The following is a 142,648-nucleotide window of genomic DNA, read 5'->3' on the forward strand; positions in this document are numbered from 1 at the left end:
ATTTCTACACTGGGGAAAGGGTTGGCCTAGAGAAATATAAGGCTCCTTATACATCTGAGCTTTTAGGATTCTAAGATAGGAAGCCATTACACAGGAGGTTGTTTAGCAGAGAAGTGACATGATAAAGTTCCCTAATGTCCTTCCCCTCCTTCTGAAGCCCTGGAGCAAGAAGCCAGAATCTGGACTTAAATGGAAATGTTATCAGTACTCAGTGGAATGGTCACCATGATGATGCCACCCCAGCAGCATCCTGGCCCACTTAACTCCACAGTTACTCTTCTTCCTCATGTTGAGCTTATGACCCGTATTGTTCTGCATTAGCTTATCTCCAGAATGATCTCTTTTTCTTCCCCAAATACCTGAAGCATCACTTTTCTACAATAGTGCTTAATCTCTCTGCCCTTGGCTGAGACTCAAAGAAGTTTCCCTTCATTGTCTCATTCCATCCTAACCCAAGCCCCATGAGAATGGCACCACAACAGGTGGTATCATTAACATCATCTGATGGAAGAGAAACTGAAGCTCATAGAAAGGAAGTCATTTGCCCAAGGCCACACAAAGCCAGCTAGTGACAAAACTGGGAAGTTCTTGATGTCAAAATGAAGTGTTCTCACTTTCCCTTTTGAGGAATTTCACATATTCTATGTATCTTGCAAAATGATAAAGATACGTGGAAAACACCCAACCTGAAAAATCCCAGGTCCCAAGGCTCTTTCCTGAAGGTCTACCAGGCATGACAGGCACAGGGAGGTGTGGCCAGTGATACAAAGTTCACATTTTTTTTTTTAAAGGCAGTATGGTATCTTGGGGAAAGTATAGGATCTGGAGTAAAAGAAACTTAGCTTGAATCTGCTGCTGCTACTTGCTACTCAAGTGATCTTGGGCTAGTTGCTTCTTTTCCTCATCTTTAAAATAAGAAGGCCAGAGTAGGCAATCTCTAATGTCTTTTTCAGTTCAAAATCCCATGATGTCCTCTATCCTTCTATGAAATGAGAGAAATGGGAGCAGGTAATGAGAGTCACAGGACAAGGCACTCTGAATTCAGTACCTAAGCACAGTCTGACCTGCTCCCTACCCCCCACTCATATATTCATCTCCTTATCCACTCACTTGTTCACTCAATAAATATTGAACACCTACTATGTGTGACTCCTAAGAATATGATCAGAGAACTGAAGGATGTTGGAGGGGGGAATTGTCAAACAAGGAATCCTAACAGTTAAGGATATGGGGAAATGAAATAAAATTATACCTGGGCCTGAATAGGGAGAATTTAGTGAAACAAGGATTGTTATTTATAACAACAACTTTGGACTAATCATAGTCATAGAGTATAGTAAGGAAGACCCCACTACTCTTCTCTGTTTTTCCAATAATGTAAATGGATAGGTTTGCTACAGAATAGTATCAAATTTTTTCTATGACACAAATGTGGTTTAGATACCTGGGAGAGCAAAGACAGGGAAAGAATACTACTAATTTCCCTAATGATTGTTGATGCAAAAATTTTAAATAAAATGCTAACAAGGAGATTACAGCAACATATCACAAGGATTATACACTTTGGCCAGGTGGGATTTATACTGAGAATGCAGGGATGGTTCAATTTTGGGAAAACTATAAGTATGATTGACCATATCAATAGCAAAACAACAAAAACCATATAATTATCTTAACAGATGCAGAAAAAGCATTTGACAAGATACAACACCCATTCCTATTAAAAAACATTAGAAAGTATAGGAATAAATGGAGTCTTTCTTAAAATGATCAGTAGTTTCTATCTAAAACCAAGAGCAAGCATATATGTGTATGTGAGGGATTGTCTGATGTTGGCTACGTGCCACATGGGGGTTGTGGCAAGATGGGGCAGGGACAAGATATTAGGAAGTAACTGGAGCTCACGCTCCCAAGGCAGGGGGCTGTGCCATGTGGAGTTGTGGTGAACTGGGGTAGGAACAGGATACAAGGAAGTAGCCGGAGCATGTGCTCCTGAGGCAGGGGGCTGTGCCACATGGGAGTGGGACGGCAGAGAACGAGCTCCCTTTGTCTAGTCCTCTCCCTAGGTGCAGCGCTAACCCCAGACGTCTCCTTCCAGTATCCGGGCCTAGCTTCCTTTATCATGTCCTCTCCCTTGGTGCAGCGCTAACCCCAGACATCCCCTTCCGGTATCTGATCCTACAATCATTCACTGGTAGGCGGGATGAGGAGGAGGGGCTAGGAAGGTATATAAGGGGCGGTAGGGGTCGGAGCTCGCTCTCTCTTGCTCTTGCTCCTGCTCTTGCTTTCCTGCTTGGCCTTGCTGTGATGGTCTCTGAGTAAAGTTCGAGTGCTTGCACCTCCCGATCGGCTCGTCTCTATGTTTATCCAGGTGGGCTCCGAAGACTGGTAAGTATGACCCTGGCAGCCTGCTCCTGTTAGAAGGAGAGTGCACAGCGCGACTGGCACATGTGTATAATGAGGATATGTGTAAAATGAGGATAAACTACAAGTCTTCCCAATGACATCGGAGTGAAGCAAGGATGTCCGTTATCACCTTTCTTATTCATTTTTGTACTAGAAATGCTATCTATAGTGGTAAGACAAGAAAAAACAATTGAAAGAATAAGAGTAGTCAATGAGTAAATAAAACTTTGCTCTTTTGCAGGTATGATATGATGGCATACTTAGAGAACCCTAGAGAAGCAACCAAAACATTAGCTGAAACAATTAACAACTTTTGCAAAGTTACAGAAAGACTTATATGAATTGATACAAAGTGAAGCAAGAAGAAGCAAGAGAACATTGTATACAATAAAAGCAATATTGTAACTATGAAAGACTTAAATACCCGGTACAATAAAATGATCCAAGATAATTCCAAAGGATACATGATGAAAAATGCTATCCACCTCTAAAGAGAAAACTGATGAACTGTGAGTGCAGGTTAAAACATGTTTTTCACTTTCATTATTTTTCTTTCTTTCTTTCTTCCTTCCTTTCTTTCTTTTGCAATATGACTAATTTAGAAATATATTCTGCATGACTTCATATGTATAATGGGTATCATATTGTTTGCCTTCTCAATCCATAGGGGAGGGGTGGAAGAGAGGGAGAGAATTTAGAATTCAAATTTTTAAAAAGAAATGTTAAAAAGAAATCAATTAAAATTTTAAAAGAAAGAAAGTCATTGAAATAATTTTTAAAATACACAGAGGAGAACAGAAAAATGCTTGGAAGGAAGCACAGGTAAGCAGGACAACTCTAAAAACCACATAGAAAACTTATTAAATATTTTTAAATCAAGTGTTATGAAATAGAAATGTATGTTTATATAGAATCCTTTTTATGTTCTATGTATAAAGAAATATATTTTGTGTGTTCAAGTTCAGAATATTTTGGGGGGGCTAGGCAATGGGGTTAAGTGACTTGCCCAGGGTCACACAGCTAGTAAGCATTATATGTCTGAGGACGGATTTGAACTCAGGTCCTCCTAAATCCAGGGCTGGTGTTCTATCCACTGCACCACCTAGCTGTCCCCAGAACATTTTTAAAAAGTAAATCAATAGGGCAGAGCCAAGATGGCAGAGTAAAAGCAATGACTCACTTGAGCTCTCCCCCAAACCCTTCCAAATACCTGTAAAAAATGACTCTAAACAAATTCTAGAGCAGCAGAACCCACAAAAAGACAGTGTGAAACAAATTTCCAGCCCAAGACAACCTGGATAGTTGTTTGGAAAGGTCTGTTGTGCAGGGCTAGGAGAGGAATGCAATTCAGTGTGAGTGCGAAGGCAAAGACCAGGCCTCAGTGAACCTGGAGGAGGCCTCAGGGAACTGAATCATGGGCAGCTGTGGCAGTTTCCAGACTTCTCAACCCACAAACACCAAAGACAATTTAAAAGGTCAGTAGAAAAGGTCTGTCAGACTGCAGTGAGAGAGGAGCTCAATCCGACTAGAGTTCTGGTGCAGCCCCAGAGCGATGTCTGCTTCTGGAGCTCTTGGCCCACAGACAGAAGGAGCATCAAGCAGCTAATCAGAACAGGATTACAGGGATCTCTTTGATGGCAATGAGGCAGGATTCTCTTGCTTTGCCCATTCTTGGATCTGGGGCGAGGAAGAGCATTGGCATGGTGGAGCTTGTGGTGGGGGTGGAGAGGGGATCCTCCAAGTTCCAAGGCAGAAAAGAGTGCTTATGGTCACTCATAGATCAGAGCACAGGCCAGGAAAGGAGTAAACACCTCACCCTTGATCACACCACCTGGGATGAACTGAAAATTTACAGATCCCTAGAAGTATCTCTGAAAACAACTGCATAAAACCCCCAAAACTTGGGACAGTACATTCTCCACACTGGAAGCAGACCCCTACCTTAACAAAGAGTTTAAAAGTCAAATAATTGGCTGGATTGTGAGCAAACAGCATGAAAAGAGTCAGACCATAGAATCTTACTTTGGTGACAAAGAAGATCAAAACATACAACCAGAAGAAGACAACAAAGTCAAAGCTCCTACATCCAAAACCTCCAAGAAAAATATGAATTGGTCCTAGGCCATGGAAGGGCTCCAAAAGGATTTTGAGAAGCAAGTAAGAGAAGCAGAGGAAAAACTGGGAAGAGAAATGAGAGTGATGCAAGAAAATCATGAAAAACAAGTCAACAACTTGCTAAAAGGAGACCCAAAAAAACACTGAAAAAAAAAAGCATCTTAAAAAATAGCCTAACCCAAAGAGCAAAAGAGGTCCAAAAATCCAATGAAGAGAATAATGTCTTAAAAAGCAGAACTGGCCAAATGGAAAAGGAAGTCCAAAAGCTCACTGGAGAAAATAATTCTTTAAAAATTAGAATAGAGCAAATGGAAGCTAATGACTTTATGAGAAATTAAGAAATCTTAAAGCAAAACCAAAAGAATGAAAAAATAGAAGACAATGTGAAATATCTCATTGGAAAAATAACTGACCTGGAAAATACATACAGTAGAGATAATTTAAAAGTTAATGGGGCTACCTGAAAGCCATGATCAAAAAAAAAAATAATCTAGATGTCACCATTCAAGAAATTATCAAGGAAAACTTCCCTGGTATTCTAGAATCAGAAGGTAAAATAGAAATGGAAAGAATCCACCAATCACCTCCTGAAAGAGATCCCCAAAAGAAAACTCCTAGGAGTATTATATCCAAATTTCAGAGTTCCCAGGTCAAGGAGAAAATACTGCAAGCAACCAGAAAGAAACAATTCAAGTACTGTGGAAACACAGTCAGGATAACACAAGATTTAGCAGCTTCTACATTAAGGGACTGCAGGGCATGGAATATAATATTCCAGAGGGCAAAGGAGATAGGATTACAACCAAGAATCACCTACCCAGCAAAACTGAGTATAATCCTTCAGGGTAAAAAATGGTCATTCAGTGAAATAGGGGACTTTCAAGCATTCTTGATGAAAAGACCAGAACTGAATAGAAAATCTGACTTTCAAATACAAGACTCAAGTGAAACATGAAGAGGTAAACAGGAAAGAGAAACCATAAGAGACTTATTAAGGTTGAACTGTTTACATTCCTGCATGGAAAGATGATATTTGTAATTCATGAGTCCTTTGTCAGTATTAGGGTAGTGAGAGGGAAAAAATTATATGTATGTAGGAAGATAGATAGATAGATAGATAGGTAGGTAGGTAGGTAGAGGGCACAGGGTGAGTTGAAGATGAAGGGGTGATATCTGGAAAATAAAATTAAGGGGTGAGAGAGGATTATACTGGAAGAAGGAGAAAAGGAGAGGTAGAATGGGGGAAATTGTTTTACAAAAAAACAGAAAAGAAAAGGTTCTTACAATGAAGTAGGTGCTTATTCACAAAGCTGTGAGATAATGGTTGTGAAAGTGTTTTGAAGTGTCAATAACCAATGAGATTAGCCTACTTCCTAAAATGGCCTAAGGAGTAAATGAAAGCTCCAGGTAAGAATGATTTGGCACCAAAACAGTCTAAGTTCATGGGCCTGCCCAGAAACATAGAAGGATCTGTAAGTAAGACTGATTATTCTAAGTGAGATCAAGAGCACCAGATAATTGTACCAGACTGACCTGTGTATTGCTTTTGTCTGAATTAATCCCTTTGCTTAAATTAAAGTGGATTATGGAATGAAAGGCAGTGTGACACAGTGGATAGAAAATTGCCATTAGAGGAGGCAGGGCCAAGATGGTGAAGTAGAAGGAAGCAGTAAGGTAAGCTCTGCCCCCCCCCAAAAAAACCCAAACCCTACCTCCAAACAGATTTAGAAAATGTACCAAATTGAATCTTGATGCAGAAATCCAGAAAAAGTCATGGTGAGTTATTTGTTCAGCTGAGGTTGGCATAAAAAGTCATAGAGACTGGTGATGAATTCTAGCCAGAAGCACACTGCAAACTGAGTACTCCAGTGCCCAGGGAGAATTCATACACAAGGATGGAGGTGGTCTCAGACCCATCCAGGAGCACCACATGCAGAGGACTAGAACAGATACTAACAGGAAGCTTTGGCACCCACTACCCAGTTAGGGCCACCAAGACTCAGATGTCAAGCAAGACCAGACTGAGAAAGGGAACAGATCTGGTGGTGGTGGTGGGACTCCCAGGGAGTCCCAGGGTGGTGTACAGAGAAAGGAGCAAGTTCAGAAGCCAGCAGCAGTGGTGTGGATCAGAACCTCATGAACAGAGCAGTCCCAGTGCCAGCTTCTAGCCCAGATGAATCCTACAGAGGAATAACCAGGTAAACAATCCCCCACCAAAGGGGATTCTACAATTCTTTCACTCTAAACCAGCAGATGAAATCACAGATCCACTCAAAAATTGCTTCTTTTTTTAAAGTAGATTATTGAACTCTAAAATTGATACCTTGTGCTCAAGGAAGTGGGATAGTTGAGTGGCAAAGTGGATAGAGCATTGGGAGGAATCAAGAAGACCCATATTCAAAGCCTGCCTCAGATAACTACCATCTAGGTGATCCCCTGACCACTTTATACCTGTCAGAGTAAGCTCCTAGAATAGTTATAAGGATCCAAAGAGATAACATATGTAAAGCACTTTGCAAACTTTATATCTCCATATAAATGGTAGATGTTTTTATTATTAGAGACAGACCCCAAGGAAAGAGGCCCAAGAGGAATAGTGTGTCCTGGACTTCCTGGAAGTCCTGGGTACAAGTTGGGATTCTGTCACTCCCAGAGAAAGAGACAGTGACAGAAAGACAATAGCAATAGAGATGGCAACAGAGAAGCGGGAAGAGAATGAGATAGAAGGTGAGATAGAGACAGAGATAGAGTGATGGAGAAAGGCTATGTTAGGAGCAAGAAAAAGAAGCTGGAGATAAAGAAAGAGTGATTGAGAATAAGAATAAACCAAAGGGTGAGACAGAGAATGAGCCTGAGATGCACAGAGCATGACAATGAAGTTGGGAATCCTAATTTCTCAAACAGCAGCCCCAGCTGGGGTAGGCCATGGGGAGGGACCACTGAGAGTCTTTGGATATCTAGAAAGCTTTCTTCTTTGTCCAGAGAGCCCAAACTTCCTACTGTAGAAAGCTCAGTTTTAGGACAAAAGGAATTCCCCAATCCTCCATCCTGCAGACTAGCCCTGACCTCACCTGTTTGTTTGTTTGTTTGTTTGTTTGTTTGTTTGTTTGTTTGTTTGTTTTAATTTTGTGTCCCAGATGAAGCCAGGGACACCAGGGTGAGGAAGAAAGGCTGCTGGGCTTCATGATGAGGACAGAGCCACTGGGTAACTGGTGCATTTATATCCCCCTCAGGGAATGTGATCTCCAGAGAATTACATCAGGAATCATCTTTATTCTTTGGGGTGGGGCTTCACAAGGAGGAAGCTTTGGCCCTGAATTGAACAAGCCTGGAAACCTGAAATGTTGACAATCCTTTTCCCTGAGGCCCAAGAGGAAGAGAGAAAGAAAGAGGAAAGAGAGGCATAGGCTAAATTAGACAATCCTTAGGATTTCCAGTTCATTTTACATGCAAAAGAGTTTGGCTTGGTTTGATTTCAAAACACCTGAGTTAGGAATAAGTGACCTTAAACAAGTCATTTCCCTATTCTGGGACTCAGTTTTCTCATTTGTCAAGGTCCCTTCCAGCACTAGAGTTATGATCCTATTTTCACTAAGGTCCCTTCTGACTTTAAATCCTATCCTTCGGTGGTCAACAATCTACACAAGCTAAGTGCTTTAGTAGCTGGGGTGAGTATCCTTTCTGTGCTGTGGCTGGTAAAACCTCCTTTTACTAACTGTTGAATAACCTTTGAACATCTTGTTTCACCTTAACATTGAGCCAAAAGGAACCAGTTTCAGACCTGAGTCAAGCCCTCCCACCCTCCTTGCAGAAGGGGTTAGGACCTAGTCTTGATGCTAGAGCCTCTGTAGCATGAGTCTTCCTGTCCTTCCTAGCGTTATGACACCCCAGTGGCCATGTGTCCGGGGGACCAATGGTGAAGCATGTTATCCACTTCCTGCCAGAGAGGTGAGAGACACCAGGAAAAGAAAGACAGAAACAGAGATATATACATTGACATAGACATAGACATAGACATAGACATAGACATAGACATAGACAAATCAACATAGACATAGACATAGACATAGACATAGACATAGACAAATAAACATAGACATAGACAAATCAACATAGACACAGACATAGACATAGACATAGACTTAGACATAGACATAGACAGACAAATCAACATAGACATAGACATAGACATAGACATAGACATAGACATAGACATAGACATAGACATAGACATAGACATAGACATAGACATAGACATAGACATAGACAAATCAACATAGACATAGACACAGATATATCTGGACATGACCACTGAGTGAGTTCATTTAGCTTAATTATATTTATTTATTAAGAAGACTTTTTTCTCTTTTATTCCATTTTTATTTGGGCAGAGGTGTCAGGGGTGTAGAATAGCAATAGTGATGCTTAAGAAAGATGGCCATTGAAACAGTTTACAAGATGCACAGAAGAGAAAAGAAAGATGCTTAGAAGGAAAGACAGACAAGTAGGACAACTTATAGCCACATGCAGAATTTATTAAATACTTTTTAAAAAATCAAATCATTTGGGGCAGCTAGGTGACTCAGTGGGTGGAGCTCTGGCTTTGGAGTCAGGAGAACCTGAGTTCAAATCCAACCTCAGGCACATAACACTTAATAGCTGTGTGACTCTGGGCAAATCACTTAACCCCAATTGTCTCACCTAAAAAAAAAATCAAATCATTTGTAGTGGGAATTCATAATTTCATATGGAATTCCTTTTATCTTTTTCTATATGTATGGAAATACTACTTTTTGTGTGTTCAGGCCCAGAATATTTTTTAAAAATTAATCAACACTTTACAAAAACCTGGAAAGACTTACATGAACTGATGCTAGGTGAAGTGAGCAGACCAGGGAGAACATTGTACTCAGTATCAGCAACGTTGTGCAATGACCAACTTTGATAGACTTAGCTCTTCTCAGCAATTCAATGATCCAAGACAATTCCAAAAGACTCATGATGAAAAATGTTATCCACATCCAGAGAAAGAACTATGGAGTCTGAATGCAGATTGAAGCTTGTCATTTTTTCTCTCTTTTTTTCTTTCTCATGGTTTTCCCCTTTTGTTCTGATTCTTCTCTCACAACACGACTAATGTGGAAATATTTTTAATATGACTGTACATGTATAGCCCAACATCAGATTGCATGGCATCTTGGGGAGGGGGGACAGGAGGGAAGGCGGGAAATTTTTAAACTAAAAATCTTATGAAAGTGAATGTTCAAAACTAAAAATTAATTAATTTTAAAAAATCAACACACTGATGTCTGATTTCACAACACTCCCTATACTTTTGGATGAGCACATCTCTACTAGGAGCCCAGTCATGGGTACTAATCTTGTTTCTATCACTCATTTACTGTGTGATACTGAGCATATCAATGAATTGCTTTGGTTTCCAGTAATAGCATCTCCTCTGATTACTTCACTATGACATAATGGTTATGAAAGGCTTTTGGAATATCAAAAGCCAATGAGATTGAAACTGATTCCTGAGGTGGCCTAAGGGGTAAATTAAAGCTAAAAGAAAGAAGGATTTGACAACAAAACAGACTAAACTCATGGCCCTGTTGTGCAGCATAGAAAGATTTGTAAATAAGACTGAGCTAAGTCAGACCAAGCTGGGGCCTCAATAACTGCACTAGGTACTTAGAATGACTGATCTGGATAAAGTTTCTTCCTTACTTAACCTATATTTGCCTATATTAAAGTAGATTATGGAATGAAAAGCAGCATGACACAATGGATAGAGAGTTGCCATCAAAGGAGGCAGAACCAAGATGGTGGAAGGGTAGGAAGTAGAACTCCCCCCGTCAAAAAAAAAAATCCCACCTCCAAATAGATCTAGAAAATGTATGAGAGTGGATCCTGATGTTGAAAGCCAGAAAGAAAAATATTGACTTGTTTGTTCAACTCAGGTTGGCATAGGAAGACAGATGGAGAGCACCATAGAGACTGGGGATGGGTTCTAGCCACAAACACACAGCAGACTGAGGACCCCAGTGCCCAAGGAATGGCTATGCACCACGGTAAGAGGAAGTCCCAGACCCATCCAGGAACACAGCATGTAGAGGACTGGACAGCTGCTAACTGGAAGCTTTGGCACCCATTACCCAGTTCTGGGTCACCAAGACTCAAATGTCCACCAAGAGCAGACTGAGAAAGGGACCAGTGCCTGGGGGTGGTGTTCCCAGGTAGAGAGTCCCAGAGTGGTGTACAGAGAACAGAGCCAGCTCAGAAGCAGCAGCAGTGGTGTGATTCAGACCCCGAGGAACAGAGCAGAGTCTCAGTGCCAGCTTCTAGCCCAGACTGAAGCCTACGGAGGAATAACCAGGCAACGAATACTCCAGAAAAGGGGACCCTAGCATTCTTTCACTCTAAACCAGCAGATCACATCACAGATCCTGTCAGGAAAAAAAAATTTTTAAAGTACATTATTGAATTCTAAATTTGGCCTTTATGGATATGGCAACTAATGCCTTGTGCTGAAGGAAGTGGGATGGCTGGGTGGCAAAGTGGATAGAGTATTGGACAGAATCAGGAAGATCTAGATTCAAAGCCTGCCTCAGATACCAGTCAGTTATGTGACCCTCACTTTATGTCTCTTAGCCTCCATTCCTCATCTGTAAAATGGGAATAATAATAAGTACCTACCTCCTAGGGTTATTGGGATGATCAAATAAAGCACTTTGTAAATGTTAAAGCTCTATAGAAATGCTAGATGTCATTATTATTACAGACAGACCCCAAGGCAAGAGAGCCCTAGTGGAGTAGTGTGGCCTGGACTTCCTGGAAGTCCTGGTTACAAATTGGAATTCTGCCACTCCCTAGGAGAACTTTGATCTTGGGCAAATCCTTTCCCCTCTCTGGGCCTTAGTTTCCTCATCTGTACAATGCAGGTTGAACCCAAGGGTCCCTGAGGTCTCTTAGAAAGCCAGCTCTTGCAATCTAGGATTTATGCTACAAATATCATCCATGGTCCAGGGCCAACAGCAAACACACCTGGGCTTATTCTGAGAATCCTGACCATAAAAGGATAAAGTTCTTTCTCTCTGGATCCTTCATGCCCTCACCTGGGGATCTTGAGTTTCCATATATGTTGATAACAATATGCCCTCCCACAAAGGTTTTTGAGAGACAATTTGGTTATCAGATATAGGACAGATTGCTATTTCCTCTGCCACAGAACCTGAATAAGACACATAGTACCCAGACACTCACAAGCACATATAAGAAACATAACAACCTAATAGCCCATTACCTTTATTAAATTCCACAAAAGGTAAAGACACTCTATAGTTATCAATTGTCAGCCATTTGCCTCACAGTGCCACTGTCCAAACAACTCAGAGAAATATCCTGGACTATTGGCGAGGTGTGAGGGATTGTCTGATGTTGGCTACTGCCAAGTGGGGTTGTGGCAAGATGGGGCAGGAACTGGATACGGGGAACTAACTGGAGCTCATGCTCCCGAGGCAGGGGGCTGTGCTATGTGGAGTTGTGATGAACTGGGGAAGGAACAGGATACAAGGAAGTAGCCAGAGCACGTGCTCCTGAGGCAGGGGGCTGTGCCACGTGGGAGTGGGACGGCAAAGAACGAGCTCCCTTTGTCTAGTCCTCTCCCTAGGTGCAGCGCTAACCCCAGACGCCTCCTTCCAGTATCCAGGCCTAGCTTCCTGTGTCACGTACTCTCCCTTTGTCTAGCGCTAACCCCAGACATCCCCTTCCGGCATCTGATCCTACAACCAGTCACTAGTGGGCGGGCTGAGGAGGAGGGGCTAGGAAGGTACATAAGGGGCAGTAGGGATTGGAGCGTGCTCTCGCTTGCTCCTGCTCGTGTGCGCGTGCTTTCCTGCTTGGCCTTGCTTGTGATGGTCTCTGAATAAAGTTCGAGTGTTTGCACCTCTTGATCGGCTCATCTCTGTGTTTATCCGGGTGGGCTCTGAGGACCGGTGAGTATGACCCTGGCAGCCTGCTCCTGTTAGAAGGAGAGTGCACGGTTTGGACCTGCACAAGTGGCGCCCGAACAGGGACGTAGGAAAATAGACTAGGGCCCTGCTGATCAGCTGGCCTGGTCATGGGAAGGGAGACAAGACCCCATAGCCTACAGGGTGAGGGAAGGAAGATGGGACAGATGTTTGTTAAGGTCCCAGATCGGGAGGTGCTAGGGAAAGAAGTATATAAAATAGTGAAAGGGGCAGGGGTAGAGATATATCTGAAAACTGTAAGGGTGTTCCTAGATACAATCCAGCAATGCTGCCCCTGGGTACAGTACAACGGCCTTGACCTAACTAGATGGGAAACAGTTGGTAATCAGATGGCTTCTTACGAGGGAACAGATCCGGGGACCATCCCGGAAAGACACCATCTGATTTACCAAGTGATTCGCAGCACTCTAAGAGGTGCAAGTCGCAATCCCTTGCGAGTTGAGATTGCAGCTCAAACAGAAAGGCTGAAGGGGAACGAATGTTACAAAACTACCCAGGCTAGCTGCACCGTTAAGATGGCCAAAGCGGAAATCAGTGGTGAGGAAGAATCAGGGAGTGAGGCAGAGGACACCGGAAATAGGAAAGGGGAGAATAAGCGAGGGAAAAGAAAGGAAGAGCGTAGCAAGGAAAGCTCCGCCTATTACGTGGAGGGGTGGCCCCCTCCCCCAGACTTCCCTTTTGAGGAGAACATTTTGTCCGCTACTCCAGCTCCCTCTTGTGGGGCCATGGAGGACACCCCAACCAGACTAGGACAGTTCCAGAAGGCAGTGGCAGAAGGAGATATGGACCCCAAGGCATGGCTAGATGCCTGCCTGGCGTTTGAATCCGACGGAGGGAGGACCTGGGCCCCTTTAGAGTGGAAGAAATTTAAGGAGTTAAAAGAGGCAGTAAGTACTTATGGAGTTGAATCCCCCTATGTCAGGGAATTGATGGCCCTCCTGGCTGATAGTCAGGTACTGACCCCAAATGACTGGAAAACCATTGCTAAGGTATGCCTTAAGCCAGGAGAAACCCTGCAGTGGATGACTCTGTTTGCAGATATCGCAAAGAGCTTTGTTAGAGATATGCAGAGTCGCACTCCCCAAGATGACTTTCATAAGATAGTGGGGGCAGGGAAATATGAGAAAAATGAAGATCAGATGCGATATGACGCGACAGTGTATGCAGCTGTCTCCCAATGTGCCCAACGGGCTTTTAGCAGGGTTCAGGCTTCGGGGAAACAAGGGCCCTCCATGACCCAGATTAAACAAGGTCCTGATGAACCCTTCCCGGATTTCATGGCCCGCCTACAGGAGGCTGTTGTGAGATCCGTGGGCAGGGGAGAAGCCTCCGGCCTCCTTAAACAGAGGCTAGCACGGGACAATGCTAATACAAATTGTGAGAAGGCTATGCTTACATTAGATAATGATGCTGGCCTAGAGGAGATGATAAAGAGATGTGAACATGTGGGGTCCAGTGCCTTTCAAATGGACGCCCTCACAGCGGCTTTTTCGAGAGGGCTATCAGAAGTGCTGAAAACAAAAGAGACTAAATTGTGTTATCAATGCGGCAAAGCCAGTCATTTCAAGGCGCAATGCTGCCAGAAACCCAGTAGAGCCCGTCCCAAAGTAATTTGTCACAGTTGTAATAAGCCCGGCCATTATGCTAAAGAATGCCGCAAGTCAAAGTCAGGAAACGGGGCAAGGGGCCCCTTGAGGGCCCCTCAACAAGCTTACCAGATGGAAGCTCAACCCCCTCAGAATGCACTTTTGGGGCTGCATCGGGAATATCTCTGACTTCTACCCAGTGGTTTGGACTTCCCCTTCACAGCAAAGGAAATTTCCAAATCGACCCCGGAGATACAACCATAGTGCCAGTGACTGGGCTTAATTCTGCCCTCCAAGCAGCCCTCGTGGTGGGCCTTTCATTATATACCCCCGTTATTGTCCATACCACGGTTATTGCTCACCAACCCCAGCAACAGATTATAGTAACTAACCCACGTGATTCGGCAGCTTACATAGACAAAGGGGAGGTAGTGGCTCAAGCCCTCCCCCTGTTGGATGGTCACAGTAATGATATTAATTGGGTACAACATATAGAACACAGTAAGCCATGGGCAACTATCCAAATTAAGGGGTGATCCTTCAAGGGATTATCAGACACAGGAGTTGATCATTCTGTCATCTCACAACTATTTTGGCCCCCATCTTGGCCAGTCCAAACGGATGCCACAATGATCAACGGGGTTGGAGGGGCACAACAAGCATGGGTATCAGCAGAGGATCTGCCCTGGCAATTCGCGGATAAGCAAGGGACCATCCGACCCCTAGTGGTTGCTGGTTTGAGATACAATTTATGGGGAAGGGATATTTTGAAGGCTTGTGGGGCATCTGTTTATATACCACCCCCACAGGATTTTTAATTGGGGTCGTTGGGCAACGAGAAAAATTTTCTTGTATCAGACCCACTCCTCTAACATGGAGATCTAATAACCCAGTCTGGGTACCCCAATGACCCCTCCCTGCAGAGAAAGCCCAGGCTTTACATGATATAGTGCAGCACCAGTTACAGGCGGGGCACATTGAGCCCACATCCAGCCCCTGGAACAGCCCAGCGTTTGTAATAAAAAAGAAATCAGGGAAATTTCGAATGTTAATAGATCTCAGGGTGGTTAATGCCACCCTAGAGCCCATGGGAACCCTACAGCCTGGCCTCCCCTCCCCTAATTTAATGCCCTCTGGATGGCCTGTGACAGTCATAGACATCCAAGATTGTTTTTTCTCTATCCCATTATCCCCAGAAGATAGAAAGAGATTTGCCTTTACCACACCCACTACCAATAATGGAGGACCAGATTTAAGATATCAGTGGAAGGTCCTGCCCCAAGGAATGTGCTACAGCCCCACCTTATGCCAGGCTTATGTGGGGAGAGTGCTGGACCCTATCAGGGACAAATGGCCTAAAGCCACAATACTTCATTATATGGATGATATTTTATTAGCCACTAGCACTAATGAGACACTAGCAAGATTGGTAAAAGAAACAGTCTTTGCACTTACTCATTATGGTCTGGTGGTGGCCCCTGATAAGGTCCAACAAAACTACCCACTCACATACCTGGGCCTTCATATGGAGGCTGTTTCTATTAGCAATCAAATTCCTGAACTAGGGCTTGATAAGATAACCACCTTGAATCACTTCCAAAAGTTAGTAGGACAGATCCAATGGCTCAGGGCCCGCACACCCATTCCTCCTGCTGTAATGCAGCCCTTATATGATATATTAAAGGGAAATTCAAATTTGAACTCCCCTCAGGCACGGACTCCTGCTGCTAAGGCGGCAGTGTCCCAAATACTCTCACTTGCTGCCCAGGCCCAGACTGCCAGATGGGACCCCAAAGGTACAATAGAAGTCTCCTTGGTCAATCAACAGAGCCCTTTTTGTGTTATACACCAAGGTCCCAAATTATTAGAATTTGTATATGCAAAGAAGGCTCACAAGGTGCTGCCAAATTATTATGAGATGTTAGGGGAACTAGCCTTAGCTGCAGTACAAAGGGTTGTGCACTTGTCTAGGCAGCGACCTTTACTTTACTTACCTTTTGAACTTGGACAGCGAGAAGTCATTATGCAAACCTATTGGTCTTGGGCACATTGCTCCCAATGGGCCGAGGTGAGTCTCCATTCCTCCTGCCTGCTCCTCCCTATGCTAGAGCAAATAACCTTAGTACCCCCCCAACGAAAGGTTATGGGAGAACCTGTTCAAGGCCCAAATGTTTTCACTGATGCTACAAAAAACAGAAAGGCCTCTATTTATCATGAGGCCTCCAAGGAAATAACAGTATTAGAAACCCCCTATGACTCTACCCAGAAAAATGAGCTCTTCACCATCCTCCATGCTTGCCGTAAATATCCTGAGCCCATAAACATAATCTCTGATAGTCAATATGCAGTAAAGGTTCTTAGATGCATAGAGGATGCTGTCCTCCAACCTCATAATTCCACCATATCCTTTCTCCTGAGTGAGCTACAGCAAATTTTGTTGCAGCGAAACAACCCCCTCTATATTCTCCATGTTTATTCTCATCAGTCCACCTCAGGAGGCATTTTTGAGGGCAATGATGTAGCGGATCTTGCTTTACAGTGCTCCCTACTGCCAGTCCTCACCCCTCCTGAACAAGCCCATGATTTTTTACACCTACCCGCGAGCTCCCTGAGACGCCTGTATGGTTTAACTCATGAACAGGCTCGACAAATTGTGAGGCGATGTGTGCGCTGTGTTCCTTTCCTCCCCCCTCCACCCAGAAAGGGGATTAACCCACGCGGTCTTTTTCCCAATGACTTGTGGCAAATGGATGTTACTCACCTTGGCCGTGTCGCTATCCATGTCTGCATTGATACCTTTTCCAAATTTATGATGGCCACTGTATCCAGTAAGGAGAACGCTCCATCAGTTATTAAGCATCTGTACCATTGCTTCGCCTCTGTGGGGATCCCTCACATCATTAAAACTGACAACGGGCCTGCCTATTTATCTACACAAATGACTGACTTCTTTACATCCTTTGGCATTAAGCATGTTACAGGGATCCCCTATAACCCCACAGGTCAGGCTATTGTTGAGCGAGCCCATCGTACCTTGAAAGCCACCCTCAGTAAACAAAAAGGGGGAGTAGGAGGTCGGGGCTCCGGGCGGTGGCCTACCCAAGCAGACTTGGATAAAGCTTTATATACATACAATTTTCTCTGTCTAGATAGAGACATGGGCCTATCCCCCAGCATGCTACAGCTAATAACACCACCCACTTGCAATTCAACTGGCTCCTTAAAAACAGCACTACATGCACCATCCCTTAACCAGAAAGTCCTCTGCAAGGACGATGAAGGAAACTGGCAAGGCCCATCTGTAGTGTTGTGGAGAGGACCGGGGTATTTATGTCTTACAGATCCTGATGGCCGGAGCTGCTGGGTACCAGAAAGAAGAACAAAACGAGTTGAAGAAGCCCCGGGAGAGACAACAAGGACAGGAGAAGAATCACAGTCAACAGAAAATTCAGAGAGAACAGAAGGAAAAGACAGTCAGGATGACTAAACTGAGTAAACTGTTTTCACTTTTTTGCGCAATCGGGACTTTGCCACAGGTTGCATCAGCTCCAGTGCCCTGGGCACCCCTGTCCAAGGCCACACTGCAGCAACAGGAGGAGGCGGGAGTGGAGAGATGGATCCTGGTAGAAGGTGCTCAGAGACAAATCCTGACGTGGGAAGAGGCTACTCCTGAGATCATCTTACAAGGTAATGCCACCCTCCTCTTCGGAGGCAGGGAAACGCCACAAACACCCACAACAAAGACTTTACCCACAGCTAATTTCACCATCAGGGGGATTCCAGTCTGCATAACGGATGTGGAATATCCAGGTGGTCTCAATAGTAGCAGTCCGACCGGCCACAAGCGCCTTTGCGCTTGGACTGGAGGAAACCCTGGGGTGTGGAACCTCCAGAACTCTGATACTAACGATGACACTTTAGGACATCCTTTATACATGAATCTTACCTTTGGTGGCATAATCTGCGACATGGGGTACAATTATACAAGGCCCCCGTTTCGCCCATACATTACTAGCAAAGCCACCCCCTTATGGCCAAAATTCACTCAGTGTCATGCTCCCATCCCTTGTAACAACTGGGTTGCTGAAGGATACCTGAGTGACACCCTATTTAGAGACAATCGGGGAATAGTGCTCCATTCCTGGGTAATCGAACAGACAGGTTAGCAACTGGCTGAAATGCCAGAACCAGTGTTAGTGTTCCGGGACATTATCCACCCAGGTATATGGAAAATAGCTCTCGCTATATCCCAAAATATGACTATGAATACCACCCTGTGCAAGTGCCCAAATTCTGAATCCCTGTGCCATGACCCCACTTATCAAGCCTTTCATTCATGGTTTGGGCATGGGGGGGCCAATTACTCTACTGTGCATAGGTCAAGGAAAGGGTGTGACACGATGGGATACCGTTTCCAAGCCTCAGCTGTCGCCCCTCGAGGTTTTGGATTTTTAATCTGCCCCAACTCCCAACACACCCTGACTCAGGATACTGATGAACTGGGGGGTCCTAAGTTTCACATATCTACCTGGAACTGCACATTGACTGATGTGATTAACCCAGGCAGCTGGACCCTGAATTCCACATTGTACCTCCTTGGCATTCGCCACCTTACACTGACAAAAGCTAAGACCCCTGCCAATTGGTTCCCCACTGCTGAAGATGCCAGGTGGGAGGAGATAGGTAAAGCAATCAATTATCGTCAACACAAGAGAGAATGGCTGGGGGCACTTGCGTTAGCAGCATCCATCTTCGAGGAGTTCCAGATACAGGACTTATATAGCGGACAGCAATTGCTTGCCTCACAAATTGAGGAGCTGGACAATAAATTCACCCACGCCCTCCAAGTGCAGGCTGATATTGATCAGCAGCTGGAGAAGCAGATTCATAAAATAGCATTGGCTACCCAGGACATTGGGAATGAACTTATGTGGCTGGAATTGAAATAGCAGTTGCCATGCAATGGCCGATATCGATCCATTTGTGTAACACCCTTAAACCATAACGCCACTTGCGACGCCCTTTCACAAAGCATAAATGACACTCTCCTTTCTTTTCTATTTGGTGTAATGATACCCGTGCCCTTTCCCAGATCCAGGCTACAAATCTTTCCTCTGAACTCCAGGCTTTACGGGTGTTAATTACACTGGCGCGGAACATATCTGACACTTGGCACCAGCACGAGACTGATGATATTGTTCATCACCTTAGCGATTGGATTAAGCATACCTCTTTCCCCATCCCCTTCCTTATAACCCATTGGGATGGGGTACTATACTATACTATACTATACTATATTAGGTATACTATATTAGGATGTTTCCTTAGGATTCTTAGAGGTTCAATAGAGGTACTCAAAACCGAGGCCCTAGTATTGAGACCCCGTCTCCGCCCCCTCAATTAAACAAAAAGGGGGAATTGTGAGGGATTGTCTGATGTTGGCTACTGCCAAGTGGGGGTTGTGGCAAGATGGGGCAGGAACTGGATACGGGGAACTAACCGGAGCTCACGCTCCCGAGGCAGGGAGCTGTGCTATGTGGAGTTGTGATGAACTGGGGAAGGAACAGGATACAAGGAAGTAGCCAGAGCACGTGCTCCTGAGGCAGGGGGCTGTGCCACGTGGGAGTGGGACGGCAAAGAACGAGCTCCCTTTGTCTAGTCCTCTCCCTAGGTGCAGCGCTAACCCCAGACGTCTCCTTCCTGTATCTGGGCCTAGCTTCCTGTGTCATGTACTCTCCCTTTGTTTAGCGCTAACCCCAGACATTCCCTTCTGGCATCTGATCCTACAACCAGTCACTAGTGGGCGGGCTGAGGAGGAGGGGCTAGGAAGGTACATAAGTGGAGGTAGGGATTGGAGCATGCTCTTGCTTGCTCCTGCTCGTGTGCGCGTGCTTTCCTGCTTGGCCTTTGCTGTGATGGTCTCTGAATAAAGTTCGAGTGTTTGCACCTCCTGATCGGCTCATCTCTGTGTTTATCCGGGTGGGCTCCGAGGACCGGTGAGTATGACTGTGGCAGCCTGCTCCTGTTAGAAGGAGAGTGCACGGTTTGGACCGGCACAGCGAGGTCCAGACCTCCTGCCCTGGCATGGCTTTAGTCCTTCAGCTCCACAAGGCTTCTGGTGGTGCTCTTGTCCTCTTCAGAGAAGGGCTCTGGTCAAGACATTTTCTCCCTCCAGGTTCCTGGTGCCAGGTTCTCAAACTCAGAAGCTCTTGAACTCAAGATTACCAATGATTTTAACCCTGGAGGCTGAAAACATCTATTTGTCAGCATTGGTCATCACCAGCCTGTGCTCCGAAAAGGAAACAGAAAGATAAACCAAGCCCACCAAGAACTGGAAAGTCTAGGAAACAGCACAGGCTCTTCAAGGAAAGCCCATGTCTCTCCTTGCCATGCGTTTCTGCCTTAAATCATTTCAGGGAGGAATTACAATTTCTCCTATATGATCTTACTGCACTGTAGTCTAGAAATCCAAGACAGAGGAAATATGAGGAAAAGAGATCTCTTCCCCCATTATTCCTCTATCCAAGGGGGAGGCAGCACCTCCAATAAGAGGCTATTCTCCTGAGACCCAAATAACCAGTTATCCTGGTATGGTTCAGTGACTATAGACCAACCAGGGGAGTTCACTGTGTCCTCCCAGCAAGGGCCTAGGGGCTATACCAAGCTACATGAGATGTGCTTCCTTCCTACAAAAGTCTGTACTGTATCATCTCATCAAGTGAATTAAAAAAACCAACAAAATTGATCAAGGGTCTTCCTGAACACCTCTTCTAAGTAAGGTTCCCTGCAGCTGGCAATCTCTGTTTCTAAGTTCTAGTGTGGGGACTGGATAAATGGCTTCAAAAGATTTTGTCCCATACCAAGTTCTGCTATCTTTCAAAAATTCCCAAGGAAAGGACCAACTCCTGATTCCAACCCCTCTCAGTTGCAGAAAGGAGAGAAAATCCAGACAGAGTGACTCCATTCATCATCTCATCTTCATCAGAACTTACATTTCTTCAGGTCAGGGTCTCAGGGGCCCTGGGGCCAAAATGGTTCAGCCAAAACCCCACTGAGAACCACAACCAATCAGACAGAGGCTTGGTTTATCTTTCTGTTTTCTTTTCTTCCTGTGACACACAGGTACCCAACTCTTAAACCACGCCAAATAATCAAGTACAAGTGTTCATTGCCCCCAACCAATCACACACAGGAAGAATATTAATAGGAAAGCAATTCTTTATTGGACAGAGAGGGACTCATCAAAGTGGTGGCTTTTCAAACTGGATCCCTTCTAGGTTCCTGGCAACTATAAGGTCTTCATTAATGATTCCTTTCTTCTCCTAGGAAAGTACAAGTGGAAAAAGTTTATTCCACAGCTCCCCCCCCAGGGAAAAGTACCCATTTCCTGGGTAGGCTGACCATTTCTCCTGCCACATTCACAGGTCCACTTCCAAGGAAGAATAGGGAAAGATCCCTTCCCCTGGAGCCTCTCCAGAGATCAAGATTTATAATGGATTGGACTTCAGAGATCTCCTAACCTAGCTCCTTTATTTTATAGATGAGGAAAATTAGGCCCAAAGAGAGAAAGGTGTTTGCCCAAGGTCCTAGAAACAATTAATGACTATATGAACTAGACACCAGAACCACCAATTGAATCTTATCTCTTGAAGTATTCTCCTTCCTCTAGGGATCTGGTCCTGTTCTGGCTGCAAATGAATTCTCCAGCATCCCTATCCCCTGGGTCACCAGAGAGGACAAGCCTTGACAATTTTCAGGGAATTCAAAACATTTATTGCTCCCAACCCAAGTGAAAAATGTGGCAAGGCAGGGACCCACAGCAAACTTACCCTATTAAGTGGTCTTAGTTTCTAATCTTTCCAAATATAATTCAAGCCTTCTTTGTCTGGCCTCTTTAAACTTGATAATTTTCTCTACTGAAGGGTGAAAAAGAGAGAGATGGCTCATTCTGCAACTAAGTCTGAAAGGAACAGGAGGAAAAGAGCCAAAGCTACGAAGACACCATGGAAGATGTCTGATGGAAGGAGCTCTGGCCTAGGAGTCAAGAGGCCTGGGTTCCCCTCCCCATTCTGCCCCTCATTAGCTGTGTGACTTCAGGAGAATTCCATTCACTCTGAACTTCAGTCTCCTACTCTAAATGATGGTGTTATCCTAGATAATCTCACAGCTCTAACTATCTTTCAGTCTATAAAGAGCACAGAATAAAAAGGGCTCCCTCCCAAAGTGGATAAGAGTAAGAGGGCTCTAGTACCTGTTTCCTTGTCCAGCTTTGGCAAGCCAGGGTTCAGAGCATCCATACACTTTTTGCCACAAATGCCTGGGCAACACTTCAGAGTTCCAAGGCAGTCTCTGTCCCTATGACATTTGTGGGGGGGACTTGTCTTGGTACATTGATATATTACCACTGGACAGGTTCCCAGCTTCCCTATAGACAACACAGATGCAAGATGGCCCAGGTGAGAGCCAAGATTCTGACATCATATAAATGTTGGAGAAGATATGGGAGAATTGGAACACTGATACATTGTTGGTGGAGTTGTGAACTGATCCAAGCATTCTGGAGAGCAATTTGGAACTATGCCCAAAGGGCTATAAAAATGTGCATACCCTTTGACCCAGCAATACCACTTCTAGGGCTGTATCCTAAAGAGATCATAAAAATGGGAGAAGGATCCACAAGTATAAAAATATTTATGGAAGCTCTTCCTGTGGTGGCCAAGAATTGGAAATTGAGGGGATGCTCATCAATTGGGGAATGGCTAAACAAGTTGTGGTATATGAATGTAATAGAATACTATTGTGCTATAAGAAATGATGAGCAGGCTGACTTCAGAAAAACCTGAAAAGACTTATATGGACTGATGCTGAGTGAAGTGAGCAAAACCAGGAGAACATTGTACACAGTAATAGCCATGTTGTGCGATGACTAACTTTGATAGACTTAGCTTTTCTCAGCAATGCAAGGATCTAAGACAACTCCAAAAGACTCATGATGGAAAATGTATCCACATCCAGAGAAAAAACTATAGAGTTTGAATGCACATCAAAGTATACTATTTGCTCTTTTTTTTCTTCTGTTTGGTTTCTTCTTTCTTGTGGTTCCTCTTATTGGTTCTAATTCTTCTTTACAACATGACTAATGTGAAAATATGTTTAATAGGAAGAGCCTGTATCAGATTGCACACTCTCTTGGGGAGGAAGGGATGGAAGGGAAGAAAATTTAAAACTTAAAAGCTTATGGAAGTGATTGTAGAAAATCATAAATACATTAATTAATTTAAAAAAAAGATTCTGGCATCTAAATTCTATGAATTTAGAACTGAACTTAAAGGGAACTTAGAACATGTACTCCATACCTAAAAGTCTCTTGGATTCTAGGATGCTATACAAAATTCACAGTTGTCTCACCTTTATGGTATCTGATACCCATAGAACTGGCACCAAAGACAATCCAGGGCTGGTAATTCTGCCTGGCTTCCTCCCTGGCCTGGTTGAGGAGTGACTGTGGAAGTTCTGTCCTGACTGTGACTGGGGATGGTGCCAACTCTTCCCTTGAATGGGAGTATATTACCTCCCTCTGGTTTAGTGCCTCAGATGCACAGGAAGTGTTTGGCCTTGGAGTCTGCAAACCTGGGTTCTGGTCCCAGCTCCAAGATTTATAGGCCATGTGACCTTAGACAAAATCTTCTCCTTGGAGACCTCTATTCCACATCTGCAAAATGACTATAATAATCCTTGTACTCACCTAAGTTCCTAAAAGTGTTAAAGAAATGTGAGGTGTGATGATGATTATTCTGGTGAGAGTGGAGACCCCCCCTTCCTCAGGTTCTATTACACACACAGGGTATAAGGCCCCAGCCATCACCAAGACCATCCAGAGAAGGCTTGACCTTTGCCCTTTGCCCTTCCTTCCCCCACAACATCCTCCAAAGGTTGACTTTCACTCTGATTTCACCTAGCCAATAATGGGGCTTTGTGTGTGTTTTCTGGAGGGTTCTCAGACAGGGAACTGTGATTTATCCCAACTGAACACCCTATACTCCATAACCTGCTTAGAAAAGCTCAACCTCCAAACTTTTGCCACCCTCTTCTCCCCATATACTTGATTAAAATACACCTCCTTTTTCCAAAACCTGGCTTCAGGCTCATCTTTTTGGGAAAGCCTTCTTTGATTATCATAGAAGCATATAATTTTAGAGCTGGGAAAAGAGATTATCATCTATTCACTTTATAGGGGAGAAAGCTGAACCCCACAGAAGCATCTTGTCCAGACACGCTAATGGAAGATCTGTGACCAGAACTCAAATCCCTCCATGTCTAGACCATGGCTCTTTCACCTTACTGTGCCCACCTCCTCACCCCAGAGCACTCTCTGGGGCTTTCACTGGCATGTTATCCCTATTCAGATTACATGATATTCCTCTCTACCCACCTGGACTTTCCCTGGTTAGCAAACCATGCCCTCTGTGATTCTGGGAGGCAGCTCTGGTTCAGCTAGTGTTAACAAAGCCCAGAAATTTCTGTATAGGGGAGTAACTAAGTGGGGGTGTCCAGGGCTTTGCCACAGGTATCAATAAGGGTTGGGACCTGGTTCTTTCTGGATAGCCCTGACACAAGTGACCCAGACCTCCACTCATCCCATGGCTGCCTTCTGTGACTGCACTAACCTAGAACCCTCTTCTTCCTGTGCCTCAAAGATTTTGTCTCCAGGCAGAAAGGAGTCCTCATTACAACCCTGCTCCTTTATATGTAATTAGTTCATAATCACTACCAACAACCCTCCTACCTCCACCAGACCTGAGTTCAAATCCTGCCTCAGGCACTTACTAGCTATGTGACCCTGGGCAAGTCACTTAACCACTCTCAGCCTCAGTTTCCTCATCTATAAAATGAGGGGGTTTGATTGATGGTCACCTGAGATCCCTTATAGATCTTAATCTAAGATTCTATGATTCTACCCCAAACATTGGTGAGGTGCTCAGACCTCTAGCTCTAAAACCCCAGCCCTAAAACCATATCTCTCCTCAGCCCAAAGAACCTATCTCTAGCAATAACTTATGAGTGGGCCCCAGTGAGACCAACTATCCTCCCTGTTACAAGAACAAGCTGACCTCTGTAGAATTTCCTTGTATGAACAGGACCATCTTGAACCAGCAGAACTATCACGTACTGATTCCCACAGTTACCGTATACAATCCAGAGGTCAAGCTATAGAAGTCAACTCCCAAGACTATCTTGTTATAGATGTAGATGTCCAGAGGTACAGACCCCTTAGAAGCCCTCCCCTCCTCTCTCCTTCACCAAAGCCATGCCAGTAGTGAATGAAACTTGTGCCCAAGGTATAGAAACTGTATGTTCACCAGCTAGTTAGCTTACTTGCCACACAATTCACTGTATCTTTTCTATATAAGCTTTGGCATCAGTCCTGTTGGGATGCAAGTTCTCTAAAGGAGCTCTACCCACCTTTATTAGTGTTATAATAAAATTTTTGCCACTTGACTGGAAGACTGCTTGAGTCCACAAATTCTTTCCAGACAACGCTGCCCTGAATCTTAGTATTTTGGAGTCCCTACAACCCCAACATGACTGTGATATAGGATCATAAGATTAAAGCCAGAGGGCTCTTTAGATACATTTTATCTTCTAGTCAAAGTCCTTCACTTTACAGATCACAAATCTGAGACCCATCAAACTTAAGTGACTTGCCCAAGGTCACATCAGCAATAAAGAGCAGAATGGGGTTTGAGAGCCAGGTCCTCTGAGCCCACAGGCAGAGCTCTTTCTACTATACAACAGGGATTCAGAGAATCTTAGAATCAGAGAATTGTGGGATCTCAGAGATGGAAAGGCCCTCAAAGGCTAGTCTGGTCCAATTTTGACCATGAATTTCCTATACAATCATCCAACCTCCTCTTTAAGCACCTCTGGTGATGGAGAGCTCACTACCTCTCAAGGCAGCTCATTCCATTGTTGGACAGCTATAATTATGAAGAATTCCCTTTCTTTTCTTTCCTAAAATTTACTTTCCTCTAACTCCTCCCTTTCTCCCTCCCCCAAAGATCCTAGTTCTCCCTCTGGGGCCAAGTAGAGTTTAATCCTCCTTCTCCTTCCTTTATGTGCCCAACTCCCCTCCCTCCACCCCAGCTGCCCCAGGGCCAGACTGAACTGAGCTCTTTACCTGAGTGAGGTCTGAGGCACTGCTTTCCACAGGCTCCTGGACAGCACTTGTACAACCCTCGACAGTCTCCATCACAGGTACATGCGTCTGACGGAGTCTTCTTCCCACACTGGCCTTGAATGTCTGGGCAGAACCCTGGCTTCACTTCTACTTAGGAGAGATATGAATAACTTGAGGTCAGAGGGAGAACTTACTGGCTGGATCCAATCTCTAAAAATTAAATTCCATCACCTTTCACATTTGATTTTCACAAAAATTCTAAGAGCATGACAAAGTCTCTCTATACTAGAGAGGAGAAAACTGAGGCACAGAGATGACAACTGAGCTAGGGTGAGTCTTCATTTTCAGATGGGGAAACTGAGGCCTAGAAAGGCAAAGCAACTTGCCTAACACTGGAATCCATCCCATTCTTTCCACAAAATTGAACAGAACCAAGACCAGTCAACTCAATTCTTTCCAGAGGAGTCATGCCTCCACCTTCTCCTGTGAGCAATATCTGGTAGTGGTCACTTGTAAAAAGAGCTAAGATATGAGGGATAAAGACCAGATGGGGCTGGAAGTGGGCTACACTTACCTGACAACCTGTCTTCTACTGTATACTTACAGTCAAAGTGACAGTAATAGAAACAGCATTTCTGTTTGCCACTGCACTCTTCATCTCTCTGGCACTTGGCCTCATAATGCCTTCTGCAGAGGGCGTTATCTTCTGGACAGGTGCCTGGTTTCGTGGACCCTAAGAATGGGAGAAGGGAATGGTGACTAGTCCTTGAAGGTTTCCCTCCCCGCCCAGTAAGCAGCCTAAGGGACTAAAAGAGCACAGACATCCCCCATCACATCATCTCTCCCTATGGGCTTGGTTCAGATTCCTGCAGATAGGGATCATCCTTGCACAACCTAGCTGCCTCCCAAGGTACCTCTGAGGAAAGTGCTTTGCAAACCTTAACATCCTAGAAAAATGGAAATTATTCCTCAGCCCCCTCCCCAACCCCTCCTCTGCTTATTGCCTCATACCAGGAATTCCCTTCCCCTTGGTTCTCAGCCTCCTGAGAGGTGAGGTGAGACTACATGATTCCTTCTAACTCTGACATTCCACATGCTAATATTTTCTTTGAATGCTCTGGGAGTCTGTGCCTTTTATCCTACCCAGAGAGATGAGGCAGAAAATATAGCTTCCTGCACCAAGAAGGTTCAGGTACTCTCATTCCCAGTGAGGGGCAAGAATAAGGCTAGGTATAATTTACATTTAATTAGTACCTGACAGTTATAAAGCACTTTATGCCTGTTATCTCACTTGGTCCTCCCAACAACCCCATAAGGAAGGTAATAAAGCAGTATTGTACCCATTCTAGAGTCAAAGAAACTAAAGCTTAGAAAAGTTCAGTGATTAGAACATTGAAAGTTGGGAATGAAAAGGATCTTGGAAATCATTTCTCTAAATCAATGCCCCCATTTCACAGCTGAGGATGCTGAATGGGGGTGTCTTGTCAAAGCTCATACATTTCCTTGGTAATGGATGAACAGAGACTACAGCTGAGATCTCTGACTCCTGGTCCAGTCCTTGTCTCTCATTATACCATGAAAATGAAGGATTTCAGAGTGTGGGGCTTGAGAAGGGGAAGGAGGTTGTGTTTAGGATTAGGGGGAATTATCTGAGGCAGGGAAGAGACGAATCCCACCCTCCATTCCCAATAGCCTCTGGTTAGTTTGAGGTCAGACCCATCCTTCCATTCACCTGTCCCTGGAAATATCCCTGGCTTGTCAGGCCACTGGGGACAGTATGCTCCTTCCATGCAGCCATGGGCTACCCTGACCACTCCAAAAGGAGGACATTATTGGAGGCACTCACCCTTTCCAAGAACAGGCTTATATGTCCAAGTCCAAGGCACAAAGAGAAGCAAAATGATGGAGAATAGACCACTGAAGTGCATGGTGCTTGCTGGAGTGAGAAGCCTATGAGGGGCAGGGACAGAGGCAGAGTGCCTGAAATTTACCGTGGCTCTGGGTGTGGGGCAGTCTAGGGGCGGGACCCTCTCACCTCCTGCCTGGGGCAACAATGGTTGCGTAACACCATGAGGGAGGCCCTGTAGCCCACAGCACTTGCCTACAGTAGGTAAGGAGAGAATAGAGGAAGTCTCTGGGAGGCTCCTGACAGATCCTTCCCCTGGGAAGGAACAGAAGGCTAGGCAAATTTCCCCCTACTGCACTGGAAAGAGGTCTTGACTTGGAGTCTTAACTCTCACACTCTGTTGTGGAGTCTTGGGCAAATTGCAACCTCTCTGAGCCTCAGTTTCTGAATCTATAAAATGAGAGTAGTAGTGCTTACATCAGCTACCACAAAGTCTCGTGAGAAAAGCACTTTGTAATCCTCATACTTCAATCAAAGCTATCTATAGCCATATGAAAAAATACTTTAACTCACCATTGATTGGAGAAATGCAAACTAAACCAATTCTGAGGTACTACTTCATACCTATTAGATTGGTTAATAGGGGAGAAATGGTGAATGACAAATGGTGGAGGGGATGTGGGGAAAATGAGATATTAATGCATTGTTGGTGGAGTTGTGAACTGATTCAACCATTCTGTAGAGCAATTTGGAACTATGCCCAAAGGGCTATAAAACCATTCATACCCTTTGACCTAACAATACCACTACTAAGTCTACATGCCAAAAGAGATTTAAAAAAAAGGAAAAGGAAAAGGACCTATATATTCCAAAAATATTTATAGCAGCTCTTTTCTGGGGACAAAGATTTAGAAATTGAGGGGATGCCTATCAATTGGGGAAATGGATGAACAAGTTGTGGTATATGATTATGATGGAATACTATTATACTATAAGAATAATGAGCAGAAAAACTTGCATGAGCTGATGCAAAGTGAAATATAGTGTGTACAAAGTAACAGCAATTTTGTAAGATGATCAGCTGTGAATGACTTAGCTATTCTCAGCAATACAATGATCCAAGACAACTCTGAAGGACTTATGATGAAAAGTGCTATCCATCCCCAGAGAAAGAATTGATGGTATCTGAATACAGACTGAAACATACTTTTTTTTACTTTATTTTTCTTGAGGATTTTTTGGTCTATATTTTCTTTCACAACATGACTATTATGGATATGTTTTGCATGACTAAAGATGTATAACCTATATCAAACTCTTTGCCTTCTCAGTGGTGGGAGGAAGGAGAGGAGGGAGGAAGGAAGAGAATTTGGAATTCAGAGTTTTAAAAATGAATGTTAAAAAAAATTTTACATGTAACTGGAGGGAAACAATATATTAAATAAATAAAGTAAACCTCATACTTCTATAGAAAGGTGGTTACTATTACCATCACTGAGAGTGGTATTAAAATCATCTCCAATCATCTCTAGAGAGCAGATTGTTAAATTTTCAATGTGAACCTCAGAAATCAACAAAGTAACAAATCAGGGCTTGATTTATCCTTTTAAACATTGTCTAGACTTAAGAAAGTAATAGAGAATATGTAGATTAGTACACAGATTAAATTGAAAAGTGTGACGCGGATTTTTTTTTTAAATTAGTTGTTAAATATTTACCAGCAAACCGCTACCAATCCCATATCTCTGGCTAAAAGGTCAAGGTGAGCAGTTTCCATTGGCAGAATAACAACAATCAACATTTCTATAACACTTTAAAATTTATAAAATTTTAAAAACATTTTACAAGTGTTATTTTATTTGAGTCTTACTTTAGATCTGTAAGGTAGGTGCTATTATTATTAGATGAAGAAAAAGAGGATGAGAGAGATTAAATGATTTACCTAGGGTATGGCCGGCAAATAAATGTCTGAGGCAGAATTTGAATTCAGCTCTTCCTGACTCTAAGTCCACAGTTCTAAATATGACCCATAACTGTCTAAATGGTAAAGAAGGTCCCAGTGTTCCCCCCAAAAAATCCTGCATACTCTGGCTGAAGGAAATTCCACTCTTAGACCTTCATTCCTTTGACTTAGAACTTTATTTCTCAACTAGCCCTAAGTTATCATTTAAAGCCTCCTAGGAAAAGTCACACTGTGACTATGAACACTCATTGGCAGAGCCAAGATAGTAGAATAGAAATAGCAAAGTAGCAATACAGCCAGGATCTTCCAACATTCCCCTCCAAACAACTTTATAACAAATGTGGCAAATGTCATTATGGAATGGTAGAGTCAACAAAAGGTAAGAGTGAGGCACTTTTCTAGCCTATGACAATTTAGGAGGTCACTAAAAAAGGTCCGGGACATGGAGGGGAGGAGGAGGCAGAGCACAGGTGGCACCAACACCAGTGGTGGGCCTTGGAGGCAACTGTATTAGCATCAGCATTAGCTTTGAAGCTCTTAGCCAACTGCTCAGAAAGAGATGAGAGGGAACCTTGAGCTGCCACTGCTGCAGGACCCTGTTTTACTGCCCATACACAGTTTCAGGGCTCAATTCCAAGACAGCGAAGACCATTAGCCTTTGAGGCTGCAGGGGAACAGGGACCCTTGTCTCAGTTTCAGGACCAAGAGGATTACTAGCATTTGTGACTATAAGGGAGCAGAGGCCCTTCCTGGGTAAAGATAAGAGCACAGACCAGGAGAACGGGGACCACATCTCTCCCCTGATCACATCACCTCAAAAGCATCAAGAGCTTACAGACTCCCAGAACTAGCTCTGAAAACAGCAGCAAGTAAAAGTCTGAAAGTTAGTACAGCGCTCCATCCCTACCCAAGGAACAGAACTCAACTAACATAAAATTAAAAGTCAAGAAATAAGCTGGAAAATGAGCAAACAAACAAACAAAAAGAACCTGACCATAAAAAGCTGCTGTGGTAGTAGGTAATATCAAGACAAACTCAGAAGGAGACAACAACATGAAAACAGCAAAGCCTCAAAAGAAAAATGCACACTGGATACAAGCCCAACAAGAATTCCTGGAAAAGCTAAAGCAAAAGATCAGTGTGGTAGAGAAAAAATTGGGAAACACTTATTGACACCTTAAATGTGAATGAAAGATCTAAGAGAGAAGAGGGGGACAGCCTTGACCCCAAACACTCCAGCCAGTATTGCCTCCCTTTTTGTGAACTAGAGTTATACAAGCCTAAGTCAGTCCAATCTGTCCTACTAGAATGTACCATGGAGGGGAAGGAAGAAAAAGCTGTAGCTCATGGCAAGGAATGTGTTTGAAGTCCTAGCACAGTCTGAGGTGATGATAGGTAAGAACTTGGGTCACCCTCAAACTGGGATGCTCCCCAGGCTTTCAGAGTCCCAAGCTTTCAACCCCACTTCTGATGGCTTTCCTCCTCATATTCTCTGCTTTAACCTCATTAGTCAAATGACACCCTCCCCCTACTTCACCAACCCTTCTTGAAACTTCTATTCAAAACTTACCTCTGCCAAGAAATGTCCTTATATTAACTCTATTCCACTCTGTTCATTGTGTTAATGATGACCACTCAGCATCCCTCAGATTGCCTTATGCTACATGTACTATGTTAGCTATTGGATGATGTGTGATGGTCTTTAGATTCAGGAGGAATGGAACTTTTGTAAAGTATATATGGACTAGGCATTACTATGACAGTCTTCCTTCAAGTACCTCCCCATTGGTCAACCGTCTTGTCTACAAATCCTGTAAGAGTCTTATGTTAAAATACAAACCACTCTAGTAGGGTCTCATTTTTCCTCTGACATCTCTAAGCAAGAGTACTGAACTTTTTTTTTGGTGAAGTCTAGGTACCTCTACTGAGAGGAATATTTATAAATGCAAAGAACAAAATACAAAGGATAAAAAGGAAACTAACAATATTGAAATATAAATTATAAATTGAAATTTTAAAAGTATGCTATATTACTCTATTACAATAATATCTAATATACAACATAATAATAATATATTAACTAATAATATATTAATATAATAATACATATAAATTGAAATATAGGTATCAAGTTTAATTTTAAAAAAAAAACACCACCACAGATCTCAGGTCAAGAATACCTGCCTCAGAGGGATGTGGCTGTCAGATGTTGTCCCACTTGCAAAAGGGGCCTGGCCAAGATGAGGGGATGACCCTGGGGGCAGGAAGGCATACTCTATGGACTTAAATTTGTGCTAAGTTAGCTAGTAAGGTTGCCTGGGGGCCAAGGGACCCATAGCCTGTGTTATCAAGAAAGTAGCATCCCAAAGAATCATCAAATGCTAAGATCTTTGACTCATCAGAAATATAGAGTGTTAAGGGCAGCTAGGTGACACAGTGGATAGAGCACCAGCCCTGAAGTCAAGAGGACCTGAGTTCAAATCCAGCCTCAGACCAAACACTTGACACTTACTAGGTGTGTGACCCTGGGCAAGTCACTTAACCCCAATTGCCTAAAAATAAAATTTTAAAAATAAAAAAAAAGAAATATAGAGTGTTAGAAGTGGGGATCTCAGGATCATAGAACCTAAACTCTGAGGTAATCTAGACCATCCCCCCACCCCCGCCTGAGGCAGGAAGCTCTTTGATAAGATTCCTGATAAGTAACCAGTCATCCAGTCTCTGCCTAATACCTCCATGTTCATGTGAGTCCGATTGCTCAGACATTCTCTTTCACTGAGCTAAGATCTGCCTGTCTGTGGCCAGTGGTTTTAGTTCTCCCTTCTGGCACCAAACAGAACAGGTCAATTCCCTCTTCCCCAGGACAGCTCTTCAGCTACTTGAAGGCAGCTGCCAAGTCTGTCCCACCCTCCACCACCAAGTACTCTCCAAATAAAATATCCCTGGTGCTTTCATCTAACCTATGCATGCCATGGTTTCCAGTCTCCTATTTCTTCTTCCTTCTCCTCCCCTTTACTGACTCAACTGTCCCTTGACAGTTTCACTGATAGCCATTGTGTTTGTTGTTTCTCTAACCTTTTTACAGGTGCCCAACCTTGGTCTTGGGTGCAGGGGGGAGGGAAGGAACCAGTGCCAAAGCAGGGCACACTGACAGCCTCAATCCTGCTCCTGATTATCAGAGAGGACCAACTGCTTGTAGGGAGAGAGAGGGGCAGAACAGACTGAGAGGGGACAGAGAAGATAAGACCTCCACCAGGTCCCTCTTTTCCCTGCTCCCTGAGGGTGTCCCCAGTCCTACCACAGCCTGATAAAACATGAGAAAGAGAATCTTTGGATCAGATAGACTTGGACTCATTCAATCTTAGAATCAGAACTAGACTCACAGAGTTTTAGACTAATAGTCCCTGAATGGGATTTGATTCTGTGGCATTGACAACTGTGAACTCAGAATCTGAAACCCATAAATTCTTCAAATCTTAGTAAAAAGGAACCTTTAGAGATCATCTGGTCCATTCCCTACTTGAAGTATGATGCTGAGTCCATTCCCCTCCTTCCCATCATGAAGGCACTGCCTCCTTTAACAGTAGCTGTCTGACAGATGTAAAACCTCTGGATGGAATCAGAGCTATACTATTTCCCCACTAAATATGTGGAGATGATCACTAGGGCTCCTCCCCCTATGAACTTAGCCACTCCTCTTTAGTCCAAAACTCCCAGGCCAGGTGCCTTATGTATCTGCCTCTATCCCACTACCTCAACCCTATCCTAGCCAAAGCAGGGTCCAACCACAAGTAATTTGGGGATAGTGTTGAGAGAAAACTGCAGGCAGATAAACCAAAAACTGGATCCTTCTATACAGTCCCCAACCCTCTGGCACTCAGGCCTGGCTTGGCAACAACCAGTGGGACAGATAAATTCCAGTCATATTTGAGGGTTGCTCAAAGATTGACCCACTCTAAAATCATAGGAATCAGAGTTGGATTGGAAAGAACCTTGGAATATAGAGGGTAGAATGCCAGAGCTGGAGGAGACCTTAGTACACAAAGTGTCTGAGCTGGAAGAAAACTAGTCCAACTCCCTCATTTACAGAGGAGAAAAGTGAGACCCAGAAAGAGAAAGTCTCTTGCCTTAGGCCTTTCCTAAAGTTAGTGGCAGACCTGTCCATCAAACTCAGTTTTCTGACTCCAAACCCACTCTTCTTTGCACTGTTTACTTTCCTTTCAGGAGACAGCAAGGATGAGGCGGCACAGTGGGTGGAGTCAGGGAGCCCTGGGTTCAAGAGCAGCCTCTGACCCGAGTTGGCTGGGTGACTCTCGGACAACTCAGTAACCCAGGCATCTCTCTAAGACTATGAGTTGCAATAACAGGTATGAAGCTACACTTGTGGAGGGAATTTGTCTCACTGGTTGTTCCTTACACCAAGGAAATCACAGTCTTGCCCAAAGAGAACAGAAAGCTGCAGCTTTAGAATTTGGCAACTGACCGTGGGAAAATGGGGGAAGGATACTGGGCTGCGGGTCTCAGACCCCAGAGCAATCTTGTTCTCCCTTTCCCTTTGCCAGATACTCCCTTTCTCTTCTCCCTGATCAGGGAGGTGCTGGTCTTGGCAGCTTGGCTTGGGCTGGATCCAACAACAGTTCTTCGCGCCACCTGGTGGTCGTAGAAGAAACCCGCAACTTCAGGCGAGGCGGAGGCAAAAACATCATTAGCCCCTCATCTGCCCTAATAGGCGGGTGATCCAACAATGCAGGGGGCTGTGCTGGAGACCCCAAACTGCCTCCGACCTTGAGCCCAAAGGTAAATCTCAGTCACGTCATAGTCTTTGGAGTCTGGGGTGAGACAGCTATAATGTAGCCCTAAAACCAGCGCCCTCTGCTAGATTTGACCCATGTCTACACTGAGTTCAGGGAAGGGAAAAAGTGAGTGAATTTCAGTCCTTCTCCGACCGGAAGAGAAACGCCTGGGAGAGTGGGAGGGAGGGTTGGGAAGAGAACCCTGTTTGCTAAGTCTTTGGGCTGCACAACTCACGTGCTTTCACCTGGTCAAAGACTAATCTCTGGGGCAGTGAGAAGGACATTGAGGACCAGACAGATCCTGGTTAGGATGCGCAGAGCAGGGGTAAGTTGTGGCTGAGGCCGACAGAACTGCTCACAGGCGAGAGATCATCACATATCTCAAAGATCATCTAATCCACCACCTCTCTCGTTTTGTAGACGGCGAAACTGAGGCCGAGAGAGGATAGTGGGTTAACCCTAACGTCCCACAGCTACAAGTGGTGCACCCTAAATTCGAACCGAGATTCCAGACCCAGTGTTTTTCTAGTATGACTCAGTAGCCTTTCACACAATCAAACCTCAGTTCTTGCTGAATGGTAACCTGCAGTGGAGAAAACATAATGGGTTTCAGTCGGCCGTCTTAAGAGCCTCGGGGATCGCTGAGAGGGAAATTTCCCTTTCCGGTTTGCCTCTCTCCCGCAACGAGTCTCTCCCCCCAGCCCCAGCTCAGCTCATAAGGAGTCATCTGTTTTCGGCTGAATAAACAAAACGCTGGGAAACCGGGCCCGGCCAGCCTGACCCCCGCACAATGCGCCTTTCTCTTAGGGAGACGCCCCGGCGCCGAGCAGCTCGGTCTGGCTGGAGGCGAGAGCTCAACTCCCCTCCTCTACGTCTGTGAAGTGCGGGGTGATGGTGGGGGGTGGGGAGTGGTGTCCAGCCCGCCTGCTTTACAGAGGTCGAACAGCAGGGCTGGACACTGGACCGATGCACATCCTGGCAACTGAAGTAGAGACCAGGTTTTTATTTAAAAAAACAAACAAACAAAACACAGTAACATAAAAATAATCAATGAGTGTAAGGTCCTGGGCCCCAGCCAGGGTGAGAAAGTGAGAGTGGGGGCCTGTCCGAATCCCGCTTAAATGTGTGCAAAGGAGATAGGGCCCCTGCGTTTTACTAGCAGGGTAGCACACTTATGGTGGCTGCTCGCACAAGTGCTCCAGTCTCCAGGATGGAGGGAAAGGGACAGAAAAGGCTGCAAGCCGACCTGGGTCCCAATTGGTGCCGACCCCCACTTCTGGTTGGCCAATTGATTCTCCAGGTCCTCCTATCTTTTTTGTTTTAATTAATTTATTTATTTTTAGTTTTCTGCATTCACTTCCGTAAGATTTTAAGTTTTAAATTTTCTCCCCCTAGTTCTCCTCTCCCCTCCCCAAGACGGAGTGCAATATGATATAGGCTCTGCATAGTCGTTCCTATTAAACATATTTTCAAATTAGTCGTGTTGGAAAGAAGAATTTGAACCAATGGGAGGAACCACGAGAAAGAAGAAACAAAACAAAAAAAAAACAAAAAACAAAAAACAGAGCAAATAGTATGCTTCCATCTGCTTTCAGACTCCACGGTTCTTTTTCTGGATGTGGATAACATTTTCCAACGTGAGTCTTTTGGAGTTGTCTTAGATCCTTGCGTTGCTGAGAAGAGCCAGGTCTATCAGTTAGTCATCGAACATTGTGTACACCATTCTGGTTCTGCTCACTTGCTCAGCATCAGTTCATGTAGGTCTTTCGAGGTTTTTCTGAAGTCTGCCTGCTCATCATTTCTTTTCTTTTTCTTTCTTTCTTTCTTTCTTTTTTAGGCAATTGGGGTTAAGTGACTTGCCCAGGGTCACACAGCTAGTAAGTGTCAAGTGTTTGGTCTGAGGCCGAATTTGAACTCAGGTCCTCCCGACTTCAGGGCCGGTGCTCTATCCACTGTGCCACCTAGCTGCCCCTGCTCATCATTTCTGATAGTACAATAGTATTCATTACATTCATATACCACAACTTGTTCAGCCATTCCCCAATTGATGGGCATCCCCTCAATTTCCAATTCTTTGCCTCCACAAAAAGAGCTGCTATAAATATTTTTGTACATGTGGGTCATTTTCCCATTATTATGATCTCTTTGGGATACAGACCTAGAAGTGCTTTTGCTGGGTCAAAGGGTATGCACAGTTTTATAGCTCTTTAGGCATAGTTCCAAATTGCTCTCCAGAATCTCCAGATCAGTTCTCAACTCCACGAACAATGCATCAGTTTTCCAATTTTCCCACATCTTCTCCAATATTTATCATTTTCCTGTTTTGTCATGTTGGTCAATCTGATAGGTGTGATGTGGTACCTCAAAGTTGTTTTGATTTGCGTTTCTCTAATCAATAGTGATTTAGAGCATTTTTTTATATAGATGGCTTTAATTTCTTCATCTGAAAACTGCCTGTTCATATCCTTTGCCCATTTATCAATTGGAGAATGGCTTGTATTCTTATAAATTTCACTCAGTTCTCTATATATTTTAGACATTAGGCCTTTATTAGACACTGACTGTAAAAAATTCTTTCCCAGCTTTCTGTTTCCCTTCTAATCTTGGTTGCATTGGCTTTGTTTGTGCAAAAACTCAATTTAATGTAATCAAAATCATCCATTTTGCATTTCATAATGTTCTCTATATCATTTGGTCATAAATACTTCCCTTCTCCAGAGATCTGATAGGCAAACTATTCCTTGCTCTCCTGCCTTGCTTATGGTATCAGCCTTTATATCTAAATCATGCACCCATTTTGACTTTATCTTTAAATAGGGTATAAGATGTTGGTCTATGCCCACTTTCTGCCATACTATTTTCCAGTTCTCCCAGTAGTTTTTGTTAAATAGTGAGTTCTTATCCCAGAAGCTGGAATCTTTGAGTTTATCAAATAGTAGATTACTATAGTCATTGACTATTGTGTCTTATATACCTAAGCTATCCCACTGACCCACCACTCTATTTCTTAAGCACTACCAAGTAGTTTTGATGATTGCTGCTTTATAGTACAATTTAAGATTTGGTACAGCTAAGCCACCTTCCCTAGCATTTCTTTACATTAGTTTCCTTGATATTCTATATCTTTTGTTCTTCCAGATGAATTTTGTTATTGTTTTTTCTAGCTCTATAAAATAATTTTTGGTAGTTTGATTGGTATGGCACTGAATGAGTAAATTTAAGTCAAATTGTAATTTTTATTGTATTAGCTCAGCTTACCCATGAGCAACTGATATTTTTTCCAATTATTTAGATTTGACTTTATTTGTGTGAAAAGTGTTTTGTAATTGTGTTCATATGGTCCCTGAGTTTGTTTGGCAGGTAGACTCCCATTTTATAATGTCTACAGTAACTATAAATAGAATTTCTCTATTTCTTTCTGTTGGGCTTTGTTAGTAATATATAGAAAAGCCAATGACTACCAGCCATTGTCCTTAAAGAGTTTGCCTCTATTTGCATCTATTAGATGTGTATATTGGGGTTTGGGTTGGGTTTTTTTTTTTGAGATTTTAGTTTATTTATTTTTAGTTTTCAAAATTCACTTCCACAAGATTTTGAGTTCCAAATTTTCTCTCCATCTCTCTCCTCCCTCCACCCCAAGATGGTGTGCATTCCAAATACCCCTTCCTCTAATCTGCCCTCTCTTCTATCATGCCCCCCCTTATCCCCTTCTCCTTTTATTTTCCTGTAGGGAAGGATAGATTTCTGTACCCCATTGCCTGTGTATCTTATTTCCCAATTGCGTGTAAAAATAATTTTTAACAATTGTTTTTAAAATTTTGGGTTCTAAATTCTCTCCCTTTGTCCCTCAACACCCACCCGCATTGAGAAGGCAAGCAACTTGATACAGGTTATACATGTGTAGTCATGCAAAACACTTCCATAATAGCCATGTTGTGAAAAACTAACTATATTTCCCTTCATCCTATCCCACCCCCCATTTATTCTATTGTCTCCTTTGACCCTGTCCTTCCTCAAAAGTGTTTGCTTCTGATTACCCCCTCCCCTAATCTGCCCTCCCTTCTATCATCCCCCCCGCCTTATCCCCTTCTCACCTATTTTCCTGTAGGGTAAGATAGATTTCCATACTTAATTGAATGTGTATGTTATTCCCTCCTTAAGCCAAATCCTATGAAAGTAAGATTCATTCATTTCCTTTCACCTCCTCCCTCTTCCCCTCCACTGTAAAAGCTTTTTCTTCCCTCTTTTATGTGAGATAATTTACCCCATTCTACCTCTCCCTTTCTCCTTCTCCCAGTACAATCCTCTCTCACCCTTAATTTTATTTTTTAGATATCAATTTACCCTGTCTCCTCTGTCTATATATACCCTCCAAATACCCTAATACTGAGAAAGGTCTCATGAATTACAAATATCATCTTTCTATGTAGGAATGTAAACAGTTCAACTTTAATAAGTCCCTTATGATTTCTCTTTTCTGTTTACCTTTTCATGCTTCTCTTGAGTCTCATATTTGAAAATCAAATTTTCTATTCAACTCTGGTCTTTTCATCAAGAATACTTGATAGGCATGCAACTAAAAAACTAGAAGAAAACCAAATTACCGGTATCAAAAATGAAAAGGGTGAATCCACTTCCAATGAAGAGGAAATTAAAACAATAATTAGGAACTATTTTGGTTGGAGCATTTCACAACTGGGAGACAAATTTTACAACAAATATCTCTGATAAAGACCTCATTTCTCAAATATATAGAGAACTGTGTCAAATTTACAAGAATACAAATCATTCCCCAACTGATAAATGGTTAACAGATAGGAACAAGCAGCTTTCAGACAAAGAAATCAAAGCTATCTATGGTCGTATGAAAAAAATGCTCTAAATCACTATCAATTAGAGAAATGAAAAATCAAAACAGCTCTGAGCTACCACATCACACCTACCAGATTGACTAACATGATAAAACAGGAAAATGACAAATATTGGAGAAGATGTGGGAAAATTGGAACACTGATGAATTGTTGGTGGAGTTGTGAATTGATCTGGAGATTCTGGAGAGCAATTTGGAACTATGCTTAAAGGACTATAAAACTGTGCATACCCTTTGACCCAGCAATAGCACTTCTAGGGCTATATCCCAAAGAGATCATAATAATGGGAAAATGACCCACATGTACAAAAATATTTATAGCAGCTCTTTTTGTGGTAACCAAGAATTGGAAATTGGGGAGATACCCATCAATTGGGAAGTGGCTAAACAAATTGTGGCATATGAATGTAATGGAATACTACTGTGTTATAAGAAACAATGAGCAGGCTGACTTCAGATAAACCTGAAAAGACTTATATGGATTGATGCAGAGTGAAGTGAGCAGAACCAGGAGAATGCTGTACATAGTAACAGCCACATTGTGTGATGACTAACTTTGATAGATTTAGCCGTTTTCATCAATACAAGGATCTAAGACATCTCCAAAGGTCTCATGATGGAAAATACTATCCACATCCAAAGAAAGAACTATGGAGTTTGAAAGCAGATTGAAGCATACTGCCATTAGCTATTTTTTTCTTCTGTTTTTTTTTTCTCTTTCTTGTGGGTCCTCCTATTGGTTCTAAATCTTCCTTACAACATCACTAATGTGAAAATATGTTTAATGAGAATGTATATGTATAGCCTATATCAGATTGTGCACAGTCTTGGGGAGGGAGGCGGGGAGGAAAGCTTATGGAAGTGATTGTTAATAAATCAAAATAAATTACAAAAAAAAGAAAGAAAAAAGAAACAATGAGCAGGCCGACTTCAGAAAAACCTGAAAAGACTAACATGAATTGATGCTGAGTGAAATGAGCAGAACCAGGAGAACGTTGTACACAGTAACAGCCACATTGTGTGATGACTGACTTTGATAGACTTAGCTCTTCTCAGCAATGCAAAGATCTAAGACAACTCCAAAAGACTCACTTTGGAAAATGCTATCCACACCCAGCTATCCACTTTGGAATCTGAATGCACATGGAAGCATACTATCTGCTCTCCTTTTTTTTTTTTTGTTTTATTTTGTTTCTTCTTTCTCGTGATTCCTCCCACTAGTTCAAATTCTTCTTTACATCATGACTAATGTGAAAACATGTCCAGTGTCTGGACCCCGAATAATGTTCACCAAGAAACAATGAGTTGTCTCAAAGGGGCACATGCAATGAGAGCTGTCAATCTGGAATGCCAAGTCCAAGGCCTCTGTCCTGCACTTTGGGTCTGCTGTAGCAAAGGACTTTCTCAGAGAAGATGATTCCAGGCTTCTAGCTGTGAGCCCCACCTTCTACTGGGGTGGGGAACACAGGAAGCCCACAAAGGGCTCGTCAGACAAAAGGGGAATCCTGGGTCTTATCCATACTTCATAGATGCCAAACACTTAGCCCAGGGCTCTGCATACAATAGGATCTTAATAAATAATCTAATGAATGAACAAACCAATGATTTTCTGCTTCTGCCCCATCCCTGTCTCCCACCCCTAACCCTGCTGACAGTGGTCCAGCAGCATCCCTAACCTGGAGTCGCTTGCTGTTCAACATTGAGAAACTCTAGAGAAGAGAATGAACAACATGGCTTAGGGCCATGGCCTCCAGGTGCTTACAAAGGGTGTGAGCTGATATTCGCAAAGGGAGCTGGGATGTAGCCTGGAAAGAAGATCCAGTAAATAGGTAATCATCCTAAGAGCCTGAAGTAACTGGCCCCTACTTCTCTGCACTTTCCCTTCTCTCCCTGGTAGCCGAAAGTGATAACTGCTGCTACCTGGGTCGCCTCCCCTTTCTCCCCCTTCCCCTTCCCACTGAGTCTGAGCCTGACAAGGCACCTCTTTGTACCGCTTCCCCTGCTGCCAGTCTCCCACCTCCACCCCATTCCAGCCCCTGGAAGAGAACCTCAGGCCACAAGGCAGGGCCACATCCTTGGGAGGATAGGGATAGGGAGATGGGGCAGCCAAGACAAACTTCTGCCCAAGAGTTGTTGCTAGAGGTCTCGCTCCTAGAGAGCTGAGAAACTCCAGGAAGAGATGGATTGCAGACGACCTGCCCTCCTTCTTCACCAGCTATTCCTGCCTCCTCACCCCCAACCTCTGGCACTGTCTAGGGGACTCCACTCTGGTCAAACAGGATCGACTCCAAATGGCTTCTAGAAGCCAGCGTGGGAAGCCAGCAGCTGTGGAGCAGGTGCTGGAGCCTAGAGCAAATAAGGGAGGTTGGGGAGTAGGAGGCAGGCCTAGGCGGGAAGCAGCCTCTGAGGCCTTGGAGATAAGGCCCCCAGAATGGATGTAGAAAGGCAGGAGGGGGAGGTGGCACAGCAAAGTGCTGGGGGACCAGGGGGTAGAGCTACGCCTGGGAGAACTCAGTATTTCGGGTAACCGGGATTCATGGCCCTCGGTCACCAGGAGTGTGGCCATGAATCCTTCGGGGAAGAAAGTGTTAGAGAACCTGTCCTCCAACCCACATATATGCAATTGAAAGCCCACATCCCCAAGGGGGGGACCCTCCGGCTGGACTTGAAGTCTTCACCTTGGAACCACAGGTGTCAGAGCTGGAAAGAAATCATTCAGGTAGAGAAAACTGAGGCCCAAAGAAAAAAAAAGTTACATGCCCACTGTCATGAAACCAATTACTGGAAGAGTCAGGACTAGGATCTAGATCCCCAGACTTCAGTTCTTTCTGCACTTGAGCCTACTCACAATTTCGAATTGGGAGGCTTTGTTCACTCTATGCTTATGGAAAACTGTTGTCCGACTGAGTAGTCTCCTGTCAAGGCTGAGGTGAAAGTTTCAGGCCAACCAGAGTGTACTCAGTGGCCCCACATTCTGAGTTTCTTTGTTTTTGTTTTTGTTTTGTTTTGAGAGAAAAAGACTGACTCAGATCCTGCCCCTCTCCTTTCACATCTCCGCCCTGCTTCCCCAGCCCCAGTTTTTGAGTTGGTGAATGCAGATATTTTTAACTAGGCTTTCAGGTTGAACTCTTTGTTCAACCATTTTTAAAAGCCACCAAATAGCTGGCCGATCTGTTCTCATTGAGCCACTTTATGGTTATGCTGCGGGAGGTCAGGTACAGTAGGATTGAAACCAGATGTGCAAGCTTCAGGGGAAGTGCCAGGGCTAGTGAGCTCCTCAGGTTTGGGCTGGGGAAAGGCAACAGCATCCTGGGGGTTGCTGGGCTGGAGCTCTGAGAGCACTGCAGTCATCCTTTCCTCTTCCCTTCTCATGTCTCTTGACTGCTTTCCTTGAGAATAAATTTAGTCTAGTGGAAGGACCCCTTGAAATGGAAGTCAGGAGATCTACTAACTCACTGTGTGACCTTGGAAAAGTCCTTTCCCCTCTCTGAGTCTCAGTCTCCCCTTCTTCGAAAGTAGGGGGTTGGACTTTGAAGGAGTCAACCAGCTCCAGAATTCCGTGTTCTAAGATCTCTTCCAGCTGTTCTTTGTCCTAAGATCCCTTCTACCACTAATATTCTAAGGATCTATGATTCAGTCCTTCTCACCCTTTCCTCTTTCCACCAACCAAGACCTCCATCTAAGGTCAAGAGACCCATATGGAGCCACTTTTGGGTCATCCCAAGATCCCCCATGATCTCTCCACAAGTCAATTTCCTGCCGTGACATGGAACCATGATGCTCTGCCCTGCCATCTGGTGTCTACCTTTCCCATGACTTTGAGAATTACAGAGTATCAAAGCTGGAAGGGACCTTGGAGACTGTCTAGTTCAATACTTCCATTTTATAGAAGAGGAAATTGAGGTTCAGAGAAAGAAAATGACTGAGCCATATCACATTTTTTTTTAGGCAATTGGGGTTAAGTGTCTTGCCCAGGGTTACACAGCTAGTAAGTGTCAAGTGTTTGGTGTGAGGCCAAATTTGAACTCAGGTCCTCCTGACTTCAGGGCCAGTGCTCTATCCACTGCGCCACCTAGCTGCCCCTGCCATATCACATTTGAGGGCAGAGACTGAACTAGAATCCAGGTCTCCTGACACTGCTCTGCCCAGCCCAGTTGTCTTTCCCCTACAATCATTCAGAAGAGGTACTTGTTTGTGAAGGATGGGTATCACAGATAATTGAGACTGATGTTGGTGACATGTCCAAACTTCACAGAAGAAATCCTCTTAATAAAAGGATTTGTTTTGTAAAATTTGGACTCAGTCAAAAGGCCACACCCGAGGATCTAGAGGGCCACCTGTAACCTCGAGGCTTCAGGTTCCCCACCCCTGATCTAGAATAAATACCATTACGCAATGTCCCTGGGGTTATGGGAAAACATCAGGAAAGAATCTCTCCCTAAAACAAAGGGATCATTTCCACCACCACCACGCCTAAGAAAATCACCATCAACGGGGAAGGTTTTCTTGGGAGACATCCTATATTAGAGTCCAAGGACAGACCCTATTGGTGTTCTCGAGATTAAAAGACTTGAGCTCTTCGTACATACCCTTCGCTGTCCCTAGCACCACTCACTCAGCGGGCCGGCTGGAGAGCTCCAAGGGTCAGAGAGAAGACGAAACCGACCGTCCGGGTCCCTTGTTCTGTTGAACCAAGGAGGGACTCCAGCTGGCTACTCGGGTCGGGTCGGGGTTGAAAGGAATGGCAGCGGCGGCCGCGCTTCAAACTCTGGGACTGGGCGAGAGGGTGAAGAGTAGGAGCGGCCAACCTCTCCTACTAAAACAGAAAGCCCCTACCCCAGACAGCGTAGGCCCAGCAGAGGAGATGGGAGCGTTGGGTGTGTGTTCAGTGTGTGTTTGGGGGTGGGTTGGGGGAGTCATCACGGCGCTCTCCACAGAGAGAAACCAGACGCACTGAAAGCCTGGTCCTCTGCCTATGCGTCTAGCTCTACAACCGAGGGAGGGGAGGATTGCCGGAGTAGGCTATATTTCTGTGGGATTGCAGGAAAACTCTAATATCATCTTGCTTCACTAGACGGCTCCTGAGACAATGTGGATTGAGAGCAGAAGCACTATGTATTTCCCAGGGCGCAATCCTGTCTGTAAGACCTTAGAGGACAATCCCAGGCTCCAGGCAGTTAGTCAATCAACGTTGAGCAACTTCTATGTGTCAGGCAGTGTTTTAAGCTGGGGGGGCTGGGGAAGTATAGAAGACAGCCAGCCTTCTTCAGTCTCACCAAGCTTCCTCTTGACCCCTACCCCTAGGGCATGTGAGCCCCAGAAACACCCCCCAAGCTCCCATATCGGAGTGTTTCCCGAGCGGGCAGGACTATACGGCTCCCCACATCTGTGACCGGATGCAGCCGAGCCATCTGACCTGAATTCGCAAAACTGTCCTATTTCCCTCTGCTCCTAGCCCCCCAGCCCCACGTCAGCCTAGAGATTACACTAGCTCCATCAGAATGGTCATGGGGTGCTCCCTGAACTTCTTCATAAAAAGCCCAAGTGGAATCGAGTGTGGAGGATGCCGTTGCATCCTTTTCTGTCAGGAGACCTATCTGGCATAGGATCTGGGACACTAATCCTGCTATTTGGGGGGGGGTCCTCTTTCTTAGGCCCCTGGGCTCCGGCACTCATCTACCCCCATGCCCACTAAGCCCCAGCTCCCTGGCCTCCCTAAGGCCAGGGAATGGTAGTGAAGAAGTAGGAAAATGTAAGATGGGGCAGAGGTGGGGATTGGGTTTCAAGTTTCCAGACCTCACCACAAGAGGTAGGAGCATTTATGATTGTACATGTATAGCCCATATCACATTGCATGCCGTCTTGGGGAGGGAGGAGAGGAGGAAATTTAGAACTCTGAATCTTATAAAAGTGAATGTTGAAAACTAAAAATTAATTAATTAAAAAAAGAATAATAATAAAAAGCATGGGAGACAAAAATAAAAAAATTGGTAGGAGAATCTGGTTGTTAGTAGTAGTCTAACAAGGGAGAGGTGTAAAAATATTGCTACAACCTCCAAACCCCCAATTCAGTACTTTGTGCTATGGGACCATTCTCCATTGGGAAGAGGCAGGGAGAGGGAGGAGACAGAGAGAAGTATGAGCAGGGACAATTTAACCTTTTCCACAAGCATTTACTGACTACCCAGCACCTTTGCTCATCCCCTTCTCCCCCGGAATCCACTCTCTCTGGCCTGGAGAATAGCGACGGGTAGGGCTGGAGCAGAAGGGAGGTGACATTTGAGCACGAAAGCAGTCATTGTGCAGGCCCTGCTTCCTCTGCACTGGCCTGGTCTGGCACTGAGCCACAACAGCTGGGGGAGGCTGCATGGTTGCACCTCGGATCGACCAGTGCTGAGGCTCTGTGAAGGGCCCATTCAACACCCAGCAGCCGAAATATTTAGACCGCAGCCTGTGGCAATGCCCCAGTTCCCCTTCATGCCTACCTCTGGTTACCCAGGGCTCCAGGGTGGCCATAAAACTTGGAGACAAGTCCATTTCTCATGGATCCTTACTACTGACCTCAACGAAGCTTTCTTCTCCTCCTGGTCCCAAGTCACCCCCAGAACCATTGGGACTGAGAGACTGGATTCAAAAATGTTTACAGACAGTATGAAAGGAATGTGTGGGATTCTACAAACCAAAGTGGCCTAGAAATTCTGTGGGAGTGAAAAGAAGTGGGAAAAGATGTCTGGAAGGCTGGGGAACCCCTTCTCCCCTATCTCCCTTTCCCATTCTAACTGTAACCTGCAGTACCCCCAGGCTGCACTTAGTCCATGACCAACTCCCTGTGACCTAGATAAGTAATTTCTCACCTGTCACCTCTCCACGTTGGTTCTTCTGTCCGCCGCCCTGCATATATCTCACGGGCCCAGGCTGGAGGCTGAAACCGGAACAGGGGCAAGGTGAGTGGGGGAAGCAGGACCTACTCCACAGCTTCTCCTAGATCCAGAGGTTGGGAGTCACCAGGGACAAGAGGGTGAAGGCGCAACCCCACAGCGCCCCCTTGAATCCACTGTACAGGAGCACACCGTACGGTACATTCCAACCTCGTCTCATCAGTCATCTGCGGTGTATTCTAGCGAACGAGACGGGGGAGTCTGGATGCATGGTCGCCGGTTACATGGGGTTGGACGGCGGTTCCGCAGAGGCGCAAAAGCTGAGCTTTGAGGAGCAGCCAGACTCTAGAGTAAGGACGGGAAAGTTGAGCAGACAGATCCCCACCTCTCCACTGTTGGAGGGTGCTGCATTTCCTCCTCCCCCAGATGATGACCTTGGTCAGGGACCTGGATGGGAGGGACTGGTGTGGGCTTAGGGAGGAAGGGGACCTACCTGGGCAGTCCAAGGGGGCCAGAGTGACTGGGAGAGCTGGGGTTGGGGGCTCTTTAAGCCATCCTCAACTGGGTAGCCAAGGCTTCACTGAGCCTGCTGGCCCCAGGACAAAGGCAAAGCTGCCCACTTCGCCGGCTGGCTAGGAATTCGCCTGCGCCAAAGCTCTCTCACAGGTACACTTCAGTTTATTGTGCTTGCCTTTATAGCCCCAGAGGTGGGGGTGAAGGAAAGGATGTGGTTTAAAATGAGGGAGTGGGGCCTAGGAAATCATGGAGTCATAAAGCTTCAGAGTTGGAAGGAGCCCTCAAAGGTAGAACGTAAGAGTTGGAGAGCCCATTGAATCCAGGTCTGGGGAGAGGGGGTTGGCCATGACCAGAAAGGTAAGGTGACTGGTTCCCAGGCTGCAGAGACAACACTCACAATTAGACAATGAAAGCACCAAGTCTTACCTGCTCTTTGGGCTCTGAGACTGGAAAGATGAATGAGGGCTGGCAGCTGGAAGGCTTTCTAGAAGTAAGAAGTTAACATCGTGGGATTCAGAGCTAAGAAAAGATTTCAAGATAAAATTGAGACTCAGAGAGATTAAGAGATTTGTTGAAAGTAACTAGTGAGTAGCAGAGTGAGGGTTTGAACCTAGGGCTATCTGACTCTAAATCTTGGGAGTTTCCCCACATTATATCTGAGCTGGCTCATATTTGCCATAGAGAGGCAGCAAGGTATGGTTTATAGAGAGCTGAGCCAGGAGGCTGGTAGAGTCCTCTCCCTGATAGATACATACTGACTGCATTGTTTTGGGCAAGTCACTCACCCTCTCAGGGCTCTGGGCAACTGTGTAAAACTATTCTGTTTCAGTGAAGGTCCTGATCTGCCTTAGTAGAGGGGACTTCCTGACTTAGTAGTTTCCCTATGCCAATGAAATCACAGTTTTAGGCACTACTCCTATCACCTAAGTACTAAGGAGATGTTGGCAAAGAAGGGGTCAGGAAATAATGAAGGGTCTTGCAAATAAGGCACAGCCCTGGGTCCCCTCCCATCATGAGGGATAATGGAAAGGGAGAGGAGCCAAACTTGAGCAGGTAACATTGACCAGCCCCTTCCCTCACAGTATGCATCTCCTCTGGATCCAAGGTGTCTCTCTTCAATCGTCTTCGATCTCAGACTGTCTCCACCCGGTACCTATCTGTGGAAGGTGGTACATTCATCGCCAGTGCCAGGCAGTGGGCAGCCTTCACCCTGCATCTGGGTACTGCACCTGGGTTCAGCTCTACTCACACCTCTGTCTACCATCCATGTTCAAACAACCCCCAAAAGAGGAGTATTTTCCCCACAGTCAGATCTCCTGTGTTTGCTTTGTGGGTCATCAGTTATGATACTGAGCTCCCTCCAGGGTCTTGGAGATAAGAATAAGTTGAGCCATCTGTATTGCTACCTTCTCCCCCTGGTAGCAAAGTGGGGGGATCTGTAGTCTTATCATCCATAGCCAACAAACTTGAGTTTTCCTCTGAACTAAGGTGCCTGGCCCATCTGGGTATTGAGCCTATGTTCCAACCCCAAGCTGAAGGTCACAACCCAACCTCTTGCTGAATCACTGAATCAGTTATAAAATCAGAGCCAGGAGGGATCCCAGAGGTCAGCTCATTTTACACAGGAGAATCAGAGAAATGAGTTACCCTACAGTAGCATGGCTCAGTAGGAGCAGAACGAGGGTTGTCCTGACTCTTGACCAAGGTCTCTTTCCTTCACACCTCCAATGCCTCTCTCAAGCCATCCTTAACTGGAAGGGGGAAATTTAAAGGAAAATGAGGCTGCCCAATTCATTATTCCTTGGGGGAGGGGAGATACAGACACTTATAATCATATTATATACATATACATTATATACATATAATCATATTAGCTAACATTTCCATAGTGATTTTACAAAGCATTTTGCTCACAACTTTGTGAGGTGGGGAATGAAAAAAATCATTGCCCCTTTTTACAGGGGTGGTTCAGAGAGATTGAGTGATTTACATATCACCACAGCCCTAAGTTTTGGAGCCAGAATTTGAACCCAGTTCTCCTAACTTCGGGTCCAGAAACCTTTCCAATTCACTCTACTATGTTCTGGCTATACTCAGCTACTACTACTGCTTCAAGAGGTTAGAGGACAGCAGTAATTTCCAACTGGAGAAGTATGTTTGCTTGCATAATTTATAATGGATCAAGGTGCCCTTTATGAAAGGTGGGCTGGAGGAAGCAGGAACTAAGTCCTGGGAAGCAACAGCATGGTGTGGAAAGAGCCCTTACCTTAGCATCAATAAAAGAGTGTTTCATACCAGATAACTGAGTGATTTTGAGGAAGTGACTCTCCCTTTCTAAATCTCAATTTCCTTACCTATGAGATACTTGCACTACCTACCTCAAAAGAGTGGTGTGATTAAAGTACTTTGTAAACCTTACAGTGCTGCAATTTTAACGTGAGGGGCAGCATGGCATAGTGGATAGAGAGCTGGTCTTGAACTGAAGAAGACCTGAGCTCAATCCAGCCCCTGACACTGACTGTCTTTACTGACTATGTGACACTAAGTAAATCATTCAACCTCTCACTGCCCCCAAGCAACTCTCCCAGGCACTCATTTACACTGGCAGAAATTGTGCAGGGGTTTTGTTTTTGTCTCATGAACAAGTAAGTCTTGGGGCCCAGGGGTTTAGTCACCTGGGAAATGGGAAAAGGCCAATAGAAGTCAGAGTCCTCTGGACACAGGACATGGGGTAATGGAGAGAACACTTGGAGTTATAGGATAAGAGGTGTAAAGAAGCTTAGAGATCATCAAATCTAACCCCCTCATTTTATAGAGGTACCTTGGTTCAAATCCAGGTCTTCCACTTCCACCATGTGTGACCTTGGGCAAGTCATTTAAGCACTAGGATTCAGTCCGCTCATTTGCAAAATAAAGGGGTTGTACTGGATGATCTCTAAGGTGCTTTTAAGTTCTATACCTGTGACCCAGTTTGCCTCCCGAACAAATCCCTCTTAGTGGCCAGAAGAATCGTTGGACGATGCCCTTAGAGAGTATGGCCAGCAGGTGGCAGTGCTGCACCAGCCTCAAACTGTCCTAGACGCCAGACTCCTCATCAGAGTCAGAAGGAATTTTAGGACATAAGATTATTTATTAGAGTTGGAAGAGCTCATGGTCATCGACCAGTCCAAGCCACTCATTTTGCAGGCGATGAAACTAGGTTCCAATAAAAGGAAAAACGTGTTGGATGTTCTTGCTGTGACTGAGGGGCAGCCCCAGGAGTCTCTCACCTCCCATCCAGGTCTTCTCACTCCCCTACACTCATCTCTCTCCTTTTTTTCACCTTGCCATAGGACCATGTTGTATGTGTGAAGCACTTTACTCCTGACTGAGCCCTTTTCCATCTATTATTTCATTTGAGTAGAGAATGTAAGTTCCTTGAGGGCAGGGATTGCATCCTTTGGTGTCTTGATCTTTATAACAGTCCTGGGAGGGGCTAACAGGGATGGGGAACCTGTGGCCTGGAGGCCACACGTGGCCCTCTAGGTCCTCAAGTGTGGCCCTTTGACTGAATCCAAACTTCACAGAACAAATTCCCTCAATAAAAAGATTGGTTCTGTAAAACTTGGACTCAGTCAAAAGACAGAACCCAAGGACCTAGAAGGTCACATGTGGCCTCAAGGCCAAAGGTTCACCGCCCCAGATGGGCAACAGAAGGACTGACAGAAGAGACCTGCCCAAGGTCAAATAGCTGCTAATTGAAAAATTCAGAATTCAAATCCAGTATATCTGATTATAAACCTGGGGTTTCAGCTATTATACTAATCTGTGATGAGTCTGGGGGATCCTTTGACCAAGGCTACCCTTATGAGCTGAGAGAGTAGGTTTTGGCCTCCAGAAGTGATTTGAAGGAGCCAATGAGCCCACTCTCTCTCTTCTCCCCTGATCTTTTGACCGCTCCCTCAAGATGCAAACCATCTACCCACACAATGCAGTTTGAATTCTGCCTTAGCCACTTACTCATGAGCTATGTGATGCTGGGCAAGTCACTTAACCTCCCTGGACCTCAGTTTCTTCATCTGTAAAATGAGAGTAATATGGGCGTAATCCTTCCCAGGATTGTTGCAAGCATCAAATGAGATAGTCTGTAAAGTTTTTTGCAGAACTTAAAATCCGTGTAAATGCTAGCTGTTATTTAGGACCCTAATGTAAGCACCTAGGGCAGCTAGGTGGCGCAAGTGGACAGGGGGCCAGACCTGGAGTCAGAAAGACACATCTTCCTGGATTCAGATCTGGCCCAGACACTTACCAGCTGTGTGACCCTGGGCAAATCACTTAACCTTGTTTGCCTCAGTTTCCTCATCTGTAAAACAAGCTGGAAAAGGGAATGGCAAACCACTACTCCAGTATCTTTGCCAAGAAAACCCCAAATGGAGTAAAAAGGCTTGGACACAACTGTTGGACACAACTGAAATGACTGAACAACAAAAATGAGCACCCCAAGAACTTCCCCCAGCTCCCTATTTGGTGGACCACATCTGATCTCTCAGAACGCATGGGAACTTCCTTAGGCCGAGTGGTGAGGACCTCTCCCAGTCTCCTTTGTTGGATCTGGTTATTCCAACCAGGAAGGCAGATAGAAAATAATTAGGTTATTGATCAATAGTAAACAAAGAGTTGAGAGGAAGGGCCCGTCAAAGTCTCTGGGAAGGCAGAGAAACGGCCCAGCCCAGCCTAGACAATAACTATTAACTAAGCCTTGCCAAAAAGATTCTTTCCAGGGAGCTTTCCATAGACTAGTGCTGGGCAAAGCATCTAGTCCGGCATTTCCCCTTCCCCACCATTTTACAAATGGGGAAATGGAACCTCTGGAATTATTCTTATTGGTTTGGGATACTGGAGACAGCACTGCACCATTACCTGAGTAATCATGGGTAAAAGTCATGGCCTTCCCTGACCCTCAGTTTCTTCATCTGTAACATGAAGATACTACTTACACCACCAACCTCATGGCGGTTGTTGTGAGAAATGTACTTTGTAAATTTTCAAATGCCCCAGGAACATAATAATAATAAATGATGCTGATGATGATATTGATGATGTCACCAGAAGTATTTATGAAGGTATAAAGGGATTATCAGATCATAGATTTAGAGCAGAAAGAGACCTTAAAAGTCACCCAGACCAATCCCCTCATTCTAAAAATGAAAAAATCTAGCTCCAGAGAGGTGAACCAATTTGCCCAAGACCTGCTAAGTGGAAGAATTTGAACCCAGGTCTTCTGACTTGAAATCCAAGATTCTTTCCATTAGAGTAATACAACACTGGACTGGGCTCTGCTTTTCTGAAGAGCTGGTATACCTACGCAGATGAACATGTATATATGGATATGTATATATGTATATATGTGCATATATGGTTGTATATAGTAAAGTTGGCAAAGTATATATTCACCACACACGTATAGATATAGATATACATATACATACGTACACACATACACATGTGTATGTATGTGTGTATATATATATATGCTATGTGCCAACTTTATGATTATTATTATATCATTTGATCCTCACAACCACTTTGAGATGTAAGTGCTATTATTACTGTCATTTTACAGTTGAAGAAACTGAGGCAGACAGAGGCTAAGTGACTTGTCTGGGGTGACCTAGGCTGGATTTCCTGACTTCAGGCCCAATGCTCTAGTCACTGTGCCACCTAGCAGCAGTGCCTGGGAGCAACGGCTACAGGGAGCTGGGAGCCATGTTTGGCAGCAGCCGACCAAGGACAGCTTGGGAAGTAGCAACCTAATATAAAGCTGGCTCCCGGGCATTCTAGAGTACTCAGGCTGTTGAGACTTGTGACTTCCCCTATGGGTGGTAAGAGTTCAGGAGAACTGGGATCAAAGTATTCTGGAGGGAAGGAGGTTATGGAGCCAAGAAAGTGCATTAACTGAAACTGCTGGCCCTCTTATATCCACTAAGCAGGCCCGGGGACACACGCCCCTTCCAAGTCTTGTATTTTGAAATGATTGGCTATACCTCATTGCTTTCCTAAATACACGTCTTAGGTTCAAAAGCTCTGGGTTATTTATAGGAATAGAGACTATTAGCCATAAGGAAAAGTTGAAACAAGTCAGATTGTGATACCTTTTACCCAGAGAAAGATTCTGGGTCGGGGCCCAAGTCAAAAAGATGAGTTGTTCTTATTGAGAATCCCCAAGAACAACCTGCTCCAACTGCCGAGAGGATTTAGAAGCTACCTCCGACACTTGGGCTCCAGCAACAATCACAGCTCACATTTGTAACAAAGCACTTTCCTCATAAACAAAGCTGTTAGAATAGCTTGTGAGGATTACCACCATTAACACTAAAGGACACAGACTCAGGGGAAATGACTTGGGCTCATAGGATTGTAGGAGCATAGATTTAGAATCAGATGGGGATCTCAGGAGTCCTTCATTCTACGGGTGAGGAATCTGTTGCCCAAAGAAATCACAAGGTCACACAGCTGCAGTGTCAGAACAAGAATTCAAACCCACATCTTCTGATTTGAAGCCCTGGGCTGCAGGTGGTGTCCCTTTATCCCCAGGATTGTTTGCACTTTAATCACGTATGCAGGAATGAAGTAAGGAATTCCAAATTCCATAGCTTTGAGCAGAAATGGGGACTTTCACAGCACACCTACATAAACCCCACTCCCCACAAGCATTCTCTGGTCCCTGGAATATTTTATTTTCAATTGAAAGTCTGGGGGAAAAAATATTAAGAGTAAAAGCAGGAACTCAAAATTTTTAAAAATGCATTCATTTTAAAATTCATTCATTTTTAAAATGCATTAAAATTTACATATAATTGGGAAATATTTAACAAAATTAATTTTAAAAAATTTTTAAAAGAGTAGTAGTAAATGTTTGAGCCAGAAAGGGTTTTAGAGACCATCTGGTAAAAATCTTTTATTTTGTAGATAGGGAAAACTGAGACCCCAAAAGGGGAAGTTATATAGCCCAGGTCACAGGGCTAGTTTGTGGTCCAGTTAGGAGTTCTCAAATCCACAACTCTTATTTTCTTGTCCGATTTATACCTTTCTTTTTTTCTTTCTTTTTTTTTAGTGAGGCAATCAGGGTTAAGTGACTTGCTCAAGGTCACACAGCTAGTACGTGACAAGTGTTTGGTCTGAGGCCGAATTTGAACTCAGGTCCTCCTGACTTGAAGGCCGGTGCTCTTTCCACTGTGCCACCTAGCTGCCCCCCCCCCCCCATTTATACCTTTCAACTTGGCTTTGAACCCAGCCCTTTGCCAAAGTTTACTGCTGAGAAAGAGGACAGAAGACCAACCTGGACTAGAGGGAAAAATCTAATTAGCTAGTCAATTTAGTCTCCTCAGGTCACCTCCAACAAATTCATTTATTATTTAATCTAGATCAGAAAGCACCATGCAAACCATGAAGTGCCACGTAAAAACCAACAAGTGTTTCTCTACCCAAGGTATAACTGCCTCCTTCAGGAGCCTCCTCTCTCCCATTCAAAACTCCAAACATTAAGTACCTACTATGCCCAGGAGGACCTGAAAAGAATGAATAAGAACTAGGCCCTGCTCTTTAGCTCATAATCTAGATGGAGAGATAACACTCATTCCAAAAACAACTAGGGCCAAGAGATAAGTACATAGGTACAAAGTGCTAGGAAGGGATACTACAAGGAAGTAATGAGCATTTCTGGGAAATGGAATCATCCTAGGAAAAGCCTTCTTTGATGCAAATGTGGAGCAGGGCACTTATTAGGATGACCTTGGACTGACTTTGTGACTTCACTGAACTTTCCACTTTGTTTCTTTGAGAGTTGAAATTTCTAACAACACTTTCAGATATACAAAGTGCTTTCTTTCACAAAAGCCTAGTGAGGTTAAGTAAGCCCCATTTCAATGATGAGGAAGAGGTTGCCAAGCCTCAACCTTGGATCACTTCCACCATTCAAATAAAAATAAAAAACATTCTTTGTCAGATAACACCAACAACAACTGTTCAGACTTCTATCAGAATGTAGAGGGGTGAGTATGGCTCGCCCGCTGCCCAGCTAGTAGGCCTTGTCCAAAGCCCCTGGTCTCCTAATTGCTCCCCATGCCTGAATGCTTTGGATTTGAGAATAGTTCTTGCAATTTTCAAGAAAATTCTTGGCATTCTGTAATTATTATTATTATCACTATTTGTAATTATCCTGCTCCAGAGTCTCTAGACGGTCCATTTTCTCCTTCTCTGGAAGCACTTCACTTCACTCCTTGAATGAAAGTGGAGAAAACTACCCAACCCTTCTGATTGGATCCACCACAAATTTATGTTATACAACCTCAACTGGGACCTCACTGCTGATGGGCAATCCCGCTATACCTCTCTCAACTCACTATTGCCCTCTCCATAGCAGCTCTTCCAAACCTTATCATCCCTCTTCAAACCTCCATTGGCTCCCCTTTCCCCTACTCTCTCAGCTGAGACCCTTGCCTCATATTTTACAGAAAAAATTGAGGCCATTTGCTATGAACTCTTTCTTTTCCCCTCATCCTTATCACCTAATACTCAGGTGCCTTCTGCCACTTTGATGGGGTTGGGATCTGGGCCGCAGAAAGGAAAAGCCCAGGACTTTCCCACATGTCCAAATCTCTGGCGTCGGCCTGAGGCTATAATCCCATCAACCGGCCTTTCATTGTGGCTACACCCAATCTCCCCTTCATTGTCTTACCTCCCTATGGCCCCCAGCCATTTCCCACCCTTCATCCTAGCTAGGCTCTATTCTCCCTAGACCACGTGGTCCAGGTCCCTGGAATTCTATTACCTCATAGACTACTTGGCCACTCCTAGATCCCTCCTATAGGCTTTCTGTATATAAAGTCCATCTTGTCTCCATTAAAATGCTTAGATTCTTATAATCTAGCCACTGCTTACCGGTGTTCAGACTCCTTAAGAGTCTGACCAATGTGATGGATGTTCTAATAAACCTTGTCTTTGGCGGAAAGAAGGCTTGGGTCGAATTCTTTCGGGCAGGACCCGCGTGTTGTGATTTTGGGGTCCCAGCACCCCTGAACCCCTAAACCGCATCAACTTCATCCCTATGTCATATAATGAAGTGACTTTACTCCTTACCAAGGCTGACCCCCCAACTTGCATAAACAATTCCACTCCATCCAAATTCTTCCAACAGATTGCTCTCTCTGTCATCCCCACTCCATCATTTACCTTCAATCGCTTTCTCTTTCAGCTCACTTCCTACAAACAAGCCCGTCTCCCCTATCCTAAATGACAAAACAAAACAAAAAACCCTCATTTGTTCCTCTCATCTATCCTATTTCTCTTCTGCCCTTTGTAGCTAAACCTCTCCTCTCTCTCTCTCTCTTCTCTGCCCCTTACAATCTGGCTTCCAACCTTATCATTCCACCTAAACTGTTGTCTCCTAAGGTGTTGATTGATGATCTCTTAGTCAACCAAATCCAAATACCTTTTCTCAATCCTGACTCTTGTAGACTTCTCTGTAGCCTCTGTCATTGATGATTACTCTGTTTGCTGGTACTCTCTTCTCTTTAGATTTTTGGGACGCCGATCTCTCCTGGTTCTCCTACCTATCTGACCCTTCAGATTTGGTTGGATCCTCCTCCAGCTCACTCCCTCTAAATATACATGTCCATCATGTTCAGTCCTGTGCCCTCTTCTCTTTTCTTTACATACTACTTCACTCTGGGATCTAATCAGCTCTCGGGTATTTAATTACCATCTCTATGCTGCTGATGCTCAAATCTACCTATCCAGTCCTAAACTCTGCAGACCTCCAATCTCACATTTCCAATTGCCTTTCAGGTCCAATAGACATCTTAGATTCAACATATATGAAACAGAACTCATTATCTTTCTCCTTAAACCCTCCCCACTCCTACCTTACCTATTACTAGAGGGCAATACCATCCTCCCAGTCCCTCAGACTCACAACCTAGGAGTCAACCTGGATTTGTCGCTATCTCTCACCCCCACTATTCAAGCTTTAGCCAAGGCCTGTTCAAATGAGCCCCTTTCTCTCCTGGATACTGCTACCACTCTAGTGCAGGCCCTCTTTGCCTCACCCTGTGGTTATGGTAATACCCTCTTAGTGGGTCGGCCCACCTCATCTCTCTCCCCACCTCAATCCATCCTCCATTCAGCCACAAGCAATTTTCCTTAAACACAGGTGCGATCACATCAGCCCCCTACTCTACATACTCCAATGGCTTCCTATTGCTTACAGGAGCAAGTTCAAAATATGAAGGGCTTTCAAAGCCCTTCATAACCTAGTCCCCTCCTGCCTTGGCAACCTTCTTACATTTTACTCCCCAACAGGTATTGTTAAATCCAGTGACATTGGCTTATTGGCTGTCAGTTCTGGGCTTTTACCCCCCCCCCAATGCCTGGAATGCACTCTTTCCTCTGCTCTAACTACAGACCTCTCTGGCTTCAATTAATATCTCACCTTCTATAGGAAGGCTTCTCTAATCCCTCTTAATTCTAGTGCCTTCACTGTCTGTTATTTCTTATTTATCCTGTATATGGATTCTTTTGTATACATTTGTTTGCAGATTGCCTCTCCCATTAGATTGTAGGGTCCTTGAGATCAAGAGGTCTTTGTACCCTCGGCATTTAGCACATGGTAGGTACTTAATTAATGTTTATTGATTGATTGAGACTGGGGCCAACCAGGCATTCCAAGGCTCATTAGTGGAGTGCTATTTCCAAGTCTGATAGTCTTTCCACTGCCTGGGGTGTGTTTCCCACTAGACCTATAAGGTCCTAGAGAGCTAGGCTTCCACAAAAAGGCATTCAAAATGCTCCAGGGAGCAGAGCTGCTTTCAGAGAAACAACTTCTAAGTGGGAGATCAAGCTAGGCCTTTCAGGTTTGGTTAGAATGCCCATACCAAGAAGGGAAACATTGGTGAAGCCGCCATGCAGGGTAGGCAGCGGCTCTGCTATTTGCCTTGGCAATGCTTTCTGCACATCCTGGCCTCATCACTTGCCAGCTTTCCAACTACTGGCAAATTTGAGAACAGCTGGGAGATAACAGGACTATTAACATATATATGCCACCTATGGCAAAGAACTGTCAGCCATTACTGGCTAACAATCATATTAAGGGATTCCTCCCTCTCCACTATGGGGGAGATGGGAATTCAGGGTCAATAGAAGTTTGGGATCACTCTCATCCACCCTCCCACCCCCGAAAAATGAAATAGAAGCAGGGGGTTTGAGAAAGCTTTTTATTTTTATCCAAAATATCAGTAACAGACACAGTGAAAGGCAACTACAAAAAGGCAGGAAGTGCCCACTCCCACCACTCAGTCACAGCAGGGGGCAACAGGGAGTTGGGTGGGGGTATCGATGAAGGAAGAGGGCAGAGACCCAGCCAGCTGGAGTCCTAGGGCAGGTAGGGGATAGGGAAATCAAGTCAGATCAGGGAGTAGCTGTCCCAAGGGAGCAAGAGCATGGGCAGGTTGGGAAGAGCTACCCACCCCAGCCAGCAGGGTGGTGGTGGGAAAGGGAGTCCCCAGAAGGCCCTTCTCTCTTCACCAGAGATGATCCTTGGGGCTGACTGTCTGGGATTTTTCTGCTCTCACCTATAAGGAGATGGTTCAGGACAATGCCTCAACCAATAGTCCCAGTCAAGTCCCCTACCTCCAGGATCTCAGACTAAGGCCAACCAACTCTCAACACCATGGCTACTGCCGCCATTCAAATTGGGAGAAGGCACCAGAGGAAGAGGTCAGGGAAAGAATTGAGAGCTGAAGTCAACCACTCAAGAACTCCCATCCACCCACCCAACCTATTTTATACTCTTTAAATCACACGTTTTACTCGAAAAATATATCTCTATCTAGAACTGAGGAGAAAGAACAATATATTACATACTAAAATAAACAAAGGCCCACCATTGCCTACAACACGAACACAATTTGGGATCTGCAAGAATCTATTTTCTTGATGTGAAAGGATAACCTTGGAAGGGGTTGAGGTGGAGGACAGGGTCTGAAGTATCAAAAAGGAAGGGATCAGAGAGGTAAGGAGTGTCCATAAATAATAAAAAAAATTTTCATAAAAATCACACCCCAGGCTCTCCCCTCATTTCAAACAAAAACAAAACAAAAACAAAAACAAAAAAAAAAAGACACATAAATAGACAGGCCACAGCAGGTGCTAGAAAGATGCTGGAGGCAAAGCCCACCCAAGCTGGTATCTCCCACCATGCACCAGGGCAGGAGCAGCCTCTACCCCAAGGAATTAACTCTTCAAAAATTGGAAAGTTATTTTTTCAAAAGTTCTTTTTTCTTCTTAAGAGAAAACTCTACAAATCACTTCTATGTAAGCATTCACCTGTGTTTGTATGCTCTCTCTACCTACTCACCCTACCCTCAAAAGAAGTTATAAAAGGAGTCCTCAACAGGCCAAGACAACTTGTCCCCGATGTCTTTTCCCTGGTTTTTACATAAGAGCTGCTGTTTCCCACTATTTCTTCTCCCTGATGTTACCCTACAGTAATACATTGCTATGGGGTGGTCATAAACATCTCTAGGTGTTAATAGCTTCACTTCCCTCTCCTCCACCAATCACAATGCCTTGAAGATATGGGGTGGGGCCCTGGCCCACCCCTACATAAAAGGACAGCTTGTTCTGGACAGAAATGAGAGACCTGTAGGACCCTGCCTATACTGCCCCCCCCCCAAAAGGGTTGGAGTCTATCTAGTTCCCCTCTCCTTCCTCCAACTATCCCCTCTCAAATCAGACTCCAGAATGCCCAATATTAGACCAGGTATCATAAAATTCTAAGATCAGAGCAGAAAAGGATTTCAAGTGATTTCCTTATCCAGCTCTGACTTTCAGGCTAGAGAATTATTGCCATTTTTATATGAAACAATTGAGGCTCAGAGAGATATGAGGAACTGGTAAAGGAACAGGAGGGAGGGGAGAGGGTGGGGATAAGGAAGGGGAAAATTTTCTCTTATATAACCTACTCCACTCTCCCAAACGCAAAAGCATCCACTTTGTGGGAAGAGGGGGAAATAAGCAGAAAGAAACAGTGGAGACACTCTGGTTGGTCAGTGCCTCCCCCTCCCACTGAGGTGCCAACCCTCCCTTCCCCACCCGTAAAGTCTATGCTCTGCTGCCCACTGGAGGGCCTCATGCGTAGAACTCCTTGGTAGGGGCTTTCTTGTAGATGGGCTTCTTGCCCAGATCATAGCTGCCTTCATCCTTCTTTTTCATTCGGTAGATCAGCAACAGGACCAGGAATATGGCAAACAGGAGACCCACAGCACCACCAGCAATCAGAGCTGCAGAGGAGGAAGAAGAGAAAGGTATTAGAGCTTGAAGGGACTTGGGAACAGAGTAATCTGATGCAGAAGGGACCTTCAAGGTCATCTGGCCCAACCCACTCCTTTTACCGACGAGGGAGGAGAAAACAGCCAGAGTGGAAAGGTGACCTGCCCCAAATCAGCATACCCTCTTTAAGAGGGGGGCAGCTCTGGGGTGCAGTGGATGGAGCCCCTGGACCAGAGTCAAGAAGATCTTAGATAAGTCTGAGTTTCCTCATCTATAAAATGAAGATAATAGTGCTTACTCCCAAGGTACTGTCCAATTTACTAGCTGAATAAAGTAACTGAGGCATTTACTTGCCTTCTCTGAATCTTAAATGAACTACTCTACTCATCTGTAGTATGGGAATACTTCCACTGCTTCTTTGAAGGAAAGCTGTGAGGAAAATACTGTGTAAACCTTGAAGAGTTACTATCAGTCCAAATCATGCTGCCAGATGGTTGTACTTATTCTGTTTGGGGGAAATGTTTTCTTTTGGGGAAGGGAAGTCTGATTGTTGGTTAGAAATTGTCTAGAACAGATAAAATGTACCCCTATTTCAAAAAAAATTTAAGTGACACAACATGAAAAGGTTATAGAAATGGGATTCCTTTCAGTTACAGTCTGTAGCTACATAAACGCCTCCACACACACACACCCCCAGACACCCCCCCCCACACACACACATAGTCTCTTTGCCCCAAGTATTTAAGCCAAATTACCTGCCAAGACTTCCGTCTTCTCAAAGATGCTGCCTTGGGCAGTGCTAGACATCGACACTTTGTTACTTATATTTTCTTCCTTAAAAGAAAACTTCTTGGTAAGGATCTCATTCTCCTCCAGCTCTTCAGAGTCCTTAGGATCCTGGCTTGAAGGCTCAGTCTGCTCAAGGATGTGGTTATCCAGGGGCACCTAGAAATGGACAAAGTATCCAACAGGTTTAGGAAAGGAGGCCCAGCTCAGTGTGCACATGACAACTGTGGTCATCTTACACAGACAGAAAGAGAGACAGAGAGCAACAAAGATGGACAGGTACACACATATGCACATGGGCTTCAAGTAAATGCACATGCGCACAGACAGACAGACATACAGATATACCCCTCCACAGCTCACCAGAAGACTTAGGAAGACAGTAAAGATGATTCCAGCTGTGGGTAGGACAGATCTTCTTACTCACTACATTGCCAGGCAATTGAAGCCCACCTTGCCATTTCAGTTTTATTCATCACCCCCCTCCACCCAACCAAGCACTCTCTTCTCCAGCACCACTGGATCATCTATCTCTTGAACACATCTGTTCACTCTCTCTTCCCTCCAGGTTTATGCCTGTGATGGTTCCTATGCCCACAGTACTGCTGCCACTCCACCCCCACTCCCACCTCTAAGTTCCTATTTTTCTTTTTCTTTTGAAGTTTTTTTTTATTTCAGTACTTAGACAAAATATCCCCATAAAATTCAAAATGTCTACCATTACAAAAATAAGTCTCTACAAGTGATTTTCTGTCTGCACCACCAGTAGCAAATATATTAAAACAGAATCATATAACTTCAGTATAGTCTTGCAGTAAAAAGTACAGGACACTTCAAGCTACACTTTCATCAGTAATAATTTGCAAAAGTTTCATCTCTTTATCCCTTTGATAAATACAGTCTTCCACAAGTTAATCATTTAAATTAGCTTTCCACAAATATACATGTAACTTAGTGATTACTGTACATGAACACACAATGCTTATATACATAAATTCCAGTTTGCTTAGATGTGTTGGCAAGGGAATTGTATACAATCATAGAGCTGTGTTCATGTTGGTCCCATTAAATATGCACAATACAAAAGCACAGAAGATGCATCAATTTACAAAAGGCAATTATTTAAAGTCACTACAACTGATGATGCTGTTCAAGGGATTATCTTCTCATGCCAGCATGGAACCAAGTGTATGAAGCTATTGACCCTGACTACATTTAACTAGTTTTTTCCAAAGCTAAACTCAAGCCCTATCTCCCCAAGAAGGCCTTCCCAATTCTCCCCCTGCCCCACCTTTACCTTCAGCACTTTGTTTATACCTCTGATTGGCATTCAGAGTCTGAATTATCTGTTTGCAGGTTGATGCCCTTCCTGCAGCTCCATGACATCAGAACTTTCATTTTATTCAAACCCTGTGTCTTTTTTAATATGGAACTCAGCACTACACCCAGTAAGTGCTTAATAAATGCTGAACTGACCTTGGAGCTTATGCCCCTTTAGTATCATATCAAGTATATCTGTCCAGGAACTAAGGATGTATATGTACATGTATATGCATGTGTGTAAACACATTGGCTGGATGGGAGGCCTCTCCTACTCCCCCCCTCCCCCGCCCCCAGGCCATAAGGGAGGGAGTGAGGAATCAAGGCTAGCACTACTCACCAATGGCTGAAGCGTGTTAAGCAATGTCTCAGATGACTCGGTATCATCTATAGGGACAAAGGATGGATGTTAAGACAAAGATGGCAAGGGAGCTCAGTCTATGTTTGTTGTTTAGTCATTTCACAGTTATGTCGAACTCTTTGTGTCCCCATTTGGGGTTTTCTTGGCAAAGATATAGTGATTTGCCATTTCCTTCTCCATCTCATTTTACAGATGAGGAACTGAGTCAAACAGGGTTAAGTGACTTGCTCAGGGACACACAGCTAGGAAGTGTCTGAGGTCAGATTTGAACTCATAAAGATAAGACTTCCTGACTCCAGGTCTGGCACTCTATCCACTTTGCTACCTAGCTGTCCAGCCTATGTTTAGATGATATGAAATTAGCCCAGCTCCCACCTAGAGGGAGGCATACATAGCTAGGATCTGGGAATCCCATACCAGAACAGTCTTGTCCTTTTGTCTGCCCTCTCCAAAGGTCAGAAGAGAACAGGAGGGAAGGATGGTACAGACAGCTGTAGGCCCCACAGCGGGGCCCTGGACAAAAGGAAGACTGGCCTGCATTCTAGCTTTGCCACCCACTTGCTGTATGACTACAGACAAATCACTTTCCATTTCTAGGCCCTGGATTCTTCCTTGAAAATGAGGAGTTTAGATTAGATCATTTTTGTCTTTCTGCCTCTAATAGACTTGAGCCCACAGCTGCAAGGAACCCTAGAGACTATTTAGTCTCCTCCCCTTCCATAAAAGGGGGCTTATACTTGCTAGCACAGAAGTGAGGAAAACACATTAAACTCATTTTAAGCCTCAAGGCTCTAGAGAAAGGGCAGAAGATAAATAAGAAATAGGGAGATGGATTTCTGGGTCTCTTGATGCCATCCCCTTCTCCACCTGCCCTTGGGTGGACCCAGGGCCTTGTTCCAGTTCTCTGAAGATCAGCCACCCTGTTTGTCACTTGCCCAGTCTACCCTACCTTAATCCAAAGCCCAAGCTTGCTCTCATCCTCCCAGGCCAGTTTTTTCCCCACTTCTTTACCTCCCCTCCATGGCTCCCCTCCCCAGCTTTGCCTACACATGCCCTACTGGTTTCAGGGCTGGTACTTCTCCTTTCCTCCCCACCCCTGGGCACCCCAAGCTAAAGGGCGGGGACTGTTAGGACAGGTTGGGGCCAAAGCTCTCAGAGAGCAAAAGGCTCAGAGGCAATTTCATAGGCTGTCGGAGATGGAAAGAACCTGAGTTCAACCCCCTCATTTCTCAGGAAGAAGGGAGCAGCTGAGTACTGCAGAAGCTAAGGGACTGGCTCAAGGCCACACAGTCAATGAGAGCTGGGGGTCTAAGTCTCCTGACTCCTGGTCCTGGGCTTTTCTCAGGTTCAAACATTTATTTCCCAGAGCCAGCACCAAATAGGACCTACCCTGGAGGTATTCAGGATGAAAAGGATCATCTTTGCCTTTAAGTTCCTATGAGGGAGTTGGAGCCCAGACCAGAAGAAGAGGCCTCTCCAACCAAGGACTAGCAGCAGACGGAGAATATTAATGGGGCCGACGATGGGCTGTGTTCCCCCAATAACTTTGGTGAGTGCTCTGACGATAGTCAAATACAAAGAGAAGCCCACATTCCCCAACCCCCAGGGTCAGCCTTCTGGGGCCAGAATGTGACCAACTGCTTTCTAGAATTACCCTTCCCTCCCTCTCATCCTGGGAGAAATCTTAGAACTCTCCTTCCCAAATTCCATTCAGCACCCTCAGGCCGACCTGCCCATCACTACTTTCCGAGAAGGAGTTAGGCCTTACCTGTATCTCCCGAGCCGGACAGTTCAAAGTCATCAGGCTCTTGTTCCAGAAGGGCCCCTCCCACATCCTCATCATCTGGCAGGTCTCCAGAGAAGTAGTGAGCTTCATAGAGGTCCCGGGGGTCCATCACTTCTGTCTCACGGATCTGGCCAAGAAGTGAAGGCCTGTCAGCCAACAGTGTCTGAAGTCCACTCAGCCAGCTGACTGATGGGACAAGGAGTCAACCCCCAACACCAGGCCTATCTAGAACACAGGATGAATGTGCATCCTGACACAAGATGGGCAGGGATGGGGGCTTAAGGAATGTAGCCTGAGCAGAATGGGAAGGTCAAGGCCAAGCTCAAACCATTCTGGGTCTGCTGCAGGGAAGCCAGAAGACACAGCCCTCACCCTGGGAGAGCTGTCAGTCAAGATGCAAGAAGGTGGAAGGTCAGGATGGCAGGACTCACCCCTCTTCTAGGGCATTAGGAACCACCATAACCAAAGCTTCAGGGGCTTCAATAAGAGGTGAAAAAAGCAAATGTGGGATACAGTGGACCTTGGAATGCAGGCATTCCAGCCCAGCTGCTAATTTGCTGGGTGACTTTGTATGACCCTAGGTATGATGTATCCCCCATTTTAATGTGAGTTCCTTGAGGGCAGGAATCATGTTTTTGCCTGGTTTTGTGTCCCCTACGTTTGGTATGGCACCTGGCATATTGTAAATAATTAACAAGTGTTTGTTGACTGATCACTTCTCAGAACCTCAGTTTTCTATTCCGAAAAAAATAAATATCCTCCACGTAGAGGTAGAAGGGCGAGACAGACACAGAGGGATCTCCCAAGTTTGTTGCTTACAAACTACAGAATCCTGACTCCTCTGAATTCCAAGAGCAACCCAGGCTTTTCTCTTAGGTATCTGAGGCCTTGAGACTTGATTTCCCTCCAGCAAAGCTATGAGGAAATGTATATCCCTCCGGCAGACTGCTGAATAAATAGGCCTGACCAAAGTCACCTTCTGCCAGGGAGATGAGACTGGTCAGGTGCTTTGCACAAGATGGGGGGTGTGTGTTAGGTGGTGTGTGTGGTGTGTTCCAGCCAGCCATGCTTCCAGCTGCCCCAGGCTCTAGGATTCAGAGGATCTGTTCTAGTAGGTGGCTACAGAAAGAGGAGACCCCCCCCCCCCCAATCCCTTCCTGCCTACCAGGATACAGGCATCCACATGTTCTGTAAGAGAGGAGCTCCTAGAGCCTGCCAACAAGGCCAAACCCACAGGCTGCTCGCGGGGGCTAGGAATTCCAGCAGCAAGAGCTCCTGATTCCCAAACCGTGAAGTCATCTCACAGCAAGGGCCTTAACCCCTTCTATTCTCCCCTTTCCTCTCGGGGGGAACTGTTCAGAACACTATAAAGAGCCCTGGCCCAGGGAATCTGGAGGCTTAGGCTCTACTCCTAGCCCTAGTCTCTGATCTACTGACATTTAGCCTCTCTGGGAGAAGGCTCGCTTCCTTCTCTGATAAATCAGGAGGTAGGAAGAAATTGTCCCTGTGGTCCCTCCTTGTTCTAAAGTTCTATGATTCAGAGCTGGGGCTGCCCAGCAGGGGGGGCGTGTTGCTACGTGATGCAAGTAACCACCTCTCTTGCCTCAGTTTGTTGAATGGATTTGTTTGGGTTTTTTTTTTTAACCCATCCAGGAGTTACCAATAAAATCAATGTGAAAGTAATTTGAAAATGGCAAAGGGTTATCTAAACACATGGGTATAACACAGCTAGATCCAGAGAATCCAGGCAGGGTGAGTGGCCACACTTGTGTGCTCACACACATACAACCTCTGAGTCAGCCAGGCTCCTGGCACCACCCAGACCCAAGGCTCTGAGTCCCAGTGCTCAGCCATCCTCCCTACAGAGCCAGCCAGGCCTGCTCTGGCCTTCTGACAGCTTCCGAGAAGGCCTGGTTCAGGCTTAGCTGGGAAAAAAAGGTGTCAGGGCTGGGGGAGGGGGACTGAGGAGGAGAGGGAGAAGAGAGGAAGTGAGACGTGGAGGAAGGAGGCAGCCACACTCTCCCATCAAGCATTTACTGGATCGTAGAATCCCAGAATTTAAAACAGAGAACGTCAGAGCCAAAAGGAGAGAGGGCCATTCCCTCATGCCTGGAATGCAGGCCTCTCTCCTATCTGCATGTTGAAATCTATTTCTCAACTTTCTCTGATCTTCCCATCTTAGGAATGACCCTTCCCTGGTTTCCAGCACCCTCAACCTCACATCCTATTTCATCTGTGGACATGTGTAACCTCTCCTAGAAGACCATAAACTTCTTGAGGACAAGGAGATTTGTATGGAGTAGGTACTCGAGGTGTGTTTATTTTTACTGATTCTTGTCCAACACTGAACATGGGAGCCAGCAGAAGTTTTATAAGTGACATAACATAACCCAATTTCTTTCTTTTACAAAGAAGAAAATGGAGGCCCAGGAGAAAAGTGACTTGCTAAAGGTTATACGGGGCTAGAGGCTGGCACAAGAGCAGTGATGGGCTCCAGCAAGCTGTCAATTGGCAACATTTCAGAGTGAGTTGACACCTTGAAAATAGGCAAACTCTACTCTAAGAAACGCAATAATACAGATTAAACTTAAATGTGTGTCTTGCATTTTCCCCCTGGAGAGCTGATTGTTAAACATATCAGCACACTCCTGCCTAGAATCCTAGGCAATTATGGGACCCTGAGGAGGTAGTATATTAACATGCTCTGGGTACTGCCAGCACTAGAGGTAGGTGTAAGCCAGAGCCAAGATGGAGGCACCAAGCCTCTGGCCTGGAGACTCACGGCCGGCCTTTCAACTCCCTCCTAACCCGTCCTTGTAGCCCCTTTTTACACAGGGCCGATTCAGCACAGGGTAGCTTTCTTTCAGAATGCAGGCCACCCAGCAGTCTATGTCTGCAGAGGCATACGCCAACAGTCCCCAGAGCCTGGCCCAACTACAGGACAGGAACCACGCTTTTAAGAGCTGGGGAAGGTCAGCATCCCGGGGTGCAATTTGCGTGTGTATCTCCATAACTTCTCCCAGCCAGTCTGCAGTCTCTCTGCCTCCCTGTTCTCACCACCCGAGAAAGGTACCCTCCCAGAAAGAGACACAGGGTTCTCTTGACCTTTGCTGGGCTCCAAGGACAAAAGGTTGCTAAGCCTCATAGCCTGGACTGAGAGTCAGGAAACCTAAGCTTGAAGACTAGCTTGAACATCTATTACAGCTACATTAAGTAAATCACCATCTGATTATGTTCTTTCAAAAAAAAAAAATGGGGAAAATGCTGATACTACCTCTCTCCCAAGTTTGTTAGGAACAAAATATTAAAGAAATGGGAACTAATATTATCCTAAAGTCTCTTCAAGTTCCTGGACTCGGAGTTATAGAGTGATGGAGGGTCATCCTCAGGTCACTTAGTCTAATCCCCTTATTTTACCCATTAGGTGTTGTTCAAAATCACAAAGCCAGCAACTATCAGAGGCAGAATTTGAATTCAGGTCTTCAATTCTAGAGTCAGAGGAGCTCTTCACACTGGATCATGCTGCTTCCAATTTGGAGACCACAAATGCCAACAAAAGGCTTTGCACACACAGAATCAGAGCCAGACCCCTTTTAGGGACTTGTCCAGTCCCCTCATTTTGTATGAGGGAAAACTGCCTTGCCCAAGGTCAAAGAGCTATGGTCTTTTTATGACATGGCTGTGGCTGCCCTAAAGTAGGGCAGGACACAGGGTGGAGGAGGAATGACAAAGATGGTGACTCCCTACCCTTAAGGACCCCTGTGGGTCAGGAGTACCAGGCTTACAGTTAGAAAGTACACAAGGAGAAGAACCTCAGGGTTGGGGTAAAGATCCAGTCAGAAGATTTCTCCCCTCTACCCACCCTTCCAGAAGGACGAAGGCATCAGACGCCAGTTATTCTGGCTATCAGACAACAGGCCCAGGCCGCCCAGAAGCCCCCAGTCCTAGAAGGAAGGTAGGAGAGGAAGGCAGGGGCACAGATGTTCCCCCGCAGGCTCCTGGAAGAAGCCCCCATGGGAAGGGCCTCAATGTCCTATCACCCACCAGGCTCTCCACTCCACCTCTCCTCCCTTTGCCCACAAAACAAACATAGCGACTGTCTAGGTTGTTTAAAGTACTGTTTAAACGGAAACTTGGCCCCTTCTCTAGAGGGCCCTAGGCAGGGCCTGTTTAACTGTTTGTGAGGTGAGGAGAGAGGGAAGGGCATATTCAGGGAAAACTTCTAAGACTTGGCTCCTGGGGTTAGAGGAAAGGGACTAGAAGTTAGAGATTTTCTGCTTCCTCCACTCCTTCTGAGGGTCAGAATGTCTGCTGGTTAATGGGTGTGCTCCAAGTAATGGAGTGGGTGCTGCTGTTCGTCTGGCTCTTGGGAATCGCTGCTGTCTATAGTTCAGCATCCACTGGTGAAAGCGGAGGGACCCATGGAAGAAACTTCAGGGACTTTAGAAGCCCTGCCCTTTCCCCACCCCATAGGATGAGATGTGCCCAGGGAATAAGGACCCAAGTGTCCCCCAACACCCATACTGGGACCGACTGTTCCATTCAAAGCAATAGTCCCCATCCTCAGTTTACAGTCTAATTGAGTGAACATGCATGTGCACAAATGTACAGAAAACACGATAAAAGCAGAACCATGGCAAAGAGATGAACCATTTAGGGGAGAGACGTGGAAGAAAAAAATCAGAAGGCTTCATGGAAGAGGTAGCATGTGAGCTAGGCTTTAAAAGGAAGAAAAGGATTTCAAAAAGCTAAGGTAGAGGGGGAATAGTCTGAGGCAGATTAGTAGATCTGGGAATAATCTGGGGGGAAACTTCAAAGCTAATCTGTTTGGTAGGCAAGGGGTCTTTTAAAACCTAAAGGCAATTCTGCAGCCCTTCAAAGAAAAACTAAGCAGGAATGGACTCACCCATGTAGTACAAAATTGGAGGAAAATGTGTGTGTTGGGGAGGGAGGTCGTTTGGAAAAGAGGGAAAAGTAGAAGGCTCTTGAGACCTGGAAAATCAGCCCAGTGACCACTGGAATTTGCCCAGCCTACCTTTTTTTTTTCTTGGGGGTGGGGTGATGGGGGGAAGAATGAGACTCACATTTCCTCCCCCTACATGTATTCGCATGCCCACACACACGTGCACTTCTAGCTCGAAATCCTATGGTCATCATCCAAGGTCACATGGGATGGTTGATCCAGAGGGCTAAGCACTTTCTCAGTCTCAGAGAATGTCAGAGCTAGAAGGGCCTTTAAAAACCAGTCTTCCTCGCTTTACCAGAGGCCCTAAGAGGAGAAATGACTTGTCCAAAGTCACACATTCAGTTACTTACACTCAAAGAGTTAAACCAGGTCTCCATAGGGGCTCAAATGGCCAGCCAAGCAGGCAGTTCGGCTCCAAGGTCGGATTACTTTCAACACAATCACTCTGGAGGGAGCCCAGACCCAGGCTGCCAGTCTCTAGGAGTTTTTTACAAGAACCCAGTAGGACAACCTATTCATCCCCACGCAGAAGGCAGCTCCCAGCTGGGGTATGGGGGGGGGAGGGGACATGGGCAGGAAGGCTCTTAAGTTGGGACCCAGTTCTGTACTTTGCATGGACTTCCCTGGCCAGGTGGCAAATTGGTTCTGGGGATGCTAGAAAGCGCTTGGATCTCTTTTTGAGATAGCTAAGGCAGGCCAAAGGAGAGGAAAAAAGAAGAGAAACAGCCCCAGTACCCCACCCCCTTCCTCAAGGGCTCACAGAGAGATGCATTGAGCCTGGCCTTTTAATCTGAGAACCAGATCTGAAATCCCTGCCGGATAAGTGTCCTGAGGAGCTCTCAGGCTCTGAACACAAATCTCCTGTTCTCCTAACCTCAGTCAATAGCCTCTTTCCAGGCCTGTCGTCCTTAATTATATCACCCTGTAACCAATCCAGAAGGCCTGGCTCCCCAGACTCTCCCTTCAGTCCCCAGGGGTGGGAGGGTGGGCATGTAGCCTTGGGAGAAGGCTCCTCTCTGGAAAGGGTCAGTCTGCCCCACAAAAGTTGGGCAAAGCAGGTCAGGCATCCCTAGGCTGGGGATAGATGAGGCCTCCTGATCTCTCCGGGTGATGGGGCATCCGCCAGCCCCACCCCACCCCCACCCCCAGGCTCTGAATGGGAGATTTTTCATAAGGTCCCAGTAAACAGGGTCCCGGCAATTGGCCACAAGCTGTTTCTCTGCTTGGCTCATTCTTTCCACACACATACTTGCCACCCCACCCCCTCACCCCTTTCCATTACCCCAGTCACCTGACTTCCAAGCTCCCTTGGCTTCAGGGCAGAAGGAACTGAGAACAGCTGGGCTGCCAGCCCCACACAGGGGCAGCCCTTCTTCCCCCACCCCAGACCACTGAGATTAAATAGACAAGGTCCATGGCTGATTGGCACACTGCACACTTACATTTAAGGTTGCTGCCCCTAAGGAGACCAGCTGGACAACAGGGGGACCAAGGACGCCTATGTATGTGCATGTGGGGGAGGGAGCACTCCACTCCTATTTCTCTATCCTGTTATCCTGCTTGTCACATAAAAGCCCATTTTACAAATGATGAAACTGAGTCCCAGAGAGGGGAAATCACATCACTCCACAGTACCTGTGGAGGCCCTGACTTTCAGTCCAGCACAGTCTCCATTACATGCAACAGCCCAAGCTCCTTCCTATTGCTTCCTTTCCACAGCACCAGATGGCAACTTGTAAGACAGATCCACTCCCTTTCCCCTCCCCACGAAGTACCTTCAACTCTGGGCCAGCAGACAAGTAGGGAGGGACACCTAAGAACTAGTTCTAGTTTAAATATAAACTCATTTGATAATTAGCAAACAGCCTAGCTCTTAGGTAAATAAATAGAGAATTCTGGATCTAGGCCCCACCACACCCTTTTCCCCAACAACAGAGCAGAAGAGCAGAGGGAGAAAAACAGCCAGGCTCCGCCTCCAGGACCCCTAAGGGAAAGGAAAGGAGCACCCCACCCCCACCCCAACCCCAACCTCTGCAGCCCAGGCCCAGGCTTAGGGTTTTTTGAACACTGGGCCTGATTTAGGGGCAGAGGTTAAGGACAGAACCAAAAACCCGATTCAGTAGAAAGAAAACACACCCGAGTCCAAAGCCATAGGTCAGAGCCCCAATTTTGGAACTGAAGTCAATTAACTGTGTGACCTGGTACAAGTCACTTCCCTTTTCCAGCTCTCAGTTTTCCCATCTATAAAGTGAGAGGGCTGGACAAGAGTTTGAGGGCCTATGCTAGCTAGTTCTGACATTCTGTGATTCTGGGTGCAAACACAACCAGGTGATTCATAATGACCGGTTGCTGACTCAAGATGATCTTTTCCCACAGGGGTTATCGAGGCCCTGACCCCTAAACCATCAGGTAGAGACACTTCCTCCAGCAGAGGAAGCTGTCCAGACTCCAGTCTCTTCCCACCCCAAGACAGAACTGAGGAACTCATCAGCACAATGCCTTGTAGCATTTTTCTGTTAAAACAAGTTTTATCGATGCCCTCTAAAATATTAATCATTTCCAGATACACCCCAAGGCAGCTAGGTGGCTCAGTGAATAAAATGCTGGGTCCAGAGTCAGGAAGACCTGAATTCAAATCCAACCTCAGACACACACTAGCTGTGTGACCCTGGGCAAGTCCCTTATCTGTTCACCTTAATCCACTGGTGAAGGAAATGACAAACCACTGCACTATCTTTGCCAAAAAAAAAACCCCATGGAAAGTATTGGTCCTTGGGGTCATGAGGAGTGGGACACAACTGAACAACAAAAGACACACCCTCACATTAAACACTCTTACAAAACTAGTGCTTTGTAGCAAAATGAGACTCGGAAATTAACTGATTTGCTCAGGGTCACACAACTAGTAAGCCTCATAGTTTTGACTTGAACCCAGTTCTCTGAGTCCCCTAGCCAGTTTCTTTTCTACTCCACAGTAACTCTCCAGAAGGACTAAAGGCCAGGTGCTTTGCCTTAAGGGGGGGGGGGGTCTGGAGCAGGCTTCATCCTGTCCCTGACTCCATTCTTTAGAAAGGGTGGCAGGTAAGTCAATATTTAACTGACTTTCCAAGGTAAGGGCTAAACAGTTTTCCTGGGCCCCAGGGGGCCTCCCAGTCTGGGCCCCACCAATCCGGGAGCAGTTCCTAAGAAGCTCGAATGACTCAGGGTGAGTTGGTCCGACTGTGACTCAGGGACCCAAAGCTAAGGCCCTCTTCTCCAATGGGTCATTTCCAAAGCCTTCTCCCCATTCCACCCCAGCATGGAGGCTTGTTCCTCAGTATGGTGCCAAGATGGGTTTCCAGCTCCCTCCTCCACTGATGTGGGGCTGCCAGCTGGGTGCCTGACTTTTCAAATTTGCAAAGTGGGGCAGCCTCGACCCCCCACAGCCTAGCATTCAGAGTCCTTGGAAAAGCCCTGAACGGAACTTTTGTTGTTGTTGCTGAGGGAGGTGGGGGCAGCAAGGACTGAATCCTGAATCGCTGGTTTGTCTGACATCCAGCTAACTTAAGAGGCACCAGCCTCCTTCTCTTCCCCCACGGGCCTGGGAACGACCACGGCCTGGACCTGCCTGGCTCAGTCACTAAGGCAGAGCACCGGTACCTCTACCTGGTGATCTCCCAAGCCTACAGCAAGCTCATGTGCCCATTCATGGGCACATCAACATGTCAGAGCTGGCAGAGGCCTTGGAACGGACTTGAGGAATCATTTACATGAGCCAACCCTCTTGTTTTATACAGCAAGAAACTTAAAAAGGAGAAGCGGCTTGACCCAGGACACACAGCTAATTAAGTAGGAGAGCCAGGCTTTCTAACCACTAGGCCAGGACTTCTCTACCATACCACATGCACAAAAAAAAAAATTTTTTCTAGGTCCAACCACCTTGAAATTAAGAGTTAAACCTAAACTTCTAAGGCACAGTTAGGTGACACAGTAGATAGTCTGTAGTCAGGAAGACATGAGTTCAAATCTAATCTGTCTGCCTCAGTTTCTTCAACTATAAAACTTGATAACAGTAGCACCTACTCACTTAGAGCTGTTGTGAAAATCAAACAAGATAATAGTTGTAAAGCACCAAGCACTAGTGACCACTTAATAAGTGCTAGTTTCCTTCCTTCCTCAGATAAAGTAGAGGTCAAGCTAAGTTCTAGTCCCTGTTCCCCACCCCCCAACCCCCACCCCCTTGCAAAAAAAAACAAAAAAAAAAACCCACAACCTTTATCTCCAATGACCAATCCTCCTACCTAGTTAGGCAGGGTCAGACTGCCTGTCCCCGAGATTAAAGTTGGTAGTAAGGTCCAGGGATTCTTTTTAACCCTCCAGCGTTTCAGGGCCACATTCCAGGAAAATAGTCACGAGGTGTCTCTCTCTGTCTGTCTCACACTCTCACACACACACACACACACACACACACACACACACACACCCTCCAATCCTAGAGAGCTACCTATAGATAGCCCTATAAATAAAGGTGATGGAGTATCGAAGGAACCGTACTAGATCCAAAGCTAGTCCTCTCCAGGGACATTCTGGGCACCCACCCTGCCCCTTCGTGCAGCTCAAAGCCAGCACCATCCCCAAAAGCATGCAGTATGTAATATCTCCTAGCTGACTGCAAGCCTTCCTTCAAGGTACAGCAGATCCTCAGTGACCCTGTGGCTGATTTCCATCCTCTCCTCTCCCATCAGTCCAGTGATCTTTCCCTTCACTGAGGAAGTACAAAAATCAAAGGAATTTAGAGCAGGTGGGGATCTTAGCGATCACAGGATATAATAATCCCATCAATTTTACAGACAATGAAACAAGCTCAGAAAAAAAAAACAAACACCAGGTAGCAGAGCTTGGGATTTGAACTCAGGTGTTGTCACGGTCTCCCCGGATGCTGTTTCTTGAATGTTTCTGGTCCTTCTCAGCCAAACGAGGAGCTCTCAAAAGAGGTGGGACCATGATTTATGTTCCCATCCCTCCAGGGCCAACAACAGCATCCTCTAGGTAGCAGACAGTTGATAATAAATACCCTGTTTGATTGATGGGAGCTGTCCAGATGTAGGGACAAGAAAGGTGAGAAAAATCAACATCCTCCCTGCTCAGAGCAGCTGGGGCATCACATACCAGCTTAGAACTGAGCTGTCTGAGATGGGGAGAAAATTGGAACTCAAAATCTTGTGAGAGTGAATGTTGAAAACTAAAAAGGAAAAAAAAAGAACTGAGCTGTCCTTCCATATGGAAGGCACAAGGTATAATGACCCAAAACCAGTATAGACAGATCAATAGCAAAATAAATCCAGTGCTGGGATTGGAGTTAAAAGATCTGAGTTTGAGTCCAACCTTGGACACTTATAAACCACTCGAGTCTCTAGCCTTATTTCCTCATTCATAAGAAGGTGGATAATAGCCCCCAACCTCACAGGGTTTGTTTTGAGGTTCAAATGAGTTAACATATGTAAAGCATGTGATAAATTTTAATTATTATTCTATGATTTCACCTTCCCTTCAGCTCCTTGACCTTCTCAGGGGCAGCACACTGGGACGGTAGTCAGCATAAATTTGGATTCCAGTTTTATCACTAACTAGTTGTGCACCGTTGGACAGGCTTCCCTCCTTTGGGCATCAGTTTTACTGATAACAATGAGGGGAGAAGGGCTGGCTTAGATGACCCTCTACCTCTAGGGTTCCTTCTTGCTTTGACTTCCTAAATTCTAAAGGCTCTCTCTACCCTATTATTCTGATCTCTTCAGCCTTTTTCTGAAGAACAGTTCCAAGTGGTCCCTCTCTCCAGACTGGGGTTTAAATCCAACAGGGACATTTCTGAAGGCCTCCCCCACTGGTTTCTATTCCCTCACCCCGACAGTTATGCATTCAAGGGGGTGACTGTTTGACCAGGGTAGAAGCCCAAATGTTCTGAGAACCAGTGACCAGCTCTACCACCAGCTGTCTAAACTCAAGGGTAGAGAGGTTGGAGGAGAAATGTTTCTCCTCTTCCTTGTGGCTCAGCCATATCCCCTACAAAAACCTAGATGAGGCCCTACCCATCATTTTGTGGCTGCCTTGTTTTTGCCTCAGTCATTTTTGGAGATATCCACCCTCCCAACCTCCTAGATGGGCTCTCCCTTGAAACACAAGCAAAAAAACATTCAAATACAGTGACCTCATAGGACAGTGTATATATAACATTCTGCCCTAGTGGTCCCTTGCTTCTCTGAGAAAGATTTCATTATCTATCCCCAGGGACCATTTATTGGTTTTTCAATTACTCAGAGTCTGGCTTCCTTTAATGATCTTTTCATTTCCAGTGATGTAGTCATTGTGTACATTGCTTTTTTTGGTTCTACTCATTTCACTATCAGTTCATGGAAATTTTCCCATGTGGCTTTGAATTCTGCATATTAGTCATTTCTCATTGCTCCAGAATATTCCATTAGATTCACATGCAGTAGTTTTTTCAGTCTCTCCCCAGTTACCACACACTTTTCTATGACAATAAATGCTGCTATGAATATCTTGGCATATATTGGATCGTTGTTTCTGCCTTTGACCTCCTTTGATGGGATCGTTGGCTACCTTGTAGAATAAGATGGACAGGCTAGAGATTATCACCCCTATTTTTTAGAAGAGGAAACAAGACTCAGAGAGGATTAAGTGAAAGAATACTGAATTAGTCAGATTACAAAGGTTCAAATCTTGCCTCTCTCTATGTCCAACCAGTGACTTGGAGCAATGCACTTCACCTCCCCCTAAGTCTCAGTTTCCTCTTCTGAAAAATGAAGGGGTTAGATGACCTCTTTCCACATCTCCCTCCAATGACAGTAGGGCCCAGGCCATGGCAGCCAGCTTGTCTGAGAGCCAGCCACTCCAACAGGAGACAAGGAGGCCTTTAATTGGCTGGGGCAGGAAAGTTGAGTAGGGCACCGAAGGAATAGGCCCCAGGGAGTACCCTCCCCACCAGACAGGAAGAACTGGTTTGAAATTGTAACCAACTTGGGCCCAGGCATCGGGCCCAGGCATCAGGCCCAAGAGGGGTGACCCACAAATATACCATACAAGGACAAACAGCTAAGGAACCTGCCTCTAGGCAGAACCCCCCCCTGAAAAGTCTGTCACATGAGGCAGAATGAAAGGCTCATGGAATTTAGAGCTGGAAAGGACCTTCTCAAGTTCTATTCTCTCATTTTTATGGATGAGGAAACTGAGGCCAAGAGAGGTTAAGTGATTTGACCAAGGTCAAGCCACTTTGAGTGAAGATGTGTTTTTTCAAAATGGAATTGTGGGGGAGACCAAGTGAAAGAGTAGGATATAATAGAAAAGTTACATGTGTGTGACCTTGAGCAGCAAATAGCGTCTCTACTCTGGGCCTCAGTTTCTTTATTTGTAAAATGAGTGTTGGACTATGGTCTAAGGGACCAGCTCTAACATTCAGCTATTTGTGAGAATTGGATAGAGTCAAGAGATCCAAATTTTAATGCCAGCTCTGGGCTATTGGACAAATCACTTCACTGAACCCGATTGGACACCGATCATGTATGGAACCAAGAATGCCAGATTAGGAATCAATAAACTTCGGCTCCAAGTCTCAGCTCTGTTACAAACTAGTTGTGTGATGGGAGCCTCAGTTTCCTCATCTGCAAAACTGATATAATTTCTGGCTTCCAGGGTTGGGGGGAAAAAAAGATTGAATAAAAGAATAGGTGTGAATGTGTTAGAAAAACTTAAAAAAAAAAATAAAAAAACAAAACAAAAAACCAACCCAGAGTTATCGTTATAACCTCCTCCCTTCTCCCATCACCTTTGCATTAAAGCCTTATTCTCTGCTTTCTCTACCCCAAGCTCAGACAACAGGTCAGGTGACCCAAAGGAATAAGTAATTCTTCCTTTCAGACAAACCTTGGCCTTTTTTCTTTGTTTAAGGGGCCAACAGAAGCTAGGAAACTGGAGCCAAAGGGCAGAGGTCAAAGATCAATGACCTCTACCAGGAGTCAGGCAAGCAATAGCAGGTTACCTTATCCTTGTGACTCAAGTAAACATCTAACTCTTCCACTGAGGACAGAGGGCCAGCTCGCTCCTGCTCCCTTTACTTCCTCAATACAGCAGGAGCCACTTCTAGCCCGCCAAAGTGCCACACTGAACCAAAAGTCACTAAGGGGGAAGAATTCCTTCCCCCACTTCTGAGCCGATTAACACTCTGCCTTGGGAATGTGCACAGGTGGTCTAGAGTTGGAGGAAGGAAGGTGTCTTAGACCCCTGAGTCGGGGTCTAAGGGTTCCAGTCCCAGCTATACCAATGTAATAATCATGTGACCTTTACCAAATTGTGTCCCTTACCTAGGTGTCTCAGCTATAAAAGGAGAATAAGAATGTTTACAACACAGGTTTACCTTGTAAACATGAGATCACAGCATCAGAATCAGGGCTGGAAGGAACTTTTAGAGGTCATCTAAGAGAACATAACCTCTGGAGAAGCAAAGTTGAGGCCCAGAAATGCAAAGTGATTTTTACCAAGGTCAAAAACTTGGTAACAGAGCCAGGTTTTGAACCTAAGTCCTTGGACTCTAAATCCAGCACCAAGACCCATAAAAATAGAAGACTATATACACAGCAGTGCTCTAAACATAGTAGGTATTAAATTTTGCTATTTCCCTACTGATCATAAAATTCAAATCTAGAAGGAAACTCAGAACCAGTCCAGGAGTCATTTAGCAGAAGGAAAATAGGGCTCAAAAAGGAAAGTGACTTGTCCTGGAAGTCACACGGGGCATAGGCAATGAATGGGGCCTTTTCAAGCGTTTGCTAGTGCTGTCTCTTCCTCCTCCTCTCTTCAAACCTGACTATCCTTGAAAGCAGCTGTGGTTTGAGTAACAAGAATCCTGGGCTTGCCCGTTGGGCAGGATACCTGGTTTCTTTCTACTTGACTCTGGATAAGTCTCTTCACCCAACCACAAGATCTGGAACTCGTGGAGAGCTCAGAGATCACCCAATCCAACCCACTCATTTTACAGAGCACTGAGCCTAGAGCTGGAAAATGTTTTACCTAAGGTCACTGAGCCAGTTAACCGCAGAAGTGGAATTCAAACTGTCCAGCAGACCCACCTCAAATTCAAATAAAGCAAACAGAAATGATCACCTTTCCTCTACAAACTAGCCCTGCTTCCAGCACTCGCCTTGGGCACCACTAACTATCCTTCCAGTCCCCTGGATGTTAACCCCGGCTTCATTCTCCTGCTCACCCCCACCCCAGGTGTCCCATCAAATCAATGCCAAATCTTGTTTCTCTTTTGACAACACTGCTTTTGCCTGTCCCTTTCTCTCCACCCACAGCCTCTACTCTATCTCAGGCCCTCATCATTTCTCACCTGGACTATTACAATAACCTCCTGCCTTCCTGCCTCAAATGTCTCCCATCTCCAATTAGCTACCAAAGTAAAATTCGACAGATCTGGTCTGACTAATTCCAATGGCTCACCAGCAAACTCCAATTGGCTCGTTACCTCCAGGACCAAATAAACATATACCCTGTTCAGAGTTCACAATCTGGCACCAAATGACCTTTCCAGACTTGGTACACATTACTCCCTTTCATTCTCAAAAACTGGTCTAGGCAAACTGGCCTTGCTGTATGGCACACCCAGCACTCCCATCTCTCAACATGCATAGCGCCTGACACACAGTAGGCTCTTTATAAATGCTTGTTGATTGGTTCCAAGTCCTGTGCTCTTTCTAGTAGACCCAATGTCTCTAGTTATTTTTCTCCCCAAAAGACAGCCTGAACTTGATAGGGGCTTCACCTTCCAGTTCAGTAATTTCAATGATTCAGCATTTATTAAACTCCTACTATGTTCCAGGCCCTGGGAATACAAATCCAAAAAAGTACTCTCTGCCCTCAAAGGGCTTTCCTTATTCAAGGTCTACCTCCCCTAGGCGGCATAAGCTACTCTACCGCAGGATTAGTCTTTCTTTTGGGGGCTCCCAAAGAGCTGGTTGTATGAACTACATTGTTCATGAGTTTCATCTTCCTCCCAAAATAAAAAGTTTCAGAAGGATATTATTATTCTGCTGAAATGGAACACAGGATATTTACATATAACCCCCTTTTTTAGTAGTAATGATAATAAAAATAGCTAGCATTTAAGGTTTGCAAAGTGCTTTACATGTTAACTCACTTAATACTAATGATAGTGATAGCTAGCATTTAAATAGCTCCTAACAAATGGCACCGTGCTAAGCATTTTACAAATACTATCTCATCTGGGCCTCACAATGGCCATAGGTACTATTATTAATCCATTTTACAGCTGAGAAAACTGAAAGCAGTCAGTAGTTAAGTGGTTAAGTTAAATGACTAGTTGTCCAGGTTCATACAACTAGTAAATGTCTGAGGCCAGATGTGAATTCAGGTATTTCCCAATTCTCGGTCCCTATATAGGGACTCTCTCAATTGCACCATTTCTTCCTCTAAGCCTTCTTCCCTGATCCCAAGAAACCATTCTCACCATCCTCCAACTTGTGCCCAGAAACTAATCTTGATCAATGCTATGAAAAACTCAAATAGAAAAGGAGTCAATACACAAGGATCCCCGAGGGCCACAAGTGACTTGGTCTTAAAATATTATATTGTTCACATTTTCTATTTTTATTTGTTTTGCTAAATATTTCCCAATGACATTTTAATCTAGTTCAGGCAGCTTGTTTGAAGCCTCTGATCTAGACCTTTACTCGGTTTTATCTTAACCTATGGACATGTCGTATAGATCCCCCCCAAGCTCGTAGTCCTTGCCCTCAAGAAGCTTACACGTCATTTTCTTAGCTCCATCTCCAACACAATTCCTTGCAGTCTGGGCAGGTAAGTGTTGAATGGAACGATATCATTGCCCATCCTGTCCAAAGGTTGCCCCCAAACTGTTTGCAAGAGGCCTCAGAGTTCTAAGTTGAATCAATATTTAATGATTAAGCTGCTAAGGCTCCCGGGCCTGGGCTAAAGTTTAGCAAGAAAATGGTAAAAAGTTCTGCTCCAGACAACAGCATAAGGAACAAAGTTTCACACATTTACACCATAGGGGGGGAGCTTCGGTTTGGAGAAGAGTCAAGAAAACACTGCTTCCTCACCCCAATGGAGTCCACTCTGCTTCAGTTTTTACTGTAGTTTATGAGAGTAACTCTTGGCAGTCCAGTTTCTCCCTCCCACACTCTCACCTCAGGCTCCACCAGGTGGGAAGTCAATAATACACCACATTTTTTATGTAAACTTTTAAAATTCCAAAGCACTTTGGCATCCATAATCTCTTCTGATCCTCAAAAGAGCTCAGGGCGATACTTGATTATAAGCCACATTATCCCCCTTTTACAGTTGAGAAAATTAAGGCTGTGAGGGGAAGTGCTAGTAGATGGTCATCCCTTACACTCAGGAGCTGGTCTAATGTTAACTTTGTATCTCTCACATCAAGAATGAATCTCTACAACGTGTGTTCAAATTGACTCGTCCAAGGTCAGCAAGTTAGCGCCAGAAAAAGGACTTGAAAACCCAGGCTAAAAGCATTGGGCTTTTTCTACCAAGAGCAGCTGAACTTTGATTCCCGCCTCCTTCCCCTCCTTTAAGTGGGGAGGGAGGAGGGGTAGCGGTGAAGTTGGAGGCTAGCCTCTGGATCGTACCTTGCCATAAGGGATGAACCCAGATCCAGAAGAAGAGGAAGGGAGGTCGCCTATATCACCAATCCCAAACTCCAACCAGCATGAAAAATTGTAAAGATCAATGGATTTAGAGTCATAAGACAGAATAGTGGCTCTGTCATTAACTAGCTTCTCTGGGCCTCAGTTTCCTCAAATGTAAAATGAGGTAACTAGATGAGTTTTAAGATCTAAAATTTCAGCTCTCAAGTTCTACTTATGCGAGCTCGATCTGTCCCCCAGCAGCACCCTCCCCCTACCCCCCCATCACTCCATCGAAGGCAGGCTGGGGCCCAATGGAGGGGGTGGTGGTGCGGTGTAGCGATGGGATAGGGGCTGGCCACAGGGCGGGGGTGGGGTGGGGGAGTCGGTCTCAAGTTAATCACGTCCCTGACAGAAAGTTAACTCGGGGAGAGGAGGGAGGAACCCCGGTATAGGTGCGGGTGGAAGCAGAGGCGGGGTTGGTGGCATTCTGGGTCAGTCACCCTAAGGAGGGGTGAGTTGAGGACAGAGGAGCCCAATCCCACACCCCGTCTCTGGGCCCCCTCTGCTTCACCGCCATTCCAGAATAAAGTTCAGGGGGAAACAAAGTTAACTCTAGTGGAAGTGGCCGCCTCCCTCCATCCCTAGGGTTGAGAGACGCGAGTCCGAGCACTGCCTCCCCGCCCCCCACCAAGCACCCCAAGCACAAAGCAGGCGCCAAGCACTCCCCACTTCCACCGACCTCCCCCCCCTTCCAAGGGCCACTCAGAAACACTTGGATCCCCAAGCACCTACCGATTCGGCTACGGCGCTAGCAGCCAGGAGCAAGAGAGCGAAATAGCCGAATGGGGGCATGGTGCCTCCCAGCCTCGCTGGCGTACGCGAAGGTTAGGCTAGGGATCCGGACAAGTCCGGAGCCGGCTGCGCGCGCTCTTCTTATAGGTGGCGTGCTGCTGCTGCCCGCCCCTCCCCGCCCCTCCCAGCCAGGGCTTTGAGCCGCCGCCCCCGCCCCCGCCCGGAATTCCCCAGCCTGGACTGCTCCCCGGAGCTCAGATGGCCGGGCCCCCAGGCTACGGAGGCTCACTCCCCCAGGGGAAGGAACAGCAAACCCACGCGGAATGCCGGAAACCCCTATTCAAAACGAAAAGTCTCTTCTTCCAGTACTGGGACACCCACCAGTGCCTTAGTGCTCCCTCCGCCCCGCTTACCCCAGTCAGGCCACTACCACGCCAGCCTTTCCCTTCTACCTTCTACATATACCCCTTCGGGCTCCCTCAGCGTGCCAGCTTCTTTTGTCTTCCAAGATGAGTCCTAAGATACTGGAATTCTGAGGGAGGGAAGTGCCCCCATCATATCTTCTACCGAGTGATGATCTTTCTTCGGGTCATAGATCTGGATTTGGAAGGAGCTTTAGGCTCTATCAGCCCAACTCCTCAGGTGAGGAGATAGAGGTTCAGTAGAAGGGTTGCAAAATAAGTTCAGATCTATAGAGGGTTTTCGTTGTTGTTGATGTCATATTAATATTAGGCTAGAACTGTGAAATCACTGATGTGGGGAACTCCCAGGGAGGAAATTCGCGCTCGCAATGCGGATCTGGCAATGTTTTGTCTTTTATGTAGTCGTAGACTTACTTGAATAGCCTGGGGACCTGAGCGGTTAAATAACTTGCCTGGGATCACATCCCGCAACCAGCGTGTAGGATTTGAATACAGGACCTGGGGATCAGCTCTGAGACTGGCAGTCTCTCCACTTAGGCAATCTGCCTCTCACCAACATCATCATTATCGTCACTACTTAGTACATCTAAACTTTAAAGCTGGCTGTCCCAACTCCTACTCACGAAGGTCAGTCAGGTCTCTAGAGCAAGGCTGCTACATCTTGAGGGCTTTCTCACACAGGAGTTCTTAACCTGGAATGTTTTCTTTTTATAGTTCTATTTCAATATAATTGGTCTCCTTGGCAGTACTATGTATTTCATTTTATGCATTTAGTAATAGTAGCTAGAATTTACATAACCTTTAAGGTTTGCAAAGCATTTAACACGTTATTTCATGTAATCCTCACAATAACCCTTGGAGGTAGGTGCTATTATTATCCACATTTTACAGATAAGGACACTGAGGCTGAGAGAGATTAAAGAGACTGTTCACACAACTGGTAGGAATCTGATGCAGGAATCAAACTCAGGTGTTTTTAAACACCATTCTGAAAAGTGTGTAGGCTTCACCAGACCGCCAAGGGGTCCTTGATGCAAAAAAAGTTAAGAACTCCTGTTGTGCTTTCTCTCATGATTATCAGTTGATATCAGTTAGTCAGCTTTTAGAAATGAGCATTTACTATAATGGTATAGTGGATACAACCATCCCCCCCCCACAAAAAAAAAAAGGCTGTGGCACTCTCCCACAAGTACATACAGAATCCAGGGGAAAGTAGGCACACTCATATGCTTGAAGAGCATATGTAGCAAAGAGGTAACACAGTTCTTGGAAATCTTTTAGCTGGAGTCTTCCAGATGTTCCCATTAGTTATTGTATAGCTCTTCTGCTGGCCTCCTTGTGGAGTTTTGACTCTGTTTTTCTCTGTAGTCCAGTCAATCCTAGCCTTTTGATACAGACACTACTGCTAGTCGCCAATGCATTCCCTGGGATTCTGCTATGACATGGATGAAAAATCCCCAAGAATGAGGCTAAGCCTGGGGCCAGGGCCCTTATCCTCCTCCGGAGCAATTCATTCTCAGTGGCTTAACTTTCCACCCTTACCTAATGCTGGAATTTTCTAGGTTCTGAAATGGTCTGCTATTTTATAAAACCTCATAGGGCTCTCAAAAGCTGGTGAGTGAGGCAGCTGGTGGCACAGGAGATAAAACACTAGGCCTGGAGTCAGGAAGACTTGACTTCAGATATGGCCTCAGACACATTAACTGGGTGACCCTAGATGAGTCACTTAACCTCAGTTTCTTCAAATGTCAAATGGGAATAATAATAGCACCAACCTCAAAGGCTGTGCTTAATACAGTGTCTGGTGCACAGTAGGTGTTAAAGAAATATTTATTCCCTTCCCCTTTTCAACCAATCTGAAGCTACTTCTTGATGCCTAAGCCTTTTTACATCTCTGATTGATTGTTTCAATAGACATATGTTCTTACTTGATAAAGCCTTCAGGGCTAAATGGGGTAAAGTGATTTGGACCCCAGCAATTAAATTAATATAATTTGTAAGAGAGGATGAAGCATGCAAAGGGGCGTCAAATCCTAGCCCTACTATTATGTGACTTTGACCTCTCAGCCTCAGTTGCTTCATCTGTAAAATGGGGAAGGTTGAACTAGATGATTTCTAAGAACCCTTGTAGGAGGATATTAATCCATGAAATTTACATATCTAGAGTGTTTTACAATTCACAAAGTATTTCCTTACAATATGATACTGTAGTGAAAGTATTATGATCCTCATTCTAAAGATGAGGAAACTGAGGCCCAGAGATGGTAAATGATTTGCCCAAGGTCATAGAGCTAGTAAGTAGCAATCTCATCTCTCCCGACTCCTGGTATTCTGTTCCTCCTGCACCTTGTTGATAATCCACACCTCTAACTATGAAGACACACTCACACAATAATATTTTAAATTATTGGAGGGCATGGGGAGAGTGATTACACTGTCATTTGCCCAAGCCCTGTCTCTGCAGGACTCTGACTTAACTTGTAAGTTTTCCTGAAGACATAAGCCTCACTAGAGTATAGATAACAGGATCCCTAAGAAAAGGTCCAGGGCCCAACCCAGCTTATTACCAGATATTGGCAGACCCCTGGTTGGCTAGAAAATAAAAATAACTCATTTTTATATAGCATGTTAAGGTCTGCACTTTCCTCAGGACAGTGTTGTAGGGAAGGGACTGTCCTATCATCCCCACTTTACAGTTGAGAAAACTGAGTGTCTAAAAAGGTTAAGTGACCTAGCCATCATCAAAAAGCTAATATGTATTTAAGGCAGGATTCAAACCCAGTTGTCCTGACTCCCAGTTCAGCAATTTACCTGTTACTCCACCGCACCAAAAGGGAACCAAACTGGTATTCTTAAAGGGTTCATCCTCTATTAGTGTAACTCAGGGTGGGGAACCTGTGGCCTGGAGGCTATATGTGGCCCTCTAGGTCCTCAAGGCCACAGGTTCCCCACCCCTGGTACAGCTCTTCTATGGTCCACAATGAATGCCTAGCTATGGGTGTTAATGTCCTCATTTTCTCCCCTAAACTACCTCCTTGACTTCTCCACAAAGTCCATTCTGGGAGAGAACTGAGGATCAGGGTTCCCTAAATGCAAGCAGCATATTGTAATGGAGAGAGCTTCTTGTCGTTCAGTTGATTCCACTCTTCTTGACCCCAGTTGGGGTTTTCTTGGTAAAGATACTGCAGTGGTTTGCCATTTCCTTCTCCAGCTCATTTTATAGATGAGGAATGGAGGCAAACAGGATTAAATGATTTGCCCGGGGTCACACAGCTAGTGAGTGTCTGAGGCTGGATTTGAACTCAGCACAATGAGTCTTCCTGACTCCTAGTCTGGCACTCTATCCATTGTACCACCTAGCTGCCCCAAATGCACACAGCATTGAACTGGAAACCAGGACTAAGTCCGTATCCCCTGATTTCCTGTCCTATGCTTTCTCCATAGGTGAGTCACTTCCCTTTGCTGGCCCCCTGTAAAATAAGGAGGGTGATGAGACTGTCCAGAAGGTTCCTTCCAGCTCCAGCTCTCTGACACATGGCCTGTATCACTCATAATGGTGCTTAGTCACTAAAATGCTCTCTGTTTTCTGTGGATTAATCTTGTCTTCCCAGCTTGTTCTCATCTTTGCAAAGGCAGGAGCAGGGTCTTCATGTGGTGTACTGGGATGGGCTGGTTACGGAGAAGCCCTGAGGCAGTGGGCAGTGCTATGTGAGATAAGCTGGGTGCAAGGAAGTAGCCGGAGCTTGTGCTCCTGAGGCAAGGGGCGGTGGGAGTGGGATGGCAGAGAACGAGTTCCCTTTGCTTAGTCCCCTCCCTATATGCAACATCAACCCCAGACGCCTCCTTCCTGTGACCTTCCTGACTTCCTGGGTCCCTTTGTGTAGCACTGACCCCAGATGCCTCCTTCCTGTGTCCTTCCTGACTTCCTAGGTCACGTACTCTGTCTATGCACTAATCCCAGATGCCTCCTTCCTGTATCCGATCCTAGCCTCCTGTATCACTCCCTCTCCCTTGGTGTGCTAAACTCAGACAGCCCCTTCTGGTATCTGACCCTACAATCATTGGCTAGTAAGCGGGCTGGGGAGGAGGGGCTAAGCAGGTACTTAAGGAACGAGTGTGGTCAGATCACGCACTCTCTCTTGGCTCCTGCTCTGTTGCTATGGCCTTCCTGCTTGGCCTTGCTGTGATGGCCTCTGAATAAAGCTCTGGTGTTGGCGCCTCCCGATGGCTCGTCTCTGTGTGTTTATCCGGTTGAGGACCGAAGACTGATGAGTGAGTATGACTCTGGCAGCCTGTTCCTTATAGGAGGAGTGTTCGGCGCGGCCGGCATAAGGTCGGCGAGGCCAGTACATCTTCAACCTTTGTATCCCCCTCAGTGTTTAAATAATTACAAAACTGAATGTTCATTGCTGTACTCAGAAGCACTTACAATCTGTTCCAGCAGCTTACCCTTCACATCCTCCTTTTCCCCTTTCCTCTTACCCCCCTCTCCCCAGTAGCTCTCCTTTTCTCCTTTACTGGGCCAGGTTTAGGATACCAGGCAGCAGACTGTTGAACCATAGGTCAGACCCAGAAGAAATTTTTAGTGATGACCTTGTCCAACCCTTTCATAGATGTGAGGAAACTGAGACCCAGAAAAGGCAAGTGACTTGCTTAAGTCTCACACAGCCCATTAAGCAGTAGAGCTGAAATTAGAACCCAAATGTCCTAGTACTCTTGGGAATTCCAACCTCTATAAGAAGGAGGTTGCTGTGAAAATCTAAGCAAATCAAAAGAGCTCTGGTGAATAGCCCCCAGTCTTCCAGAAGCACCTATCCTACCAACAATAAAATAAAAGTGAAATGAGCCGTCTCTGTAGTCTAGAGCAAGTTTTCCATCATTGAAGGTGTTAGAGCAGAGACTGAAAGTTCACCTGTTGGGGATGATCTAGGTACATTTCTTACATCAGGAAGGAGACATAAGAAATGAACTTAGTGTTCTCTTCCAGCTATATGTGCCTTAGATTACCAGCAGCTGGACCCTGGCTTTGGATAGCACTAGGGAAACTGAGGCAGAAATGACTCAGAGAAAAATACTGATCTGTGGGATTCCCCACTGTTGAGAAACATGCTTCTTCCTTCCTAGACCTACTTAAATGCAAATATCCCTCTGTCCGGGTAATGAGCCCAGAGTTGACGTGGACCACAGCCACAGTGTCCAACCACAGCCTTTCCCAATGTTAGGCACTTGTCACTATGTTCCTATTTCCCTAGAGACACTATGACTCACTCATACAATAGACCTTTGGGAGATCCATCCCCATCCCACAGGCATAAATTGCTCCCAAGCAGAGCTTCTCCATTAAAAACTATACTGTCCTGAAGTTTCTTCAAGCACTAAGATTTTAAATTTACTAAAGCATCTTCTTTGTCCCCTCAACATAGCACTTCTGAATGTTTCTTCCCCAAGGCAAACATGGAGGAATTTGTCACAGAAAATGGGAATGGGGAGACCAGACATCCTTAGGGAGTTGTTTTCATGTGCCTTATCATCTCCCCCTCCAGACTGTACCCTCCTTGAGGGCAGGGACACTGTCATTTTTCATCTTATCTCCCCTAGACAGTACTCTGAACAGAATAGGGATTTGATAAGTATTTCTTGAACTGAACCAAACTAAATCGGTTCTCCCCTAGAGAGTCAGTAGCTAGTTATCTTAGTTATTCCTGCTTATAATAGCCAGGCCCTGGAAGATGGAATAAGTAGAAAGATCTTCCACCTAGGATAGGATCATAGGATTTAGAACTGAAAAAGGACTCTAGAGATCATCTAGCCGAATCCTGAGACCCAGAAAAGTGAAATGACTTATCTAAGGTCACACACAGTGGGAGGGCTGGCAGTCAATGTCTGGTCCTCTGATTTCAAATCTAGTATTCTTTCCACTCCATAAACATTACTATCCCCAGAAGTATAAACTACCAAGCAGAGTATTTGTTTAAGTGGGATTGGAAGCAGGGATGGAGTAATGGAGAAGAGTAATGAGGTTCCAACTACCGTCTTCCTAAAAACACCATCAGGACAAATTCCATCCATCCCCACTGGTCAATGGGGTCTCACACTTCCCAAGAAGCTGCCTAAGAAGGGAAAGATGTTTCTCAAGGTATAGCTACCTGAGCAGCAGGAACTAGGGGAAAAGAGTCTGCCCTATCTCTGAGACATTGTGGTTTTGAGTTCCTCTTTCACAGTGTGATGAAATCTCTGGCTGGTGCCCAGTTCAGCCAGATACTTAACTCCCTAATGGGTTTTCCAAATTTGTGAGTACACAGTTGCATAACCTGCCCCAATAACATGCTTCCCCTAGGGAAGGTGTTTTTCGAAAATGTTCCCTACAACAGGAGCATGTGAAGAGGCCTGCATGCCATCTGGAATGAGAGTGGGGATAGAGAGGGTTCTTCTGGGAATGTCTATCCTTCTCCATCTGCATAGGAGAAACTGCCCCTTTTCTGGGACACTGGAAGCACTCGAGAAGGACCTGGGGGCAGGTAGGGGACCTATAGGGTATTTTAGCACCATCTTGGTATCTGAACTGAGAATAGCATCTTAGGATACTGCCTCCCTTCTCCCCAGGGTAGTTTGGTTTGGTTTGGGGCTTCTGTTACCATTCAGTTCTTGATCAAAGGCAGATTAAAAGTGACTTTTGCCATAATGACTAGGTCATCCCCTTTCTGTGGGGTTTATGGGTTCCTTCCTTAGATTAGTGGTGTCTTTTGGGGAGCCCAGTAAGCTTGCTGCTATTCCAGCTGGATTCTTACAGTTGGTTCATAGACGGAGAGACTGGAAGGATGTTCAAGATGGAAAAGACCATTTACTCAAACCTCTACATTTTATAGATAGGGAAACTGAAGTCTAGAGAGGGAAAATAAGTTGCTCAAGGTCACAGAAGGAGTTACTGGCTAAGTAGGGACTGTAACCCAGGCCTCCTGATTCCTAGGCCAGTACACTTTCTACTACAGCATGTTTTTGTCCATGTTTTCTCCTAAATAGCCCCACAACATAGGCTCTCTTTTTTTCTCCTTCTTCTCCCTTTTGATCTACTCCCTGGATCCCAGCTCCCTTTTGATCATCCCTCTGAGTCTTTGAAACATCTCTTTCTAGGTCTGAGCCAAAAGGGACCCACCCCATAATGGCTATCTCTTTGCTGGGATCAACAGGCTGGTCTCAGTGAGTCCTATGTAGCAGTGTAGTGCAATGGAGAGAGCAATGAATTGAGTTAGTCAGCTGTGTGACCCCAGGCAAGTCACTTAACCTCTGAAACCCTGGGTTCAGATTTTAATTTGACCATATGACTTGGAGTATCCCCCCCCCCCAAGTCCTGTACAACCCAGTAGTAACTATTACCAAATTTCTCAAGGAAATGACTTTGTATTTATCATCAAGCTGTTCATGCTGTTTCCCATCAATAGAAAATAAACTCTTTGAGGGTTAAGTACTGGGGTTTTTTTGTTTGGTTGTATCCTCAGGTCTAGTGCAATGGCCTACTACTTAATAAATGCTCGGTGAATGAATAAATGAAGCCACTTAACTTGTCTAGCTTCCCCTCCGTTTCTTTACTTGTAAAATGAGGGGGTTGGAACAGGTGATTTATTTCTAAGGAATCTGTTCTCAAAGTGTGGTCCAAGGACCTTTCCTGAGACTTTTGCAGGGTATCCGAGAAGTCAAAACTATTTTCATAATAATACTAAGATGTTTTCATTTCTAATATGGTAAATGTCAATAATAATCCATTTAAACAAAAGCTGTGGGAAGTGGGGAGAGGAATTCTCCATAATTTTTAAGAATGTAAAGAAGACTGGAAATCAAAAGGTCAAAGTATCTCACAGTCCTAAATCTATGACTTTAATATGATTAGGGTTTGAATGAGCCTAGGGAGAGATCAAAGAGTTCCAGGAACCCCAGGCAAGTTGGACAGCCCTAATAGCTGGAAAAAGAGAATGAATATAGGGGTTAAGGGGGAGAATAGAAACTAAAGGGATCTCTTAACTTTTCTCCCATCTCTAAATCATATTATCCTTGCTCTCTGGGAGTGTTATAGGGAAGTCTCCCCAAGGTACCAAATCTGAGAGGTTGGTAAAATCAACCACCAAAAGGAGAAGTGGGAGAAGGGGGCTGGTTTCCAGAGATAGGGAAGCTGAGAAGTGAAACTGCAAAGGCAAAGGGAAAGAGCATCTTGCCCAGGTAGGAGGGGGTGGGGATGGGGGAGAGCTGTAGGCAGGAAGGGTGCTTTCCCAAGGGTTGCAGGAGCACACACGACTCAATGGATTACATCAGAAACCAGCTATTCAGCACAGGCAAGCAGCCAGCCCAGCCCAGCTCAGCCCGCCCCTAGCCACCTCTGAGTTCCATTTCGGGAAAAGGGGGCAGGGCCAGGACACTCCCAGTGAGGAAAAGAGGGGGATGGGCCCCACATCACAAAGCTTGAATGGGAATGGGGGTGGTTGGACAGTCGAGGAAACAGAAGCCTAAATTCCAGCCTCAAGCTGACAAGATAATGTAAAATTCTCCAACTGAATAATACAAATAACCACTCATTTCCATATCGTGTCATAGTTTGCAAAATGATTTCCTTACAATATCTCCGTGAGATAGGGAGGGCATTATTATTCCCATTTTACAGATGAGGAAAAAGGCATAGTCCATTCAATAAAGAAGAAACTTCTTTCCCACTGAGAGTTCAATCTCTGGTACCCAATTCTCAGTGCTTGTCCTTATGCTAGATATAACTTCACTGTTTTTCAACTGCCCGGCTCACTTTCAAATGGGGAATATTTCCATATTCCCCTTTTTTTCATTCCTACAGGAAGTTGGCTCCTCAGCTGCATTTCTCCACAGCAACTGACACCTCACCTCCAGGCTGAGGAGCTTTTCTTCTTCTTTTTTTTTTTTCAATCAGAAATCTAGGAGACATAGGAAATGGCTGATTACTGGGTGAAAAGAATTATTCATAGACTCATTGAATATCTAGGTAGGAAAGTTGTCTGGAAGGTGGAATGTCAAATCTGGGAACAAATTTAGAACAAAAAAACTCCATTGAGAAGTTCTTGAAGGTCATCTAGTCTAAACCTTTTCTTCTTACTAAGGGGAAGACAGTTGCCAAAGGGAAGCAGTGCCTTGCCCCAGGTGATATAGTGTTTGCCAAAACACCTGGAATTGGCACGTTTCCTAAATTCTAAGCCAAGGCTCTTTGCCTTTCCTACCTCCCCTTCAATCCTACTCTATAAAGGGAAAATTGAGGATTAATGAAGCACAACTGGGTTTTAGTCTGCTCAGGCTGGGAGGTGAGGGAAATAATCAATTCAATCTTGTTTCCCTTCACCTTTAAATCAATTCAATAGCTATCTTTTCTGTTACATGCTATGTGTCCAGGTCCAGGCTAGGAGAAAACTTCTAAGTTTAAAAAATATTTTGCTTATTTGAGCTTATCTCATTTTATGCTTGTGAGGGAAAGGGAATCTTATCTTTCTTTATACTAACTAGTTTCACCCCTAACACACTTAGATATTTTGATAAATCAGTTATCTTGTCCATGTGGCTTCTCCCTCTGATGGGAATGGCAAGATTACATCCTATTCGTGCCTTCCCATCCATTGGCACTCTTGGTGCATGTACTGGGCCCTACTCAAGGGACTGATGGCCTTCCTCCGGAATTCTTGACTGTTGTATATCAGTAGCAGTTTGGGGCTGTGCATGAGTTATCCCTAACTCTGGCTACTTGAAAGGCCACTCTCTCTTTTTTCCAGTTACCTAATTCTCAAATGAGTGTTCATCTCTAGCACAGTTCTTACTGGGTGACATGTTTCAGCCTTCTTAGGCTAATCATGTGTCGGATATGTCTTAATTAGGTGTTCTTTTGGCTAGGTTTGTGCTCTCTCTCTAAGGAAGGCAGTGTGGTCAAGTGGGAAAATGAGTCAAGTCAGAACCTGAATTTGTCACCAATTTGATGTAGCCCTTGGTGAACACCTTACGAATCACCTTGGGCTAGACACTACTTTCCTTTGGCAAAGGTTGAGCAGAAGGTGCAGAGAGGCAGATTTAGGCTTGGTTTAAGGAAAACCTTCCTGATAATTAGACTTAGTCTAAAGTGAAATGGGCTCTTTCATAGGCAGTAAGTTCATTGGAGCCCTTCCAGTAAAATCTGGATAAACCCTTGTTACATACAGTAGAGAGAGAATTCTTGTTCACATCCAGTTTGAACTTAGTGACCTCTGAAGTCCTTCTCATTCCAAGATTCCATGTGATTCTAAGACTCTGGATAAATTTCTTCCCATCTCTGAGCCTCAGTTTCTTTACATTTAAAGTGCATATTAGAATCCCTGCACATCACACATAGACTATTGATGTTGATTATTGTGGGTGCTCCCTCCACTGACTGAAACTCCTCCATGGTTCTCGTAATAGCTTTCAAGAGTTATGTGCTCTGTTGATATGGCATTAAGAACTCTGAGTCACCTGTAATGGTTATTATAGTTATACATGTTGGTATTAACCCGCAGTTAGACTGGGAGTCCCATGAGGCCAGGGACCATGACAACTCAAGTGGAAAGGTTTATTTGAATAATTGGAGGGAGCTGTATGTGGATGAAGCGGTTGCATTCTAAATGCGGGAAAGAAAACAATTGTCCTTCAGAACTTTTATTATCAAGGCATTGGAGGGAGTTAATTTCTGAGGTTATAAAGAAGAGAAACAAAAGGGAGGATAAAAGAAGGAATATATTCTAGTGTAGAAAGGAGGAAGACGGAGGTAGAACTTATTATTTCTTATAATTGGGGTGAGAATACAAAAAATGAAGAAAGTGAAAGGAAATGTATTTCCTGTTACCTGAATTAGACAAAAGAGGATTGAACACACACAGTTTGATGCAGAAATATAAATAAAAAATTCAACATGAGTAGAAAGCAGGGTGGTAGTTAAGAAGAATACTAGGGAGAAAATTTGTTGTTCAGTCATGTCAACTCTCTGTGACCCAATTTGGAGTTTTCTTGGCAAAGATACTGGAGTGATTTGCCATTTCTTCTCCAGCTCATTTACAGATAAGGAAACTGAGGCAAAGAGCATTGAGTGACTTGCCCAGAGTCACACAGTTAGTAAGTACCTGAGGCCACATTTGAACTCAGGAAGATGAATCTTCCTGACTTCAGGCCTGGCCCTTAATCCACTCTGCCACCTAGCTGCTTGAATGGATTGGTAAACAATATTAAATTTACAGAGAAATTCAGAAGAATGAGTCCTGGGAAAGTATTTAAGAGGTTGTTGATACTTAGCAGAATGCAGTTTTAGTTGAGTGGTAGGAATGAAAATCAGATATTCAACAGTAAGTAGCTTGAGGGCAGGGCAGAGTTAAGTATTTTAAGGATTGCTGAGCTCATTTGTAGACTGTGGGGGAGGATCTAATAGATTAGGACTGAGTGAAGATGGGCAGAAGGAGGTTTGATTGAAAGACAAAGCACTCGGAGAAGATTGGAATAGGATTTCCAGCCGAAAGGGGGAGGGGAGTTGGTCTGACTTCCTCTATACTGCTTCACTTGGTCACCTCACTGCTCCTTTAGACTTTAATTATCATCTCCAAACTGATGATTTTAATTTACTTATCCAGCCTGAGCCCCTCTAATGACCTCCAGATTTGCATCTCAAACTAGATGTCCAGCAGACATCTTAAATTCAGTATGTATAAAACAGAACTCATCATCTTTTCCCCAAACCCTCTCCCCTTCCAAGCAGCCCTATTGCTGTCTAGGACACCACCATCCTTTCAGGTCTTTAGGCTCTCAACTTAGGTATCATTATCTACAAACTCTCTCTAACCACCCCCACCTCAAATATCCAATCTGTTACTGAAGTTTTGTAGATCTCACCTTTGCAACATCTCTCCAATATACTCCTTTCTCTCCTTTGCAGCTAGGTGGCACAAGTGGATAGAGTGCCAGGCCTGGAGTCATGAAGACTCATCTTACCACCTTCAAATCTGACCTCAGACGCTTACTAGCTGTGTGATACTGGATAAGTCACTTAACCCTGTTTGTCTCAGTTTCCTCATCTGTAATATGAATTGGAGAAAAAAATGGCAAAGCACTCCAGTATCTCTGCCAAAAAAAAACCCCAAATGGGGTCACAGAGAGTTGGACATGACTGAACAACAACTTCTCTAATATTGTCATCACCATAGTACAGGTACTCATCACCTTACACCTGAATTACTGTAGTAGCTTGCTGATACTGCCTGGTACAAACTTCTCTCCACTACAATTGGTCGTCTATGCAGCTACTGGGTGATTTTCCTAATGCTCAGGTCTAATCATGTCAAACCCTACACACACACACACACACACACACACACACACACACACACACATTTTCTCTCTCTCTCTCTCTCTCTCTCTCTCCTCCAGTGGCTCCCTACTACCTCCAGGATCAAAAACAAAATCCTCTGTTTCAAGTCCAAAGCTCTTTGTGACCTAACCCCCTTCCCCCTTCCCAGTCTTCTTACACCATACACCCTTACCCCACCCAAGTACTCTTTGATCAGTGACACTGGCCTCTTTGCTCTTCCCCAAGAAAATACTCCCATCTTTCAGCTCTGAGCATTTTCTCTGGCTGTCTCTTATGCACGGAATGCTCTCCCTTATGTCTGCCCCCTGACATTCCTGACTTCTTTCAAATCCCAACTGAAATCCCACCTCCTAGAGGAAGCCTTTCTCAATCCCTCTTAATTCTAGCACCTTCCCTTGGATTATTTCCAATTTACCCTGTATATATTGTGTTTGTACTCCATGTTGTCTTTCCCCATTAGACTGTGAGCTCCTTGAGAGCAAGCACCATCTTTTGCTTTTTTGTATCCTCAGTGCTTAGCACAGAACCTGGCACATAGTAGGCTATTAATAAATGTTTATTGACTAACTGAATGACCTTGGCAAGGAAAAAAACCACCTACCTCTTTCTCAAAGACTAGAACGAAAGTATAGAGAATAAGAGTATTGAAGTGTGGAATAGAGAGAAGTGTGGAGTAGAGAAGGTGAGATCTACAAAGCTTTGGCCACAGATTGGATATAGGGGGTGGGGGTGGGGGTGGTGAGAGAGAGTTCATAGATGATGATACCTAAGTTGAGAGCCTGAAGAACTGAAAGTTTGGTGGTGTCCTAGACAGTAATAGGGAAGCTTGGAAGGGGAGAGGGTTTGGGGGAAAGATGATGAGTTCCATTTTATACGTGCTAGACTAGATAGTCCTGATTTCCTTAGTAAAGTAAAAGATAAGGTCTTCTGCCAAAAAGGGGGCAAAGGTTGTCATAAATGATTTGAGAAAGGAGGGGAAAGGTTTGAAACTCTCACTGTAAGTGGTATCACAGTCAGTTGGGGAAGAATACAAGGATTTTTTGAGTAGCAACGAGGACTCAACAGGGGTGTTCAAAGGGGCTTTTAATCAGTAGTGCAGACCTATTTGAGTTTAGATAACATAAATATGTAACAGACCCAGTTTGCATGGTTTCGTGACCTTTTTCAATGAAATTCAGTAGCACCTGAGTACGAGCAGAGAGTGAGAAGGGTAGAGGTTGGAGTTTGTCAAGAAGTGAGTGGTAGTAAGACAAAGGAGCAAGAGAATCCACAGAAGAGGATAGTTTTTAGTTGAACTGGTTAGCCATGTGGTCCAGATTATGATGGGAGGAAGTAAGGTCAGAGTAGGAGTGATATACTAGATGTTACAAGAAGAATAGGCTTAGGAAGTATGAAGCAAAGGGGGAAATGGAAGGATGGGAGGACGAGATCAGTTGGAAATTTCACAATTCAGGATCAGATGAGATAATGTAAAGCACCTCGTAAATATTAAATCATAATATAATTGCAAGCTGCTATTATTATCATTATATTGGCAGTGTGGTATAAGGAATAGAGACCTAGCCTCAGAGTCATTCAGGAAAACCTGGGTTTAAGTCTTTTACCTCTGACACATACTGGGTGTGTGACCCTGTGTAGAATAGTTCCTGATTAACATTGGTAGAGGGAATTTCCTATAACAAGGAGATCACAAAGCTAGTCCATATTCCTTGATATTATTATTATAATCTTTGAGAAAGCAGTTATTGGTGTTGGTGAGATCTAAGATATGATCTTTCCTGTATGTGGCTGAGATGGAATGAAGATTTAGGTCATGGGAGTTTAGGAGGGTGGTGAACTAGGAGATTAGAGTGTTTGAGGGGACATCGATGATATCCCTAAATATAAGGGCATGGGTTGGGATTGAGAGGAAGACTGTGAAAGAATTATAGATAATAATAATAGTGTATATGCATATAGTATGTATGTTACATATACTACATATAGCATTATAAATATCTCATTTTATCCCTAGAGAGGTAGGTATCATTTATTACCTTTATTTTACAGATGAGGAAACTGAGGTTAGGAGATGTTAAGTGATTTGCCCAGAGTCACACAACTAGTGTTTGAGTTCAGATTTAAATTCCTCTTCCTGACTGTAGGCGTAATTCTCTATCCATTGTGCCAATCTGAAAAAAATAGGAAGAATGATTTGGATGTCAGTAATAACAATAAGGATTGGGATTGGGTGACAGAAACCAATGGAGTGAACCTCAAAGAAGGAGAGGTTGCTAAGTGATGGTGGCAAAGAAAGGACCTGAAGAAGTGGCAGTGATAAACAAGAAATGCCTATTTTTCCTCCCAGATTATTGTGTTGGGAGCTTGAGGGAATGAGCAACCAGTTACTAGAGAGGGTGGCAATGTGCTCAAAAGGGAGCTTGAGCCAGATTTCTTTGAGTGAAAGAAGATAGAATGTGAGATGTGAGATCTGAGTAGATGAAAGTGTCTAGGATGAGAGGGAACTTGTAAGAAAGAGGTGTGGTTTCCAGGAGGCACAATGGAAGGGGAGGTCTGAAGGAAGATAGAGACTGTGGAAGAGTAGGATTTAGGTGGATGAGGATGAGGTGAGGAGTGGTAACAGGGAGAAAGGAATTTTTACCAACTCAGTCTCAGAGATAAGGTATGATAGAGGTAGAGGTGGAAATTTATTAGCCATCTGAAGCTATGTGTTGAAGTGGCTGGGTCTCGAGTTAGGAACACCTGAGTTGAAATCTGGTCTCTAATACTTATTAGCTATGCCACCCTTGGCAAGTCACTTAACCTCTGTGTGCCTCAGTTTCCTCAACTGTGAAATGGGATAATAATAGCAACTACCTCACAGGGTTATTGTGAGAATTCTCTCTCTCTCTCTGCATATACATTCATATATATATATACATACATACATACATATATACATATATATAGAGTGGGCCTGCACATACGTGGGCACACACACACACACATACATACATACATACATACATAATCTCAAATGAGATAAAGTTTGTAAAGAGCCTGTCACATAGTAGGTACCTAATAAATTTTTTTCCTTCTATCTATAGCACAAGGGAACTACCTGTTGGACTATGGCTCCAGTATCCTATGATAGATTGTGATAAATTGGATTCCCCCCTAAACACCACCAGGTAAAGCCGGAGAGACTGGATTAGATCTCTCTGGTCCCTAGGGACTACACTGAGCTCACATTTAGTGGCAGTTTCTTTGCTTTATTTCAAGATAATAGGGGATAATGAACAACTATAAGAAATAACACATAGAATATGTACTAGGGTCTCTTTTTGATCTTGTGCTTGAGGCCCTAGTCCTTGATGTTTTCCTAGCAGTGAAAGGCATGGTATCTAAATAACCATGGCATGAGCCTAGAAGCTTTGTCAAATGGTTTAATGGCCCAGGGCAGAGTAGTCACAACTTCTTGTAAGGCAAAGGGTTCTGGCAGAGACTTCTGAGACAAGGTGCCTTGCAAACATAGTCCCTGAAAGGGGCTGAGGCTTGGGAAAGCACTAGCTGTATGGTTGCAGATCTATTTGCTTCTGGGTCTGGGAGCTTACTTTGTTCACTGTTGGTATCCTCCACAGTCAACTGGCTTTTTCTTTACAAGGTTGGTGCTTAATGTATTTTTAAAATATTGTGTTGTAGCTTGAGGAAAGCCCTTTGTAAGCCTCAAATAAAAGGAAGTTATCATTACCACTCTACTGTGAACTCCCTAAGGACTTGGTCGGGGGTGTTATTGATCTTTGTCTGATACACAGAAACCATTACAGGCTCTTTGTATACAGTAGGCGCTTAAAGTTTTAAAATTCGAATTGTACTAGGTACACAAGCAATGTTGTGAACTCAGTGACCGCAGACAGGCTGAAAAGAAAGGCAGATTCCAGGTCTCATCACCCCATCAGATCCAAGCCAAGGCCATTCTGGCTGGGGAATTTCCCAGTTTGGTTCCTGCATTTACTCAGGACTCCTCCCTCCTTCCTTCCAACAGCATCTCTTCGGTCCCCAAGACATCCAACTACTGGCTCCCGCCAGAGGGCACGCGCCTTCCACTGAGCTAATGCCCCACTTCCGTTTCTCTTCGATTTCCTTAATGCGCATGTGCGCCTCCTCTTCTTCCTGAGCAGCTCTCCCTCCCCTCCTCCGCCCCGCCCCTTCTTTCGCGGGTCATTCCTAGTGCGCCTGTGCAAAGCCGGGTTTCTCTCCAGTCCTCCTCCTCGCCCCCTACCGTGTCCCCGGAAACGTTAGCTCCCTTCCCCTACTGGGGCTGTGATACGGAGGAGTCGCGGCGCTGTAGGCGCCACCACCACCATGGTTCCAGCTGTCTGCGCTGCTCGAAAGGCTACGTGGTGAGACCGGGCCGAGCTACTGGCCCCACAGTCCGTAGCCGGGTGAGTGAACCTCAGACTATTGCGGAGGTTCGAGAGCCTGCCTTACCTTCCAGAACGGGACAGTCTGACCTCTCAGGGTCCTCTTCCCCCCACCCTCTGTCAGGAATGGGCTCGTCCGTTCCGCTCCTTTTCCAGCCCCCCGCCCCCGTGGAGGGAGGGTCTGGTTACCATGGAAAGAGGCCGGTGCTCACCCTCAGCTTCTCCCCAGTATTCAAGCTGTTGGAAGGTGGAACATGGCGGGGTGGGAGGGAGAGCGGCTTGCTGTAGATACTGCTGAGTGCTCTGGCCCTGCAGACTTCTTGTTGTGGCCTCATTCGCCTCAGCTCCCCTTAGTTATCTGCGCTCTTTCCCCCTAGCAATGGGTTCCCCCCCTCCCCGGGCTGGCCAGGTGTCAGGAGGAGGGAGGAGGATGGCTCGGGGATGTGGGTTGTCATGGTTATCGAAGTTCTCCCTGCCAGCTGACTACACCTTGGACCCTGACCCCAAAGGCTCCGCCCTCGACCTCCACACTTCCCCTTCCCATGGCTTGGATACACGTGGAGACCACTGGGCGAAGGAGGCAGCAGCGGTGCTGAAACTGGAGGCCGGAGCCCTGGAGCCCTGGAGCCCTGGCCATGGCCGGCCAGTTCCGCAGCTACGTGTGGGACCCCATCCTGATCGTCTCCCAGATCGTCCTCATGCAGAACGTGTACTATGGCTCCCTGGGTCTGTGGTTGGCGCTGGTGGACAGCCTGGTGCAGAGCAGCCCCACTCTGGACCAGATGTTCAGCCCGGAGGTAAGGGTCCTCGGGAACCAGATGTTCAGCCCAGAGGTTGTGGAAGGTCTGCATTCAGCGCCTCTGGAACATGCTCGTTCAGTCAGTCATGCCTTCACTAACAATTACTTTCATTCATTCAGCTACTCAGTGACTCATACTTTCAGCCAGTTGTTCAGTCACCCACTCATCCAGCCAGTCATCAGTCAGACTAGCTACCTGGTCAGCCAGCCAGTCACACTCAAGTCACCCACGCAGTCACCCTGGTGGGCAGGCAGTCCCTCATTCAATCCTGTCATTCACTCAACTCCTCACAGTGTGTTACTTGGTCCCTGTTCAGCTCCATCACCCAGCCACCACTGATTTGTTAACCATTACATAGTTACTGTGCACAGAGATTTGTGCTTATACAAAGCTGCATAGCTGAGATAAGACAAGTTCCCTGTTCTCACGAAATTTATATTATAGTAGATTGAATTAAAACACAGATGCAAATCATTATGTAACATGTTACATGATAAATAAAGAGGGTGAAACAAAGTAGTATTTGAGGTCTAAAGGGGAAGAGTGTTACTTAATGAGGGGAACAGGGTAGACATCCTGGAAATGGTATTTGACTTGGACTTTAGGATGGGCAGAAATTTGACAGGTGGAGTAGGATAGGGGGAAGGGGAGGAGTAGAGGGTGGAAAGCCATTCTAAGCATTGTGGCAAAGATTGAGACGGGAATTCAGGGCTCAGTCAGAGACAGTGTGGTAGTAATGGAAACAGTACTGGACTCAGAGTCAGGACACCTAAGTTGAAGTCTTAGCTCTCTTTACCACTTATTGTATAATTTTGAAAAAAAGTACTTTTCCCCTTTCAGAGCTTTGGTTCCTTCATCTATAAAAGGGAGACAATTGTACTTAACATTATCTAGCTCACTGGAGAGAATGCTCAATGGAAAGCACTTTGTAAACTATTAGTCACTATAGAACCAGGAACTGTGATTATCATTCACCAAAAAAGTTCTAGGTTGTCTGTTGGAGGTGGATTGGGTGTAAATAAAGATCAATGAGACCCAGTCTCTTTGTCTTAACAGAGCTTCCCATCAGGAGTCTAGGGCTGGGATAAGCTAAGACCCACTGATAAGTACAATATATACAAAGGGCAGAGTGTGATAAACACATAAGAAAAGTACAGTCTGCCATGTTCAAAGAAGGGAAAGATCAGGAAAGGTGGCATTTGATCTGAGCTTGCAAAGATTCAGGTAGAGTTGAAAGGCACATTGTCAGAGACAGGAAGATGTAGAATGTGTGCGGAGATGGTGAGCAGTTCATTGGGCTGGAGAGCAGAGTGCCTGAGGAGATAGTATAGGGAGATGAAGCTGGAGGAATAGTCAGAATCTCCTACTACCTCTCTCCTCTAGATCCTGCTGAGACTCCAGGGACATAGTCAAAGCTACCCAGAGGGTACTTTTCCTGAGGGCATAGCCTGGGCCAGGATCTACCATTAGGTTATTGGTGATAGACTCATGTACCCAACTGGGCCTCAGTAGCCTCAGGATTAATTTCTCACCCACATCTGAATAAAAACATGCATGGATCCTAGCAACATCTACCTAGCCCTTATTTGGTGATAGTTTCTGATCTTTTTCTTCTTTATTCTCTTTGAGCCTCAGTTTCTTCACTTGAAAAAAAAGGGTATATTTGATTCTCAAATAGAATTTTTTTGGTGTATATATATAGATATAGATATATAGATATATAATTTTAAAATACTGTGTAAATCTGAGCTGTTATTAGAATGTGATTACATTATCATTATTCTGCTGGGGTTCTTGATCCAGGCCCTTGCTGAAAAATCATCTTCATATCCAGTGTCACTCCATTCATTTGTGATTTCTTCCTTCTCTGTTCTTCCCCAGATCCTGGGCTTCTCTACTCCCCCTGGCCGTCTCTCCATGATGGCCTTCATTCTCAATGCTCTTACCTGGTGAGTATTCCCAGCCTCACAAGGCTACCTGGAGTTCTTAAGACAAAGCTTCTTTTGTCGAAGTATTAGGGCTATCCTCTCAGATTCTGACTTGATATGAGTGTCCATTTTCGGGGGTAGTAGGTGGCTCAGTGGATAGAGGGCTGGCCCTGGAGTGAGGAAGACCTGAGTTCAAATCTGGCCTCAGACACCTACTAGCTGTGTGAATGTGGGCAAGTCACTTAACCTTGTTTGCCTCCATTTCCTCATCTGTAAAGTGAACTGAAGAAGGAAATGGCAAACCACTCTAGTATCTTTGCCAAGACAACCGCAAATGGGGTCACAAAGAGTTGGACATAACCGAACAACTACAACCCCTTTTTAGGGAGTAGTGAAAGGAAGTGGGCTTATTCAGGCATCTACCCTATTTCTAGTTTCCATAGAAAAGTAATTCTGACAGGTTTATGTCTGTTTCTGCCACATGCAATGTGGTCTTGAGATAAGACCGTTGAGCTGAGACCCAAGAGACAAAGATTCTGGGTCTCCACTCTGTTATGACCACCTCTTATGACCCTGGGCAAGTCACTTCTCTCTGGTCCTCAGGGACTTCATAAATAAAATGATGAAGTTAGGCTACTGATATTCTGTGTCTTGAGATACCTCACAGCTTCTTCAATTGTCTATGAATATATGGCCTAATCTTTTTCTCTGGATGGCATCCTTGATTTTACAGTCACAAAACTTTTAACTTGTGTATATTGTTTGCCCATTTCCTATCCTTACAACTGTTGTGTTTCATCCAGTCTAATCAGTGACCTGTCAGATGAGTTCCCTTCAAACTGCTTCTCTCAAAGGAAGGCCAACCCAGCCAGTGATCTTCTCCCCATTTTGTCCCCCATGACAGTGCTCTTGGTTTGTTATACTTCATCCGTCGAGGGAAACAGTGTTTGGACTTCACTGTCACAGTCCACTTCTTCCACCTCCTGGGATGTTGGATCTACAGTTCCCATTTCCCTTCATCACTGACCTGGTGGCTGGTACATGCTGTTTGTATTGCCCTGATGGCTGTGATTGGGGAGTACCTCTGTATGAGGACAGAGCTCAAGGAGATCCCTCTTAACTCTACTCCCAAATCCAATGTCTAGGAGATTGACTTCTGGGGCCGTGCATACCCTCCAGGTCTTTTTACTGGCACTGAGAGTGACTTGGTGAAGTTGAAATTGGTGTGGGAGAGCAGGCTCCACCAGTCAGCCAGGGGGCATAAGCTGAGGCAATGGTGTCTGCAGGGAAGAAATGCATCAGGAAGAGAACCTTTCCTATGGGCAAAGGCGGAGTAAAAGGAACAAGCAAAAGTTGGAGATATCTCACTCCACTATTCTTCTCATCATCCTTTTTTTTTTTTTTTTTTTGAAAGAAAAAAAATCAAGAAACTCTGATTGGAGTAAATCACTTGCCTGGCTAGTCACCCTGCCTACTTGGGATAGATATAACTTCTCCAATTTTGCTGGACCAAAGAAGTTCAGTTTGGGGTAATACATGTTTCTGTGGATGGGGAGGTCATAAATGGTATGGTCATCAAGGCTGATGGAGGCACAGAATGCTAGTGAAATCCGAAGCCTGTTACCCTTAAATACACATACTTGCCAGTGACCTTCCTTTGGCTCCACCTTGTCTGTCCTGTCCCTTACCCCAGGTTCCTATGAGAGGTAGCTCCTAGGACCCTAGGGAGCATAGGCTGGCAGTTGCTTCCTCCTTTCCTTGGAACTATAGTACAAATGGGAATACAAGGTTACTCAGTAATGGGACAAGCCCAGTGTTCCCATCCAGGGTTTTTCTCTTTCCAGTTGGGGATGATGTGGCTAGGAGGAGGAGGTAGTGCTTCGCTGTCGAGATGCTCCTTTGGGGAAGGATTTCCTGTTGGAGTGGCTGACAGCTCCTTGACTTCCTTTGTACATAAATACAGTATTTTCCAGTTCTGCCTGTGCCGACTTTGTGTTCCTGTGATAAGCTATTGCGAAGTGTCTCACAAAGGCACAGGCCTCTTGGTTCCCTTCCTGGATTGTAGGGGCAACCTTTCCATTGTACTAACAGAGCAGGATGGTAGAGTGGAAAAAGCCCGAGAACTGGAATGAGTCCCAGTTTGGATACTCACTAGCAATGTGACCAATGGCCATTCTCTTCCCCTCTTGTAAGCCTCAGTTTCCTTACTTGTAAAAGAGGGATAATAATACTGGTCCAGCCTGACTCACTGAGCTGTTGCACTGACTGCATTTTGTAAAGCCTTAAAGTGCTACTGAAATAAGAGTTATTAATAAATTTGTAAAGAACCAGTGTGCTTTGGTGAAGAGAATGCTGAACCAGGAAACTGTTTCTAGTCCTGTCTCAGTCAGCAACTAATGTGATCTTGAGCCAGTAACTTCCCCTTTTGGAACTTCCGTTCCTTCATCTGTCAAATGAGAAGGTCAGACTAGATGGCTTGAAGTTCCTGTCCTGCTCTACCATTTCAGGATTCAGATAGCCCTCTCTCCTGCTCTTACCATACAAGTCCAGTCTACTCCCCCTCCCAGGCTCTAAGGGAATTGCTTTTGAAACTGAGTAGAGAGAAACCATCACCGTCTCCTGATCATTTCCTAGGCCAACTGACAGTGATGGTAAGGTCTCTGTTCTGTTCCACATTTGCCTGGCACCTACTTTTGGTGCTAATGAGTTACAGTAATTCTTGCTTCTTTGTGGAGAAGAGGTGTGAGCCAGAAACCTGTCCCAAAGACTTGTAAAATGCCAAGATTTTTCCACATTACTAAATTCCAGAGCTGGGAAGGGAATGTAGATTTGACTTTAAGAAGTCACTGAATTTCCCATGCTGCTCTGGATTTTAATCTTGTAGAGGGAGGGTTAAAGGCTAACTAGGTTCAAATTTAAGAAAGCAAATGCTTGGGTGGAGAAACACTGGGAAAGGGAAGGGTAAAGATTGGACTGTGAGGGAAGTCCAAAAGGTAGTATTTTGCCATACGAGGAGATGGAAGAGAGTGACTTTATTATTTAATTCTTTAAAAGTGGGGAAAGGTATAGAAGTTGACATAGGTTTTCTGTTTTGGAAGGGGCCCAACTCTCTACCCAGTGCATGAATTCTCTCCATAATGGTCCCAGCAGACAAAAACCCAAATTTTCTTATCCTGGTTAAGTCCTTGCATCTTATAAGGGAATGGGGACCGCTTAAGATATTATGAGAAAGGAGAGCTGTAGAAGGGCATCCTCTTTTCCTTTTGCTTCAGTTGATTTGAGATTTGATTTCTGGTATAGTGGAATAATAAATAATGAACTTAGAGAAAGAAGGTACTTCTAATTCCTTTCTCACAGGCCTGTTAGGAGGCTTAGATGCAGTAACATCCTTAGAGGCTTGCAAAGCAAGCCTTAATGCCCTATTTACATGACAGTTATATGTCCTGGCAATGCCATCTCTTAATAGTTATTATGGATTTGAGAAGAAGTAGTATGGTGGAAAGAGCACTAGTTAGAGGTCCGGGGTTCTGCTGCTTACTGCAGTGTGACCTGGGCCAATCAACTGCCCTCTTTGGACCTGTTTCCTCATCTGTAAAGTGAGGATAATGCTTTCTGCACTTACTTAGCTCGAAGGACTGTTCTAAGGTAAGTGCTGTTTCAAAGTGAGCTATTATTATTTGGACCTCATATAGTAGGATTATCTCATTGATACTGAGTTTCTAATTTGTCAGCTCTGACAGGTCTGCTTCCCTTCTTTCCAAGTTGAACAAGGAAGGTTTGCTGATACATGGCAAAATCCATAAAATGCAAGACTCCTGCCTCACGGGAAGGTTTTTAATTGCAAAGGATACATTGAGCTTCTTTTCTCAGCATATATTCTGGGACAGTGGGGTGGTGCTACCTAGGCAGGAAACCAGTGGGTGTTAGTCATTGGCTCACGTGGCTTAGCACATGGCAGTAAAGGATCTTCTTTCCTTTGGACAGGAGAGGGTTTGGCTCAGGGAGGCAGGTTCCATGCACTGTCCCAAGCCTGCTAGAACCAAACAAGGAGCAGAGCAGTGCCCAGCAGGTGCCAGGGTAGGAGGAATAAAGGGCGTGGCCCACCAGAACCCTTGGGGCTGCATAGCTCAAACAAGTTCCCAGGAAAGTGAAGATTTCTAGATTCCTTTTTTAATGTCTCCCAGATCAGGGTAGCTGCTTCTTCACAGTCCTGGAGGGTAGTCAGGGCACAGGCATGAAACTCTTCCCAGTACCTGCAGCCAAAGGGATCAGAGAAGTAACCTTTCAGGGCTTTATATATTCAGCAAAAGCCTTATGATAGGCCTCTTCTATGTATAAACACCATGTTAGGTACTGAATACAAAGACAAAAACAAAATCCCTGTCTTCAGTGAGCCTACATTCTACCAGTGATTGTGCTGGTAGTGGGATCTAACGTACACAAATAAATGTGATAACAAGGAAAATTGAGGATCAAGACAATTACAGAACAGGGAATCACTCCGAAATTTCAGATTTGGAAGGGAGCTCAGAAGCTGACTGATTTCACCCTTACCCTACAAAGAATCTCTTTGACAACCTTGCCAGCAAATCTTTGATTAAAGGCTCCCAATAAGGGGGACCCGCCCCCCATCTCCTGAGGCAGCCCATTCCACTTTTGGAGAGGTCTAATTGTTCAGCTTTCCTTTACATAAAGCCCAAAATTTGCCTCTTGCACCCTTTTCAGCTTAGTTCTGCCCTTGGGCCAAAAAGAACAAGTCTAATCTCTTTTCAACATGACAGCCTTTCAAATACTTAAAGCTTTTCAAATACTTAAAATCATGTTCTGACTGAGTGTCTTCCCCAGGCTAAACATCCCTAGTTCTTTCCAAAAGATCTTCACATGACATCTACTTGAGGCCCTCCGTTATCATGGTGCTCACTGGTCAAGTTACAATTTATCAGTGAGGGAAGGCTTCTCCTAGGAGATGGAACCTGAGCTTAGTCTTATTGGGAGAGGTTTCTGGATGGCCGAGATGATGGAAGAGTGGATGCCTAGCATGGGACATGTGCCAGATTGAGTCTCTGGCATAGGAGATAGAATGTTGAGTGCAGGGAAGAGGTAGAAGTCCAGTTTGGCTAGAACTTGGAGTGTAGAAAGCAGAGTAGCAAGAAAAACAATTTGGAAACCAGGGTGGGAGCCAAATTTAGAAGGGCTTTAAATACCAGGTTAGAACAAATGTGAAACCACTCAAGATTCTTTGAGCAGGGGAGTAGAGTGATATGGTTAGACCTGTGTTTTAGGAAAATTATTTTAGCAGTTGTTCAGGAAAGACTAGAAAGAGGGAAAGACTAAAAACAGAACCCAACTAGAGCCTATTAAATAACCTAGGAAAGATATGAAAAAAGATCTGAACTATGGCATTACTCCATGAGTGGAGAGAAGAGGCTGGGTGGGTAGTGGATAGATTGCTAGGCTAGGCATCAGGAAGATGTAAATTCAAATCCAGCATCAGACACTAGCTGTGTGACCTTGAGCAAGTCACTTAACCTGTTTGCCTCAGTTTCTTCAACTGTAAAATGAGGATAATAGCATTTACCTCTCAGGGTTGTTGTGATGATCAAATGAGATAGTATTTGTAAAGTTCCTGGCACATAGTGACTACTATATAAATGCTAGCTATTATTATTTTTATTTTAAGAGATGTTGTGAAAGTAGAATTTAACAGACTTGGTAATTCATTGGCTTTGGGGGATGGTGAAGGTAGATGATTCTTAGGTTATAAATCTAGGTGATTGGGAAGGTAGTATTCTCAAGAGAAATAAGGAAGTTTGAGGCGGGGTAAATTAATTGGTGAAGAGAATTAGTTCTGTTTTTGGATATGTTGAGCTTGAGTTGCTACAGCACATCTAGGAAGAAAAGGACTACAACTGAATATTTAGATTTGAGAGTAGAGATGGGTAGAGATGATAACTGGAACCAAGGGAAGGAAGCAGATGACATCGTCAAGAGAAAGAGCGTAGAGGGAGGACAAAGGCATGAGACAGAGCCCTGAGGACCCCCTGCTAGAGGGGTAGGAGATGGATGATCTGATAGAGGAGACTGAGGAACAAATTGGACAGACAGGTAGAAGAGCTAAGTGAGAGCAGTGTGATAGAAGCTGGTCATTTAGGAGGAGCTGATTTAACGTTGGCAGTATCTGCAGAAAGGTCAAGAAAAGTGCTGACTGAGAAGCTATCCAATTTAGTGGTTAAGAAAGCACTAGTAATCTTGAAGAAAGGAGTTTCATTCCAGTGGTGGGATTGGAAACTAGATTGCAAATGGTTAAGAAAAGAATAGGTGGTATGGAAATGGAAGAAGCAAATGTAGATTATTCTTTTGAGGAAATGGACAGAAAGAGAAGAGATGAAACTTGACAGGATAGGAGATAGGGTAGATGAAAACCTGTTTGTACTGGGGAGAGAGCCAGTTTAGAGAGACTTTGTTGATGAGAGCAAGAGAAGAAATGATGGAAGAAAATGAAAGCAAGGACACAAGTAGAGAGGTTTTCCTTGGCAAGGAGAAAGATCTCTAAGAGGCTAGAGCAAAGGAAGAGATAGCAGGAAATAGTCTAGAGAGGTTCTGAGGTATGTATGAAGTAGGGCAATGAAGGGAGTTCACAATCAGTAAAACAGGAGATGAGAATGACTGTTAAAAGGGAGGACGTCTTGATGAGAGATTTGGAATCATCACTGTGAGGAAACAATAGTCAATCAAAGAAGAATAAAAAAATTGCTGTACAGCAGTGAGGGCCTGGTTGGTCTTCTTAACTCCAGACCTCACACTCTATCCACTGTGTGTCCCAGCTGTCCCATTGTTTATCATCTGGATATATGTTGTAACCAGTGGTGTCCTAATAAATGTTTAACTGCAGTATACACACACACACACTCGTATGAATTTGCAGTGGACACAGAGATGTTGTGTGGCTTCTAGTATTAATCAGATCCAGAAGAGTGAGATAGAAAAATCGGATAGCTGGGGAGATGCAGGTTTGACAGTCGATGAATGACAAGACAAAGGGGCAAGGGAATTATGGGGGAAAGACAATATATGTAGCCGAACTAGCTAATTGTAGGACTATGAAGGGAGGAAAGTGAGGCCAAAATTGAGATGAATGATTTAGATCGTGTGAGGAGAAGAACATGGTGACTTGGTGTTCTAAGGCATATTTTCCTATTTGGGGAAGAGGGAAAATCAGATTTAAAGAGGCGGTAAAGAATCCAAAGTAGGACTTAACTTATCTTCACTATTTATTTTCCCTGGGGAAAAGAACACCAATTGGGCTTGGGAGGCCCGGAGATCCCAAGCCCTTTAAAACTTTTTTTGCTGTGTGACCTTGTCCCCATCTGTACTTCAATCCTTTCAAGTAAGTCATAGAATTATAGAGCAGAAAGGGACCTTAGAGACTAATTAGTTCTACTACTTCATTTTTCATTGGAAACTGAGGCTCCGACAGTGATTTAAGTCACCCAATGAATTAGTGCAAAGGCAGGATTAGAACCCTTATCCAACAGACATTTATTAAGAGGTGGAGATGCTAGAGAAGGTAATAGACTTTGGATCAGACCTGACCTTGTCCAGTGCTCTTTGTATAAAAGACCATGAGTTTCAAAGAAACTTAAAACCACCAGCCTTCTGACAGGTCAGTAAAGTATTTCCTTTCAGGTAATGGTAGATTTTGCACAGCTTTCATCCAAAATATTCTTTATCCCCATCAGAAAGTCAGACTTGCATGGGCACTGTGGGGAGCAGGTAAAGAACTTTGGTATTTCAGCAGATGATTCGGGAGGTTATGAAGGAACATAAATTCCCCTTTCAAATACCGTGGGTAATTAATTCCCCCAGGTGGTTGGTTGAGCAGCTGTTCATTAGTGGCAAGAAATGAGGTCACCCTTAGGGCATCCTAGTAAAGCAGGTGAAAAGGAGTGAATGAGGGTGTCATCTCGGTTCTTCTGATCTCAGTCCCCTTCATCCTTCCAACCCTTCCAGGCAGGACCTGTGCGGGCCACCAAGGCTGGTGGGGGACACATGGAGCAAGCGGCCTGCAGCGGGAGAGGAAGGATGGACTTTACTCACCCACAGACTGCGGGCAGCCCCTGGGCCTCCGCCATGCTGCTTCCCAGCTGCAGTACGCAGGCAGAGAATCCTCGGTATACCTGAAGGCATTCTACCTGGACGTCTCGAGCCCTGACTGAAGAAGTCTCTGGAGTAGAAGGCAGGGAAGAGGAGGGAGGGAATGGGATGGAATGAGCCAGCCCTGCTCGGTATGGAGTCTTAGTTTAAGTCGCTACCCCAGCTCCCCCGACCACCACCCCAGTCCCCAGCCTGGTACTTGTCGGATATGACTGAACGACATCTTGTCCCAGCCCCACCTCCAAACTCCAGTTCTCCTGTTGCTCCCTCTGTGCCCCAGAGAAAGCCTGCTCTTAAGCCACCACGGTTCACTCCTTTCTTTCAGGGCCCTCCCGGGCCCTTTATTCCCATCTTCCCATCCCACCCCAGCTTTCAGTTAAGCTCATTTTGCCCCAGGTAGTGAGAGAAAAAAGTAAGTTGGGGCTGAGCTGAGAAGAAAGGAACCAAGGCAGGCTCAAGGAGCAAGGGAGAGGTTCCGCGGATAGAGAGCAAGAGGCCTGCCGGAGTGGGAGGTGGGCAGAGAGAGAGAGAGAAGAAACTGAAGGTATTCTTAAATAAGAAGAAACGCGGCGGGTGCGGAGGCTAAGCCTGGGCGCAGAGGCGGCCTGACAGCGCACACGCTCTAGGTCTGGAGAATCACAGGCAGTTTGCCTTGCAAGAAGAGCGCGCAGCCTAGGAACTTAACTGGGAGGGCAGGCGCCACAGTCGCAGCCGCAAAGGGAAAAAATGAGAGCGCAGAAGGGAGAGTTTGCCTTGGGAGGAGAGTGCGCACCTTGGGGGCTGGAGGCGGGAGGGCAGACGTTGAGGAGTGGACAGAGAGGGCGCGTCGCAGAGGGATGCTGTGAACGCTTCATCCTATCTTGGGTGCCTTACCAAAGGAGGGCAGTAGCAGCAGCAGCGCCGAGAGCAGAAGACCCAACGCCATGGTCCCTCTCAGCGCAGTCTTCGGGGTCCCATGCGGAAGACAGAGCAGCGGAATCCGGCGCCCAAACCGCTCACGCTTAGCTTCATCTGCGCCAACCCGTTAGCTCCCACCGCCTGACTCCCTCCCCCTCCCTCCGTTGCCCAGTGTGCGGCTGCTTCACCGCCCCGGGTCCCGCACCTGGCCAGACTCACTGGCCAAGACCAACTGCCGCCGGGTCCCCACCAGAGGCTTGATAACAGACAAGTAGTATCAAAGGAGGACCTGTTGGACCGGAGTCCTACGAGGGAAAAAGTACTAACTGGATTCCGAGGACTTGGATCCAACCTTTCCTCTAATGCTTACTACTTGTGTGATCTTGGGCAAACCACCAACTCCCCGGACTCATCTATAAAGTGAGGGGGTGGGAACTGTGGCTTCTTAGGTTCCTTTCAGTTCAAAATCAAAATCTGTGATCCTACGATCCTATAGTCATAGACCCAATACTCTTATAGGGGAAGAAACTGAGGCCCAGAGTTAGAGTCAGGAAGGAATCTCTGGCTAAATTTAAAATCCAGGTCTCCTGGTCCTCTACATTTTTAATCCAATCTGCCATATTGCTAATCCTTTTTAATAGATTATTTAAAATATCAGTTTCAGTTAATGATAAGAACTCTGGTTTCCGAAATAGAGAAAATAAGTTCTAATTCTGGTTCAGACTCTTGCCAGTTGAGTGATCCTGGGCAGTTCACTTCCCCTTTTGGGGCCTCAGTTTCCCCATCTGCAAAATGAGGGACGATCTCTAAGGATCTTATCCACCTCTAAATCTAGCCTTTCCAAATTGGTAAGAGCTGCCAGAGGCTTGGCAAAGGTCACGATCATGGTCATCCCACAGTGAAGCATCGGAGGAAATATTGTAAGATCAAAATTGTCTGAATGTACCCCCCACCACACAAGGGTACAAGTATCCACTCCAGATTGGCATTCTGGGAAGGACTGCATCCCTTTTTTCTTTCCTCCCTTAGAGATAATTTTTGAGGTGGGGAATGGAAAGGGAAGGATTCTGAAGCCAGAGCGAAACAATTGTGACGTCCAGATCACGATGAGCCCTACTAGCTAGCCAGACCTGGGTTAGCTCAGGATTAATTCTGCTCTGCAGTTAAGTCCTAGCATTCTTGGCTTTCCTCTCCAGGGCTGACCGCTTCCTTCCTCTCCAGTCTTTTCTTCTCCCCTAAGGACAGACGGATCTTGGCCAGATGGTTCTAGCCCCGTGCTGTGTTACATGGGGCATTTATTTACACAGTCGTAATTTCTCTCGAACTTCCCGCAGGGTCCGGCCGACCTCTCACTCTCCCCCTCACTGAGTCTGAGCCACTTGCCTTCTCAAAGACCCTGTTAAGTGGACGCAATGTCGCTAGGGGGTGCTGTTTAAGGGTAGCCTCTACAGGGGATGTGTAAGGCCACCTGATTGGGAGGGTACAGGTTTCCAGAGTTCTTCTCTGTAGATTGAGCTGTTGTAGGGGGCACACTGCTAGAACGGTGGACTGGGGTGGGATGAGTCCTGGGGCTGGAAGAAAGTTCGTGGTCAGGAGAGAAGAGGCTCTAATTCAGAGAGCTCTTAGTGAGGAATCACTTTTGCAGCCCAGAAACTTCATATAAATTTAGAGGCTTGCTTGAGGCAAGAAGGAAAACCTTAGTTGCCTTGTATAATGTAATGTCACTGGCTTAGAATCAGAAGACCTGGGTTCAAGTGTCACACATACTATTTTGGTGACTCCAGGCAAATCACAATCTCTCTGTTGTGTCTCCTTATCTGTAAAATGGGTATAATAATGCTTGCACTTCCTCTCCAGTATTGTTTCAGGAAAGTACTTTGTAATAACTTACATTTCTATAGCTCACAAAACCCTTTCCTGGTAAACCTTGTGATCTGGATATATATATAATTCTCCCAATTTGACAGATGAGGACTAAGTCTCAAAGAATTGAACTGACTTATTTGCCCATGACTATAGCACATCAGTAAGTTCCAGAATTTGGATTTGAATCCTGAGCCCAAGGTTCAAGATCTTTCTGTTTGATGTCCACTAATCCTTTCACTGTATCACACAGAAATCTCAGTCCTTATTTAAAATGGTTTTTAGTCCCAGCTTATAATTTTGCTGCTATAGAAATCTTCCTTTACCAATACACAATGGTTATGGTTCTGCACCTTATCTTAGAAGAGTTGTCTTGGGCAAAAAGAAGTTAAAGCTGCCCAGGTTGAAATAGGGAGTATTTGTCAGAGGCAACCCAGTGGATAGAGTGCCCATCCTGGACTCAGGAAGACATTCTGGGCTCAGACAGTTAGTAGCTGTGTGACCCAGGGCAAGTCACTTAGCCCTGTTTGCCTCACTTTCTTCATCTGTAAAATAAGCTGGAGATACTCCAGTATCTTTGTCAAGAAAACCCTAAATGAGGTCATGATGCAACTGGAAAAATGACTGAACACCAAATCAGAGGTAGATCTGATCTTACTCTGGTCTTCCTAATCTGGCCAGTTCCTTCTGCAATATGCCACTCTAACATCTCCTAGATTATTGTTATTAGTTTAATATATCACTATATTTATAGTTAGGAAGCTTGGGTTCCAGTCCCAGCTCTGCTGCCTATTAGCTGTTCAAGTCATTTCCCCTCTTCCCTGGGCCTTAATGTCTCAACCTGTGAAGGTGAGATAATATCTAAGATACCTTAGGGGGAGGGTATTATTGTCAGGCTGTATGGGTTTAACTTTTGCCTCCCATTCCAACTCCCAACCTACCACCAATAAACACACAGAGAGCCAGGGTTTTAAGACATTTGACCCAGGCAGCAGCCTGAATCATGCATTGTAGGGGTAAGCCCTTGGCAGCTCCAAGGATGCAGAACAGAACCGAGTACAGCAGCGCTTTACCCAACGAAGTGCAGAAGGCCGACAGAGTGCTCTGGGGGCTGGTATGTGGATGCGTTTGGGCAGGCCCTCAAACCATGTCCAAGGTGTGCTAAAGTTCTGGGAGGTTGCTTTATGGGATTTGGGGAAAGTCTTCAAGACAATGAAGTGAGAAGCCTTGGTGGTTTTGGCCTTGGAGTAGCAAGAGGAGATGGAGAAGGGGCAGCATTGACTCTCAGTACTTGTTGTCTTCTTGGCCTCTCTCTTGGCCTTCTCCACCTTTGCCTTTGCCTTCTCTACTTTTGCATTCTTTGCTACCAGGTCTCCAATCTCTATGGGGGCTCTGTCCATTTCCATTAGTTGGGAAGAAGTACCACTACTGGTCCTAGAATGATAGCGAAAAGGGTAGAAGGTGGTCAATACAACAGAAACCCAAGCCCCAGAGTGGATCAAATCCAGTTAGCCCTACTGCTGCACTCTTTCACTCTTTTCTCCCTCTTATCTCCCAATCTTAAAATCAAATCTGCTTTTGGGAAGGAGAGGGGATGCTCAACCACAGCCTGGACCCAAAGTAGACAACGATGTCATGTGGATACTTCTGTCATCAGAAGCAAAGACTTGTGTCAGCAGAATGAGATGGGAGAGGGGTGAAAAGGAGACTGGTGTAGGGGAGATTCAGGAGGCCTGGCTTACAATCCTGCCTCTACCACTAATTTAATGTTAAGCCTTGGGCAAAGCATTGAAGTTTTTTCCTCCTTTGTAAAATGTAGACCTTGGGCCAAGTGGTTCCTCATGTCTCTTCAAGCTGTAACTGTCATGTTCTATGGTTTTTTTCTTTTGTTCCAACATTGTGTTGTAAGGCTCCCTCCTACCTCTGAATTTCAGTTTCATGATACCCAAGGGAAGAAGGGAGATGGGAAAGTGAGTAGAGAGAGAGAGAGAAATATCTTGAAGCAAATCACTGAAGCGTTTAAATCTCAGGACAGTTTCTGTCAAAAAGGTGACTGCAACACACTGTTCCCTTCAATGGGGCTAGACTTAGGTCGGGGGCAGCCAAATTTTAGTTGTGTTTGTCCTCTGGGAGAAGCAGCAACTGGGAAAATAAATATTTGTTAAATGAATGAGTGAAGAGGTGAAGAGGTGTATGTGATAAGAAGGTTCTACAGTAACTCTCTACTGAATATCCACAAGAGAGGTGGTAACTTGCCAGAAAGACTGTAAGAGTAGAGAGGCTGAGACTTGCTCAGGGCCATAGAATCATATAGTTAAGGCTGGAAAGAACCTTGGAGATCAACTAGTCCAACTTCACTGCACTCTTCTCATTTTACAGATGAAAGAACTGAGAGTTCAGCCCAGGGAAGTTGTGATTTGCCCAAGTTAAGTTGCAAGAGCCAGGGTTCAAGCCCAGGTCCTCTGATAAGGACAAGTGTTCTTTACCCTAACCCCATACTGCCTTAAGTTCAGCTCAAGCTCGTTCCAGATCTAAGGTGTAAGTATGCAAAGGAATTTCCCAAGCTTCCTTTCTCCAGAGGAAAGATACCAACTTGTAAGAAGTAATAGAGCAGGCTGTTTTCTATTTCTCTCCCTCCACCCTCCTACCCTAGGGCTGTCCAGGGTACTAGAGCTGCCTGGAATTTGGAAGCATTGGCAGTGTAGCCCTCAGCAGGCAGGCAGACATGCTCCATGCACTAAGTTTCTGGGCACAGTGAGAGCCTTGATCACCTAGAGGAAACACGCAGTATCTGGGGCACTTGAAACAGCAGCTTCCAGCAGGACTTCGCCAGACTATGGAGACCTATTACACGGGGATTTGACTTCTTTAACAGTTTCAGGAGTGACAGGTTCTTCATCACCTACACAGGAGTACAGAAAGGGTTAGGAGAGACAGACATGAGCTTTCTTTGACTTTCCCTATACTCTGCCTCTCCCCTTTCCATCCTAGCCTCAATCATTTAGACCTTGAGAACCCCTCAAGCCACCTCAACCTGTGGTTTAAAACAATGTGAGAAGATAGCAGCATGTACTGGAAACAAGCCTGGATTTGGAACCTAGAGATTTGTGTTCAAGTTGTCACTGACAGGAGCTCTGGGACCTTAAATAAGCCATTTGCCCTCTTTGGGGCTCAATTTTTTCCTCTACAAAATGAGGGGGTTGAACTAGATTGCTCTAAGGTTCCTTCCAAGTTCTAGGTCCCACAATATGAGATGATCTGGAGCCTGTTGGCTTGAAGATCTCTATGCTAGGAGACCAGTTCAAAGGTTAAGGAGCTCTTGTAAAGAAAGGTGAGGTGTGTGTCTCTTACCGTCCTCAGCTGGTTTAGCTCAGCCTCCCTGCCAGGTCTGGACCTCCTTTTCCACTGTTCCATACTTTGGACCTGGGGAAAGAGAAGTTTTGGAGAGATGTTATAGAAAGAGGAATTTCTATGTATTGCATAGCCTGGGCTCTTACGTTCAATAGCCCTTGATGACTTCTGGTGAGAAGTGGAGGTTCAGAGCCCAGCTTTGGTTCAACAGTAGGTATATATGGCAGCTCCCTGTGCTGTGTTTTCTAGGGTCATAGGATTTAGGGCTAAAAGGAAAATTAAGAGATCATCTACAACCATTGTCTCATATTTCAGATTAGGGAACAGGTGCCCTTAAGAGAGCTGAAATGACTTTCAGAAGGTTACAAAGCTTGGAACTTGCACAGCCAAGGTTCAAACAGAGGTCTCCCAACTCCAAATTCAATATTTTTCTCACTACTTTTCTGAGTACTCTCCATGTCCTTGTTCCTGCCCCTGCTGAGCCCTGATCCCTTGGGGACTGATGGCCTCTTTGTGCCCTGCATGGTGATACCCAACCTTGAGAACAGGACAGGTTTTCATTTTCCGTTTCACCGAGGGGCTAATTCTTGGTGGAGAGCAAGTAGTGTCTGATGGGGTAGGTTTAGTGCCAAGACAGGCCTGCTCCCCTCTCTGTAGAGGAGGTCAATGACTTGCTGTGGCTGGTAGGTTGTGACATAGATAAGGGTGCTGTGACCTCATGGAACCTTGTGATGCCAGAAATGTACCTCTGGTGGTGTCATACTTGGCAGGCGGGAAGCCCTGCCTTTGGGGGCTGACAGGTTAAGCCTGGGAAATGAAATCCAGCATTTCTCCTAATGGGAAAATACTTATTTTGATACTTCAAAACATCTGGGCTTTCTATGGTGGGGTGCTTCCTTCTACAGTGACCTATATTAAACCCATTCCAAGCCTTCACAAATGGTTTCATGAGTTGTTGAGTTCATGAGTTCATGAGCTTTTCCCTAGAGTCTTTCTCTATTCATGAACCTGAAGAGAGGTTGGAATCATTCATCTTCTCTCTAGAAGCCAGAAGTGCCTGATTATCTCTTTTCTCCCAATCTCACTTCAAACAAACAAACAAACAAACAAACAAACAAACAAACAAACAAACAAACAACAACAACAAAGCCCTTTATCCCCTAGGAGTCCAATAATAATAGTTTACATTTTCTATAAAAGTATCTTCTACAGTAATTACATTTTCTATAAAAATATAATAATAGCTCAACTGTCTATAGCTACTTAAGGTTTACAAAGTGCTTCCTTACAACAATCAGGCAGGTACCACAAGGATTATTATCCCCATTTTACAGATGAGGAAACTGAGGCTTAAAGAGAGGGAATGAATTGCCCAGGGTCATTTAGCTAGTAAGATCAGGGGATGAAAATTTATACTGGGATCGTAAACTACCTTCATTTCATTATCTGGTTTGATTCTTACAAAGAAAACTTAGAAAAGAGCACTGGATTTCAAGTCAAAGGCTTTGGTTTCAGGTCTTGGTTCCATTAATTACTGCTTCTGTGGACTTAGGCAAGTCTTTTGACCTATCTAGACCTCAGCATCTTCATCTGTAAAATGAAGGAATTTGACCCTGTGATCTGAAAGGTTCCTTCCAGCTCTAAATTCATTGATCCTTTACAATTCTTGTAAAGTATGCAGTGCAAAAATTTTTATCCCCATTTTATAGGTGGAGAAACTGAGGCTTGGGAAGATGAGGTCATAAAGTTGATAAGTGCCATGAGTTCATCCAAGTTCGCTGCCTTTTCCATGACACAGTGTCCCTTGCTATAACCCACTTGATTCACAGAATAAGACAATTACAGAATATCAAAGCTAGACTATAGAACATAGAATGTTAGTGTAGATAGTGTGGTGGGAACTGTTTTTTTTGTTTGACCCATGTAGATTATATATGTCCACATGGGTCTGTCTAAATGTGGCTCAGAGGGAGGCAAGAACAGACATCTCTAGGGTCTCTTCCCCCAACCCTTCTCCAAGGGAGACTTTGATTCCTGCCAGGAAATGAAGCAGGGGGCTGTAGATAGAGGCTAGCCACTCTGTTTTCAGGGAAAGGTAGTACCAGGCTGGAGTTAGATCTATCTGCTCCATTAAATATTGTCAGTCTAGGGAAATTAATTTTTAGGTTGAAGCTAAACTTCTGATCTCTGTTCCTTAATGGAGGAGTGCCCCAAGGTATATATCGGAAGCTTAACCCCTTTCCCACCAGATTGCCAGTTCCATAGTGAACACACAGAGCAAATAGTGAAGAAACCCATTTATCCAAGTTGATAGCAAAACAGAAATCAGAGAGAATATGCATATAAGCATATGTACCAGACAGTACAAATTGAATGTTCTCTCCTTTTGAGTGTGAGATAAATCAGTTCAATCAAGAGAGAGTCTCAGATTTCACTCAGGGGGGAAATTCCCTAAAGTATCTAGTATAGCAAGCTGGGGATAGAGACGTGATAGAGATTTGTCCACTTCTCTACAAGTTAGCTTTTCCTAGAGTCTTTCTCTCTTCATGAATCTGAAGAGAGGTTGGAATCATTCATCTTCTCTCTAGAAGCCAGAAATGCCTGGTTATCTCCTTTCTCCCATTCTCACCAATTTAACCCTCCCCTCAGGCACTGAGTTATCAGTTTCTACCAATGAGGAGAGAGTCCTATACAACTACCCCTTTGAGCCAAGGGTTACATTGGAAAGACCTTTAGAAACAATTTTGTTCAATTCCTCATTTTACAGAGGAAGAAACTGAGGCTCTGAAAGGAGAAATGACTTCCCAAATTTTCACAGCTGGTAAGTAGCAAAGCCAGGATTTGAACCCAGGTCTTTTAATTCCATGTTCATGGTATAGGAGAAAGATCCTTGGTTTTGGAATCAAGATCTGCCTGAGTTTGAGTCCTCAGGTTTGTGGTACTGTCTCAGTGGTTCTGGAAAACTATGGATTTCCTCTTCTGAGCTTTAGTTTTTTCCATCTGTAAAATGAGGACCAGATAATTTCAAAGGTCCTTCTAGTTTTGATCCATTTTAAAAGATTCTTTCAAGGTGTAATGTACATCCCCAAGTGTTTCTCCCTACTTACTCTATGAGAATGTAAGCTCTCTGAACACAGGGATTGTTTCATTCACTGTATTTGTATCCCCAGTAGTACTTAGCACAGTTTCTTGAGCATAATAGATGCTTAATAAATGTTGCTTGCTTGGTTGATTGTTATCCTTACCACAAGTATCTCCTTTTCTTTTCCCCAATTTCTCCATCTGTTTAATCTTGGCTGACCAGCTGTATTCCTTTCTCTTGCTTTTTTCTCCTTTCAGGGAACTGATAGTTCAGTTATTTTTCTCATGCTCCCACCTCAATGGTCAAGATCTATTTCAAAATGATTCTTCAAGACAGGCCAATTTATTAGGGGGAAGGGAGCAGGTCCACAGACTTACAACCGTCTAGATCACAAGGAAATAATTATAATTCGAGAAATAGCAGATGGGAAAAATCTTTTTTTATAGAGGGGAAATTATTTTTTTTTAATTTTAATATTTTATTTTACCCTAAATTACATGTAAAAGTGATTTTAACATTCCTTTCTTAAAACTTTGAGTTCCAAGTTTTCTCCCTTTCTCCCTTCGCTTCCACCTCATTGAGAAGGCAAGCAACTTGACATAGATTTTGCATGTTCAGTCAAACAAAACATATTTCCACATTAGTTATGTTGTAAAAGAAAAAAAAGACAAAAAAAGAAAAAAGAAAGTTTAAAAAAAAGGTACGCTTTGATCTGCATTCAGACTCTGCCAGTTCTTCCTCTGGAGATGGATAGCATTCTTCATCATAAGTACTTAGGAATTGTCTTGAATCGTTGTATTGCTGAGAATAGCTAAGTCATTCACAGCTGATCATTGTACAATATTGTTGTGTGCAATGTTCTCCTGGTTCTGCTCAGTTCGTGTGAGTCTTTCCAGTTTTTTCTGAGAGCATTTTTATCATTTTTATAGCACAATAGTATTCTGTCACAATCCTATAGCACAATTTGGTCAGCCATTCCCAAATTGATGGGCAAGCCCTTAATTTCCAATTCTTTGCCACCACTTAAAGAGTTGCTATACATATTTTTGTACATGTAGGTCCTTTTCCTTCTTTTTTTTAATCTCTTTGTGATACAGACCTAGTAGTGGTATTGCTCAGTCAAAGGATATACATGATTTTATAGCCATTTAGGCATGGTTCCAAATTGCTCTAAAAGAATGGTTGGATGTTTACAACTCCACCAACAGTGCATTAGTGTCTTGTTTTTCCAATATCTCCTCCAACATTTGTAATTTTCCTTTTCTGTCATATTAGCCAATTTGATGGGTGTAGGGTGGTAGCTCAGAGTTATTTTAATTTGCATTTCTCTAATCCATAGTGATTTAGAACATTTTTTTTCATAAGACTATAGATAGGTTTAATTACTTTTTCTGAAAACTTCATATCCTTTGATGATTTATCAATTGGGGATGGTTTTTATTTTTATAAATTTGACTCTATTTGAGAAATGAGGTCTTTATCAGAGATACTTGCTGTAAATTTTTTTCATAGTTATAATTATTGTGTATTTCAGAAAGAAAAAATCTTTAAGAGATAGGAGCTCTATCCACCAATGCAGATGTCAACACACACACACACACACACACACACACACACAAAATGTAGGTTTTAAATCCTAGGGAGTAGCTTGAGGCAGATAGAGATTAAGTGACTTGCTCATGACCACTTCTTCATGTTGCTGTGTTTCGCATCTCATTCTCAAAGATGGTGACTTCTTGACTTGAGAGTCAATTGGATTTAAGCAAGGCAGAGTTGTACAAAGTGAGCAGCTTCACTCTCTCTTCCAGAGTCATCAAAATCCAGTGGCAAGACAAAAGTCAAGATGACTGGGGATGACCCAGGATACAGTGAATGACCTTGGCATTTTCTATGTCTGACCAAGCTCTAAATTAAATTCTGCACAGTTCCTGCTTTAGCTACCTTCATGGCTGTTGGAACAAATTGTTCTCAACTGCCCATTCCACTAGGGAAAATCTTCACATGCTTGGGGTAGATATGTGCCTAACTCACCAATGGGTTTGAGGCCTGTTGGTTACCCTCTGCTTGGTTTAGCCTGTCTGTCCAGATGCTTTTACAGGGCTATGGCTACTGCCCATGCTACAGCTTCTTGGAGCTACAGGTGAGAGTGACTCTTTGATGTTGTTGTTGTTCATCCTTCATCCTTGAAGAGGGCCGATGACATCGGCCGGGTGATGTCTTGACTTGCAAGTGAATTGGATTTAAGTGAGGTAGAGCTGTGCAGTCATCAGCCTCACTCTCTCCTCCAGAGTCATCAGAGTCCAAAGGCAAGCCATAGGTCAAGCTGGTGCATTGCCCTGGATGCAGTAGGACACCTTGGTCTTTTTTTTTTTTAAGCTAAGGTCTTTCCCAGGTCTCAGTTTGTCCGAGGCAATGCCCATTCAGGAGTTAAAGGCTAGGTAAGAATCGAGGTAAAATATGGCCTAGATTGCCTTCAGAAAAGAATCAGTCTGGGTGGGAAAGACCTTCAGAGTTTCTGGCCAGAACAGAAGCAATTGCTGTTTACACTCATCCTGAGCCATTAAAACCCAAACAATGAACAAGTGAGGCTTGGCTTGGGACCTATTGTTTGGCCAATCAGTGAGAGCCAGAGTGGTTTGGGTTTAAAGTTATAGAGTCAAGTGACTTCATTTGGCCTGTTTTTTTCAAAGGTATATTTCAGGAAATCATAAATGAAAACTACATGAGACAAAAGAGTTAATTGTCCCTGTTTTTCAGGAAAAAAAAAAACCAGTGATAAAATACATATCCCTCAAACTCCAAGATCCCTTGTGAAGTATAAGTGACCAAAATTTGTGTTCCTTTGGACAGAGCACCCACATGTAAGGGAATCAGAGTGACTCCTAGTCTACTGTTCTATCTACTATGCCAGATTGCTTCATCATCAACTGTCCTTTTTTTTTTTTGGATCTGACCTTATGATTTCATAGGTGTGGGAAACTCCTCATACAGGAACTCTCTTCTCCAATGCAAATCAGCAACACATCTCTAAATCTTAGGTTAATTTACTTGCCTACTATAATGTAACTGGTCTGTATCAGAGGCAGCACTTGAACTCTGGGAAGACATGAATCTTCTTGATTCCAAGAGTGGTTTTTTATCCACTTTGTCTACCTGCTTCTCTTATACATACATGCATGCATATGTGCACACTTATATACATATATACACATATATGTACATACATATTATTGATTGGTTGGTTGTTGTCCTTTGTTCTTGAAGAACACCAAAATGACATCACTAAATTGGGGTCAAGGTACAAGTGTGTCTCACTGTGGCTGATCAGATCAATATGAGCTCAGAAAGTTCTGCCGCGTTAGGGCACAAATAGTTGAAATGAACAATTGGAGTGGAGATGTCTATACATTTTTGCTTCTCAAATTCCTTTTGAGCCACTACAGTCCTACTGTGCTCTATGAGCACAGTGCCTTCTTTGATGCTGGCATGTCATGGTGGGCCATCTTGTGCCAGTGTCTCCCATGTCTCCCAATTGACTCCAAAGTTCTTCAGAGAGACCTTGAGAGTGTCCTTGTATATGTATATATACATATGTATGTGTGTATGTATGTATGTATGTATGTATAGCCCATGTTCTGGGCTTACTATCCTAATCCCCATTCATATTAGTAAATCTGATCTCCAAAGTGCAATTGGTTAAGTAGCAAGGGGTTCTGAGGGATTAATTAGGGTTCTGAGGGATTTTGTAGTACCATAGCTCAAAAAGCCCCCACTTGTGCAGCCCCTATTGTGTATCATTTGATATCAATGAGCCAGCTAGATTTAGATTTAATTAGCATTTACAAATAGATATTTACTAAAATGGTATAGTAAGAACAGTTGAGGGGCAGCTAGGTGGCACAGTGGATAGAGCACCAGCCCTGGAGTCAGGAGGACCTGAGTTCAAATTCAACCTCAGACCAAACATTTGACACTTACTAGCTGTGTGACCCTGGGCAAGTCACTTAACCCCAACTGCCTAAAAATAAAAAATTTTAAAAATTAAAAAAAAATAAGTAAGAACAGTTGATACAGACATTCCCCTCCACCACCTGCCTTTATTTGAGGGGATGCTCTCCCCAAAGAACATATAGGCATATAGAATCCAGGGGAAAGTGGGCTCTAGCTTAGAGAACACATGTAGCAAAGGGGTAACTCATGGTTCCTGGTTGCTGGCAGTTTTTTCCTTCCATTTGTGGGATCCCCATGAAGTTGCCCTTGGATATGAGATAGCATTCTGCTGGGCTCCTTGAAGCTACCTTTCTTCATTGTGTATACTTTGTCCTCCTCTTCCAATGTAGAAACTGTTAGCAGCCGCTACTGTTCCAGGGATACTGCTAGGACACTCGTGGAAGTCTAAAATCTTCTGACCTTCCATAATTTAAAAGGTCATCCTCTGGTCAAGAGGGAGGAGAGATAGAGACTCTCATCTTCTTCCCATTCCCTTCCTCAAGTAATTCCCTCTCCGTGGCTCAGCTGAAACCACTTCCACTACTAGGTTGGCCTGCCACTGGAATGCCAGTTTCTTAACTGGCTTGTTAAAAGTCCTACAGAGTATGCTTGAGTCTCTTCAAACAATATCAATACACTTCATTTGTAGCATTTCATTTCACTCTTTCCAAATTGAATTAAGAACTTTTCTGCACCTATTTTAATGCCTTTGATTGATTGATAAAGGTATCAGGGTATAGAGCATATATTAGTTACTTTAGCTAGTTACATTAGTTACCTTAAGTGGTGGGGTTATTGATTCAATTGAGGCCCACACTTACATATGTGTACTACATATGTGTAATATGAAAGGCTTTGTGCAATGTGATATAGTGGATAGAAAGCTGACATTGGAGTCAGAAAAATCTGAGGTCAAGTCCTGTCCCTGACATATGTACTTTTGAGACCCTGGCCAAGTCTCTTCTTAACTTCTCAGTGCTCTGAGAGATAAAGTTAAAAAAATATATATTGGAGAGGGGAACGGGACAGAGCAAAGATAGCAAAGAGAAGTCAGGAAGTTGGCTGAGCTCTCCTCAGTTTCCTTCAGAAACAACATTGTAGGATTATGGTTTTTAATCCACTCTGCTATTTGCTTCTGTTTTATGGGAGAGTTCATCCCATTCACATTCACAGTTATGATTAATATCTATATCTTTCTTTCCATCCTATTTCCCCCATTTACGCTTTTCTCTCTCCTTTCTCCCTTTCCCTCCTCACTAGAGTTTTGCTTTTGACTGCTGCCTCCCTAAATCTGCCCTTCCTTCTATCAGCTCCCTCCCTTTTCTTCTCCTTTTCCTTTACTACTTCTTCCCTCCCTTCTATTCACCCCCTACCTTTTCTTTCCCCTTTTCCCTCCTACTACTAAAGGGTAAGTTAGATTTCTATACCTAACTGATTATGTTATTCCCTCTTTGAGCCATATCTGATGAGAGTAAGGTTCAAACAATGCTCATCTCCCTCCCTTCTTTCCCTCTACTGTAATAGGTCTTTGTACCTTTTCATGTGATGTAATTTACCCTTTTCTGCCTCCTTCTTTCCTCTTCTCCCAGTACAATCCCTTTTCACCACTTAATTAGAATTTTTATCATCACATCAAAGTCAACTTATACCCATGCCCTCTGTCTAGGTATACCCCTTCTAAATGTTGTAATAAAGATACAGTTCTTAAGAGTTACAAGTATCATCTTCCCTTATGGAGATGTAAACAGTTTGCCCTTATTAAATAACATGTGGGGGTTTTTTCTTTCCTGTTCACCTTTTTATGCCTCTCTTGAGTCTTGTATTTAAAGATCAAATTTTCTGTTGAGCTCTGGTCTTTTCATCAGGAAGGTTTGGAAGTCCCCCATTTCATTGAATGTCCATCTCCACTCCTGAAACATTATGCTCAATTTCACTGGGTAGTTGATCCTTGTTTATAATCCAAGCTCCTTTGCCTTACAGAATATAATATCATATTGCAAGCCCTCTAATCTTTTAATGTAGAAGCTGCAACGTCCTGCATAATCCTGACTGTGGTTCCACTACGTTTAAATTATTTCTTTCTGGCTGCTTACAGTATTTTCTCTTTGACCTGATAATTTTGGAATTTGGCTACAATATTCTTGGTGGTTTCAAATTAGGATCTCTTTCAGGAGGGGATCAGTGGATTCTTTAGATGGCTGTTTTACCCTCTGACTGTAGGACTTCAGGGCAGTTTTCCTTGATGATTTCTTGAAAGATACTGTCTAGGTTCTTTTTTTTCATCATGGCTTTCAGGTAGACTAATAATTTTTTAAAATTATCTCTCCTGGATCTATTTTCCAGGTCAGTTGTTTTTTCCAATGAGGTATTTTACATTTTCTTCTATCTTTCCATTCTTTTGTTTCTGTTTTACTGATTCTTGCTCTCTCATAGAGTCATTAACTTCCACTTGCTCCATTCTAATTTTTAACAAGTTGTTTTCTTCTATTAGATTTTGCACCTTCTTTTCCATTTGGCCCATTTTACTTTTTAAGGAGTTCTTCTCTTCAGTGAATTTTTGTGCCTCTTTTTCCATTTGGCCAATTCTCATTTTTAAGGACTCGTTTTCTACAGTTAGTTTTTTTTTTAGGCAATTGGGGTTAAGTGACTTGCCCAGGGTCACACAGCTAGTAAGTGACAAGTGTTTGGTCTGAGGCCGGATTTGAACTCAGGTCCTCCAGACTTCAGGGTGCTCTATCCACTGCACCACCTAGCTGCCCCTACAGTTAGTTTTTGTCCTTCCTTTTCCAATCTATTGACTCTTTCTTATATACCCCTCATTTCTTTTCCCCATTTTTCTTCTACCTCTCTTATTTGACTTTTAAACTCCTTGAGCTCTTCCAAGAAGGCTTTTTGGGCTTGAGACCAGTTCATATTCCACTTTGAAGTTTCAGATGTGAGTATATTGACAATGTTATCCTCTTCTCAATTTGTGTTTTGATCTTCCATGTCCCCATAGTAAGAATCTATGGTTATTGTCTGTTTCTGCTTTTTGCTCATGGTATCTGCCTATTTCCTGGCTTTTAAAGTTGAGCTCTCCTGCTCGAGTGAAGGGGGGCACTGACCCAAGCTTCTTGTGCTGGGGGCCACGGACCTGGCCACTGGCTTTCTGTTCTGGGGCCTCAGGTGCTGGCTGCTGGAGGCTGTAGGGGCTTGACAGCTAAACTGGGGTCAGTAACACTGAAGCTCTGGGTGGGGGTGAGGGAGAACTGGCCTCTGGAGGACACTTGCTCACCTGGCTGCTTTGAAGCACTGGAAGGTTTGGCTGCTGGAGGATGCCTGTCCACTGGTGCATGTGGTGGTTTTCCAAGCTGGAGTTTACTAGTTCCCTTGCCTGTGCCAAGGCACTCAGGGGGTTCGGGTGTTGGCTCTTGTCTTCTCCACCACCTTGGGGCTCAGGATCTCCCCTTGGTTTGCTGAGGTGGGACTTGCTACTGGCTTGCTGGGATGCCTCCCATACTGTACTGCTCCCCTTCCACTAAAGCTAGGGGGGTCTTTGCTTCCTGGGCTACAAGACTACTGCACCCTGCCTTTCTGCCAGCTCAGCTGTTACAGGGTTTTACCTGGGGTGCTATTTTCTGGGTTGTTAGAGATCAAGGAGGGAGAGTGAGAATGACTTACTTCTTACTCTGCCATCTTGGCTCCCAGAAGTCCTGATTATATCCACCTTCTCAAAAACAACATTAAATCAAGCCTCTAAAAGAATTCTGAAGCAACAGAATCTGTGAAAAGATGGAGTGAAATAGTTTTCCAGCCCAAGATAACTTAGAAGGACTTCAGGAAAGGTCTGTCTCCCTTGGGTAAAAGGGGAGCACAACCCAGCATAGGTGGTGTCCAGCAGGAGCCATTGGGAGGCTCTTAGCCACAGTACAGATCAGCAACTGAGGCCTCTTGGTCTAGGCTCAGCAGGCCAGTTGTACAGCCGTTGTACAGCTGTAAGGCCTCCAGCCTCAGTGCAGAAGGCAAACCACCAATCCTAGAACCCAGGGCCCAACAGGCATCATTAGGCAGGGCCACCCTAGTGCAATGTGCAAGCCTCCAGCTCCAGAGGTCCAGTACAGAAAGCCACTGACCAGACCCCTGGCCCCCAGTGTAAGAAGCTTGGGACAGTGCCCATTGTACCCCAGGAGCAGAGATCAACTTGTAACAATGGGCAAAAACAAAAAAAGAACCTTGACCATAGAAAGCTACTATGATGACAGGGAAGATCAAAACACAAACTCAGAAGAGGACAACAATGTCAAAATGCTTACATGCAAAACCTCAAAGGGGAATATGAATTGATCTGAAGCCCAAAAAGTCCTTTAGAAGAGCTCAAAAAGGATTTTAAAAATCAAGTAAGAGAAGTAGAAGAAAAATTGGGAAAAGAAATGAGAGTTATGCAAGAAAATTATGAAGAGTCAACAGCTTGGAACAGGAAGCACAAAAATTGACTGAAGAAAACAATGCCTTAAAAAAATAGAATTGGCCAAATGGGAAAAGAAAATCCACTGAAGAAAACAACTCCTTTAAAAGTAGAATTGGTTGGGGCAGCTAGGTGACACAGTGGATAGAGCACTAGCCCTGAAGTTGGGAGGACCTGAGTTCAAATCCAGCCTCAGACCAAATACTTGACACTTACTAGCTGTGTGACTCTGGGCAAGTCACTTAACCCCAATTGCAAAAAAAAAAAAAATGTAAAATTGATCAGATGGAAAAAGAGGTACAAAAGTTAGCTGAAGAAAATAATTCCTTAAAAATTTAGACTGGGCAAGTGGAAGCTAATGACTCTATGAGATATCAAGAATCAGTCAAACAAAATTTTTAAAATGAAAAAACAGAAGAAAATGTAAAATACCTCATTGAAAAAACAACAGACCCGGAAAATAGATCCAGGAGAGATAATTTAAGAATTATCTACTACCTGACTACCTGAAAGCCATGATTTAAAAAAAAAAAGTGTGGACAGCATCTTTCAAGAAATTATCAAGGAAAACTGCCCTGATATTCTAGAACTGGAGGATAAAATAGTTGTTGAAAGAATTCACCAGGGACAGCTAGGTGGCACAGTGGATAGAGCACTGGCCCTGAAGTCAGGAGGACCTGAGTTCAAATCCAGCCTCAGACCAAACGCTTGACACTTACTAGCTGTGTGACCTTGGGCAAGTCACTTAACCCCAATTGCCTTAAAAAAAAAAAAGAATTCACCAATCACCTCCTGAAAGTGATCCCAAAATGAAAACTCCAAGGAATATTGTAGCCAAATTTCAGAAGTCTCAGGTCAAGGAGAAAACACTACCATCAGCCAGAAAGAAACAATTCAAATATAAAGAGCCACAGTCAGGATTACACAAGGCTTAGTAACTTGTACATTAAAGGCTAAGAGGGTTTAGAATAGGATATTCCAGAATACAAAGAAGTTTGGATTACAACCAAGAATTGACTACCCAGAAAAAATGAGCATAATTTTTTCAGGGGAAAAGGTGGATTCAATGAAATAGGGGACTTTCAAACTTTCCTGATGAAAAGACCAGAGCCGAACAGAAAATTTGATCTTCAATTACAAGACTCAGGAGAACATAAAAAGGTAAACAGGAAAGAAAAAAAAAAAGCTGTAGTATTTAGTAATGTTAAACTGTTTATGTCCCTACATGGGAAGATGATACCAGTAACTTTTAAGAACTGTATCTCTATTAGGGCAGTTAGGAGTATACTTAGACAGAGGGTGTGGACATAAGTTGACTTTGATGTGATGATAAGAAAAACTAATTAAGGGATGAAAGAAAAGATTGTACTGGGAGAAGAGGAAAGGGGGAGGCAGAATAGGGTAAATTATATCACATGAAGAGGCATGAAAGACCTATTACAGTAGAGGGAAGAAAGAGAGGGGGTGAGTATTGTTTGAACCTTTCTTTTATTGAATTTGGCTCAAAAAGGGAATAACATACACCATCAGTTGGGTAAAGAAATCTTTCTTGCCCTATAGGCAAATAGGAGGGGAAGGGAAAAAGAAAAGGGGTGGGGGAGTGATAGAAGGGAGGGCAGATTGAGGGAGGCAGTGGTCAAAAGCAAAACACTGGTGAGGAGGGACAAGGTGAAGGGAGACAGAGAGAACAGAATAAATGGGGAAAATAGGATGGAGAGAAATACACAGTAATTGTAACTGTGAATGTGAATAGGATGAAGTCTTCCATAAAATGGAAGTGGATAGCAGAGTGGATTAAAAACCAGAATCCTACACTGTTGTTTACAAGAAACACATTTGAAGCAGAGACACACAGAGTAAAGGTAAAAGGCTGGAGCAGAATATATTATGCTTCAGCTGAAGTAAAAAAAAAAGCAGGGGTAGCAATCTTGATTTCAGACAAAGCAAAAGCAAAAATAGATATAATTAAAAGAGACAAGGAAGGAAACTATATCTTGCTAAAAGGTACACTACACAATGGAGTAATATCAATACTAAAAATATATGCACCAGATGGTATATAATCTGAATTCTTAGAGAAGTTAAGTGAGTCACAGGAAGAAATAGACAGCAAAATTATACTAGTGGGGGACCTCAATCTTCCCCTCTCAGAACTAGATAAATCTAACAACAAAATAAACAAGAAAGAAGTCAAAGAGTGTGAATAGAATTTTAGAAAAGTTAGATATGATAGACCTCTGGAGAAAATTGAATGGGAATAGACAGGAACATATCTTTTTCTCAGTGGTACATGGCACCTACACAACAATTGACAATGTATTAGGACACAAAAACCTCACAATCAAATGCAGAAAGGCAGAATTATTAAATGCATCCTTTTCAGATAATGCTGCAATAAAAATTACATATAATAAAGATAGATTAAAATTAATTGGAAACTAAATAACCTAATTCTAAAGAATGGGTGGGTCAAACAACAAATCATAAAAGCAATCAATAATTTCATCAAAGAGAATGACAATAATGAGACAACATACCAAAATTTATGGGATGCAAGTCAGTACTTAGGGGAAATTTTATATCTCAAAATGCTTACATGAATAAAATTGAGAAAGAGTAGGTTAGTGAATTGGGCATGCAATTTAAAAAACCAGGAAAAAACACCAAATCAAAAATCCCCAATTAAACACCAAATTAGAAATTCTGAAACTCAAAGGAGAGATGAATAAAATTGAAAGTAAGAAAACTATTGAACTAATAAAACTAAGAGCTGGTTTTATGACAAAAAAAAAATAAAATCGATAAACCTTTGGTTAATTTGATGAAAAAAAAAAAAGAAAAAACAAAACCAAAGTACCAGTATCAAAAATGAAAAGCGTGGATTCACCACCAATGAAGAGGAAATTAAAGCAATAATTAGGAGGCATTTTGCCCAACTGTATGCTAGTAAATCTGACAATCTAAGTGAAAGGGATGAATATTTACAAAAATATAAATTGCTAGGGCAGTTAGGTGGCACAGTGGATAGAGCACCGGCCCTGGATTCAGGTGGACCTGAGTTCAAATCCAGCCTCAGACACATAACACTAACTAGCTGTGTGACCCTGGGCAAGTCACTTAACCCCATTGCCTAACCAAAACACATACATACATACATACATATATGTGTATATATGTATACACACATGTATACATATATACGCACATGTATATGTATATGTATATAAATTGCCCACATGAACAAGAAGAGGAAATAAAATACTTAAATAATTCCATTTTAGAAAAAGAAATTGAACAAGACATCAGTGAATTCCCTATGAAAAAATTTAAATAGTATTTTATTTTTTCCCGAATTACATATTAAGAAAATTTTAAGTATTTTTTACAAGATTTTGAATTCCAGGGGCAGATAGATTGCTCAATGGATAGAGCACAGGCCCTAGGGTCAGGAGGACCTGAGTTCAAATCCGGCCTCAGACACATAATAGTCACTAGCTGTGTGACTCTGGGCAAGTCACTTAACCCCAATTGCCTCACAAAACAAAACAAAAAAAAGATTTTGAGTTCCAAATTTTTCTCCCTCCCTCCCTTCTCTCCCCATTTCTGAAAATGGTAGGCAAACTGATATAGTTATACATGCGCTATCATATAAAATGTATTTCCATGTTTGTCATAGTTGTAGAAGAAGAAACAAATCAAAAGGAAATAAAACCAACAGAAAGAATATAGTGGAAAAAAAAGTTTTGATCTGCATTCTGAGTTCATCAGTTCTTTATCTGGATATGGATAGCATTTTCCTTCATAAGTCCTTTGTACTTGTCTTGGATTATTGTGCTGCTGAGAAGAGACGAGTCATTCATAGTTGATCATCACATGATGTTGCTGATACTGTGTACAATATTTTCACAGTTCTGCTCATTTCACTTTACATCAGTTTGCACAAGTCTTTCCAGGTTTTTCTAAAATGTGCTTATAATGTGTTTATAATGTAATATATGTGTATATAATATAATAAAATGTATTTCTAATTTCTTATTGCACAATAGTATTACATTACATTCACATACCACAGCTTGTTCAGTCATTTTCCAATTGATGAGCATCCTCTTGATTTCCAATATTTTGGTGCCACAAATAGGGGTGCTATAAATATTTCTGTACATGTAGGTCCTTTCCCCTTTTTATGATCTCTTTGGGATACAGACCTAGTAGTAGTACTGCTAGATCAAAAGTTACCCTTTGGGCAAAGTTACAAATTGCTCTCCAGAGTTGTTGGATCAGTTCACAACTCCACCAACAATGCATTAGTGTCCCAATTTTTGATGCAAAAATTTTATATAAAATATTTGCGAAGCTATTACAGCAATTTATCACTGTGATACTACACTACCAGAACAGGTGGAATTTGGGCCAGGAATGTAGGGCTGGTTCAATATTAGGAAAACTATCAGCATAATTGACCATATCAATAACAAAACCAACAAAAATCATATAACTATCTCAATAGATGCAGAAGAAGCTTTTGACAAAATATAGCACCCATACCTATTAAAAACACTAGAGAGCATTGGAATAAATGGAGCTTTCCTTAAAATAATAACTAGTATCTATCTAAAAACCATCAGTAAGCATTATCTGTAATAAGGATAAGCTAGAAGCCTTCCCAATAAGATCAGGGATGAAACAAGGATGCCCATTGTCACCACTATTTTTCAATATTGTACAGGAAATTTTAGCTTTGGGAATGAGAGAAGAAAAAGAAACGGAAGGAACTAGAATAGGCAATGAAGAGACAAAACTATAACTCTTTGCAGATGATGTGGTGGTATACTTAGAGAATCCTAGAGGATTAACTAAAAAACTTCTTGAAATAATTAACAACTTTACAAAGGTGCAGGATATAAAATAAACCCACATAAATCATCAGCATTTCTACATATTACCAACAAAACTCAGCAGCAAGAGATAGAAAGAGAAATTCCATTTAAAATAACTGTAGACAATATGAAATATTTGGGAGTCACTATTTGACAAAATCTGCTGGGAAAAATGGAAAATAGTATGACAGAAACTAGGCATAGACCAACATCTCACTGTATACCAAGGTAAGGTCAAAATGGGTGTATGATTTAGACATAAAGGTTTATATCATAAGTAAATTAGGAGAGCAAAAAAAAAAATAGTTTATCTGCCAGATCTATGAAGAAGGGAAGAATTTATGACCAAACAGGTGATAGAAAACATTATGAAATGCAAAATGGATAATTTTGATTACATCAAATTAAAAAGGTTTTGAATAAAGAAAACCAATGCAACCAAGATTAGAAGGAATGCAGAAAGATGGGAGACAAATTTTACAGCAAGTGTCTCTGATAAAGACCTCATTTCTCAAATACACAGATAACTGAGTCAAATTTATAAGAATAAAAGTCATTCCCCAATTGATTAATAGTTAAAAGATATGAACAGGCAGCTTTCAGACAAAGAAATCAAAGCTATCTCTGGTCATATTAAAAATACTATAAAATCATTACCAATTAGAGAAATGCAAATTAAAACAACTCTTGAAGTACCACATCACACCTATCAGACTGGTTAACATGACAGAAAAAGAAAAGGATAAATGTTAGAGAAGATGTGGGAAAATTGGAAAGTAATGCATTGTTGGTAGAGTTGTGAACTGATCCAACCATTCTGGAGAGCAATTTGGAACTAAGCCCAAAGGGCTATAAAACTGTGCATGCCCTTTGATCCAGCAACACCACTACTAGGTCTGTATCCCAATGAGGTAATAAAAATGGGAAAAGGACCCACATGCACAAAAATACTTAGAGCAGTTCTTTTTGTGGTGACCAAGAATTGGAAATTGAGGGCATGCCTATCAGTTGGGGAATAGCTGAACAAGTTGTGGTATATGAATGTAGTGGAATACTATTGTGCTGTAAGAAATGATGAGCAGGCAGACTTCAGAAAAGTCTGGAAAGATTTACATAAAATGATGCTAAGTGAAGTGAACAGAACCAGGAGAACATTGTACACAGTAACAGTAACACTGTGCAATGATCAATTATAATTGACTTAACTCTTCTCAGCAATAACAATGATCCAAGACAGTTCCAAAAGACCCGTGATGGAAAATGCTATCCTCATCCAGAGAGAGAACTATGGAATCTGAGTGCAGATCAAAGCATATTATTTTCACTTTGTTTTTTTGTTTTGTGGCTTTTCCCTTTTGTTCTGCTTCTTATTTCACAACATGACTAATGTGGAAATATGTTTCCATAATTGCACATGTATAACCAAATCACATTGCTTGCCATCTTGGGGAGCTGGGAGGGAGGGATGGAGAAAAATTTGGAATTCAAAATCTTCTAAAAATGAATGTTGAAAACTATCTTGACATGAAGTTGGAAAAAAATAAAATACTGTAAACTAGGAAAAAAAGAAAAAGTATCAATGATGTGTATTGGTAGAGGAAAATTCCTCACTTGGAAGTTCCCTAATAGGAATGAAATTACAGATCTAGTCCCTTTTTCCATAAAAGCATCACAAATACACATACACAAACATTAGACTTGGAGTTTCTAGAGAGTAGGGGTGGTCTTTTTGCCTTTCTTTGTACTCCTCGAACAGTACCTGGCACACAGTAGGCACCTGATAAATGCATCTTGACTGACTATATGTGTGTGTGTATATACATATTATATAATATGTATGTATATTTCACACAGAAATATATACATACAGATATTTCATAAACAAGTGTTTACTAAGGTGATATAATAAGAATGGTTGGTTCAAACAATCCCCTATTATATTATATTATATTACATTATATTATATTATATTAGATATATTATATATTATCTAAGTATATATAGTATGTTCCTCTGGAAGGCTAAAAACCAAGGCTTCAGACCTGGCTCTGCCTCTAACTCACTGTATGACTGGGTAGGTCACTGCCCTGCTTTGAGTTTCAATTTCCTCATTTGTTACAGGACAGGGTTGGACCAGAGGATTTTAAAGGTCCCTTCTAGCTCTAATCTAGCTCTGAAAGGGAGTTCTGTGACTACATTATCTCTAAGGTCTCAGATCTGTTATTTTAGTGCAGTGTTTCTTAATTGTGTGTGTGTGTGTGTGTGTGTGTGTGTGTGTGATGGACCTCTCTGGCTATCTGGTGAAGCCTGTGGACCCAATCTCAGAATGTTTTTAAATAATTGGAGGGAATGCTATTTTTCAGTTACAGATGGGGGAAATAAAGATGTAATTTTTCCCCATTCAAATTCACAGACCCCTGAAATCTATCCACTGAGCCCCCCAAGTTAAGAACCATATCCTAGCGGAAAGAGACAAGCCGGCTAAGTCAGAAGGACTGTGTTCTTCTACCGGCTCTGCCACTTACTTGCTCTGTCACCTTTGGGCAAATGACTTTCTCTAACATGGCTTCAATTTCCTTCCCTTTAAAATGAAGAGATCGGACTAAGTGACCTCCAAAGTCTTTTCCAGCCTCAGAGGTCTTTAATGATATGATTTGATGATCGCTAAGGTCCCAGCTATGATATTCTAATACTATGTTTCCAATCTGTCAGCTCCAGGCCTTGCTTCCCTAGTATCTTCCACAATGCCCTGTCTCGGTCCCCAAGCTGTTGAGCGCTCTGAGGCCAGCTGTGGGAGCCGGCTCTGGAAGGGTTTAGACGCCGCCTCTCTCTCTTCTCCCGGAGCTCCGCCCTGGCTCAGGCTTCCTCCCTACCCAGTGCACCCGCAACGTCGATCAGAGAGCGAAGAGTGGGAAGCTGCCTGGTGAGTCTTAGGGAGAGGGGGATGTGACCCATCTTCGGTGCAACAATGCACCTGTAATCTAGTAATGGGTAAGGGGAGGCGGGGTCACAGTTCGTATCAGTGTCTTATACGTTCCCACCAAAGCTCCGGGAACATACTGTGTACTCCACCTTTCAGTGCCTTGTGCCTTCTAGGGAAACGTCAGTGTGCTAAGAAGCCATGTGTAAATGCGTGTGTCTGTGTGTACAAGGAAGACGTGTGTGTGTGTCTATGTACAAAGGAGATTATGGGTGAGTGCATCAGTGTGTCTGATGCCATTTGTATTTTAATGTTGTCTGCGTGTGGACAGGGTTGCTATGGGTGTGTACACTGTGTATCCTTGGCTCACTGAGTTGCCATGAGAAAAGTGTTTTGTAAACATTTTAAAGAGAAGTGTAAGTTATTATCCCGAATGTGAGTGTGCAACGGAGAACATGTGTGTATCCTTATCTGATGAATGCAAAGGAGACCTTCGATCAGTATGCTTGTGTATTCAAAGTATATAAAGAAGAGTTAGGTGTGTCAATTGTGCTCGGGATACCAATTTGTTTGAAGGCTAGAAAAATTACTGTGAGGCTAACTTTCTGTCTTTTTGCCTTCTCAACTGGTATGCTTAATGTTGAGTCGTGTCCCTTCGGGAGGCTAAGTCTGCTAGAGGGTCCGATTGTGAGAGTGGAAATCCCAAACACCCAGACCCAAAGGACTCTCCATCTCCCTCCGGCCCCACTTCCGCCGCCCGCTTCCTCCTAGTTCACTCTCCTTAGCCTGGTCCGCAGGGAGCCCTCCGCGACGCCGCCGGACGGGCGGAGCGTGGGTCGCTGTCTCCGCCAGGGCCACACCCCGCCTGGCGGGGCCGGCTAGCTCTCACGCCCACGCGGCCGCCGCCCCGTCGGAACTGCTCTCACCCGGCGGGCGAGCGCACACGCGCAGTGTTCCTTCAGAGCAAGCGGCCCCGGAGCGTCTCCTCGGACTCATCGGGAAGCCGTGGCCGTTTGGGGACTGGGACAGGGGCTGCCAGGCAGGTAGGCGAGAGCCCCGTTAAGGACAGGTGTGCCCTGGGTGTGGAGAGGAGTGGACAGGGAGGGCCCTGCCGGGCAGCTGAGGGTCAAGCAGGAAGCTACCCTCTTGGTCTTTCGGTTCCCCCTCCCCCAACCACTCCTCGCCTTTTCCTTTTTTAGGGAAATTCTTTAGCTCTCGCTCTATCTGGAGCCTTTTGGGAGCCGCTATGGGTGGGGGAGGAGGGAGAAAGAGAACTGGCTGTCTCTGAGTCTGGGTCTCCGGAGCTCATCCCCTGCCCTGTTCTTGCGGCGTCGTCAGTATCTCCTTCTCTCTCTCCTGTCATGCGCGCCTCCCCCAAGACCAGTAAACAAGGCTTTCTACCTAATGTTCACTCCCCCCCCCACCTTCTTCTACCCTCTTCTTCCCTACCTCCCTCTCTCCCCTCTTCGATGTATAGTCTTTCCTACACTCCCACTGGCCTGGGGTCCCCCGGGGAGGATGGAAAAGGATTTCTTAGGGAGGGGGTTCCTGGGCCCAGCTCAGCCCCCTCCCCCTCTTCTTCCACCCCTAGCTATCGCCCCAGCGGGGCTCAGGGGTATTTTTAGCTCGGTGACCTGGGCGGCTGCTCTAAGAGCTTTTCCCAGGGATCCTAGTCACAGCAGTTCTCCCTGTCCCCAACATTTCCCTGCTGCCAAATCTCCCGCCCCAATCTGACTTCCTCTATGCCCTTGCCAGCTCCATATTTCGGGGTCCCACCCTCCCTGACTGGCCTTCACCTAGACTTCTGAGCCCCTCAGGTCCTGTTTATCTCATTCAGATGGGCTGGGGACCCGGCTGTTTCAGATGATAAGTAGATAACCTAGAAGGACATACTGCTGGGAAAGGGTGTGTCTCCATCCTAGGACCAGGAATAGAGAGCCAGAACTCTGCTCTTAGCAGAAACCCCGTGGACAGCGGGAACACTATTCTAGTGCCTCTTTTCAAAGATGGAAGGTGCCTTCTAGCTCTGACATTTAATATTCTAAAGTCTCTTAGATATAAGAAGGTACTCAGAGAAATCAGGAGAATTGAATATAGCATTCATTTCCCTAGTTCCTTTTCATCCCCATACTCAAATAACCTACTCTGCCAATAGCTTCATGATATTAGGCAAGTGACTATAAGTTCCCTGTACCTCAGTCTCCCCCTCTGTAAAGGAATAGTGTGTGGGCCAGATGATCTCTACACTCGTTTTCATCTCTGATATGATAAATCTCTTCTGTCACTGACATAGATTCAGTCCTTGGATGTACTGATATTCTGTGTTCTAAAGTCTATTTTTTAGTTTTAACTTTTATAACAGTTCACATTTATGGATTCCTTTACAGTATATAAACTGATGTCCTCACAGATACTGAATATCTTCATTTTAAAAATGAATAAACTGAAAATTTCAGAAGCTCAGACTAAATTATTCCTAATGAGGAAACATGTAGGGAGATCCCAATACATGTCCAGGTTCCTAATTTTCTTCTCATGTCCTGGCTTTGCTAATGTGAGCAAGGTCTTTCAGACCTTTTTGTCCTGGTCCTGTTCATCCAGGCTGGCCCAACCCTTAGACTTCACAGTACTGTAGCATTTGGCAGCATTCCCCCCCTCCCCCAATAAGAGGCAGCTTCTTCTGCAGAGCCAACTTCCCCCCAGCGGTGCCTGGGACGGTCATCCCTTTTGTGGGAGCACAAGTCAGCTTCAGTATGGAAGGATAGATTGTATGTGTCTGAAGAGAGAGATGGAGATGAAAAGAAATGGACTCAGGAGGGAAGTCAAGTAAGGATAGGGGGATGTAGGTTGGAGCCAGAGATGAGGCTGGGTATTATGGTGACCCAAGCACAAGGTTAAGGCAAATGTCCAACCTTTCTGTATCCCACCATGATTTAGAATCATAGAAATTAGAATGTCAAAGCCAGAAGAAACTTTAGAGATCCTCTAGTCCAATACTTTTATTTGACAGATAAGGAAACTGAGGCCCAGAGACTTGCCTACGTTCATACAGGAAATTAATGGCAGAGCCAGAACCAAGACCCCGAGGTTACTTAGTTCTTAGTCCAGTGCTCTTTTCACTACTGCATGCTGCCTCATTGCTTTGCTTTGAGGGGCTTAACCTCCTTTCTATTCCCACAGGAGCCAGCATGGATCCCAATTCCCGTGGAGCCCTGGACAGGCAGCAGCTACGCCTTCGAGATCGACAGAAGTTCTTTGAGGAAGTTTTCCAGCAAGACTCGGAATTCTTCTTCCCTCTATCTCATCTTCACCTTGAGTCCCGGAGACGTGAGCATAGCTAGAGGGGGATGGGGTGTGTCATCCTGGTATGGGGGAAGGAAACAACCACAACACTCAGTAGATAGCCAGCCAACTTGTTGCTTGTCAGCAAGTATTTACTGAGCATTCGCTATGTGCCAGGAACTGTGTTGTACAATGGGGATCCCAAGAAAGGCCAGAACACAGTCCCTGTCTTTGAGAAGCCGACATTCTAGTGGAAGAGACATCATGGAAACAGCTATATACTTATGAGATACATACAGTATAAGTAGGAGGTGGGAATCTCAGAAGGAAGGAATTATGGGAAAGGGGAGAGGACCAGGAAAGTCCTCTGCAGAAGGTAAGATTCGAGTTCAGTCTTGAAGGAAGCCAAGGAAGCCTAGAGATTAAGGTGAGGAGAGAGAACATTCCCAGCATGTGGATATCCTATGAAAAGGTATGAGGTTGGGAAATGAGGTGTTGCATTTGAATAACAGCAAGAAGGCCAGTGTCTCTGGATCATAGTATATGTAGAAGGGAGTAAAATGTCAGAAGAGGAAAAAGGTAGGAAGGGACCAAGTTGTTAAGAACTTTAAAAGCCAAATGGAAGATTTTAGAGGTGATAGGGAGCCACTGGCATGTATTGAATAGGAGTGACATGGTTAGACCTGCACTTTAGGAAAGATCAGTAATTGAGTGAAGGATGGATTGGTTGTGGAAAGACTGGAGGCAGGGCCCTGGTCACCACTGAGAGCCTACTGCTCATGGTCTCGTTTTGCTTCTGAAGATTCTGCATTAGGACCTTCCTTAGCCTCTCAACCTTGGTGGCTGACCTTCTTTTAAATCTCTTCCCTACTGCCTATACAGGATCAGTTCATCAGCTTGTTATGACCCTTACATAATCTGACACCAAGACCTGAGTCCAACATTACTTCCTGGTCCTTGACTTTGTGCCTTCTCTGACCAAACCGGATGTCTTTCTCCTTGAATTTATACTCACCGATCCCCAAGCCTAGAATAGCCTCTATCCATATCTCTACCTTTTAGAATCTTCTTTTAAGATCCAACACAGGTGCTACCTCTTTCTCAAGCCTTCCCAGATTATCTTTCCTCCTCACATCTCTCAGGTCACTGAAATCTCTCTCTCTTTCTCTCTCTTTCTCTTTCTTTTTTTCCCTGTCTCTCTCTCTCTCTCTGTTTCTCTCTGTCTCTCTCTTTCTCTTTCTTTCTCTCTCTCTCTCTCTCTCTCTCTCTCTCACACACACACACACACACACATTCCTGTGTACTTAATAATTTTGTGGGAGTAGCTATTATAGTTACTTGTGTACTTATTCCATCTGCCATGAGAGTAGAGTGTAAGCTCCCTGAAGGCAGGGATTTTGACTTACTTCATCATTGTATCCTCAGCACAGAGCCAAAGACTCTGTGTCAAGCAGTTATTTAATAAACCTTAGTTGAATTTGGATGGAATTGAATTGCTATTCCTGATTCCCCAGTGTCGTAGAGGGTGGATCAGTTCCAGATCCCCTCTGAGGTAGTTCAGTTCAACAAACATTTGTTAACATAGATATATTGAATGAACAGAACTATCCTTGGCGTCTTTCCTGGATTCTCCCTGTCTCCCTGATCCACTCCTTGCCTGCATTTTGTTCCCTTCTGGAGCAATTCCAAAGTCCCCTTGGAAATACAAAGACAAAGGAAAGCTCCTTTCACCAGTCATTAAACAATTGTCAAGGACTTGCTGTGAATGTTGCACTGTCCAAGGTGCTGGGAGAGAGCCAGAGTTTACATAAAACTCTCTGCCCTCACAAAGCTTACAGTGGAGTGTAGGACAAGGCAAAACAAATAACAGTAAACACACTATATAATACAGAATTTGACACTTATTAGCTCCTAAGGCTTGGGCAGGTCACTTCCCTTCAGCTTACTCATCCCCATTTAAAACAGGGATAAGAATATTTGCATTACCTTCCTCATTAAGGTTGTTGTGAGGGCAACAGCTTGTGAACACAGAAATACCATAGAAATGTGAGTTATTATTATTGTTATTCATACAACTATTTATTATCATATTACATGATAAACACATAAAAAAGCGCCTATGTCTTCTAACTGTCTTCAGTGTAGGAGATTGAAATCTTTAGTAAAAGAAAAACATGTCTAATAATAATTGCTGACATTTACAAAGCACTTTGTTGTTTATAGAGCAATTTAAATCATCATGAGTTATCTAAATTTATCTTTATGGTAACCCTGTGAGGTAGCTTGTGTTAATACCCCCATTTTAGAGATAAAGAGACAGAGGCCCAGAGAGATGAAGTCACATAGTGAGTCAGTGGAAGAGCCCAAAGTCCATGTCTTTTGTCTCCAGATGTGGTACACGGCACTGCTGAGCCCTTCCTGGCAAGGGGTGGCTTGGACTGGTGTGGTAAGAAGAATCTGGGGTACAGAGTTGGCTCTTTTCTCCTGGGCACAGTGGAATTGGCGGGTCCTCCATGTAACTCACTTGCCTCTCTTCCCAGCTCCCATAGGCAGCATCTCTTCTATGGAAGTGAATGTGGACACACTGGAGCAGGCCGAATTGATTGACTTTGGGGACCCTGATGCTTCAGATGTGTTCTTGCCCTGTGAGGAGCTCCCACCTACTCCACAGCCACCCACCATCTCTGGTATGTCTTCTCCCCTCAGGGCCTATGGCTTCTACAGTCCTCCTTCTAACTGAGGAATTTGCAGTGGCAGGACATGGACATGTTTAGTTTGGAGAAGATAACACTTAGAGGGCTGGAGCAGGAACGATAGCTGTCTTCCGGTATCCTAAGGACAGTCTTAGGGAAGATCCAACACATTTGTTCTTTGTGGTCCCAGGGAGAGGACTAGGACCAGTGGAAGTAGGGATGTGGTTTATAACAAAAACACTGAGTTTGAGTCCTTGCTCTACTATTTACTGTCTATGTGACCTTGGGCAAATCACTTAACCCCTCTGTGCCTCAGTTTCCTCCATTTAAAAGGAGGGAGTTGGACTAGTTGATCTCTATCTAAGTACTTTTCCAGCTCAGAATTCCATGATCCTAAAAGAGCTTCCTAATTACATGAGCTAGTAAGTTCCCTAGAGGCAGCTAGATGGATAGATCCCTGGACCTGGAGTCAAGAAGACCCGAGTTCAAATTGGGACTCATACACTCCCTAGCAGTGTGACCCTGGGTAAGTCTCTTAACCTCTGTCTGATTTCCCCCTCTGTAAACTGGGAATAATAATAGTACCTGCCTCTCACAGTTGTTGTGAAGATTAAAATGAAATAATATTTGTAAGCACTTTGCAAATATTAAATCTTTCTAAGTATCATCATCATAACTATCATCTATTATTCCTTGTCACTGGGAAGGCTCAGTCAAGCAGGAAGTTCCCTCTCCCTCTCCCTCCTCCACTTCAGGGGGGCGCTGAATGCCTATTTGTCAGACAGTGCAGCATTTGCAGGGTTCCTGCTCCAGGACCAGTTGCCTCACTGCACTCTGAGATGCCTCCCAGCTCAGTGTATGCTGCTACCCAAGCGCAGTTATCCTGGTGACAAGCCCAGGCATCTCTCTCCATCTCCCTGACTGGACTGTGTGTTCAAGCTTTGGGAAACAGTAGGACTGGGGACAACTGGGGTAAGGAGGTGGTGGCAGTGTTTCTAAAAATTTTGAG

At 44.3% G+C, this 142,648-nt stretch overlaps 5 protein-coding genes and 2 long non-coding RNA genes across 12 annotated transcripts in view; 3 read left to right on the top strand and 4 right to left on the bottom strand.

Annotated features, from left to right (window-relative positions):
- Positions 1 to 13,267: 13,267 nt before the first annotated feature.
- LOC114033099 lies at positions 13,268 to 16,932 on the bottom strand. The gene is made up of 3 exons (XR_003567922.1): positions 16,899 to 16,932; positions 13,948 to 14,062; positions 13,268 to 13,400 (listed from the first exon to the last, which is right to left on the bottom strand). It is a non-coding gene; the product is annotated as an uncharacterized LOC114033099 (long non-coding RNA).
- Positions 16,933 to 19,643: 2,711 nt separating this feature from the next.
- Positions 19,644 to 46,892, bottom strand: LOC114033017 (whey acidic protein-like). The gene is made up of 7 exons (XM_027848462.1): positions 46,756 to 46,892; positions 46,642 to 46,709; positions 26,890 to 27,048; positions 26,316 to 26,462; positions 22,389 to 22,562; positions 22,014 to 22,053; positions 19,644 to 19,689 (listed from the first exon to the last, which is right to left on the bottom strand). The coding sequence occupies exons 1-7, from the start codon at positions 46,890 to 46,892 to the stop codon at positions 19,644 to 19,646; spliced, it is 771 nt and encodes a 256-aa protein (XP_027704263.1).
- An 11,524-nt stretch (positions 46,893 to 58,416) lies between these two features.
- SDC4 (syndecan 4) lies at positions 58,417 to 82,285 on the bottom strand. The gene is made up of 5 exons (XM_027851641.1): positions 82,173 to 82,285; positions 64,722 to 64,866; positions 62,933 to 62,979; positions 61,242 to 61,431; positions 58,417 to 60,497 (listed from the first exon to the last, which is right to left on the bottom strand). The coding sequence occupies exons 1-5, from the start codon at positions 82,230 to 82,232 to the stop codon at positions 60,346 to 60,348; spliced, it is 594 nt and encodes a 197-aa protein (XP_027707442.1). The 5' UTR covers positions 82,233 to 82,285; the 3' UTR covers positions 58,417 to 60,345.
- LOC114035502 lies at positions 64,082 to 67,026 on the top strand. The gene is made up of 2 exons (XR_003568229.1): positions 64,082 to 64,502; positions 66,922 to 67,026. It is a non-coding gene; the product is annotated as an uncharacterized LOC114035502 (long non-coding RNA).
- A 17,001-nt stretch (positions 82,286 to 99,286) lies between the features above and the next one.
- Positions 99,287 to 111,753, top strand: SYS1 (SYS1 golgi trafficking protein). 5 transcript variants are annotated; one of them, XM_027852276.1, is made up of 4 exons: positions 99,292 to 99,379; positions 99,868 to 100,155; positions 102,040 to 102,107; positions 102,991 to 104,416. In XM_027852276.1, the coding sequence occupies exons 2-4, from the start codon at positions 99,994 to 99,996 to the stop codon at positions 103,229 to 103,231; spliced, it is 471 nt and encodes a 156-aa protein (XP_027708077.1). In that variant the 5' UTR covers positions 99,292 to 99,379; positions 99,868 to 99,993; the 3' UTR covers positions 103,232 to 104,416. The 5 variants fall into 5 exon arrangements, with proteins under 5 accessions (XP_027708065.1, XP_027708061.1, XP_027708077.1 ...); XM_027852281.1 differs by lacking the exon at positions 102,991 to 104,416 and adding an exon at positions 110,097 to 111,753 and having other exon boundaries at positions 99,294 to 99,379; positions 99,838 to 100,155; XM_027852269.1 differs by having other exon boundaries at positions 99,294 to 99,379; positions 99,838 to 100,155.
- A 1,831-nt stretch (positions 111,754 to 113,584) lies between these two features.
- On the bottom strand, positions 113,585 to 117,505 carry TP53TG5 (TP53 target 5). Its single transcript, XM_027848746.1, has 3 exons — positions 116,352 to 117,505; positions 115,772 to 115,902; positions 113,585 to 114,434 (listed from the first exon to the last, which is right to left on the bottom strand). The coding sequence occupies exons 1-3, from the start codon at positions 116,412 to 116,414 to the stop codon at positions 114,002 to 114,004; spliced, it is 627 nt and encodes a 208-aa protein (XP_027704547.1). The 5' UTR covers positions 116,415 to 117,505; the 3' UTR covers positions 113,585 to 114,001.
- Positions 117,506 to 135,596: 18,091 nt separating this feature from the next.
- The window catches only part of DBNDD2 (dysbindin domain containing 2), a 10,137-nt gene continuing 3,085 nt past the window's right edge, over positions 135,597 to 142,648 (top strand). Inside the window, exons 1-3 of one of the 2 annotated variants that reach the window (XM_027847922.1) lie at positions 135,597 to 135,667; positions 138,845 to 138,991; positions 141,487 to 141,633. In XM_027847922.1, coding sequence (XP_027703723.1) covers positions 138,853 to 138,991; positions 141,487 to 141,633 — 286 coding nt within the window. In that variant the 5' untranslated portion in view covers positions 135,597 to 135,667; positions 138,845 to 138,852. Of the gene's footprint in view, positions 135,668 to 136,598; positions 136,708 to 138,844; positions 138,992 to 141,486; positions 141,634 to 142,648 lie in introns of those variants that run through there. The other variant, XM_027847931.1, reaches the window with a different exon arrangement.

Source organism: Vombatus ursinus, unplaced genomic scaffold, assembly GCF_900497805.2.
Source record: "Vombatus ursinus unplaced genomic scaffold, bare-nosed wombat genome assembly UNPS02000580.1, whole genome shotgun sequence".
Taxonomy (NCBI): domain Eukaryota; kingdom Metazoa; phylum Chordata; class Mammalia; order Diprotodontia; family Vombatidae; genus Vombatus; species Vombatus ursinus.

Bases quoted from the DNA above. Each gene is read 5' to 3' on its own strand.
- LOC114033017 (XM_027848462.1), bottom strand. From the start codon at position 46,892: ATGACTGATGAGACGAGGTTGGAATGTACCGTACGGTGTGCTCCTGTA. The intron at 46,710-46,755 runs GTAGGTCCTGCT...TTCCGGTTTCAG, and splicing joins GATCTAGGAGAAGCTGTGGA to CCTCCAGCCTGGGCCCGTGA. The intron at 22,563-26,315 runs GTAAAGAGCTCA...TGTTGTCTATAG, and splicing joins GTGCCTCAGACCTCACTCAG to GGAAGCTGGGAACCTGTCCA.
- SDC4 (XM_027851641.1), bottom strand. From the start codon at position 82,232: ATGCCCCCATTCGGCTATTTCGCTCTCTTGCTCCTGGCTGCTAGCGCC. The intron at 64,867-82,172 runs GTAGGTGCTTGG...CTTCTTGGCCAG, and splicing joins CTAGCGCCGTAGCCGAATCG to ATCCGTGAGACAGAAGTGAT. The intron at 62,980-64,721 runs GTAAGGCCTAAC...TTGTCCCTATAG, and splicing joins GTCCGGCTCGGGAGATACAG to ATGATACCGAGTCATCTGAG.
- SYS1 (XM_027852260.1), top strand. From the start codon at position 99,738: ATGGGTTCCCCCCCTCCCCGGGCTGGCCAGGTGTCAGGAGGAGGGAGG. The intron at 100,156-102,039 runs GTAAGGGTCCTC...GTTCTTCCCCAG, and splicing joins ACCAGATGTTCAGCCCGGAG to ATCCTGGGCTTCTCTACTCC. The intron at 102,108-102,990 runs GTGAGTATTCCC...CCCCCATGACAG, and splicing joins ATTCTCAATGCTCTTACCTG to TGCTCTTGGTTTGTTATACT.
- TP53TG5 (XM_027848746.1), bottom strand. From the start codon at position 116,414: ATGGAACAGTGGAAAAGGAGGTCCAGACCTGGCAGGGAGGCTGAGCTA. The intron at 115,903-116,351 runs GTAAGAGACACA...ACTCCTGTGTAG, and splicing joins AGCTAAACCAGCTGAGGACG to GTGATGAAGAACCTGTCACT. The intron at 114,435-115,771 runs GTGATCAAGGCT...CTATCATTCTAG, and splicing joins ATACTGCGTGTTTCCTCTAG to GACCAGTAGTGGTACTTCTT.